This window comes from Macrobrachium rosenbergii, chromosome 49, assembly GCF_040412425.1.
Source record: "Macrobrachium rosenbergii isolate ZJJX-2024 chromosome 49, ASM4041242v1, whole genome shotgun sequence".
Lineage (NCBI taxonomy): Eukaryota > Metazoa > Arthropoda > Malacostraca > Decapoda > Palaemonidae > Macrobrachium > Macrobrachium rosenbergii.
In genome coordinates this window covers 7,739,746-7,883,924 of record NC_089789.1, presented here as the reverse complement: position 1 = coordinate 7,883,924, position 144,179 = coordinate 7,739,746, and the positions used below count along the sequence as shown (strand labels likewise).

The window sequence follows — 144,179 nt, the reverse complement described above, 5'->3', positions numbered from 1 at the left end:
CAAAACAATAATATAAAGAGGTATGAATATTCATATTAAATCTCCCACACCAGTTCAAAGTTCATAATGATTAGAAAATCATGGTAAAAATCCAAGTTCAATTTCCTCCCATAAAAACAGAGATTTCAAAGTCTACCTTATCTGCCGTTCAAAGCCTGGATCCTCTCCAAAGCTACGTCTAGACAACTGCAGTTCTATCACGTTAATGAACGATCAAACTCACTTTTTAGGGCAGATTTTGGCGTAATCTAGATCAAATTAGCGCACGTACTCACGAATATACATAACACTTCGGAAGATCACCTGACCGGCAATATTGCTGAGGAATCAAACTATTTGTTGAACACAAGATTTTACCTCGAGTCTCTCGACCTACTTCCATCTGACTCCATAAATTCTTTCATCACATCTTAAAGCATTGAAGCTATGAAATGCATATATGTCAATCCTTTAAAATTTGTAGCAAGCCATATTTTCTGAAATATATATATATATTATATATATATATATATATATATATATATATATATATATATATATATATATATATATATATAATACAAAGTAGGGGTCAGGGCTACTGTAAGCCCAGTAGGCATTTCTGTAGTAGGTATTTCAGAGGCAATATAGCCTAACTAGACTTAGCTTTACCCAACCTAACCTTTGACGCTGTGTCCCAACCTGGCTTGGGGGCTTTGCCACCTTGGACCCCCTCCCAAGTAGTTCATGACCCCATACTCTGCATTATTCCCATTTATATAATATATATATATATATATATATATATATATATATATATATATATATATATATATATATATATATATATATACTATATATATATATATATATATATATATATATATATATATATATATATATATATATATATGGATGATAGCTACAAATATTTAATATCGAATTCACTATACCCTGGGAATAACTTTCACCAAAGGGGAACACTAACTGTCAAGTGCTTCTTCCTGTGGCAGGATCTTGATAGCCGAATGGTCAAGTCGACTGTCAATTGTTGCCTCTAAACCAAGTGTCCAGGTTCGAATCCTGGTCAGAGCAGAAACACCCTTAGGGTGTAAGTTTCTCCCTAGGTATAGTGAATTCGATAATAACAAACAATAATTGTGGATCAATGTTTGTGAATGTAAAAAAAATAGGAATGTATGCCACAAATATATATATATATATATATATATATATATATATATATATATATATATATATATATATATAAATATATAAATTATATAGTTTATATATAGAAATATGTATATATATAGTTTATATATATAGAAATATATATATATATATATATATATATATATATATATATATAGAAATTATATAGTTTATATATATATATATATATATATATATATATATATATATATATATATATATTTATGTTATCATTCCTTCCACTGGCGCCCTCAGTTGGTGCTGAGAGACGCAGGCGTCAACAACTGGATGGAGCAGTCAGCAAGAGATGTGGACCAGTTCGTAAGCTATGGAGGTGAAGACAAGCTGAACCAGTGGAGCCAAGGATACGATGCTCTCACCAATTATCTCAAGGTAATTTCAACCTTTTATTGTCTCACATCCTCTCATTTGTGATCGTCATAAGGTAAAGGCTTTTAAAATAATCTCAAATAACAACATCCTTTCCATTTCAACTGTATGTAATCTTCTGCACACCCTTTCAACTTACAAATTTCTGCCTCTGCGTGATATGAGGGATATGAAAACTTTACTTCATGCATTCTATTACCACTTTTTCAAGTAAAGAGAAATTCTTTTTAGTATAAATTTTATGTACTTAAGACCAAACTGTCTTGATAGAAACCTTTTTTACCCCACAGTGCCATATGCTATTGGCTAACGACAATGCTAGATGCCTAAGCTAACTTTGTAGCACTCACTAACAAACTGAACTTATAAACAAGCTCTCAGGACAGAAGATGGACTGCCTATACATTATAATATATATATATATATATATATATATATATATATATATATATATATATATATATATATATATATATATATATATACATTATATATACATTATATTACATTTTTTTTTACTAATCTGACCTTTCTACAGAGTTCCATTCCTGAAGACAAGATCAAGTTATCTACCCCTGTGTGTAAAATCTTCTGGGAATCAGATCCCAGCGGGAGGGCTCTGGTCGTAACGACTACAAAGGAAGCCTACTTAACTGACTACGTCCTCGTCACGGCCTCCATCGGGCACCTGAAGGAGAGACACCTTCAGCTCTTTGACCCCCCTCTCCCGGCTCGCTATCAAAATGACCTGAATGTAAGGATATTCTAAACATAGGCAGTGCCTTTTTTAAACTTTCATTTTGCAAGATCATTGTGGACTAGTACTGCTCATACTGGATTCTTTTATCACTGATTTCCTGGGGTGAGGTTGCTAGCTCCGTAGTTAAATAAATAGCTATATGGTGTACAACCTCTTTTTAAATCACGGTTTGGACAATGTTTTAGAGATACGAGGTCAAGACTTTTCCAAGTGTAGATATGGTCTGAATTTGGATGATTCAGTTTTCAAAGTTAAAATTTAAATTTCTGGGTTGTCCTAATTCTTTTGGGTGGAAGATTTACCTGAATATATCCTTGTTCCACATGCAACAATAAATCAAATTCTGTTCTTAAGATATTTCTAAGTACGATGGATATAAATTTAATGCATGACTGTAGGAGTCAGTAAAACAATTACTTCTAAATGCTGTATTGAGCAAAATTTTATGCCGACCAAATGTACTCTAGTATAATCTCCCTAGCATTGCTAAAACTTGTAAGGATCCATAGCACTCTTATTAGTGGCAATGCATTATAATGATGCTCAAAATCCTTTAGACTGAGTATACGTCAATATGAAAACTATGGTAGATTCAAAAGATCTAGACAACTGGTACTCAGTGTTGTTGGTCATCTAGTCCACTAGATCTTTAGAAATCTGTCAGTGAACAATGAACAAAAAACCAATGTTATACATAAGAATAAGAAAACTGAAGTGTGACTGTTACAAGAATGTCAAGCATCACGAGTGTTCATTAGCACAGATTCTAAAGTCTATATTAGCTGGAAGGATACCAGGTAAACAGAATGACCTAAACATGGATTTTTCTGAGGCTATAGATAACTGATGCAAGATCTCTTTGTTAATGTCTACTGCTCAAAATCATGATTAGTCATGACTATAAATATTTTAACAGGAGCGAATCTAAAGAAAAAGTTACCCTTGCTTACTGAAAACCAATTTGATTCACTTATACAGGACTTACACCTTATATAATGATTTATTTACAAAGCATATTATTTGAAGAGATATCAGTATGACTATAACAACTAGTTCATGGGACCCAACAACCTCATTGTAAAATTCGGTGCTTACAAACTTTCAAGAGAACACTAATGCTCAACAAGCCTGCAGAGTTAAGTGAAACTGTTGTACCCGTATATACTCAGCATATCCACCACTCATCACACATGGACGATTTATTACTGTTTTTATATCAACAGAAAATCGACCTTGGCGTAGCAGACAAGATTCAAATCGGCTGGGAATCACCTTGGTGGAAAAAGACTGACCCAAAACCTCTGGACCTTCACATTATTTTTAAGAATTTCGATCTTCCTGCTGAAGAGGTAAATTACAAGATTGATGCATGAGGCATGGGAGGTTGATTCTGAATGACGTAAATATATTAATGTGCATGAGGTAAAATGAGGTAAAATGTGCACGAGGCAAAATATGCAACTGATTGTAGAGTAGGATGACATCAATAACACCATCTACTACATTATCTTCTGTTTTATCTGTTCAGGCTAGTTAGAGCCACCGATCTGAGCTAGACAATCAGGTAAAATATTTTAAGGGGAAAATATATTACGTTAAATGAGGTGAAATACACTAGGGTTATGTTACTACTGAAGAGAATCCACCTTTTCTCTGAAACCCAGTCCAATAAAGTTTTCCCTTGGAATTTTCACATCTCTTGCTAAAAAAAATTTACTTACACTTGTTTTAGAGGTGGTATTTGTAATTTCTGTAATGCCAGAAAAATTATTACTACTAGATTTGTAAATCTTTCACTTTCCCTCTGTGATGTCTTTATAAAAAGCTTTTTTCTATAAACTCTACTGTTATTCTATCTTATGTTATAGTTCATTAAATTACACAGGCTTTGTTTCTTTCCATTGATTTCCTTGCACAACGCCAGCGATGGCACTTGGAAAGTGGCCACTGTGCTCATTTGTGAGTCTTCTGGATTTTCTGAGGAGCAAATCTGGATTCCTTTTGTCTTACATATTGATGGCTCTATTGTACACTCTTCTAATGAAAAGGCCAACCTATTCAGTTTTAATTTCTTGGCCAATTCTGTCTTCAGCTGCTCTATTATTTCTGGTCCTCCAATGTTACTTCTCGCTAATCTGAAGCTGGTTTATCCCATTATTCTCTGTTTATCGAGTTGCACTCTTCTGATATCACTGAAGACCAGCAAGACACCTGGCCCTGTACTTGAGCTGATCGTGTGCTTTATTATCAGAAATGTTGATAACCCATGACACGCTACCGAATTCTAATAATAATGGTCACAGTTGATGGTCGGAACTACTTGACTGGAACAGGTTTGCCACCCTTTCCTGAACCCCAACCTAACCTGAGTTAGGGTGCTAATTCGTAGAGTGAAATACCGAGATGTATTCTAACCTAATCTAGGTCGTTTTCAGAAGATGCTCACATCTATATGCAATGCTGTTTTCTGAATTCACAGCACTGTTTAAATTTAATACACTTCAGTGAATCCACATACAACTTATTAAAAAATGGCAACATTTAATCTTTGTATTCCTTAAAAACTCTTATGCTGATTAGTCAGATCAGCAATCAAGACACCATAAGCATGTGCAATAGTGTTCTCATGTCAGGATATATTGTTGGATAATCGTTGAAAGACAAAGACGAAATTGTAGGGTAAAAAGTAGTTAAATGAAATTGCTGACTCAATTAATGAAGAGTATGTTGAAACTTTGTTATTTTGCTTTTTCTCAGACTCAGTTAAGCCTCCTTCTGTCAGATGACCACTGTGACTTCTGCAAGGTAATGTCTAACGATGACCTATTTGTCTAGTATGCTGATCTTGGTAATTTTTTCTGCACGACTTTAAAGGATATCTTTTCAATATTCTCGGTGTTTTTCAGTCATTTGGCAGTCTGGCAGAAGGTTTCCTGTTTTCCATACTTCTTGTCAACGGTTTTATGCCTTGTGAATCTTACAATTTTTTTTCAGTTTCTATGTCATTTCATATTTTCTTCCCATAATTTCACTGCTATTTTTCAAGGTTTCTTTAGATCTGTTGACGTCAATCATCCTCCTAGATACATTGTGCTAATTTAAATCATTATCTTCCAAACTTTAATCAGCTACGTAATTCTCGATTTTTTTATTAACCATTTTCTCCTCAACACTAATGAGAGTATAGCTTTGTAAATAATAATATTTTAAACGGAAATGAGTGTTTATGCCACATGAATTTCAGTACTAAATTTCACTGTATGGACACAGTTCAAGGGAAAAAGATGGACAGTTACCATAAAAAAGAAAACTAGGGCTGCTAAAGTGCTTGTTTCTAATGTATTCAGGCATACTGAACTTATATGCAGACTGTATGAACGTACCCTTTTTTTTTATTCAGATGTCAATCGATCAAATATGAACGAATTAAAATCTAGTAGAATGGAAAATGAATATAACTTATTTTCACAACTCGTGTGTACCCCCAGCCACAAACCTGGAACACTTGCTCAGATAAACAGATTCCATCATTCTCTATTTTGTTCCAGTCATGGCTGTATGGCGTTATGGAGGTTTTGGGCGTCCACCAGCAGCCGAATGTTTTACAGTCCTTTGTCGTGGGAGACAGTGCCCGGAAAATGGAGAACTTGTCAAACGATGACGTCAAACGACATATTCTTAATTTCCTTCGTAGGGTCACTGGGCAGACTGTTCCGGAACCTTCCTTTTTCAAGAGGTATGATTTTTTTGGTGTTTGTTTGAAACTCTTCACCTCTTTCAGTCATGTTTTGCTTAACTAGCTGGACAGCCTAGAGCATCTGGGCAAGGTGTTCCACAGATTACCAGTGGGAAGACTTTTTGGTGTCTATGCAGGATTTTTCTTCCAGTGTAAAGGTGTCAAACGCCTCTTCATTTCTGCATTAATCACGGCATGTATATTACCCGTTATTATTTCATATATTTTATGTATCCCTCCATATGCATTATTGTCCAGCCTTCCCGCCGATGTATGTAACTACTTTGTATGTTTATTGTAACTCAAATTATTCTCATTTATATGTCATCTAACAAACGCAAATTCTTGTCCAAATGCGTGACATGGGAATCCGCAGGTCTGTCACTTCCTTTCCGTCCGCATTCCTCAATGTATACCTGGTTTCTGAGAAATAAATCAGTCATACCCAGACCTGTCTTCTTGAATATCACAACTGGTGACCCGAGGAGCGACAGGTAACCATGAGGTTTTGGCCCTGCCATTAACGGACTAAATAAGGCTGCATTTACCTTCAGAGAGCCTTTAACAGGCTCAAAACAGCGACACAGTCTAGGCCTCTGAAAGCTCCTTTCTTGGAGGAACCCCATGCCATTAATGGGCTAATAACGGCATCCCGCAAGGAGTGCCTTTTTGAATGGTTTTGGCCAGCCACCATTCACAACTCATGCCACGGACTAACACCATTAGTGGACACGGTGTGTACTCACGTTTGGTGTGTGAAAGTAAAGATGCAGAGTCTGAATTACAATCGCAATCTGAAAACACGGAAATCATCTGCATGGCCCACAAAGCCAGATGTCTTAAAGCTACACCCATTTTCACTCAAGAGCTCTCACTTCCGTGGGCGCGCATCACAGATGAGAAGACCAACGCAGACATTACCCACGAAGAGGTCTTCAACAAGATCACCCAATGGATTGACTCACAGCCAGACAAGGTTATGTACAGGCCTTCGAGACAAGCTGATACAAGCGTATTCCATGCCGTCCCCAATAGAGCGGTGCGCACCCCTAGACCTATTGACCCAGCTGGGAAACATCCAGGACGCCTGGAATGAACTGCAGGGTCTAGTAACACTGCCAGGCATTGACGCAAATGGGCAAAGGAAGGAAATCAGCCTGACAAGCAAACGCGATCTACAGGTGAGGGAGGAGAGTGCCTGCTGGTTGACAGAAGCCACTAAGGCACAATGCATGTCGGTATTCCCAGGAGGAGGTGTAAGGAAAGCTGTGACGGAGGAGGACTACGCAGAATCTTCGAAGTTGTTATTGGCGAGACAGCAGTTTCTACACACAGACACGGCAAAACAGAGATTATGTTTTGGACCTCCCTGGAGACATAGTAAATGTACAATGATAAAACATATATCAGAAAACCCCGGATATTTGCATGAAATTGCTACAATGGAACAACAAACCGGGAAACCAGTTTGATACAGAAGATTTGGTGGCATGAGTGCATGACAATCTCCATCTTGGGCAATTTTTGAAAGGTATTGTCACTGGCCTTTTGTCATCGCACGGGAGGAGAGATCATGTCTTGTTTTTCGTCCGATTCCCACGTTTGCCCTGGCATGTGGCCACCGCCATTGGATGAACCCGGCATGGTGGGACACAGCACCGGACTGTTCCTTCACAAAAAAACGAGAAGGGCGCCACAAGTCGGCAGGTGAACGCCTCAGGTTTCTTCATGACGATTTATCAAAGCGGTGCCTGCTGGTTGAACCTGCCACTCCCGGTACCATTCGGAGGAGGACTCCAGCCAGTAGCCGGGAACAGAACCCCCACCATCTGCTTGGAACAACAACCCAGCATCTTGAACAAGGTACACTAGCCTTTTGTCACTCTCCGATTCCCAGGCTGTTCCTGGGATGTTTTAAACCAGATTCTCCACCAGCCGGGATGCCCACCATCTGCTTTGCTCCAGGAGGCCAAGATGCCAGTTGCACGGCATCTACCACCAATGCCAGCAACATCACCTGCGGAGCAGTGCTCAAGCAAGTAGTAGATGGCACACCCCGGCGTCTAGCCTTCTTCAGTTGCAAGTTGTCGCTGGCAGAGACCTGCTACAGTGCCTTTGACAGAGAGCTGCTCACAATCTACCAGGCTGTGCGGCACTTAAAATACCTGCTGGATGGCACTCCATTCACCATCCTCACAGACCACAAGCCCCTGGTGCATGCATTTACGAAGGCGGGCGACGTGTGGTCAGCGAGTCAGCAGCGGCACTTGGCCGCCATCTCCGAGTTTGGTTGCACCATCACCTATGTCCCCGGCAGGAAGAATCCAGTAGCCGACGCCCTGTCAAGGGTGGAAATCAATTCCCTGCACCTCGGAATAGACTACGAAGACCTGGCAAGGGAGCAAGCAGCAGACCCGAAAACACCAGCTTACAGGAGGATGTACCCTTGGGCAGTTCGGGCGCACCTGCCCCCTGGTCCCCGCCTAAAGGAGGAAGCAGACGTTCGATATCATTCATGGCCTCTCCCATCCATCAGGGCGTACAACAGCATGCCTAATGACAGAAAAGTTCGTGTGGCACAGCATCAGGAAGGACGCCCGCCAGTGGGCGAGGAGCTGTATCCCATGCCAAACCAGCAAGATCACAAGGCACACACAATCAGGCATTGGTGATTTCCCTCAACCTCGTCGGCGCTTCGGCCTCTACCGCAGTCTGGGGGCGCCAGGTACCTCCTGACAACCATAGACTGCTCCACTTGCTGGCCAGAGGCGACACCTATGGAGGTGTCAACAGCATCCTGCGCGAAGCCCTCCTCTCCAATTGGATCAGCCACTTCGGGATGCCAGACAGCATTACTACGGAGAGGGGCTCAGCATTCCTGTCAGAACTCTGGGTCTCCCTGGCACGCCTGATGGGTATGACACTTCACAGCAAGATGGCTTACAACCCTGCAGCAAACGGCATGGTAGGGGGGGCATACCGCTCACTGAAGGCAGCTCTAATGGCCCGTTGCACAGACGAAAACTGGAGGGCCCAACTAGTCCTGCTGGGTTTCCACACTGCACCAACAGCAGATGACGACGTATCCCCCACAGAAAAAGTCTATGGAGAAATACTAGCTGTTCCAAGGGAATTCTTCCCGCCGACAGCAAAGACACCCCCCTCCCGAGGTTGAGGGAACTAGCACAGAAGTTTGCGCCCTGCCATAGGACCTTCACGGACAGAACCAACACCTACAGCCCGGCCGGCCTGGATTCCTACACCTACATCTTCATCAGGATAGATGCCTGTCGACTGCCCTTGACCAGGACCTATAGGGGCCCTTACCGAGTCATCGACAGGACCCCCAAGGAGTATCTCATCGACGTCCACAGCCGGGAGGATTGGGTTTCCATCGACAGGCTGAAACCAGCATTCTTTTTGGACAGTGAAATCCGGGAGGAGGCAGGCAGATGTCCCAGGGTCCCCACTCAAAACGCGCCTGCAAACATACCCGCCGTCCCACCAAGGAAGGGCCGTGGGCACCCCAGAGGCTGCGCTGTAGCAGATCCAGCAGTTGACGTTGCCCCCCACCCACAGTTCTCGAAGAGAAGGGGTCGCCTCCTGCTCCGTGATTAATGTTCAAGTCATCCAATAATCTTTGTAATCATTGGGGGAAGTACTTGTAAAGGCATCAAACACCTCTTCATTTCTGCATTAATCACGCCATTTATATTACCCATTATTATTTCAAATTTTTTATGTATCTCTCCATACACATTATGCCTGGCCTTCCCGCCGATGTATGTAACTACTTTGTACATTTATTGTAACACAAATTATTATTTATATGTCATCTAGCAGATGCAAATTCTTGTCCAAATGCGTGACATGGAAATCCGCAGGTCGGTCACTTCCTTTCCATCTGCATTCCTCAATGTATACCTGGTTTTCGAGAAATAAATCAGTCATAACCAAACCTGGCTTCAAGAACCTCAAACCAGCATTTATGTTTTGCATATTTGACTGGATCAGCCATAGTCACTAAACATGACATTCCAGAAACAGTTTTTATATCTTTTTATATGGTAGGGCTCTTTGGTAGATGCTTGAGTCTTCTTTATTGCTTTATATACTGTTTTATTGACTTAAACATCCATGTTGCTTCATGTAGTAGCTGTGTTGTGTCATCTGCCTCATTTAGAAGCCACTGGGAGAACATCCTGTCGGGAATTTCCCTGAAAGACGTCACTGTATTTTCGTTGTGCCAATAGACTGCACAATCAACCCACGAACTACGAAAGTGACTTAGCCCCCATGCAAGGATAAACGAGTCACGTACCAGGTTTTCTCAATTTATTTACAAAAGCAAAACCATCTCAATCATCACCATTACATAACAGTCACACATATCCCCCCCAAAAAATGCACTAACGAACTTACAATTTCCATACCTGCAACACGAAACACATGGGCTACACAATTGCCCTCAACTTCAAAGAAACCACTGGAATTTAACCGCAACTAACACAACGACAACGCAGTACACAAACTCCCAAACAGTTATTCTTACCCAATCATTCTCACTACAACTATGCAGGAGCACTCACAGCTGCAAACTTTATACAAACCTTTGGGAGCCCAACCCACACGTCTGTCATGAACGGGATCTCTGGAACGACAAGACCGAGACCAGCGCGCAACAGTCTCACTTCCCTGTTCAGGCGGTTGCTAATTGGGTTAATTCACTTCTAGTTACTAAAGCTTAAGGACCCCAAACTCGCAACAAATCACTCAAACAACCGACAAGACGAAACATGACGCTGCATACTGCAGCCATACGTGCATTTCAGCAAAATATGCAATAACAGACATGTTTATGACGTGCCATGTCTAGTAAGTTCCCGCCATTCAGTCAGCCCCGTAGAATCGGCGGGAGTTTGAAGCGACACATCCCTTGCAGGTGCTAGAAGAACTTTTCTCTAATCCCATCTTGTTTGTGTTCTCAGGAGCCAGTGGGGGAAGAACGTCTGGGTGAGGGGTGCCTACAGCTCTTACATCACAGTCAGCGGTGACCAAGCAGGTCTGAAGTCCAGAAGACCCTTTGCTGAAGCCATCATCAATTCGTATGGCAATAGGGTAAGTTTTACTTATCACTTGTTACTCGAATGTCACATTTAGTATCAGGGGTAGCTTATGCATTAACATCTCTAGGTAGGATGTTGGATGTTTGCAAAAATAACAGCTACCATCTGATGCTAAACTTAGCAAAGCACATTAATAGGCAGTTTTTGTTACCTAAATATTGCAAAATATATTCAGTTGTGAGTAGTTTGTTTTTACAGTAATTTTTTTCTGACTTCTAATAATTAAAGATACTTCATACAGGTGAGTAAATTTTGATGTGTATATATATATATATATATATATATATATATATATATATATATATATATATATATATATATATATATATATATATATATATATATACACACTAATATATACTGTATATATATAATCTATATATAGTATATAAATAATATTTATACAGTAATATATATACACACATACACATACATATATGTGGAATTCGTTTCTTTAAATAACGCTTATTCAGTACCCTATACCTCTTATTCTCAGGGCTAAAACCGTACGGTAAACAGCAGATAACGTTGCAACATTGTTCCTTTATCACTTCCTGCCGAAAGCCGTTTCAGCTGTTAGAAGTGAGTCTGCAATCCAAAATAAATCCAGTACAGTTAACATCTGAAGAGTTAAAACAAGAATCCAAGTAAAAAGTGAACATAAATAAAGATTTGATACTAGGGTGATCATCCGCAAAAGTCCAGATACCCCATTCCCAGTATGAGACCTAGCTGAATATTTTTTTGTTTGTTGGGAAAAGTTTGTAACTGAATATTCTTTGGCTTGTTGGGAAAACAGTTTGTAGCTGATAATTCTTTTGCTTATTGAGAGAGCATAGTCTGAAGACCCCTGGATATTCAATAAATCAACTGCATGTTGCTGTAGTGCAATGCCCAATGTCTCAGCAACAAAACCCATAGCCAACCTCTTCACGAACAGCTGCACTTGATAGATGATAACACACACCACACACACACACACACACACATATAATATATATATATATATATATATATATATATATATATATATATATATATATATATATATATATATATTACATCCCTGTTCTAGTCCTGAAGGCATAGATTTGAATCCTGGACAGGTAAATGCACTTAACTTGTATATCTACCATTGAGCGAAAGCTATTCCCAAGTTATAGTGAATTCCAAAATGAGTGACAACACTAAATCAGCTGGCAGTTTTGATGCCAGTGTAACTGTTGAGCATTAAGTGCCCTAAACTTCAACCCCTGGTCATTGCAGGTCATCCACTGGGCAGGAGAGCATACCCATCTTAGTCGGTACGGCACCGTGGACGGGGCAATGGGCAGCGGGAAGAGGGCAGCCATCGAAATCCTCGAGGAGATGGAGAGTGACTATTAGGATTGACGGAACTGACATGGAAGGATAAGTTAACGTTGGAAAAACAACACTGGCGGAGTAAATTAACACCAGAGGAAAAATGTTAACATTGGTGGAAAATTTAATCGTCGATGAAAAGTAAATCTCAGGGTAAAAAAAAAAAAAATTAACTTTGCATTTGAACCGTAAGAAGTTTTGATTGTCAATAATATTGATGGATTTACCTAGGAATAAATTTAACATTCTCAGGAATAAGACTCAATATTTTGCTTGTTGTTGTAGTTATGATTAAACTCTTTCTGCCAGCACGGGATCTTGCTCAGAGAGCAGGCCGTGGAGCGTTTTGCTGTGATTCGGATTATTCTTAAGCTCCCAGGAATCTTATGGGTTATTTTCTGAAATAGTGATTAATTCAAATTAAATCCCATTTGCATAATTAATTTTTTCAAAGGTTCTCACATCCTTACTAAAAAAAATTCCGAAAGTTTCTTTCCAACCGGTTGTATTTGGAAACTAAATTCATCTGAGTCACAATATTATCTTTTCACTCGGACAATATAATCCTAAAAATTACATTAGTTGTTTTTTTTTCTTTCCGTTACACTGTTCATTTAATTGTTTGGCAATTCTAATTAATTCTCTGCACGGAGATATTGTTTATTAATGAAACTTTTCGACTGCACAATACAGAAGAGGGTGTATATGATGCAGTACAGGTGAGATAGCTTGAAAAATGTACCGAAATAATGTGAAAATTCCGTCTTTTGTTCTCAAGCTCCGCAGTACGCTATATTCAGTACCAACCCCCCAGGGATGAGTGGAAAAACATAAACAAAAGACGGTAAGTTTCTCACATTATTTCGGTAAATCTTCAAGTTATCTCACCTGTACTGCATCGTGTACATCTTTTTCTATACATATTTTTTTTTATATTGTTCAGTCAAAAGTTTCATTAATAAACAATGTCTCCGCGCGGAGCTCTCCCTTAGTTTCTCGTAATGAGGTCAATTTACCTTTCATTTTTTGGGACGTTCAGTAATAATCTTTTATTCAGCCTCGGGAGTGTTATAATAAATGCAACTCTAACTTCCATTAATCATATAGTAAACAATTAAAATGTCTTGCTAGCGTCCCATTTGATGAAGAAAATGGGCCCAATCATTCATCAAAGAATACAGACAACATATTTTTATGGGTAACTATCAAAAGAAAATGTCAGAGTGCCTTCTCAATTTTTACCTTCCTATAGGATTCCATTTCCTTTCTTTATAGTGAACGGAGCACTCAACATTTTCAGAGGAAAGCGAAAAGTCACAACGATACAGTAAATGTTTGATTTACTGTAAAGATTAAAGCATAAAACGCAACCGCTCTCAAGAATATTAGCTTATTAGGCTACTGGAAATGTCGTTAGGCCTATTACGAAATAGACGAAAACTGGTTCTTCATGCCTCCTGAAATTCCGTATTTGATCAATATGTAGACACAACGCAAACAATGAAAAATTTAAATTTATGGACCTAATCAGTATATTGTGAAACTATAGGCCTACCTTTGCAAGGAAAATGACATCGAAGAATGCTTGTTAAAAACAGCGAGATAAAAGGTAATGCCATAGTACTGAAATCCCTACCCACATACATGAACCACACAATTTTCCAACTTGATATCATGTATTTTATGCATTTCTAACAAACAAACAATAACGGGGACATCCAGAGAGAACAATGCATATATTACAATAAAATGTCGAAAAAATTCGTGGTAAATATGTGCCAACAGAGACAATCATCCCCAAAAATGAGTGCGTGAAAATGTAGCAAGTCTTTTTGAAAATAATAATAATAATAATAATAATAATAATAATAATAATAATAATAATAATAATAATAATAATAATAATAATAATAACTAACGAACATTTTAACCCCGGTTTCGACGCTTCGCCAAAATCATGATTTCTATCGTAACCGCTGTCATAAAAATTATACTTTTGGAAAGATTGCAGTCTACTCACAGTGTAGGACTAGAACTTAATTCATGGTGAATAACACAACACAAAGTAATAGCTGTTTCTGTAAATTCTGCTAGGTCTGACAGTATTTTTTCATGCGACGGCATGGGTAGTTCTTTAAGGACGGAGTCAACCGACTATAAACCCATGAGGGCTCCTAAGGGATTTAAATTAGCCTGCAGAGATAGAGACAAGTTATAGAAAAGGGTGATAAATATTTAAAATGAGAGAGAGAGAGAGAGAGGGGGGGGATACACCTGCATTCAAGAGACATCAGCAGCAGAGAGCAGGATTGAATTCGCTCCTCGCTTCAACATTTGGAGGTCAGACGATTCCTGGTTTGCACCAAGCAAACTATTCCACATTTTAGTTGTAGTCAATAGAAAACTCATAGCAAACAGAGTGGTATTCAACCTGATACCAGAAACCGTCACATTCTTTGTAGTGTCCTGCCAGTTTCCAAACTCCAGAGAGGCCAAAATTGCTAATTATTATCCCGACAATATTAATAATAAAAATGATGGACAAATGAAAATATTATTGCTAGGGGACTTATTAAAAGTTTATATGTCCCTCGCGATCAATAATGACAAGGGACAGGTCCTTGCACTGCCACTGTAACAGTCCCAGAGACCGAACATGCACATATAATCCGCCCCCGTAGGAGAGTGGTGTCATCAGTATACCTCACGCGGTGCACTGTTGGCATTACTTAAAGTTCTTTGTAGAGTCCCTTTGTCCCCTAGCTGCAACCCTTGTCATTCCCTTTACCGTACCCCCTCCATTCATATTCTCTTTCTTCCATCTTGTTATCCACCCTCTCCTAACAATTGTTTCATGGTGCAACTGCTTTGAGGTTTTCCCCCTGTTCCACCTTTCGAATCTTTCTACTATCAATTTCCCTTTGAGCGTTGAATGACCTCATAGGTCCCAGCGCTTGGCCTTTGGCCGAAATTCTATAGTCTATTCCACATAATCCGCACCCAAGGTCCCTTTTCACCCAAGTAAGACTTAGCGGAGACAGGCATATAGCTACTGTCGACTCTGAAGGCAGGCCTATACGGGCAATTCAACCTTATCTCACAAGATTGGTAAAGTTGCATACTAGTGAAATGAGTGTAAATTATTTGGTATTACAACTACCAGGATCACTGATACCACTAGCCTAAGTGAAGTAATTCAACTTGAGCACAATAATAATAATAATAATAATAATAATAATAATAATAATAATAATAATAATAATAATAATAATAAAGTAAAGAGAACACAATCATTGCATTGTGGTGGTAAGCTGAAGCCACCGGGTTGAACAGAGGATGTTAGAATGAATAGGCTGCTGGAACAATGGAAGTTGCCTACTACGCAATAATTGAGTTGCAATGTAATCACTGTATTGTATGTTTGCCATACCAGAGAGAGAGAGAGAGAGAGAGAGAGAGAGAGAGAGCAATTTTAAATGACTCCATTCCCGAACCTATAGGCAGTATGCTGATGGAATGTGTGAAAAATTATTATTGGGCCTATAAGAATGAATAATTAACGGAATTTCGCACTAGATAATTTTCCTTTTATGTTTTCCTGGGATTAACATAGTAAACAAACACAAACTATCAACTATATTTAACTAAAATTCAACCAAAAAAAAAGGGTTTTAACTCGAAACTTTCGTAGTGCGCACCCACCGAATTACGCGATGACGTATGTCTTCACACAGCGTACTTGTACAAAATTATTACTAATATATATAGTCTCTAGTAAGATTTTTTTGTTATTTTTTTTTATTTTGAGCTCCAATATTTTTTTTCCTAGTTAAAGTACCAAATAATGTTAATAACAGATAGATAATAATTGCGGATGTCCTGGCTTCTAACGTATAAAATTAAAGTAGCCTCAAAAAACCGGCATTTCAAAAGAAAAGTTTCTTGATAAAATATATCACGAACAAAAATACTACCAAACGATGTTAGTGGGCCAGAATCTTCAAAATATTCTAAGAGAGATATAAAAAGCAGTCATTTCAACGGCCAAATGACCTTATTTTCATCTAAGTTTGTGATATCACTCAGAGCAGGTCACTTCGAAGACTTTCCGTGACCCGTAAATAGAAACCCAGGTCAGTGTTCGACGAACCACAGTTTAGGTCAGCGGTTACGAGAGAGGCTCTTTCAAATGGCTGATAGACAAGACGTGAGTTGAAAATCAATTCATAGTTAATAACTCTTGCATAAGCAGATTAGTTATGCAATGAATCACCTGGTTTAAATCTGAGAAAGAGACTCCTTGTGTTTGGTTCAATTATATGGGAAATGATTTTCATACGGTTCTTCATGTAGCGATGGTAAGCGCAGCCTACACTCTGTAGGCCTAACTCAGTGAAACTAATATACAGTGTATCTTTCACAATGATCTGATATTGATTATGTCATTTATATCAGTAAACGGGACATTTCTTATACTGGCCATTTCACATATTTCTTCAAGCAACCTGAACAACTGCGTTAGTCCTATATAAAACGAGTTTTGGTAGATCTCGAAATCAAGATTAAACGGAAATGTAAAATAATGAACTAGTAGTTTTAAATTTGTCAGCGAAAATAATCTTAAGTCAAACAAATCCCCCTCTGCATCAAGTATTTCTAACTAACAGGAGGATGAAAAGCCTATATTCCGTTATGTACTTCGTTTAGGAAGCCATAGGTCTATAGTTTGGTTAACCGTTGTACTGAAGTGCTCTTGGAAAATTGAAATAATTCTAACAGATGATTTCATAATCTTGATATGTATGGGTAACAAGAACTATAGGCAAACTATAGTGGCCTCTATAGTCTTCTATGCCTCAAGTTTGGCTGATAACATTATAATAACTGCAAATAACCAAAGTATGACTGCTGATTTCTAAAAGATAAATTATGAAATGGCTTGAAACACCCCCCCCCCCCACTCTCTCTCTCTCTCTCTCTCTCTCTCTCTCTCTCTCTCTCTCTCTCTCTCTCTCTCTCTCTATTTTATACTTATTCGCAGAAAGCAGATGTGAGGATCGCAATGGAACCTGCAGATGGAAATAACAGAAACCAAAGAATTCCTATGAACAACTTCTACTTTGTAAGTATTAGAGCGATAAAAGAAAGTTTTCCTGAGAAACATGGTGATGATGATATAGCAATAAGAGCGCTGTTCTGTATATTAATAAAGTAGGGTCAAACTCTCGTAAATTCAACATATACGCATTTATAACAGCACTATAATAGTGAAAGTAGCACTAGTGCAAACGATGCCATAGTCCTACCCTACTACTGTACATGATTAAGGTATCTTTGTACGCCTTGGAGCCTGTCAATATGTTTTATATCCATCAAACAATCATGTCATTATATCACCAGATATTATTATTATTATTATTATTATTATTATTATTATTATTATTATTATTATTATTATAAACCAAGCTACAACCCTAATTGCGTAAACAATGATTATAAGACCAGGGCCCCAAGTAAGGAAAAACCCAGTTCAGAAAAAAGAAACAGAAGAATAAACAATAAAAGCGAAATAAAGACAAATGAGATGAAAACAGATGACACTAGACTCACGTCTACCCGCTCATCTAAGAAGCATTCGCACCAAGTCTGAATTTCTGAAGTTACGAACGATTCAACCACACGATTAGAAAGAAGTTTGTTTTTTCTCTCTCTCTCTCTTCAACTTCGCTTTGCGGTAACGTTCACGTCATCTGTTTTTCCCTGGTGAATTGAAGTGAATTATGTTTCGTAAAAGGATAGTTTAGTATAGTCTGTAACACCAATAAACGATACAAAGATAAGAACGCCCAAAAAGGCTTGATCGACACGGTAGAACAACCATTTTCTTTAAAATTGGGCTTAACAACAATTTCAGTACAAAATGGGCTCTAATCAACATGTTAAATTCAATTATTAACTTACATATATACTAAACCCCTTAAAAATACGTCTCAACTTATATACATTAATAGCACGAACAGAAACACATCGATAATAACAGCTCGATGAAGCATCAAGCAAGATAACGGATGATGGCGGTTTTACTGTTTCTTTGAAATAATAATAATAATAATAATAATAATAATAATAATAATAATAATAATAATAATAATGTCCTTGTTGATGATGTGGGTATTAATGATAGTATGATTATGCTTATAGCAATAGTAGTAGTAGCAGTAGCGGTATTAGTGCTGGCACAAAGGATGATGATGTAACTAACGAGTGTTGTACTTTCTTTCAGGCTCTCTGGTTTGCATGGTTCTGCCTCTTCATCCTCACTGTGACTGTTGTTCTTCTTATGTACGTTGTTCGCAGTTGGTCTAGAGTCATATTAGTAGTAACGTTTGCTCTTTTATGCACGTTACTCTGTGTGGTTGGTTGTTTTACCATAGTGTTACAAGCCAGGGTTCTTCTCGACTGAGTGAGGAAAGACCCAGTCTCCGTAGACCTGCGGATGCGTTTTTTTTAACGGTGTAAATTTTTCTACGATACGTGTTGCATTTTTTTACTTTTTCTTACTATGAGTTAAGGGTTTCTTTAGTTTCGTCATCTTTCTTCCAGATCCAGTTGCCTTTATTTTTACTTTTTAACTAGACAAAATATTAACTATAGGTCTACTTACTGTTAACAGGTGCAGGTGTGCCATTAGTCTAGGCAATATTTCAGAAGCCCATTAACTGGATACGTCAGAAATTCCCGTTATGGCAAAAGATCGTCTTCTTGTTAAGAAAGGAATAAAACATGGAATCGGTTAAAGGCAGTCTAATTTCATTTTCTTTTTTAGGGAGAGAGAGAGATGCGTTACTTCTAAGCAAAAGAAAACAAGGGATCTTGAAAAAATAATGATTTCAATAGCTTACGAAAAGTTACTATTCAACTAGCCTACCTTGCAAAATGATATAAAGATGAAATGTTATTGAAATGAAGGTGTTACATACTATTTCAGATTTACGCCAAGATCTAGTGAAGAAAATGCACTTTCGTAAAATAAAACCTAAATAAATGAGTGTCCCCTGCATCCAAACTACCTCTCTCTCTCTCTCTCTCTCTCTCTCTCTCTCTCTCTCTCTCTCTCTCTCTCTCTCTCTTATTTAAAAGCTGAAATTACCTGTTCCTGCATTTAGTGTTTGTAAACAGCCATATGCTTGAATAAGATATATTATTGTTTTTTTATTATTATTATTATTATTATTATTATTATTATTATTATTATTATTATTAATCATCGGAAAAAACAAACCCACAGTTATACGTGGGTACATATATTTGAAAGTAAATCTCTACAGAGAGCTTTCGGAATCTGTTCGATTCCTCTTTTCAAAATTATTATTATTATTATTATTATTATTATTATTATTATTATTATTATTATTATTATTATTATTATTATTATTATATCACGCATGCTGAAAAGTGTAGTGTTTCTCCCGTAGATTTTTACACGCTCGCGCCGCCCCCTCTGCCCTGATTTTTTTTTCAAGGTAGTCGATTGTTTTAATGAAACTTCCACCGAGCCATAGCTGTCTGATGTAAGCAGCAATGCGTCATAACGAGGCCCGTCAAGACAACTATAGATGCTACTTAGGAACCAATGTTGCTCGCACCAGAACGTTAATGCAAGGTTCGATAACGCCTGGTGTTTATTTGAAAAGTTAGTCGGAAATCCTGGTTCTTTTTCGTGTTTGGTTAGATTATTATTATTATTATTATTATTATTATTATTATTATTATTATTATTATTATTATTCAGGAGATGAACCCTATTTATAAGGAATAGGCCTACAGGGGTCACTGACTTGAAATTCAAGCTTCCAGAGAACATGGTGTTCATTTGAAAGAAGTTACAGAAGATAAGAAATACAGAGAGAAGGGATTATTTATTGGAAAACAAAGATAAATTTATAAATTTATCTTTGTTTTCCAAAGATATTAAAGTAAATTAATAAAGAAATAGATAAAAAATGTAAATGAAACATTAAAAGTACAATGACGATTGTTTTACGGTAGTAATGCACTGCATCTTCCCTTGAACTTTTGAGGCTCTAATTGCACAACATCCTCAGGGAGACCGTTCCACAGTCCAACGGGGTGAGGAATAAAGGACCACTGGAACTGTGAAGTTCGGCAATCAGGAACATTTACTGCATACTGGGTGTGCGCTATGTGCACGCCAAACATGTGCACACACACAAACACACAAGCGCGAGCTTCACATTTCAAGGAAGTTAAATGATGCATTATTTCATAATAATGGTAATAACGGACCCTGTCCCTGTACGATATGGCTAACGGTCGCGGATTGCATCCCAAAGCGATCAGTGCTGGCAACCTCCCTACGTCACTACTCACAGACTGTTACCCGACCTTCAGTTGGTTAGGAAATTATACATTTTCCTTACAACGGAATGGAATTGAACATAAAATTTAGGCCAAAGGCCAAGCACTGGGACCTGTGAGGTCATTTAACGCTGAAAGGGAAATTGAGAGCGAAAGGTTTTATAGGTCTAACAGGAGGAAACTACGTTAGGAGAGGGTGGATAGAGAGTTGGAAAAAAGAGAATATGAACGGAGGCACAGTAAAAGGAATGAAAGGAGTTGCAGCTAGGGGCCGAAAGGACGCTGCAAAGAACCTTAAGTGATGCTTACAGTGCATCGCGTGAGGTGCATTGACGGCACTATCACCCCCTACGGAGCTTAACAATGCATTTCTGTCTCTCGTGCACACCAGCCAGTGTTAGATACTTTATCTCTTACGTACGAAGTCTCTCTCTCTATTGGCTACTGGGGATGCCTTATCGCAAGCAAGGGATTTTCTTTAACCAGTTGTCTCCCGCTGAACCCCACACGAGGTGTTACGCAGTATTATTTTTTCTTCTGCCTATCAAAGGTCGTTTGGTAATTTTATCTCGACTGTTTGTTGTTTTCGTTCACATAGCTCCGTTCGAAGTTGCCGTATCTTAACTCCTGAATGATAAGGCTGCTGTTGTTAGTTACGTGTGGCTATTTTTTTTTTTTTTTTATTGTCTCGGTTTTTTTTTTTTACTGTATTGCAGATTACAATCTCCCACCAAAGAGCGCTTATCCCTTACGTTCTTCAGTAAAAAAAAAAAAAGTAGCGAGTAATTCCTCTTGTACAGAAAACTCCCTCAGCTTCAATTTTTTTCTTTTCAAAGCTCACAGGAAGAATTTCTCTTACTAACAAGTCCTTTATCTCGTAATCAATGCCACAACCTCCCCGCAGGGAGTGGTGCACTGTAGGCATTACTAAAGGTTGTTTGCAGCGTCCCTCCGGCTCCTCGCTGCTGCAAGCGCTTTCGTTTCTTTTAACTTATCTCTGTTTCCACTTCCTTTCTTCCATCTGGCTGTCCAACCAACCCAACTCCCTCTCTTCACCTTAAGCACTGAATGGCTGAAAGTGCCCTAGTGCCAAATTTTCGTAAATTATGTGAATGCCCAATTCTGCTTCTCTCATCAACATTTCTCCCAAAACATCTAATGGATGATGTGATGCAACTGAGAGAAAGACGAGCCATGTCTCTCAATTACAGATGCGTTATCTTAGCAAACCTGATCGGAGAAGCAAAAACTTAGCATGACTGGAGAACCACACGTCTTACATTTATGAAGGAAGAAAAGCACTTGGGAGGTGTCTTTTTCCTTGCGTAATCTGGCGTCGCAGAGACTATGGTCGCAAGTGGGTAGACCCAGGAAACAACCTTCCGAAGGCTCTTCAAGCACTGGACTGAGACCACAAAACAGTGGGGGGGGGGCGGTCAGGTGCGAGCGGTAGGCAAAAAAAAAGACGTAAGTATAATTAGAAGAGAAAGTGATAAGTTATTATGACCCGAACTCAATATTTAGTAAAAATATTATACTCGCCTTCTTTCGCCAAACTCATATTCCTAGATAAAAGAAACATAATATGCAAAATCTTTTAAATTATATAGCAAACTTTTACGTGTAAAATAAATACATACCTACATATATATATATATATATATATATATATATATATATATATATATATATATATATATATATATATATATATATATATATAAACAACAAAACGGAAAGGAAGTGTGGCATGATAAGTTTCTTTCTTTCCAACGTCTCCGCGAAACGTTGGCAAGAGGTAAGCGGAATTATGCACAGCTTCCTTTACTGACCTTCTGTTCATATTGCTTATCCAACTTTCTAGAAATCAAATGTATACGTTTATACATATAACCACAACTGAATAAAGGAAATTAAAACCAAACTCTCAGATAAGTAACGTCGAAAAATACAACTAAATGATATGGCAATTTCCTTTATAACTGGGAGAAAAACTGTCAGCGTGACGTTGATCACAGTTACAAGCAAACACGATCTTTCTGTGAATGAGGTGACTGAACCCTGTTCTGTGTACTGGACCTCCTGACAGAATGACGAGGCTGTGGTCTTAATTTGAAAAATAAATTTCGGTTTAATGCGAGTTTTCGCCATGGTGGCACAGTGGTAAGTTCTCGCCTACCAGTCAAGAGGACTGAGGTTCAGATCCCGCTACTCACTGATGGCTTGGATGGCGCCAGTGCAAAAACCCGGTGGCCCGACAACATAGTGGTCTGAAAACTTGAGGGTGAGTAGGAGACTATTAGGTACCAGCCCTAGGGCTGGGTGGTTAAACAGTGGGCCTAGTGACACCCTGGCCACACATCTTAGGCATTGGGACCTTGGACCCTCCTGGCTGTCAGCCAATGAAACAGGAGATCAGTGCCTGCCCCATGAGCCTCACAGAGGTCCAAAAGGACTTTAGCTTAAAACTTTTTAATTATGTGATTTACGATAACATGGGGGTGGGTAGTAGTGGAATGGAATGGAACATAAAATTTAAGCCAAAGGCCAAGTGATGAGACCTATGAGGTTATTCAGAGCTGAGAGGGAAATTAAAGCAATAATGTTTGAAAGGTGTAACAGGAGGAAAACCTCGCAGTTGCACTGTGAAATAATTGTTAGGAGAGGGTGGAAAGTAAGATGGAAGAAAGAGAATATGAACGGAGGTGCAGGGGTTGCAGCTAGGCACCGAAGGAGAGCTGCAAAGAACCTTAAGTAATGCCTACAGTGCACCGCATGAGGTGCACAGACAGTGATAAGCCCCTGGGGATGGTGAGCAGGGGTGGTGGTACGGGAATTGGGCTTTGGGTAATGTTTCTAAAATTAATGACATACAAACATTCACCATTCACCTTTTCGCCTTGCAATGGGAGGCGCCAGTGAGTGTTAGGCGCCAGAATCTCAAAATAGTGTGGTTGAGAGCCCCATGCATTTTTCTAACCTAGCTGTGACCCACCACAGTCAACTAACCAGCACGTACAGTTAGTTGTTTAGATCAAATGGAACACAATGGACTTCTTAGGAAGATGGTTCAAAGACGTCTTTCTCCCCAGGTCTCGGAACTCGTGCCAGGTGGGAGGGATTGTTAACTACTGGGCCACAGGATATATATATATATATATATATATATATATATATATATATATATATATATATATATATATATATATATTATTAACTACTGGGCCACAGGATATATATACAGGATATATATATATATATATATATATATATATATATATATATATATATATATATATATATATAGAGATATATAGAGAGAGAGAGAGAGAGAGAGAGAGAGAGAGAGAGAGATTTTCATGATATTGCCTTGTAATATGTATGAACTGATTTATATAGAAATTCATGTTTGAGATGTAGCAGAAAATCTGCTAGTTGTTGTATGTCTGTGTGATCAGAGAGTAACGAACAGATACTGCTGATTCGTCGAACACCATATGATCGTTAGGGTTTGGCATGGGTAATTCAAACGAGTGCCATACATCGAAGACCCTTATTGGTTCCTTTTGATTATAAGAGACCAATCAGCTGAGGTCTATGACCTATGCAAGTTCAGTTTGAAAAGTTAAAGATCAGTAAGGGTTTAGCGATCGACGGGTTAGGAAGCGCGTCTGAAAGACAGTGGTGGGCACGTGTCACCTCAGAGTACCTTCCGACAATAATTGCATAATTAAGTAGCGCAATATTAGCAACAGGGCCCTGTGTAACTATTAAGGAAAATACACGTGTTAATTGTATCTTACACGTTTCATTTGTACTGGTAGAACCTATATATGACCGAAAATCAGGCCATATTTTTAGTGTCAGGTGTGGGGAATTGCTAGTACATATAATAATTAACAGCGTAATTGTGAAGGTGAAATAAACAATGCAAACTCGAAGAAAATCGGCACGCGACGGCAGGAGTGCCAGTGCTAGCAGTACCAGTGCTAACAATAACAGTGCCAAGGAAGAGGACAGTGCGAAAGAGCTGTCAACGAATATCCAACACGTTAAAAGAGTTGCACAAATTAACAAATGAAACACAAAATAAAAAGCCAGTCGACCCACCCACAATTTCGGCCGACGTCGTGTCGTTCCCACAAGCACGATCAATCGAAAAAATAAAAAAGCTGCCGGTGCTAGATGGATCAGTGCCTGAGTTTGACAACTCACGCACTGGTGAAGGTTTCCTTCCGATCGAAACCTTCATAAAGTGTATTGAAAACGCCACAGTAGGATGGACAGATAGAGAAAAAATTTTGCAAACAAAACAAAAAGAGACCGGGAATGCAGCACGGCAAATCAGGAGTTGGGACGCCAGTTATTCCACAGACCTGGGTACCTTTAAACAACACCTCACACAACGGTTTGCCCTACACCGAGAGGAGAAGATGGAATTAATGGAAGCCTACGACCCCATGCTAGTGGTGGGAGAGTCGATTTCAGCATTCTGTAATCACGTCAGTGAAGACTGAGTCCCTTACCCCTGAAAGAGACCAGACTGTAGAGAGAAAAGAAGCCTTCTGCCGACGCATGCTGAGGCGGATTCTTCCCACCTCCATAGTGGGATTCCTTATTGGCAATGAGAGGCCCTTACAAGCCTTGCTGCCGAAGGTTCAACTTCTGTTAGAACACGAACAATGCCAACAAGTAAGGGGGAGGGGGCAGGCCACCTCCCAACCGTTTGTTGCAACGGTTAAACAACCTGACCAAGAGAGTCCTCAGTCAGCCTCACCCACCATCCAGGGGGCAGGGTTACTCACCCAGGGACCTTGAAGAGGCAAGGGGAAACCAACATGGAAAAGAAGTAGCCAGTTTCCTCGGGCTCGCAGGCTACTATTGTAAGTTCATAAAAGATTTTGGTAAAATAGTGAGACTACTAGATTCATTGAGGAAACAGTCAGATTTTGATTGGGGACAGGAAGAAGAAATAGCTTTTTAAGAATTAAAGATTTCACTCACTAATAATGAACTGTTAGCATATCCAAAGTTCAATCGACCATTTCTAGTAACCACTGACGCGAGCAAGTTCCTCATTGGATGGGTTGATATCGTACTCAGCTAGCACTCTGCTAGGCCAGCGTTCGATTCTCTGGCTGGGGGAATTTATTTCTGGTGATAGAAATTCATTTCTCGGTATAATGTGGTTCGGATTCCACAATAAGCTGTAGGTTCCATTGCTAGGTAACCAATTGGTTCTTAACCACGTAAAATAAGTCTAATCCTTTGGGCCAGCCCTAGGAGAGCTGTTAATCAGCTCAGTGGTCTGGTTAAACTAAGGTATACTAAACTTTTAACTGCCGCGAGCAGTATAGCTATTGGGGGAAAGATTTCTCAAGTTGACGATGCAGGGAATGAAAAACTGATTTGTTTTCCATCACGAGCATTAAAAGGGACAGAGAAGAATTACAGTACCTTTGATACAGAGGCATTGGCGATTCTATGGATGTTGGAGAGACATCGCTACTTTTTGCTGGGGCATAAAGTCAAAATAAACACAGTTCATCACCCATTGAGAGATTTGTTCACAAAAGGGGATTTAACCACTCGCCAGGCTCATTGGATCGAGCGACTGTTAGAGTCTGATATTGTAGGAATTGAACATATAACAGGGAAAACAAATAAAGTAGCTGATGCTCTTTTAAGAGGTGCAAAATAAGATGAGCAGGAGAAAGGTACTGCTGGTTTGTTGGTGATCCAGGCTTTTTATATAGCGGCAGACTGACGTCCGCTCCGCGGAATACAATTGGAACAAGGGTGACCTGAGGTCGATAATAATTAACAATAAATACAGTGAACGAGTACAATTTAAATTATATAAATGGACAGAATTGAAGTTGAAAACAATCTTGATGCCTGCAAAAGAATACATGGTATACAAATTGGAGACAGGTAAACAATTATATACATAGTTTAAATGATTGGATTTGCGTGACCCGTCATGCCAGGTGTGACGAATTGTAGAGGCAAAGAAAATGGGATGTCACCATAGAAAACTTGCTCAGCAGAGACTTTACAAATACTCCCCCCCCCAAAATGTGGGTAACGTCTGATTAGTTGGTGTATCTGCTGGGGCACTGAAGGGTGCCATGGCTGCGTGAGGACATTGGGGAGACATCCTGTGTGTGGGGGCAGCTGACTGCGGGTGTGGGCGGGTGGTGTGGGCGATCATGCACCAGCTTTCTTACAGGGGTTGGCTGCGGCGACAGCGTCCAGGTGGAGGGTGCGGTGTGGTGACGTCTGTGTCCTCCTCCAGGAGGGCGGGCTTGACGCGGAAGGGCCCCCTGTAGGGCCTGGTCAGTGGTGGGCGGACAGCATCATCCCTGATGAAGACGTGGGTGGTGGAGGACAGGCCGGGCGGCGTGAAGGTGGCCGACCTGTCGGTATATGTCCGCTTGCAGGGGGGGAAACTTGCCGACTGTCGCGAAGCCTCTGGACAGATGGGTTGTGGTGGTCCTCTGTAACTAGCTCGCCCGGGACCACGAGGGGCTCGCCGTAGGTTTTCTCGGCTGCGGATGGGCGTCGTCAGCCCTGGGGCGGTTCTCAACCCGACGAGGACCCACGGCAGCTGGTATTTCCAGTCCTCGGCAGTGCAGCGGGCCAAAAGGGACGCCTTCAGGGACCTGTGAAACCGCTCGACCAAGCTGTTGGCAGCGGGGTTGTAACAGGCCGTGGTGGTGTGATCAGCTGTCCCCAGCAGCTGAGCCAGGATGGACCATAACTCGGACAGGTTGTGATGTGGTCTGGGACGCCGAAGCGGCTGATCCAACTGGAGAGTAGGGCCTCGGCGCATGCGCTGGCGGTGGACTCTTGCATTGGCGTAGCTTCGGGCCACCTTGTTGAGCGGTCAACCACCGTCAGGAGATATCTGGACCCGCCTGATGGGAAGGGGCCCGGACGATGTCGATGTGAACATGGCCGAACCGCTGCCCTGGCTGCGGGAACTTGCCTACCCCAGACTCGGTGTGACGCCCCACCTTGCTGGTTTGGCACTGCAGGCACTGCCTCGCCCAGGTCCTTGCGTCCTTCTGCACTCCGTGCCAGATGAACTTCCCTGACAGCAGCCCACCTTGCTGGTTTGGCCGCAGGCGTCCTGCTGGAGGGGTGTGACAGCTCCGTAGATGACGACAGAATACCTGGCAGCGGGAGGGGTGGAGGTGGGAAACCACGGGCGGGCTGGCCAGTACTGGGGCTCGCAGAGGAGATTTGGGCCCCGGGGTGAGGGGCACGTCCCTCCACTTCAGGGACGTGATGGTGGTGCGGTAGGCTGGGGTCTCTGGGTCGGCAGCCTGCTCCCTGGCGAGGTCTTCCTAGTTGATTCAGAGCTGCACCGCGTTAAGCTTGACTCTGGAGAGGGCTTCCGTCACAGGGTTCTTCCTGCCGGGGAGGTACTTGATGGAGCAGGTGAACTCTGTGATGGCCGTGAGATGTTGCTGCTGCCTGGAAGACCATGCGTCCCCCTGCTTGGTGAAGGCATGGACCAGCAGCTGGTGGTCTGTGTAGATTGTGAAGGGCATGCCCTCCAGGAGGAACTTGAAGTGCCGGACTGCCCGGTATACTGCGCAGAGTTCCCTGTCGAAGGTGCTGTAGCGAGCCTCTGCGGGGATGAACTTCTTGCTGAAGAAGGCGATGGGCTGGGGAGCGCCGTTGATGACCTGCTACAGGACAGCTCCACAGGCGATGCTGCTGGCGTCCGTCGTCAGCTAGAGGGGAGCGGTGGGGTCCTGGTGGGCCAAGGCGGTTGCCTCGGCGAGGGCAGCCTGCGTCAGGGAGAAGGCCTGCTGCTGGCTGGGTCCCCACACTAAGGATTTTGGTTGGCCTTTTAGGGTTTCCATCAGGGGGGCCATGGTGTGTGCGAGCCCGGGGATGAACTTCCTATAGTAGTTCACCATCCCGAGGAACTCCTGGACGGTCTTGACGGAGGTGGGGACGGGAAACCTGGTGACGGCTGTGACTTTGGATGTGAGCGGGCAGATGCCATCCGGGGATACCTCATGGCCCAGGAAGTCGGCTTTCTGGACGCCGAAGGTGCACATGTCGAAACGTACGACGAGGCCGTTCTCCTGCAGGCGCTGCAGGACTGCCTGGATGTGCTTCTGGTGCTCCTTGTGGGACCTGGAATATATAAGGATATCATCCACGTAGCAGACGCAGAACTTCAGATCCCCCAGGATGCTGTCCATGAGCCGCTGGAAAGTCACCCCCCCGTGTTCCTTAGGCCGAAGGTGGAGAAGGCGAAGACGTAGGACATGAAAGGATTGATGATGGCGGTCTCCGGTACATCCTCTGGCGTGACTGGTACCTGGAAATAAGATTTCAAGAGATCCAATTTAGAAAATATTTAAACCCCGTGGAAGGAGGCCGTGAGATCCTGCATGTTCGGCAGGGGGTAATGGTCAGGTTCCGTTGCGAGGTTGAGCCGCCTGTAGTCGCCACAGGGTCTCCAGGAGCTGTCCGGTTTCTGCACCATGTGGAGGGGGGAGGCCCACGGGCTGGAGGCCTTCTTGCATATTCCCATCCGCTCCATTCCGGTGAAGGCGTTCTTGGCCTCCTGAAGGCGCCGAGGGGGAAGCCTCCGGAACCTCACGTGTGCAGGGGGGCCCTTTGTTTTTATGTGATGGTAGATGCCATGCTTGGTTGGGGCCCCAGGTACCTGGCGGAGATCAGGCCTGAACACATCAATGAACTCCTTCAGCAGCTGTGAGTACTGGTGGGGGGCAGCGGAGCAGATGGTGGGCGCCTTAGGTCCTGTTGCTAACGGGAGGGACTGGCAGGAGTCGGTGTCGAGGAGGCGCTTCCGACCGATGTCAACTGCCAGCCTGAAGTGGGCAAGGAAATCTGCACCCAGGAGCGGGGTCCTTACGTCCGTGACGACGAAGTCCCAGGAATATCTCCGGCCAAGGATGGAGACTGACAGGAGCCTGGTGCCGTAGGAGAGGATGGGGGACCCATTGGCGGCCGTCAGGGAGGCAGCTGGGTCCGGTGTTCGCTTGCGGTCCTCTCTGGACAGCGGGAAGATTGATCTAATGGCCCCCGTGTCGACCAACATCATCCTGCCAGAGACGGTGTCGCGGACGTAGAAGCCTACTGGCTCTGGGACCCTGGGTTCTTCTGTTGCCATGGCAGCCTGTCCTGCTAGCCGCCGCTTCCCCTGTTTTTTGGACGGGCGAATGAACAGGGCGGCAGGCAGTTACGGGCATCCCTGAATGTAGTGGCAAAGACTGGGGGATTCCACCTGTTGTGAGGCGTTGGGCACCTCCTGGTGACGGCGTTGACCTCCTGCTCTGCACCCTCCTCCTGCTGGATGGCGCTGACGGGAAGTGCGGACGCTGGTACCCGCTTTGTTGCCTTCACGGAGTCCGTCAGGTGCTACGCCGTGCAGATCAGGACCTCGAGGGGCATGGTGTAGGGCTCGGGGATTTGCGTGCGGACCTCCGGGAGGAGCTGACGGAGGAGGAGCTCCTGTGACAAGCTTATTTCGAGTTGTTTTCCTTGCCATCGGTGTCGGGGAGGGTGAGGAGGTCCTGTATCATGCCCCATGACTCCATGACGCTCTGATCCTGCCACGGGCTGATGGCGAGGTCAAGGGCGCGGGCGGCCCACTCGGTGACTGGCAGGGAGCATGCCTCGAGGAGGGACTTCTTCAGGAGGTGGTAGGTGATGGGGCGCGCAGCGGACACCCATGGGATGAGCTTCCTGTAAATCTCCTCCTGCACCTCGTTGTTGAGTTCCGCCAGCCTGAATTGACTCACGACCCTGTACAGCCATGCCAATGGGTTCTCCTGCGTGAACGGCAGCAGCTTGTCCTGCTGGGTAGGGCCCCGGGCAGGGAAGAGTGCGGGGTGTGGGCAGGGGTGTGGAGGAGCGCGAGAGCCTCGGCGCGGGTGCGGGCACGGGTGATATGGGAGGGAGGTAGACATCCAAATCCGCGAGGTTAGCGGTTAACTGAACGAGGGAGGGGATGTCCGTGTCCATGCTCGCTCTTGCCCTCTTAATTGGAGTGGGATACTCGCGTCAAAACGCACTTGGAAGCGCGCTGTGTGAGTCCATTAATGACGCTGGTGATTTGCCGACGAGAGTCAGCACGCCTGAACGCTGGTTACAGCGCCATAGTTAGACCATTAGGTGCGTGAGGGTAGTTCCTGGAGCCAAGACTGAGTCGCCATATGGGTCCGCTAATGGCTCTGGGAACCACTCCGGGGTCACCATTTTAAGAGGTGCAAAATAAGACGAGCAGGGAAAAGGTACTACTGGTTTATTGGTGATCCAGGCTTTTTATATAGCGACAGACTTACGTCGCGCCGCGGAATACAATGGGAACAAGGGTGACCTGAGGTCGATAATAATTAACAATAAATACAGTGAATGAGTACACTTTAAATTATACAAATGGACAGAATTGAAGTTGAATACAATCTTGATGCCTGCAAAAGAAGAATACATGGTATACAAATCAGAGACAGGTAAACAATTATATACATAATTTAAATGATTGGATTTGCGTGACCTGTCACGCCAGGTGTTACGAATTGTAGAGGCAAAGAAAATGGGACGTCACCATAGAAAACTTGCTCAGCAGAGACTTTACACTCTCTCCAGGAGTGCCATAATGGCAGTTACAACCCAAGCAGCAAAGAGAGAGAGGAACAGCAATGAAAGAAACAGTTGCATGCCTCAGAGGCACCCGATGTAGAAAACGGGAATAACTTGGTAACTCAAGAGTTGGGGAGAGAGTCAAAGCAGCTGTGAAAACAAGAGAGCTGATCCTCCAGGGGGGTCAGGAAGCAGATGCCCTGGGAGTGAGAGAGGGTGTGTGATTGATTTGTATGGTTGGAGTGTGGAAGAGGTGATGAGGGGTCAGAAGTCTGAACCCTGGATTGAACAGGTTAAGGCTTATGTGAGGGGTGCAAGTAACGAGTTTCCCAATTTCCTAACAGTACCCAAAGATATGTTCTTCCTTGAAGTAGACATCTTATTTTGTAAATATGAGAAGAGACCAGGTGATATCCGATCTCATGTCACCCTTCCTCCCTCTTTGGTAGAGAAAGCCATCCACATGATACATGTAAGTCCATATGCAGGACATATAGTTATAGAAAGACCCTCCAAGAGGACACGAGAATCCTTTTTTTGGGTAGGGATGAAAAAAGACATTGTAAAATTCATCTCCCAGTGCCACATCTGTAATACCGTGAAAAACCATAGACCTACTATTCCGAAGGCTCAAATGTGACCAGTGGAGCCAGTCAAATTTGCCAGAGTACACACTGATGTTGTGGGACCCTTACCCCCCGGGACAGGCAATTCAGGTATGTGTGTGTGTGTGTGATGGTGGATGCATTCACACGGTATATGCACATGTATACGATGGTGGATAAATCTGCAATATCAGTTGCCAGAGCCTTTTGTTCATTCATAGTGAAATTTGGCTGTCCCCATACATTAATCAGTGACAGTGGACGTGAACTGATTAATGAAGTAATAAAAGACCTAATAAAAATGTTAAACATAGAACATTTCACGATTGCATCTTACCGGCCTTCAGCCAATGGGTTAGTTGAATCCCATAATAGAGAAGTAACAAATATGTTGAAATATTTAGTAGCAGACAGTCCAAATCAGTGGGTAGAGATACTGCCAATGGCAGAACTTGTGCTTAATATAGCATATAACGGCCATAAGAGATAACCCGTATTTTTTAGCATATGGACAGGACCCTTCATTGCCATATACTGTGATCATGGACCCTAGAACTTTACCACCATATAGTGTCGAACAACACCGGGTGATGTTCTGTAACCTGACTCGAAGAGTGTCTCAGACAATGCAAACGTTTTGGTTGAGGGCCAATGAAAAGTATCAGGCAAAATATGATCAGCAATTCCACACAAACATCTAAGATAAAAATAGGGGACAGAATCTATCTGAAAAGGTTGCGACCGAGGAAACATAAACTCGAGTCCGCCTACTTAGGACCATATTATGTGAAAGAAATTTAAAACGACACCGCGGTGATCCAGCATATTAAACTGGTATCCAAGGCTTCCTGTCAAAGAAGATGTCCCTTTAACCGGGACTAACTGATTATCTGGGGGAGGAGAGTGAAAATGACATGCAAGCTCTGGGGATCATTAATAGTGCACCCAATGTGCATACAGACGAAGGTTACAAATACTGCTGTTGTGAAAAGAAAACATCATAAACGTGTCTATGTACTTGATGTCATTTTTTCTTTTTATTAAATTTCTGTGATTTTTACAAAATCATTTTGTCTTGATGATTGACAGTAATCTGGTTTTTGCCTTGTTTTGATTATTTGAACTGCAGGTTATTTCAATCCAAATTCTAAAAAAGTTGTGTGTGTTAATGCCTGGAGCTAAAAATTATTATTCCATTGATCCTGTATAATTTTCTTTTTTATTATCATTAAAAAATATATATATATAAAATCATAGCAATGTGATGCGTGGAATTCATAACACTGTAAATTGCCAATTGTAACTGCACAATTTGACCCTGGCTTGCTAAATTTTAGTTTTGTTTCTGCATGAATTATTGATAACATATGTCGGGAGGTATGGTACTCAAATGGCAGTGTGGCAGTGCACAAATAGCAGAAAAAAAAAAAAAAAAAAAAAGTGTTGCAAGACACAGAACTTTTAGGGGGGAGCGGTGAACTGATTTATATAGAAATTCATGTTTGAGATGTAACAGAAAATCTGCTAGTTGTTGTACTTCTTTGTGATCAGAGATTAGTGAACAGATACTGCTGATTCGTCAAACACCATATAATCGTTGGGGTTTGGCATGGGTAATTCAAATGAGTGCCGTACATCGAAGACCCTTATTGGTTCCTTTCCATTATAAGAGACCAATCAGCTGAGGTCTATGACCTAAGCAAGTTCAGTTTGAAAAGTTAAAGATCAGTAAGGGTTTATTGGTCGACGGGTTAGGAAGCGCTTCTGAAAGACAGTGGTGGACGCTTGTCATCTCAGAGTACCTTCTGACTATAATTGCATGATTAAGTAGCGTAATATTAGCAACAGGGCCCTGTGTAACTATCAAGGAAAATACACGTGTTAATTGTATCTTACGTATTTCATTTATACTGGTAGAACCTACATATGACTGAAAATCAGGCCATGTATATCATCCTATAGTTTTGATATATTTACTCTTCTATTTATCATGTGTTATGTGTAATAGTAATAATTGTTGAAATATTGTATGTAGTGTAGTGTCAGATCTCAAAAGAGTTAGTGATTTAGATAACTTAACAGCGTAATTTAAAATTAATAGTGCATTTTTAATAGTAACTTAGTATGTGAGCCACATGTGTGTGTGTCGTAGGAAGGCTTGTTTCACTTCAGTTGTCATCCTGAAAGAATAGGTGCTGACAGGTCGGGAGTAACAATTGCTGATCTGTTTTGGAAACCAACTCGGGTTTTTTGTTTTGTTTTTAAAACATGCCAGTCATAATTAGCCAGTTGTAGTCTGTTTGATTGTGTAAAGATTTCTGTAAAAGCTTTGTCTCATACGAGAAGAAGACGAATAATTTTGCAATGGTACATGTGTTCTATTCTATTTTCTAGTAAAGTGTTGCACTGAAGCACATGGCAATTGCGTTATGTTTAAGATTGCATTACTCTGATCATGTATTGTCCTGACTGCATTCAAAACGTTTTGCTGGAAGTGACGTCGCCTTCCTTTTTCTAGAACTTTCTCTCGTATCTTTTCCCAAAATGTCTTATAATGACGTCATCTTTTTGTTTCATTTCCTACTGGAATCGTAAAATTTGCTCATTCTGATTTGAGAGACTGTTAATATTGGTTTTTTCTCTCTCTCTTTCTCCCTCTTCAAATGAGAGTAATTTTAACATAAAATATTTGTGGTCACTGGCTTTAATCTTGGCTTTTGAGATCTGTAAGCAGGAAAAGTGATTTGGTAACGGCGCCTTATAAAAAGTGTGTTTCGTGAATTTAAAGCAGGTGCATGATTTTGCAAAGGTTTTCACAAGCTTGTGTAAGATAAAGTGAATTTTACTTATTACCATGGTATAATAAGGTATATTAGGGAAATTCTGCCTTAGTGAAATTATTATTGATAAATCTTTTGTGTATTTTTGTGTTCTTATGTTTTCACAATTTATAAATTTGTGATTTAACATTTATTTACTTAGCATTTTAAATATTTCTTAATAATTTAACACTGCATACTTGATTTAATTTTCATTTATTAAGATTTACTTTTCAAATCTTGAGTAATTCTTGATAGTTTAAATTTTGCTTGATTAACTTAATTTCCTGATAAATTAAAGTTTTTTGTGATTTAGTTTTGTTTAATAATTTAACTCAAGAATTAATTAAATTTTGTGTTGTTTTCAAGTGATAGTAAAATTTTTCAGATTGTGAATTCTAATTATAAATTTTGAATTTAAAAATAAACTTTTGTATTTAATGTTTTTAAAAACAGGGTTTCATTTATTGACCACCAGTGAATAGGATTAATTGTGTGCATAAGGCAAAGTGATGAACATGTTTTGTTCTTTTACTTTTACTAAAGTGAATTAAGACCTGGGAAACAGGTAAAGTTGTTTGATGGAGTGATGCCCTTTTACTCTAGTATATTTCTTGTTTAACTGTTGATACCTCACACTAGTCTTGATAAACTTAGTCTGATTTTTCATGTGATTAATGAGCTTTTTTAAGGGATCACTGTTACCTTTAGAGTACTCAGTCGTAATTTTTATTGTTATGAGAGTTCAAGTATCTGGCTGAAGTGAGGTAAATTTTTGAAATCTGTGATTAGCTGTGTAATAACCAGGTACTTGGTACGCTTCATGACAATATAAATATATATATATATATATATATATATATATATATATATATATATATATATATATATATATATATATATATATATATATATAGAGAGAGAGAGAGAGAGAGAGAGAGAGAGAGAGAGAGAGAGAGAGAGAGAGAGAGAGAGCTAATAAAGCTCAAAAGTACAAAAACATAAAAAAACTCGATATACCTCACGGAACGACACCATTTTTTTTCTCTGAATGAAATAAAAACGCATACTCTCAAATCCTTCGAGCGCATCCTTCTCAGGCAAGCCGAGGGGAAATCCCCCCCAACCTTCAGTCCGAGGCGGCCACAAGCGGTGGCGACACAACGTTTAGAGGAAATCCTCTCCACTGACTTCTAAAACCGGCCGGATCCTGTTAGGATCAGAAAATGTGTTCTTGACTCCTGGATGCTTAACCGGATTTGTAACCTGAATAAATGTCTTGAGAGAGGTATGCATATATATATATATATACATATATATATATATATATATATATATATATATATATATATATATATATATATATATATATATATATATATTTTTTTTTTATATATATATATATATATATAGTCAAGAGAGAGATGTATATGTGCATATATATACATACATACGTACAGTGTATATATTTATACACACACACACACACACACACACACACACATATATATATATATATATATATATATATATATATATATATATATATATATATATAATATACACACACAATCGCCTTGTGGGATGCTGCCGATGTTATAAGTAAAAACTGACGTAATTTCCGGTAACATTGTAACCGCGGTGCGGATTGTTCAGGTAAGACCATTGCAATAAATGTGAAGCTGTTTTGTGGGTTCGAAGCTTTTCGAAAATGTAATCCAAAGCCTCCTAAAATGTCAAGGAAGAAAGAGTCCAAAACAGATTTACTTATGACGGATTTTAAGTTGAAAACAGACATCTTCGAGGTTAAGAGGCAATAAAATCAGTTTTCCAGGCCAATGATTGATATTCAATCTCTCTCTCTCTCTCTCTCTCTCTCTCTCTCTCTCTCTCTCTCTCTCTCAATTTTCATAAACAATGATTCATAATGTCTCTCTCTCTATCTCAATTATCCTAAACAATGATCGATAATCTCTCTCCCTCTCAACCAATTTCCTAACCAATGATTGATAATCTCTCTCTCTTTCTCCCAACTTTCCTAATCAATAATTAATAATCTCTCTCTCTTTCTCTCTCTATTTTCTCTCTCTCTCAATTTTCCTAACTACTGATTGATAATCTCTCTCTCTCTCTCCTCCTCTTTCTCACCCCCCTCTCTCTCTCTCTCTCTCTCTCTCTCTCTCTCTCTCTCTCTCTCTCTCTCTCTCTCTCTCTCTCTCAATTTTCCGAAACAATGACTAATAATAATATCTCTCTCTCAATTTTCATAACCAGTGACTGATGATCTCTCTCTCTCTCTCTCTCAATTTTCCTAACCAATGATTGATAATTCTCCCTCTCTCTATTTTCCTAACCAATGATTGATAATCTCTCTCTCTCTCTCTCTCTCTCTCTCTCTCTCTCTCTCTCTCTCTCTCTCTCAAGAGTAAAAAACAAATATTTTTTTTGTTGAATCATATAGATTCCAACCTTCACTGGGTTCCTTTGCTTACGTATGCAAGACTTCTTCCCATTTTGTAATGATCTATAAATTCTCTAAGTTACTTTAACTGTTGCAACATAATTAACCAGTCGAAAATTAGGGAATGGCTCATAATGATTACCTGTACAGTTTTTGCAATATACACGAGAACGGCGTCGCCTACATAATGAAAGGTTTCGACGTGCTGTTGATGATTCAGTTACTGCTACTATATTTGGTCAGTAGCTGAATACCAAAATAACGTGAATACTTACTGTACATCTGCGTGTCATTAGGGCGTCCGGATACCTACCAATAGCCTAATATGCAGCTATTAGCACGGACGTTTCAATTTATGTCGAGATGTGGCCTTCATTACAAGCCTTCACTCGGCTAGGTCATGATTATGAGTCCTTAAATGGTGTATTGAAGGTAACGAGCGACGGGGAAAAGTTGAAAGAAGACCGACATTCAAAGGGACATGTTGGGAAACACGAGCATCGTACAGTATGCCTTGCATGTTAATAACCTAGACATGAGTCATCATCATGCCAAGAAATAAAAGTATTTTTGGTGAGTTTTCAACTTTAAATCGTCCAAATTTAGTTCATGAAACTTTCACTATGCGGCCGATTGGAAACGTAATTTTCAAGCCAAGGAAAACACCTAATAATCACGTAAATGTACCTACCATGGCAAAATTGCAGAATAAGATAAGGATTTCTTTTGTTGCAACCATTCGTTCATTCCTCCCTGTGCTCCGGCTCGAGTGAACTGGCTTGCATCTTCTTAGAAATCAAATCTGCTTCTCGAGGACATTCTGTGCCGCAAGTATGTATCTGCGTGTCATATACAAGTACGTGCTAACAGACAATAATAATCGGCCGGGGAAATGCCGTTCTAAATGATAATCTCGCAGACACCGACTAGGAATTAAGCTGGAAGAAAGAAGCTTTTGACTGATGATCTCGTGCTGGTTTACATGCAACTTTTTGTATACGTTTTCATGATTCGAAACCCCAATCAGACTTATTAATCCGTTCGAGAAACATTTAACTTTACTGTAGTTCCAGCTAAAACGTCAACACTGCATAGTCACAGCCTTTTTAATTCAAAATGTTCAAGATGAGGTCAATTTAGCACATTCTCCTAGTCATGAATCCAGACACATAACAAGACCGCCACCAATGACAAATTTCAAGGTCGCAACAGCTGAGATGCGCGAGGGCAGGAAGCGACTGCAGTAACTGTTAGGATACAGAAGAGGTAGAAAATAAGATGCACAAGAGGGAAGAAGATTTGATACAGAAGAGGGGAAAAGACAGGATACAGGAAAGGAATGAAGACAGGATATAGCAGAAGGAGACTGATCCTGAAGGAAGTGGTTGCATCCAGGACACACTAAAACATTGGTTCTCAACGGGGGCGGGGGAATTCAGAGTTTCAGGGGGGAATTGTGATCACAGATTGGCAGGCTCAAACTAGCTCTAGGACCACACAAAACGCAGCGTGCATCGGTCCGCACTACTGAGAAGTCATGCCGGGGTTCTCTCTATTAGCTTGTGTTTGTGTTAGTATTTTGTTACATAGTATTTCGAATGCACCTTTTGTGGCAGCCAATTTTGGAAAGGGGGTGGGGTGGAATGACATTTTGACATATGGCGAAATGGTGCATGGGCTGAAAAAGGTTGAGAACCACTGCACTAAAAGGTCCTATGTAAAGAAGGGACAGCCCACAACACCTTATGGTGTCTATACATCTTGCCTAGGACTCCTAGTTGATGTGTAAGAACGACAATAACAACCATTAGATTCTGTCTAGGCGACCAGGCTGCACGCACACCACGAACAATAACACTCGATGGAGCAATTCATTCATATATTCATGGCTGGAAAGAGAAAAACCAGTAGGTATAACCAGGAAACAATGGAGAGACAAGCTCAGGCAGACTAGGTTAAGATGGCGCCGAGCAAATTGACGTAAAAGAGAAGTTAGGTTGTAGGGGGTGGGGGAGAGCTCTGGTGCAAGCGGTAATGGGTGAAAATGAGGCCCAAACAGCCAGCAGAGTGAGTGAATGAACGATACTTCCTTTAAGCATTTTTACCTACTTTGTAAAAACTGCAAAATGTTTTGATGAAACTCATTTGTGTATACATATATATACAGTACACATACACGCACACATATATAAATATATATATATATATATATATATATATATATATATATATATATATATATATATATATATGTATACATGTATATATATATATATATATATATATATATATATATATATATATATATATACCTAACTCAGCCTTACAGTTCTTTGAAGTAAAAGTTCTTTCATTCTAGCACAAATACCTACCACATTAGTAACTAAATGCTTTTTAGGCCTACGTACCTCTCTCTCTTTTATGGCTTTGGAATTATTATTATTATTATTATTATTATTATTATTATTATTATTATTATTATTATTATTTCACCTACAGTTGCCAACCTGCTCATCTGAGATGCACACCTGAGAAAGTAACCAATGCGTGAAGTCTGACATTAATCTTATCGCATTTTGACTCACTGGATACTCATTCTTGGCGAGATAATTCGAAAGTGTTCCTTATCTCTGCGCGTGCAAGTTCGTTGAAGAAGTAAGCATTTGTTGAAGAAATACAATCACCAGTTATTTGTAATTACTGACAGCGCATTGCCTGTGCAGTGTTCCTTGCATGGAACACTGTATACAGTAACAACAACGGTTACATCTGCTTTCTATCTTTTACTACTTTTCAGTTGTTTTCTTCGGTCTATTCCATTCCTACCCAGCTGCCCAAGTTCTTAAACTTTAAATTACTCCTGTTCATCTTTCGCCCAGGTAGTAACCACGATCCTTCAATAATAACAGTGACTTGGTTCTCTCTCTCTCTCTTCTTCTCTTTTCCTTTCTCTTCCCTGTTCAGTGACTTAGGCTCAACTTCATCCTGCAGGCTTCAGGGAATCTAACCACAAGGGAACTCTCGTCTAGAAAGCAGCTTCGAGAGGTAATTTCCCAGTCACGTGATCCGCAAAGATGAAAACGATATGTAAGGCATGAGTTCAAACCAACGAAGCCAACCTTCAACGAACCTTTTGTATGACATTGTTAGTTGAAACTGGTTTACGGAAAGAAAAAAAACCGGTTTTAGGAAAACCGGTTTTTACACACACCTGTGGGGGATGTACGGTAAATTCCTAACACAAAAGGCAAATGAAATAAAAAGGAAAATGTATCATAATAAGAATAACAAATCATGATAATAATAGTAAAAATAATACTTTAACCAGACTACGAAGTTCAGTTCGTACACATAATTTTTCACTTTTCAGAAAAAGGACATTTTAATTTTGGTCCTATGCGCCCTTTTCGCTGTCAACTAACTGGAAGGACTCGACTGTTGTCTACTCTTATTGCTGCAGAACAATAATGACGACCTTTCCTGACCCATAATGCCTTGCAGCGTTTGGGCAAAGTCCGACGTTTCACAAAAGCGACGATCATCACTGGGAAAAAAATTCAGATAAAAAAGTTTTATGTTGTTCCTCTACGCGCCTTTGAGCCATCTGGACGGCTGCTAGTGCAAAAAGAATGATACAAAAAGTGAAAGTTTCTCTCTCTCTCTTTCACAAGTATCATTTCGATCAGCATTCTGTTGAGCTGGGGAAAGTTTCCCTTCCTCTTCTCATGTGGATGGTACCGCTTGTCAAACCACCTCTTCCCTAACTTTTAGTCTGTGGAAATATGCAAATCTGTTAAGAGTGCTCAGCACGGTGACTACTTTCTTCCCTCAAATTATTGACTTTGGAATTCTCCTCGTGCTTCTGTATTTCGTAATTATGAGTTTCGTTCTTCCTTTTCCTTAGTTTCTTCTGGCCTGGGGTAGGAAGGGCATTCATTAGTCTGTCCTTGTCCTTTGTGCTGTAAAATGAATGATTTTAACCAAAAGCAAGTTCTTTAAATTATATTTCACTCTTAACCTTCTTTTCCAATAAATCAGCGTTGTGGCATCACGTCTTCTCATAAAATGTTGCAAATTTCGTAGCTGATCGTAATCTCAAAAGTAGGACATTTGCGGCATTACCTCAAAGTGGGTCTGGTAAGTTATGTAAGAAAACATTGTTTAGCACCAAGTGAGCTGGTAACACGTATCATCATATTTGTTTTGTTTTTTTTCAGAAAAGTCAGTCACATGACGACTGTTTCTGAGTTATTTTTTTCTTCTTAAATGGATGCATCTTTATCTATAGGTTTCTCTAAAGATTCGGGGTTATTTAACCGATATTATGACAGAAAATGGGACGAAAACCTGCAGAGAATTCTGCATCTAATTTTCATTTATATTTTCCCTTCTTGACTGCACTGACATACTAAACGTATTAGCATAAGAAATGCTGTTTATTCGTCCAGCGAGTATTAACAAGCATAATAACAATGTTGGCAAAAAAAATCTCGACAGTATCAGACAGTCAACGACTATTTCATATCGATTATATTTTCGTAAGCTTTGTTTTCCCCTCTACGATCTACATGAATTCATGACTGATACCAGTCACAGGCACGAACGAAGATCTGATATGGACGTGGCTTGTCTATGACGAGTAAAGCATCTTGGATTGCATCAGTTACAAGTTCCCTCTGAGTCCCGAACTCTGTGATGAAACATATCTAAACAAGGGGCCATTTGTTCTCCCAGTTATTTTTCGTTCATTTCTGGGAAGTAAATCTTACGAGCGAGGAGGATGGGCAGCTCGAGAGATTTAAAAAGGAGATGGAAAAATGACATTTGGTATCATTCAAGGACTTGCAGTACGTATCGCCTAGAGCGATACACACTGCTTTCCTTGCGTAACGCTAACCAGTGAACGCGTCTTTCAAGCCATTTAAAAATACGAATGTATTATTATTTAGAATATTTCTCACTACGATAGTTTTTTCCAGTGATTATTGATACGTGCCGTCAGTCAAGAGTGAAATAACGGCGACATTACAAGCTATACGTACTCGACGTCATCAGGAGACTGCGCATGTAACACCCACCTAGGGTCCCAGGCACTCACACTCGGGGAATTGTGGGGATTGGGAAGAGAGAGGGGGATATCTCTCTCTCTCTCTCTCTCTCTCTCTCTCTCTCTCTCTCTCTCTCTCTCTCTCTCTCTCTCTCTCTCATACAAGACAAGGGTCGTCTGCTGAGCAGACGACAGTCGAGAGAGACGTGGCGCGCTGTGAACGTGAACCGCTGGCTTTCAGTGCGAAGCTGACAGAGATTTTATTAATTATCTTGCTACCAACTCAGAGCCACCATTCTTCCCAAAAGACAGACTGTTCTGAGGCAGTCCTTGTTGTTAGGCTACAGAATGATCGTGACTGCGAACGGAACGGCGGAAATCCAAAATGGAACAGCAGAGACCAAGGCGCCGATAGACACCACTTCATCGTTGGTTCAGCTCATGAAAAGATGCAATTCATTTTTCATTAATGGTTAGTACGAGCCCCTGATGTTCGTTCGTCTGGGGATTTTTGGGTTACATCTGAAAACACTTCGTATTTCTTCTCATGCAGTGATGGATATAAACATTTTTTTTATTGATTTTAGTTGGACTTACGTGAAAAAATAACCCTTTACTGCATTGTTTTCCAAAAACTGGTCCGAACTGTGACAAGTAATGTCCGGTGTTTAAATAGACGAGTAATATCGTGGCCACCGTGAGATTGCAATCTCTCGGTGGCCAAGGTAATACCTGGTATTTGGGCATTGATTTCAGTTTGATTGATTGAAGTGCATCATGATTTACCGTTTCCATGAAATGACCTGGTTCAAAAGAAAATTGTTGAAAAGCGTTTACAATATTACAGCTGTTGTTTGTAGAGAGGAGGCTGGACAATTTTGCTGAAACTGCTTTAATGAAATCATTATGATAACATCCACGGACATTGCAATACGTCGGTCTAGAGGTAACCATTAGAATACCTATTTTACCTCGGTCTAGAGTTAACCATGAGAATACCTATTTTACCTCGGTCTAGAGTTAACCATTAGAATACCTACTTTACCTCGGTCTAGAGTTAATCACTAGATTACTTATTTTATCTTGAATTAACAAGTCTTCAAAATTAGTTTTTCATGTATTATGACGTAAAACGAACCTTCTTTTATTTCTTGTCAGTCATTTTACACCGTGCTGGTACACCTTTGAACTCTTTAGGCATATGTAATGCCTAATGTAACGTTGAGATTATAAAGAAATTAATGTCTGACGTCAGGTAGACATTCATTTACGTGTTTACTTTCGTGATACAACGTGAATCGTTTAAAATGGACGTGATTCTTGCAACATAAGAAAAAAAATGTTTGATGTTCCCTACATAGCTACATACTGAAACTAACTTTAAAATCTGCTTTTTCGTTTTTATTAAGGTGCCTGGGACAGTTGATTTGGAATATTTGGAAAGACTGATATATTTGAAGTGTATTTAGAAAGATCGTTGTTTTATTAATATGAATGGACATTTGTTTCATAAATAATCTGGTAACGTTGGTTGTTTTAGGTACTTTACGAAGAGAAGCTTAGGCGCCATTGGTGGGTTGCCAACCAATGTTTTTGTCACTGACCTTGAACAGGTAGCGTGTCAGGATATGGTTTACATAAGTCTCTACTTTTCAATTTGGCATGAGACTGGCAATCTCAACCAAGAAATCCATTTGCAACAGACGCTGGGAGTCCCAATGAGTTGACAACTGTAAGCTTCAGTTGGTGTTTCATTGAATATTAGTACCGTTTTTCAATAGGCCGTGGTTGAGAAGACTGACGTTCTTAAATCTCTCTCTCTCTCTGTTACTGATGGGGCAAGGCGTTAGTGACCCTAGTAGTAGTAACGCCATATAACTTATAATCAACCATTAATGATATATGACGCTTTTTGTTACTAGATATGTGCGCAATTTGGCATATTTTCTCTCTTATGCAATTTCCATTGAAGTCAATTATATTATTCGCAGATACTCTCTTCTTATCAAGACTTTGAGGCAGTTATACTTCTTTTTCTCTTCAGGCAGGCTTCTCTGGAATATGGAAAAATCATTGTGGAATCTTGCAGGTGGAGAAACGGTCCGTCGACTAGAAAAATAAAAAATAAATGGAAAGAATCCCGAATGATTTTTCCGTCTTCCCAAGAAGCTAGCCAGAAGAGAAAAAGGACAGACTGATTCAAAGTCTTGATAAGAAGACAGTATCTGCGAACAATGCCACTGACTTCAATATATATCAAATATGCCTACATTTTATATGTTTTTTGCTTTCCGGTATGTGTTTTGTACTTATCTAAAGGCTAATAATTTCTGCTCATGATATTTTTTCCTTAATGTCAAAAAAGTGTTTGACCAACACTGGCTGTGGTTGGCACATGGATAGGTAACCACCGGCGAATGCCGAAAGCCTTAGGCATACTCAAAAGTTCCTCGATCATTAATTACATTTGCGACGAGTGGGCTGGGCAATGGGTCACAATTAGACACGAGAAAAGAGCGAGTGGCTTGGGGGGAGTTGTCGTTGGCAAGCCATAGTATACTAGACTTCGTCTGAAAAGCTCTTCATTAGTGTCATTCTAATCGGAAGGTCATCTGTATTTCTGGGCATTCTCCTTGGCACACATTCTTACAAGATTGATCCCGTGACGTCAGTGGGTCATTGGCAGTCACTGGAGGTCGACCTTCGTTGGAATGTGACCGCTCTAATAGAAAATCTCAGTGATATTTTGATTGACGGTGGTAATTCCATCTTTTAAACGATAATTACCGCCATTTTATTACATTCCAGGAGTGTAAATAAATGCAATTAAAAAAAAAAGATGAATGTGTAGAACTCGCAATGCCGAGAACAGGAGTAACTATGTATAAGGTTCACAATAATACAGTATATCAATGGTAGAATGAATAAATACTGTGTGAACTATAACTTGCATTATAAGCAATTAAATTGCTTACACTGCTACCAAACCGTACAGTACAAGACGTCTGAAAAGGACGAGAAGGCGGCTACTTCCCGCGTAGTTGTCATGGCAACGACGGTGACTTGGAGGCGTTAGCGAGAAAAAGAGCTGTGGTGACTGGAGGCAAAGAATGTTCCAGCAAAGGTCATCTTGGTAATCAGAGTGCACTATTTCTTTGGGTTTCGCTTCCAAGGTCCAGATGGCAAGAATCTGTCAGAGTCGCAATGATCGTTGCCTTCCTGTTTGCGTTCATAAATGCGCTTGCAAGCGAAATATAGACTATATGAGACATTCACCGAGTCTATGAGGCTACAACGTCTACAGTCTACTTCTCCTCCTTTCTTGATTCCTTATTGTATTTTGCAAGCAACATATAGACTACTTGTGACATTCACTGAGTCTATGAGACTTACAATGGCTACTGAGGTTGCAGGGTGCTTGTTGGTGTTTAAATTCTGGAATATTCATCGAATTTTTCCTCAAACGCTAACCCCACACTGACCAGTCAGGTTTGCAAGAAGTTAACTAGACCCTATAAATAACTAAGCCTGTGGCTCCTCCTTCGTTATTTATTACTAATGTAAAAACTGTCAAGGCAGATGGATTTCCTGATCACTGTTCATTTACAAAGTCATCATACGTGATGTTTTTCGTTATTGCCTGTGAGACTGAGCCAATTTTAAGACTTGGATCTTTACAAAATCGTGTAAAGCTGTTTAGAAAAAAAAAGCTATACTGAATATTGATTTTATGAAATTATTTACACACAAACACAAGTAGAGTCTTCCAACTATCGTAAACTATGTAGGCCTATCCATTATTGATTATCAAATAAATCACTTATGATAACTGTAGTCTGAATTATTAAGATTAGTATCTCTAAATTTTTTTTTTTTTTGCCTGCGTTTCGTCACACTGGAATGTTGTATATACGTATATATAATGTGTGTATGTATGTATAACGCAACATTATACACACATACATATATGTGTGTGTGTGAAGAAAAAGCCAACCTATCTTTTTTTTATATTACCAATACTTCATCGTGACCATCCCCCACAATATACTAAACCTTCAAAACGCATTCTGGTAGTATCAGTCTCTTCTGCTTACACAACGAATCCGGCTGAAACTGGCTGGGGTGAAATAAGGGCTAGGCTGACGGTAATGTGAAAGGTTGTGGCTGGAGTTTATTTTTTATTTCTTTCTTGTTTCTTTCCCAATACAACTGTTGTTGTTTTTTCTTCTTCTTCTTGATATGCTGTTGAATATCAATCAGTTTCTCGATCTTTGTTTATAACTTGTAAATCTTATTTAAAGTCTCACAATTGCAAGAGGTAAAAAATTAAATTTATGACAGCTTTCGGAAGCCGATGTGAGTAGTGTGACTCGAGTTATTATTATCATTATATTATGACTTACATAAAACCTTACGGGTATACTATGTGAAATCTCTCTCTCTCTCTCTCTCTCTCTCTCTCTCTCTCTCTCTCTCTCTCTCTCTCTCTCTCTCTCTCTGGTAAAATATTTTGTGCTTGGGCTTAAACTATAGTATTATTATTATTATTATAAAAAACAAGTTTGAACGCAGCAAAATCCCCCAGGCTGTCTTCGTCTTCATCGCTTCCGGAGAAAATTGCGTAGGCTAGTCTCGGAAATTATTATTAAAGGCAGAGGTCAGACGCCGTTCCAGTTGAAACCAGATTCTTGGAGAATGAAAACTTCCTGAGAGATTGATTTCCACCTCTCTCTCTCTCTCTCTCTCTCTCTCTCTCTCTCTCTCTCTCTCTCTCTCTCTCTTCTTCTTCTTCTTCTTCTTCTTCTTCTTCTTCTTCTTCTTCAGCAAATTCCATGAAATGAACGTCATAACTTATCATCAAGGCTTGAGAACTTAATGCCATTTACTCCTCGTTAAAAGTTGCCTTTGTTTTAAATTAGTGACGGCTACAATATTTCATTACTAATGGATATGCTCACTCTGTCACACGCATTTTCATTTACCTGATTCTTCCGAACTCCTTTCCCTCGAGGATGAAAATCAGGTCGGCAAAGGATTAAAATTTTTAGATGCGTCTATGCTGGCCGGCGGAAACCGGTGTTTGGCCGATAATCAGTAACTTGAAGGTTTTCTCAAGTTACCCCAAACACAATTGTGCCATTTTTCTTGGCACTTGCTTAGTAAAGTGGTGAATAAAAGGACGATGTTGAGATTAACCAACATAATGTTTTCATTGTGTTCTTAAGCATCCGTTATTACAATTTATTACGCAAAGGAAAAAATGAATCACGGGCGCTCCTTAACCTTGGCATTTATATTATTATTTTCCTTTTATGGTATGATATTAGCAACCTACCCCCATTTATCTAGCCAGGGCCCGAAAAAACAAGAATCAGAAAGGATAATGAAGAAACTGTGGCCTTAAACCACATACATATCGATTTATAGCGACAGACCTTACCGCTTAAATCTTGAACGAGCATGAAAGCCTAGGTCTGGCTGATATCAGATGGCTGAGAGTTTCCAGCCAGCCAGATCAAGAAAACAAAGCTCTTGGATTTTGAGGTTTAGCAAGTACAGGTGCTCAATACAGAGCTTAAGAGTTATATAATAATGCCTCTCTCTCCCTCCCCTTCTCGGATGGCGGTAGATTAGACAAGTGCGCATAAACTTGGCGTACCGAAGGCCGCTCACTGTATACCTTTTGTCTTCAAGGCCGCTGAAACGGTGTAGGTAACCACATACAATTTTCGTGTTTACATAATATTCGAGCGTTATTTTGTAACACACACAGGATGAAACGCACGTGAAAGATGGCTCTCTATCTCTCTCTCTGCACAGGAAGTCACCAAGATTTGTATGAGGTAGAAAACAATGTAAAACGACAATATGTAGAAGAAAGGAAACGATGTTCACTAATTGAGAAACTGCACGTCTCTTCGTGCGTGAGTCAAGCTTCTTGGGTTCGTTTAAATGTCAGACAATAACATAATTATTCATCTCCGGACGGGTTTGTTTTGTGCGCTTTATTCACGTCCGGCCCAGATCTTATTTTGCGTGTTTGTGTATATCAGAGAGAGAGAGAGAGAGAGAGAGAGAGAGAGAGAGAAACTGCTGTGTTCATCTGTATCCTGACTTGATAATCTGCGTACGTGTCAGAGAAATGGACTTAGCTATAATATATAGCTAACACACGCAGGGAGAGAGAGAGAAAGAGAGAGCCCTGCAATCCAAGTTTTTCATTCTGTTAACGGGAGGTTTTTTCTTCTTCTTCTTCTTCTTCTCCATGAAGGTCACGAAAACAATTCCTTGTCTTGTCTTGTTTGTGATTCCTCCGATTCTTGTCTTGTTGTGATTTATTAACGATTGGAGGATTAAATAGCGCATTAGGTTCATGTTTGTCTCTCTCTCTCTCTCTCTCTCTCTCTCTCTCTCTCTCTCTCTCTCTCTCTCTCTCTCTCTATTTTAACCTAGTGTAATATAATTTGCCTGTTGCATTTCCTCAGAAGAAATTGTGAATTATTTGGTTCACAAACGAGAGAACCAGAGATCGATCCCAGGGGAAAGGAAAATTATTTAATCTAGTTTTATGAGTCGACTTTGCCAGCAAATTATGTACCCGGTAGTTGAGCAACTGTGGTGGATTGCACCAAGGATATAGAAGGGCGTGGGTGTTGCAGCTTCATTCCGTAACACCTTTGGGAGCTATTCCTTCCAGGGAAATATAGAACACCCGTCAAGCCACCTTTCCCCACGTCCGCTCCAGTTATTTTCCGCTGCTGCAAATCTTTGGCATTCTCAGACTGCCTCCGTAATCCCAAATGTTAATAAGTAAAAAATGCGCCGAAGTTTCTTCGGCGCAATCGAGTTTTCTGTATACTGTATAACCATGGACACCGAAACCAGATCCATCTGTCGGTGGTATAATGCTGTATAAGCAGCGGCCCATGAAACTTTAACCAAAGCCCGGTGGTGGCCTGGCCTATATTGTTGCTAGATGCACGATTATAGCTAACTTTAACCTTAAATAAAATAAAAACTACTGAGGCTAGAGGGCTGCAATTTGACATGTTTGATGATTGGAGAGTGGATGATCAACATACTAATTTGCAGCTCTCTAGCCTCAGTAGCTTTTAAGATCTGAGGGCGGACAGAAAAAAGTGCGGACAAAACAAAGTGCGGACGGACAGACATAGCCGGCACAATAGTTTTCTTTTCAGAAAACTAAAAATCTGTCCTTAGGACCTGGGCAAGGAAAGGGCTGACAGAAAAAAAGAAAAAAAAAAAAAAAATATATATATATATATATATATATATATATATATATATATATATATATATATATATATATATATATATATATATATATATATAATATATATAATGAAGCAGATGTGCAACAAACAAACTTACAGAGGCGACGAACAAAGCAGCCCTCGTTATTTTTAACCATTATATTTATGGTGAGGAGACAGGAAAGTACATGGCTATTTTGAGAGCCTTATCTCTCTCTCTCTCTCTCTCTCTCTCTCTCTCTCTCTCTCTCTCTCTCTCTCTCTCTCTCTCTCTCTCTTCTACTTCAGATTCAGCTGAATTGCAACTCTGACCGTCAGGGGAATAAGAGAAGAGGTAAACATGAGAACAGACTCAAGACGCCCCCTCTCTCTCTCTCTCTCTCTCTCTCTCTCTCTCTCTCTCTCTCTCTCTCTCTCTCTCTCTCTCTCTCTCATTCTTCCTGCACCCTGTGACGTCTTTGAATGTCAATCCAATATCTGTTATGCCAATTAGCTTAACTTCATTCTCTCTCTCTCTCTCTCTCTCTCTCTCTCTCTCTCTCTCTCTCTCTCTCTCTCTCTCTCTGCTGGGAAACCTCTAAGTCAAAAGACTAACTGATTGATTGATTCAGTTATTAGGCTGTAGGGCCTGACGTCACAATCAGTATAAGTGGATAATCTTCAGCTCAATGTCCTCAAGCAGCCCAGGCCCGAAAAAGGGCAGTGAGGACAACAGAACCGCTTTTAGATGGGAAGGTTATAGTTGCCGTCAGGGAAATCAGAAGAAGAAATAAATTCCAAAGCCCAGTATTTGCAGTCAAGCTAATAATAATAATAATAATAATAAATATACCAAGAATCTCGAAGTTGTGCACCTCTCGCAATTTTAATAATAATAATAATAATAATAATAATAATAATAATAATAATAATAATAATAATAATAACAGGAATCCTGAAGTTGCCGTGTACCTCTCGTCGTCATAATAATAAAAATAAAAATAATAATAATAATAATAGGTCTATGCCACAGAAAGTAAAGAATATCATTATGATTTCTAAAGGATAAATCCTACTTCATGTACTGAATGCTCTAGTTGCAGAGCACTCGTTTAAATGCTACATCACTCTTAACTGGACAGTAGCATAAGTAGAAAAGTTGACGGTTGGTGGATTTTTAAATTTGACCTTTTGGTCATAATAATTTTGAAAATCCAATGGCGCACTGTACCTTGTGTACGATGACGTCATCCTCTCATCACTGCGTGAACTAAAGTACGTAGGGTTTGTGGTTTTAAGGCTTCATTTGCTTCATTTGGTATATATATTATATATATATATATATATATATATATATATATATATATATATATATATATATATATATATATGTTTATGTATTTGTATATAACTAAATGTATAATTACCTGTATATATATACAATATATATATACACATTATATAGGCTATATATACGTGTGTGGGTGAATGTCTTGTACTGTAATCCAATCTCTCTCTCTCTCTCTCTCTCTCTCTCTCTCTCTCTCTCTCTCTCTCTATATATATATATATATATATATATATATATATATATATATATATATATATATATATATGCATATATATATATATACACATAATACATACATACATACATAACATTATAAAAATATTTTACATTTCCATGTCAGCCGGCTAGTAATTAGTACTAATTCAAACATTATCTATTTAAAACTAGTCAACCAACTCAAATCCCTTTACCCGTCATAAAAAAAAACATTTTTTTGGATACGAACTTTTAGCAAATGTTGAGGCATTTCACGTGACGGCTGGCATGTGAAATGTGACATCGGTTTAAAAGCAGAAACAGCTCTTTCTGCTTCTGCTAGTTCGCGCTCATGTGCAGGGCTTCACCACAAAACAGCTGCTGCTTTGGTGTCGATTATTTGTGTGTTACGTTTATCCCTCCTCGTTAACGATGGTATAAATGCCTTCCGATTTAAAAAAAAAAAAAAAAAAGAAAGAAAGAACGAAGGGTTTCTAAGCTATAACTTCCTCGCTGTCAAAACAATTTGCACCGCGAAAGTAGGTCGACATTATAGGCCGACGTTTTCCATGTTATGACAATGTTTATCGTTTTCCTCCCGCCATTTGCGAGCGAGAGCTTAAGGGCGTCGGATGTTATTTAAACTCCTCCATCCTTGCTCTAGATTCTTGAGAATATTGGTTCGTCTATATTCTTTTGTGGGAAAAGGACGGACGCCAATGTTATGTAAACAAGAGTTGTTTGTTTGTATGTGTGTGTGTAGAGGAAACTGTAACAACTTGCGTTTGGCATGAGTGGTTTGTTCGATGTTGAAGAAAACAACACCGTTTGGTGATATATATAATCTTCGTTTTCCGTGTTTGGCAGGAAACACGATAAGAATTTAGACGAGGGAATTTGGGTCTTGTTTACAAAAAAGCAAAAATATACACTGAAATGGTCATTTTGAAAACTGCTGGAAGAATTGGGGTCTTTTTTTTAAATAATTATCTTTGAAATACTGATTTAGGTTAGTGTGACTCCACCAGGCAGACCTCGTATTAGCCTTAAGCTTTGGGTTGCAGTGCAATTTTAAACATTTCGATGGTGATATCGTCCAAATATCTTCAAGGTTTATCTTTTAAAGAGGTTTAACCGTTCGGTTTACTGAAACAAATTCGTACAAATGTGAGACCTTGTTCCATTTATCGAACCTTCGTCTGTCTGTTCCAAAGTCTTGGTCTGTTCTATCGCCAAATACATCCGTCATTTCAAAGCGCGCTTCATGAGAAACCCATCATTCATTTCGTAGAGGAGGAAAAGATTGGGAACTCACTTTTTTCTTTACCAAAACAAAATCTAACTAATATTGAAGCCCTGCTCCTTGATTTATTTGCATGTTATCCTTTTGTCTGTTGCGAACTTAACGTTGGTTGCCAAGTCATACAGAAAACCTTTGGGATAATGGAAGAATAAGTCAGTTGGTGTAATTAGTTGTGCCATGCTGGAATGGAATATGAGATTTAGGCCAAAGGCCTAGCGCTGGGACCCACGAGGCCATTCAGCGCTGAAAGGGAAACTGAGGGCTAAAAGATCTGAAAGCTGTAACAGGAGCAAAACCTCGCAGTTGCACTGTGAAACAATTGTTAGGAGCGGTTGGAAAGTAAGATGGCAGGCGGAGAATATGAACGGAGGTACAATAAAAAGAATGAAAGAAATTTCAGCTACGGGCCAAGGGGACGCTGCAAAGAACCTCAAGTTTTGCCTACAGTGCACCGCGCGAGATGCACTGACGACACTAGCTCCCAGAAGCGGGAAACAAATGAACTACGTTGCAGGAGCCAGTTTAAAATTATGTGTTGTCAATGGTATCCTTATCACGAGCTAGATGACGTCACGAGATGAGCACTCATCTTACAATCTGTATGGAGCATAACAGTAGCAGGTCCAGCAACCTCATTCTTAAAACCCACGCTCAGGAGCTTGCAACAAGCTATAGAAGCCTGGTGTGAGGGTCAATGAGCCACAATGAGGAAGAGCAAAGACTTGGTTAGAAATCAACTTAATTTTAGACGCTGTCATTTGCTGACAGCTAATATATCTTGACGGATGACCTGAAGTTTCTCTCAGATACAAGGTGGATGACATGAGCTTTTGGGCAACTGATGGCCCTGTCGTCAACGGCACACCTGTCTCGGGCACTGGCCCCCACGAAAGGGTACTTCGGGAACGCGGAGGAGGTGGGTAATTTGAGGTATGTTGGGCAAGTAGCTGACCACTTTTTCTGAGTCGCCTCGTGATGTGGAAGAATTGAACTGCAACTGAACTGTGAGCATCCTTTTCAGAATTGCTGAGAGTAAGCCTGCTCTTCCCTGGCAATTTTAGTAGCTTTTCTAAATTCTAGAAGCTTGGAGGCTTATTCTAGGCAACTGGAATATGCGCTGATGATAAACAATTGATAGACAGATGGACAGATGTCCGTGAATCTACGCATGTTTGGAAAAGTATTCCAATGTTTATTACGAGTATTGTTTTTCGAATTTTGTTAACGAATTTTTGGATGTTATCATCAAAGCTCTGAGGGTGCAATACGGTATTTAATCGTTTATATAACTTGCTTAAACCTTAATTATGGGTATCATCGTCAGAGTGACTGGTTTGAGGGAAGTTATTTAGAAAGTAAATTTAACTAATAAATTGGATAATATATTCCAGGCAACAGATATGACTTGCGTTATTTAATGGAAATTTCCTTCCTGATAACCAATTGCTTTACTCAATCACGCCATCTTCCAAATAAATGGTTATGCAATAATTAATTTATAAACTAATATGCATATAATATATACAGTATATATATACAGCAATATAATATAATAAATATATATAATTAATATATATATATATATATATATATAAGTATATATATATATATATATATATATATATATTATATATATATATATATATATATATATATATATATATATATATATATATATATATATTATAAATATAAACAGATATCTATGTATATATACATGCATATATTTATAATTTATAATTTATATATATATATATATATATATATATATATATATATATATATATATATATATATATATTCGATAAAGTACTGATAGGATGAAACGCAAGGCGTCGCGGCCAGGCTCACTGTAACCTTGTTTGTCCCCCAAAACATTGGCGGGGCCCACGTGTGTCATCTGTGCCATGGCCGGTGGGCGCTTAATAAGAGCCTTGCCAAATTTGCGAACTATTTGCCAACAGAGAAAAAAGAACAGTGATAACAAAAACACAGCCGGTTTTGGGGCTTTGTTTATTTGCTGTTTTATTTTTAATTTTTTTTTGTTTACTTACTTTACATTGTCTTGCTGTTTTATTATTTTTTTTAGTTTGTTTGAGTTTATTTTATTTTATATATTACTGTAGAAGGATTCCTTGCATACTAATAGAATTACTGGCTCAATAATAATAATAATAATAATAATAATAATAATAATAATAATAATAATCCTCGACAAACATTTGATTATGTCATTTGAGAAACACCTGTACAAATGATAATGATTTTCTAAATTTTGGATCCTAATAACAACAACAACAACAACAACAACAACAACAACAACAACAACAACAACAATAATAATAATAATAATAATAATAATAATAGTAATAATGCAATTAATGGAACAACATAACACTTTTCACCAAATGTAGGCCTAACACTCGTACTACAAACAACCATAAAGTCGTGAAAGAACATCAACAACAACAGTCAATAATGAAAAATAATAATAATAACATCCCTGTCGTAAAGGCTGGGAAAAAATTATTTTAAAAATGTCAGCGCTACTGGAACATCACAATTTTCACGAAGTGTAGGCCTAACACTCTCACTACAAACAAGCAGAAGATAATAATAATAATAATAATAATAATAATAATAATAATAATAATAATAATAATAATAATAATCGCAAAAGCTAGCAAAAAAAGCAATATAGCACTTTTCACAAAGCGTAGGCCTAGCAGTTGTATGTACATATGGGCATAAGATAGGTAAAAGATCAGCAACAGCTGCAGATAATAATAATAATAATAATAATAATAATAATAATAATAATAATAATAATAATAATAATAATATCACTCTCGCAAAAGCTGGCAAAAACAAAGAAAAATGGCAGCACAGACTACTGGCAAAACACCTGTCCTTCTGCCAAATACCAGGCGACTGTGTATCTCTGATCTCTCGTATCTTGGCAGTCTTTCAGGAGACTCGCTCTGCAGCCATTATGCAAGGGATTATAAGTAGCCGCTTGTTGTCAGGACCCATCCTGGGCTGACTGTCAGTCAAACCACGGTCGACAACCTGACAGAACCGTCGGAGGTGGGCTTCGTGACTTCTATTTTTAAAGGATTCATTCATATTAATGACGGTTATTTACGGGTATCTGTTGGTTGCTCAACGGTAGGGTGGTACTAGGTTTGCTGCTCAAACCTAGTACCACTCCACCAATGAGCAACCAATAGGTGCTCATAAATAACCGTCATTAACATGACGGCTATTTGAAGTAGTTGAATATCAGCATTACAACAAATGAGTATATATATATATATATATATATATATATATATATATATATATATATATATATATATATATATATATATATAAACACACTCATTACCTCTAATGCTGATATTCCTGTAATTTTCGTAATATGAAATGGTAAAGAAAACAAATTGAACACCCTAAAAGACCATTAGCTTGCAAAAAGTTCCCCATAACAGAATGCCCATAGGGAAAAAAGCGAGATAACGTGAAAACAAATGGATGACAGATAAACTGCAATAACAAAGAACAAGGAGAATAAAATATAAATTATAAACAAGAAATAGAGATAGATCAACAAAACTTAAAACACACAAATGCACAACGCTGCCAGGAAGTCTTACCTATTTAAATTTGGCTAATCATAAAAGGTAATTTTAGTTTTTGTCATATTTTTAGCTTCAGAAGATACAAAAACTGAAGGAAAACATTGACGTCACAAAACTTGTATATTAATCCACGTCAGTGGTACACAGACACACATAATACACATACACATATAGGTATACTGTATGTATAAACATATATATATATATATATATATATATATATATATATATATATATATATATATATATATATATATATATATATATATATACAGTATATTGAAACGGAGTTAAAAATAACCAAACGTCACCATCACTACAGCTATTTCTGGACGAGCCATCTGGGCGAAACCTCGTCAGAACTCTGGCTTTTAAAGCTGAACTTACGGAAGGCAATGGCGGGCAAAAGGGATTCTGTCTGAATGGGGGTTACGGATGGGTGGTTGGAAAGGGGGGGACGGCCCCTCCCCCTCCTCTTGTCGTGTGGGTGGGAAGGGGAAAGGTCTGAGGTGAGGAGCTTAAAGGGGAAGTGGTATTCTAACCTTCTCAGGATATTGCTGGCGGTAATGAATGTCTGGTGATTTTCAAAAGTAATTTTATGGCTAATGAATTTTTAATTTAACGTTTTAAGCTTAAATTACAAGAAAAATTAGCTTGCGACTACATGAATTATTTAAAATCACAAGGTGTTTTTGACAGCAGCCGTCACTGAATATTTTGTATAATTTTTGAAGCCTAACCCTAAGGCTAGTTTTGAGACAGCTACCATATACTGTGTGTGTACACACACACACACACACACACACACACACACACACACACACACATATATATATATATATATATATATATATATATATATATATATATATATATATATATATATATATATATATATATATGCACTAAAAGGCATATTCCTTTGGGACCCAGAGAATATTTTATAAGACCCAAGACCTACATGGATTTCCAAGGCTTAGGACCACATGGAATATTACATTTGAGAATGGATATACACGAATACTATATGTGCGAGACAGACCTAGGAAGAATATTTGTGTCGGTGGGATGATATAGAATTACACGGAATATTTATCATTCTGAAACCTGCAATTACACACAACATTCATAACATCCAGGAATATGCATAATATTCTATGTCGGAGATATACGCCGATATACATAAAATATTGTTGCCGCCAACGCTAGCACGTCCAAACTCAATGCTGTACAAAGGAACAAAATCAATTCTGAACCAGAATAAATCCCCTCCTACACACCATAAAGAGCTTAAGTTGGAATCATTAGTGATAAGACCACCTCCTCAGACTAAATTTGTTGGCATTTTAAATTCGATAAATTGATTACTGATTCATGGATTTATAGGGGTGACTAATTCTGGAGCGAGAGATAGATTATCGTTCATATCATTAAATGACGTGACTGAACCTAGAGCCGTGAATGCCAAGAGTTATTGATATATTTCAGATCATTAAATCGCTTCTCTCGGGGTTAGGCCTAAGCGGTGCAAAGGTACTGAATCCCTAGCCTCATAGCCATTTTAAATAAATAAATAATCACCTCTGAATTCCATAATCATATCGGTGTGTTGTACAAGTGATTCTAAATCCTACTGCTGGAAAAAGGACTGCTGGTTTTTCATTTCGAAGCAGAAATGGCAGTTAGCTTATCGATTACCGATGAATTCAACCGCCCTTTCATCAGAATATGTCACGTCATGGGGTTTCACCGGTTGAAGATCTATCCATTCTTGCATTACTGAAGCACGAATCGATCCAGTTAAGTGTATGGATCTTGGATTCAGTAATCTTATTCTACCTACAGTATCAACATAGTCGTTAAAAGAACTCTTGGACATACTACAGTGAACTATTCGACGTCATATTTATATGGATACGAACTCTACGTAGAGTGATCCAAGCTGTAAAAGTACAATATACGCTGTCTAAATATAGAATAGTTGGCTTTCACGAAGGTTTCACGGTGTATCACGCCATCATATTCACCGAGTAACGGCCACAATGAACGTACTCAGATATAATGCCGATAACTGGGAAATTATGCATGAAAATGAATTAAGCCAGTTTAGGTAATGTCATTAGGAATGATCTTGATGAAGAGAGCGAATGTAGTGTTGAAATATGGAGTCAAACATGTAGTACCATATTTTGTAGTAGTCTTCAATGTGTGTGTGTGTGTGTGTGTGTGTGTGTGTGTGTGTGTGTGTGTGTGTGTGTGTGTGTGTACTTCTTACAAACTGTAAAATCAGGGTACAGTGTAGACGAAAGGCCTCACGAAAATTTAAAAAAAAATGGACGGAGATACAATCCAAAATATAATCCTCTTCTGCTTTCACTTTGATTTATATCGACAAGTGTATGTGCGTTGGTCTGTAACGTGAGACGCCGAATGGTGTAGATGTTCCTGCACCGAAGCAATCCTGGCATTTTAAACGCGCCTTTCTTCGCTCCCGTGAAACTGCGAATGATCTCGAACCGTCCTCCAAATATATTTAGGTTTTCTTTCTCCTGTCCTCTCACCCACCTCGAAGGTTGTCCTTGGAGAATCTCCTTTACTGCGATTAGAAAGCGTTTAATTTCCTGTACTTTTCTCTTCTCTACCAGGATTTCCAGTCACCTAACCTGCTACGGTACTATTATTTTTTATTTCTTTTTTAAATTCGTAACCCTCACGGTTTACGGGGTAAACCTCTACGCAATATTGGATTGCCTATCATCTAGCTGTGCGTGGCTTTTCCTACTACGCAATAATAATAATAATAATAATGTAATTATAAGAACTCAAAAGTGTGTCGTAGCTTTAAAGCTGTCACGGTCTTATTGATTAACTGCCTCGTACACTTGTTTGCGTGTGCAAGTTTTATTCTAGTCCTTGTTTATTTATTGCTTATTCGATATTCTATTCTATTAAGTATTGTTTTGTTTTCATATATAGATGGTCCGTTCCGTGGAAGATTGTTTTGCAAGGAATTATTATTATTATTATTATTATTATTAACTTCGATGAAACAAATATCTGACGCCGCCAGTAAGGCGAGGCCGCGGCTCGTCGATAACTTTAATCGGAACGCGAATTATAACCTAAAAGTGTGATTACGTCATCGAATAAGGACAATTTATCTTACGGTATTGTCGTCCTAAGTATCTCAAGCGCAAGACTGAGAATGTAACTTTGACTTTGCCTTTCAGTCAACACAGCTCGTAAAATGCATTCCTGTAGGTACCTGTATTTCGCTCAAAATAAAACAGGATACGTTAGGTCTCAATGCCCGCAACTCCGTGCTCGCATCCTCACGTGTTACCCGAAACGTGGGCACGTTCCCGGTGCCCGTCACGTGCTGCCGTCAAGGCGGGATAAGGAGAGGAGGAAATACGTGGTCTCTCGAAGCCCTTTTCCTCTCTCACTTTTTCTCAGCTTCGCTCGCAACACCCCCTGGCAACTTGTTGTGATACAATCTCAAGGTGTTGGTGGTAGGTCATTCGGTATGAGCCCAAAGGAGGTGGGTATGTGGGCAAAGGCCTTGGGGATGACGAAAAATCTCTGAAGTGGTCTGCTGCTGTCTTATGTAAGTAGGTATTGTCAACGCTGATCGGCAATGCTTGGTAAACTGTGTTCTTTTTAGTGATTTTCAGTGGAGGACGGTGGTCAGACACCGAATTACCTAAAAATACACTGAAATGTGTTAAATGTCCGTTATAAAAGTAACATTATAACAGACGACGCGCACACCCGGAAAATTAACAGCAAAAGGACCATTCATCTAGTTATACATGACCAGCGGACCACATTTCTAGACTCATAGACCGAACCGTAAGAATTTGCTTTTAAATGCTACATGAAAGAAGACTAACATCTAGGATAGAAGAGACCAAAGGGAATCAGCAGAGAGTACAAGACGGAATACAATGCAACTGGTTGGGTACTCAAGACAATAGAAATTGTGGAGCAGGGGATCCCAATTGTCTTATATAGCGCGGCGGGAACCTCTAAGGTTGGGAAGCTCATACCAGAGAGAACTGTGGAAAGTTGGTAAACTTTTCAATTCTCATTCATGTACTGGCTTTCTTCTTCTTCTTCTCAAAACTAAATAACGAAGGAAATGAAACTGGTGGGGTAAATGATGCTTACACAGCGCGTTGGGCAGCTCATACTGTGGAAAGCTGGTAACCTTTTCATTCATTTGTAGGCTCTCTTTGTCCCCTTCTTCTTGTTCGTGTACGTGAGCATCTGCGTGTTCGCCCAGATTGTTCTTCGAGCCCGGAGATCACAGCGCAGGACTTGTGGGTCATTATCCTTTATCTTTACGCACTTGAGAATTCTCTCGAGAATTCCGCTGCAAAATGCTGTACACAGTACATTGCAGATCTTGGCTGGTCACAAGGCTACAGAATCTCTGTCAGGGTTATACTGCTTGTGTAAGATTGGAGGAAAGTAAAGGAATTTGATATTGCAGTCGCTTATCGAACTGTCTGCACTATTCAATTAGTGCTTTGTATATGAAGAAGAATTTTGTGCACTTTGAGTTCTGTATATGTTTGTTTCTTTTGATAATGCAGTATTGCCCATGGACTTTGTGAATAAGATTTGCTATCCAAAAGTCTCTCTCTCTCTCTCTCTCTCTCTCTCTCTCTCTCTCTCTCTCTCTCTCTCTCTCTCTCTCTCTCTCTCTCAAATGCTAGGCCGAGGCTTCAGTTGAAGATATGGCTTCTTTGCAATTAAAAAGATCGTCAACTGAAATCTTGACCAGTTTATGGTTTTCTGCACTGAACTAAACTTTATTGGTTTTATCTACCAGTCTTATTGCTAACAAGATAAGCTATTACGGAGGTACAGGAGTAACGGTTACGGAACTACTGACATTTCAATTTACAGTTCGTCGGAAATGACAAAATTAACGCCTGCATTTTTTCTTATCGTCTTATCGTATTTCCTAAACTTTTCATTCTCATATTCGTTCGAGGTATTCTGGTTTTTAAAAGTTTTTTTTGCAATAATATACACTTACAGATGCAAACGAGTGAGGGCGCTCACATACATACATACATGCATTCATACATACACAGTGTATATATAACATATATATATATATATATATATATATATATATATATATATATATATATATATAATGTATGTGCGTTGTTGCTGTACATGTGTCGAGACCATACGCAGAACAGATGTGCAGTCGATGACGTAGAACTCCACACTTGTTCAGTGTTTGTATACTGGTACTTCTTTCGGTTCACTTATATCATTACATCTAATTTTCATTCATGGTATTAGCGCATTAGTGTAAAAACGGTAATTCTGTGTTTTAATCGACTCTGGAATATTTCAAAGGTTAATCTACACACGCACACAAACGTAGGAATATAACTCGCCACTTTACTAGACATGTGATGTATTCTAACAGCTGTTATGACCTCGAGGAATTGAGGTCATTAGATGAATACACACACAAACACACACATACATACTGTCACATATGCACTGTATGTATACATATACATACATATATATATATACTGTATATGCGTGTGTGTGTATATGTTATAGTAGTAACTGATGCCAAACTTCTTTCACCAATGGCACCTCCAATATCTACTTGGATCCAAGATGAGCTCCGTACTTCCTTGTCTCTTGGACCTTCTCCCTGTTTTTTATCATGGAACTCCATCTCTCAAAGCAGTTTACCGAGCTTCATTTCAGTTTTGCTTCCTTAAGTCCTTAATATAAAGACATCTCTCTCACTGAGTACATGTACAGGTGTGACTCCGTGGAAAGTGTGTCCAAAAGATAGTTATCAGACAACAGTCACCAACTGACAGGGGAGTTCCCGGAGGCACACGGCAGTTGCTATTTTATGTATAAGCCCACCTTACAATAGCCAAAGGTCACACCTTTTCACCCCAGCTTGCCTACTGTATGTCACTTGCTTGAAGGCAAGCTCCTTTCTGGGCACATAAAAGTTTCCATTCAGCTGTCCACAGACTAGCGAACACCATAAAAGTAGCAAAAACTCTGCTCACCAGTGTCAGCAATTTTCCACAGGTCAGTGCACCAGTAATCTACACACCTCTCCTATAACGACGACTCATCCTATATGGACTCCAGTTCAATGACAACACAAATTTGTTGAGCTGTGACTTGAGTTGTTAACTCAAAGTGACATGTTATCAAGTCTGTCCTAGTTATAAATTCCATTCACTGCCCACACTCTGGCTGAATACCTGCTCATAGCGGATAAACTTCATACTTCTGCAGACTACACAGAGCACACTACCAATCTTCACCAAGACAACAAGCAGCTGATATCAAAAGCGAAGAGCTGGGTAAAAACCAGTTTTTCTTGAGAAGGGTGTTGTTATTCAGGATATTAAAGAACCAGTTTTTCATGCTGAAATTAATTTGCACTGCAAATGCTTTGGTGCTGCCTACTGTTGAATTATGATCCCTTCTTGAAGGATAGAAGTCCCTTTGTTAACTTGGATAATGAAACTGGATTTAATTTTATGTGATTTGCCAACTTTTTTGTATTTGAAAAATAAAAAATATGGGTCTAAATGCCCAATTGTACAGATTCTGAGGCCAATCTTTCTCACTTCATGAATATTTGTCATGTTTCAGCAGACATTGTTTGAGCACTGTTCTTGAGTAAGAAACTATGCTAACTTACACAACTGACTGTATTCACTGACGACCTTGATCAAAGTGATTCACTGTATTAACTACAATGACTGATAATGGATTCAATGTTTTCATCAACCAGCAGGATTGTCTGAGTCATGATACTGTGAACATTTTGAGCACTTATCAAAGGAGTGCACGACTGAGATAACTGATCATAAACTGTACCTTTGTATGAGAAACTAGGACTGCTTACAATCTGTGTTAACCTTATTTACCTGGCTGCAGAAACAGAATACTGTAGAGCCAGGTTGAGAAGCGACAAGGAACTCTAAAACTGACTGAAGAATATTGATGCTGCGAGTTACAAGTCAGAATTAATACATGAAGCTATTGCTTGGCTGATTCCTAAAGTATCTATTTTGCAGGTATTCTGAATTTGTGTATTCTGTTGTAGTGATCTGTAGTGTTATATTTGCTATGAAAATTTAACTTGCACTTACACACACACACACACCTTTAATATTTAGTTTGAAGATCTAATATGCAGTCACACTCAAGCATTATTAGTTTGAAGTTTAACTTGCAGTTAAACTAGTACATTACCATTTAGTCTGAAGATTTAACTTGCAGGTACATTTGCACATTAGTTCATTCCTGCACGATCACTGCAGAATAATACAGTCTGATATTGTCCCAAGTTCTAATTGTGACTCTAATATTTTAATTTTCTTTTATTTCTCCTGTATATTATTCATTCATTCATTGTTTTTGGAACCACCATTTTACATAATTTCTTGTTAATTTTATGAAGCTAAGTATATTTTGTGTTACTGCCCCCTTTTTCCTTCACCCTTGATGTCCATCAACGACAAAGTAACTCACAGACTTTTTCTTTCTATATGGTTAGTACATAGCTGGGAACATCATGGAATGCTAAATATAGAGGTTGCACATAATTCCTGGCTCATATTTGTTATGGCCTTGGTATGGAATGGAAGAGTAATGTCTTTTTCAGCTATCAATGCTGGTAGTAAAGGCTGGGACTTCAAGAGGAAGATTGGTTTGGTTGTAAATTATTAGTGTTTACATCATATTAGTTATCATTATCTACAAATAAATGTCTGTAACTAATAGTGAATTTACTAATACAGTACAGTTCTAAATGCAGATCATATTTTATTTTGCTTACTTTAATTTTTAGAATAACTACATCGAATGATTGTTTGTCAGAAGTTTAGAGCTTTTTTGATTTCTGTACTTTGTGTTTCAAATAATCTGGAAATGTAAACTGAAGGTAGCAAGGGACAAGAGATGCGCAGTTTAAACCACCTGTAAATACCTGTAACATGTGGCAATGTCTAATTTTACCTAAACCTTGTGTGTTTTGTTCAGCATGCTTGTTTACCCCCTCACTGGTAGCAAGCCAAGATTTCTTCTGTACGTGCACACGAACTAAACTATTTCAGAAATGAGCATGATCACAGTGCAAAGAGTGCTGCATAAACTTTCTTAGCAGAGCTTCAGATAAGGTACAGCAAGGTCGGTTTTTTGGACTTCAGCTGTAACTGTAAGATTACAAGGAAATTGTTTTTAGAAAACTAATTGAAGGCTACCTTGGCCTTACCACACCTACCAGCTCTTCTGTCAAATTTATGCTGTTAGGAATTGTACTGTCATTTCTTTGTGATGATGTATAATTTTACTGTGTATGGCAATTAAAAATCTATATGGTAACCAGGTACTTTCAAGATGCGTGTTTATCTCCCTTGTATCAGCACAAATATTGTACTACTGTATTGTGATGGGGACCACCATTCCCATATCTTCATTTTTACCATTCTTCTGTGTTGGTGTGACCATTAGGTAGTTTATCTCCCTCTTCACTCAAGTGGTGCTTTAACCTTTTTTTTCCCAATACTAAACTGACATTCGTAGTATATCCCACCCTTCATTCATTATTTCTTCAACAGGACTTGTGAGCATCCAGGGCGAATGTCGACCTTTGATTGCATGTGGAAGGCAAGTGGGTGTCATAAGACCTGATGTTGCTTGCTGCCTCTTGGACTATCCACAGGTGTTCACTCCTACAATTGATGCATTCATTATCAACCCTCAGGTAACCGGACTTGTCAATAATTGGCAGGGTACATTTATTATCAAAAAGGGTACAAAATGTTCAAATCCTTGAACTTAGCTGTGCACAGGAAATGACTTGCTGAACATAAACTACAGTTTAACTTTCTACCTGTCATTGTATTGAAGATTTTTGTTTTGAAGTAGTAGAATTGGTCATAGGTACCTTTAAATTGTACTGCAGTATTAATATCTTAGTACTGTACTTAAATGAACTTCAGATGTATGGTAGTTCTCTCAGATTTGGTTAGTCAAGTCTGACTGACAGATGACAAATATGTCTAAACATTATTTTTCTTTCATCTCCAGCTGGATTCTTATGCAGCGAGATCAAATGCCATAGAACTTGTCCTCCGTGACTTGAGAGCCAAAAATGCTCTTTACTCGTTGAGCGGTTGGCGGGAGGAATGCTTCAACGTTTGGGCTGACTTTGGCACAGAGCCACTCTTCAAGATAGAAAGATCTGCTGCCAGTAAGTTTTGCCATATAACCTTGCTTATGTATTTAGTTGAAGGAAAAACATAAAGTTTAACTTTCCTTTAGGAAAAATAAAGAATCAAGAGTTATTTTTCTTTTTTTGGTACAGAGGAATTAAAATAAAATTGGAGCTCCTCTTATAAACAATATGTTGCAGTTTATTAATATCCTACAAATATATATTTGAAATTAAACTGTAAAAAGTGTACAGTAATCACTGTGTACACTATTCTTTTTTCCTCTTCTAGCTGTACTTGGGGTCCGAGCATATGGTGTTCATGTTAATGGTTACACAAGATCACCAGATGGCAGTATGATTGTCTGGTTACAGAAGAGAGCCATTGATAAGCCAACTTATCCTGGTATGATGGACACAATGGTGGGGGGTGGACTTACAGCTGGACTTCTTCCTTCACAAGTTCTCTTCAAGGAAGCCTTTGAAGAAGCCTCCATTCCCGAACACTTAGTCAAGACAGCCAAAGCAGCCGGCACCGTGTCGTAAGTTGAGAGTATATTTCTTTCTCTGTAAATTGATGGTGACTTTTGGCACCAGTTTTCTGTCCTTTGCCATCTCCCCAAGGTTCTTTGTTGTAAACGTAGTGTAAAAAGTTGTAAGGGCACTTTCTCATATAACCAGCAGCAATTTGACTTTTAAGAATCTCAGTTTTTGGGTGTGTTAGTAAAATGTATACTTAATATATCAAAACTTATTTTTGCACAACTTTTCTATAAATGTACTTTTATCTGCTGTTTGTTACTTTCAGTCTTTCATGAATCTAGTCCTCTAATATACTGTGTTTTGTTTTTCAGATTTTTTGTTGAGACAGAACGTGGCCTACATGCCAACACAGAATTTGTTTATGACTTGGAACTTCCTTCTGATTTTGTACCTTGTAATAATGACGGTGAAGTTGAAGGTTTTGAAGCCATCCCAGTAGAGGTAACAATCATAATTTTTTACCATATTATTTATGCAATTCCTTAAAAAATAATGCTGATGCAATAACTGAAGTCTCATCTCTCACAATAACTGAAATCTTATCTCTCACATGCCAGTTCATAGATTGAACAGTCACTTAATTACAAGTGTATTACAGTCATGAAATACTACAGTATATATAAATACAAATTTGGCACTAATTAAAAGGAATAGAAGTCTGACATGTTACTTATATATATATATTTTTATCACCTGAAATATCATACATCTGAATGTGTCCACGATACGGAAACCTTGATGGCCTAGAAAGATTAATGAATTTTGTTCATTTATCGTGTATTGATAAAAGGCTGTTATTCCCATTTATTTTCAAACTCATTTTATATTTTCAGGAGCTCCTGGACCGTGTAACATCATCGAAATACAAGCTCACCTCAGTACCTGTTGCTATGGATTTTCTCATTCGGCATGGATTCATTACTTCTGACAATGAGAGCCAATTACCAGTTTTAATGGAACTACTTCATGTACCTCTTAACCAGTTATACATTCACTGGCCCCACACCATTACTCCAACCTCTTCTCCGACTCCTCCTCTCAGTGACGTATAAAATCTTGAAAAATAGACAATGCCAATGTGACACATCACAAAACTCATCTAGGTTTCAGTTCAAAGGAGCCTAAGCTTGCTCTGACTCTCTTCAGAGGTGAGATTTGATCAAGGCTAGGCTAAATGTCTATCAGTGATATGGGTTGAGGTTCGAACAACTTTGCTTTGCTTTGAATGACAATTCTGAGTTAAGTTCAGTGAAGTCTAGGCTTGTTTTGGATCAACTCACATACCCATTACACTGGTATTATGGGAAGAGTTCACAAAACTCACTCCCAAACTCACAAAGTGTACTACTAGTATATGTTGGTTGTACAGAAAAATGACAAAGGTAAAATTAATTGATGAATATGAAGCAAAAGTATTCAAAAGTACATTTCAACACGATTTCTTAACCAATTTTTTGGGTTGTAAATATTTTATAAGTGATTCTTACACAACAGTATACAATGAGAACCAGGTCATTCCAAAACAGGTTTCTCGTCGGTAATTTATTTTATGGAATGCTGGTAACAAATAAATCTCAATAAAATGTAAAGGTAGGAACTGAAAGAAGACAGCCATTTCTATAACATTTACTTCTGTATGTCTGCCTACTGCAAATCTCTCAATACCCGAGTATATGAAACATGCGTTGTTTTTATCTGATCATGGTTTTTTGGTTGAACTAACTGCAACTGCAGTACCACAGACATTTTAATGTTATTAGTTTGGTAAATTTGGAATTTGCTTCTGATGGGAGGTGTGGGTGAAAATGTACAGAAAGATATTGCTGCCAACTTTTTTGCTGACTGAACATTGGATGGGATGATTCAAAGTTAAGACTTCAGAATTTTAATACAGTTTTTTATATGAAATAAATAAAAGTTAGGTTAGAATAGAATTACCTTAGTTATATAGAGTAGTTAAAGACTTATTTTATATACAAATAATTTCATATCGTTCATGCTTCAAAAATTCTCCTTGAAAAATACAAATCATGTCCCAATCATACTCCACTGTTATATAAAAAAAAAAAAACTACTCACGCACAGTTTTCTTGTAATTACAATTCACTCTCATCTCAAAGAACTGATGTCTTCGAGTTTGATTGCCAAGAGTGGCCGTGTCATGGCAAGGTAAATGTACAGATTCTATGAGACTTGTTACAACCTATATAATTACCATAAATATTTATTCATTATGCATGATGATGATATGAATTAGTTGGTGATGCTGATGTAACGATGCGAAACATTAGTGCCTAGTCACAGGAAATGATTATCCCATCAGACATCATGTGAATGGTGTTGCTGTTGTCTTCTCCAGCCATTGTGCTTTAAGTGAATCTGAATGTGATTTTGCTATAAGTAATATGATAATGTTATCCATAACATATAACCTATACTATTAAACTTTGTGATGATGAAATCTTTACCTACACATAAGTTGAACAGTTCAGTAAGTAGCAAGTCTTTTCTAGGTGAAAGAAAGAATTAGCCAAAGTAAATTTAAGTAAAAGTGAGTGAGTGTTAACACGAAGGCAAAACACTACTTTGAAACTATACTTTAATCTTCTTACCTGAACTGTACAATTTAGTTTGTTTGTAGATGTCTCAGTCATTAATCATATCATAATCATTCATTAGTATGCCATGATCATTAATCACTCATTACAATCACACTTCTATTTCATTCATATGTCATATAGGCTTTGAAAAAGCAAACTGACCATTTTGCGCTTATTTCATTGTGATTAAGAAAAGAGATATTGTTTTGTACAGGTTATGTAGAAGAGATATTTTAATAAATATTGAAAATGATTGTTTATTTCTGTAGCCTTCACAATGCTTATCAAAGATACGGAAATCCGGAAATCCAAGTTTCAGATTTCATAAAAGTAGGTAAATGGTTTTGGTTATAAAGTATAATAAAATGTATCTTAAAAATTACAGATATTATTATGCAGTTTGAGCAGACCAACAAATCTTTCTAGGCTCATAATGAGGGTCAAACAATGACAACATGAGGTGAAGTTGGCCACCTAGGAGGAAAGAGGGGAAAAAAAAACCAACCAGAAGACAATATAAAGGCATCTTGGGTCCAAAGGAAAGCTACAGAGAATCTCTGATAGTGCACAAGGCACTCTGTGAGTCAGATCCTCTTGGGAAGCATGTAATACATACACTGAATTAAGTATTACATTTCACCTCTTTGACCCAAAACCACAATTTCATTTTTCACTTGACACCCTTAGCCTCCCTCTTTCTGCCAAAGCTGCACATTCAGCACACATCTTTGCAATCATTGCTCCTGTACTGCTGATGGAGAGAATGAGGGTGTATGCCTGAGAGCACACAAGGTGAAAAACATGGCACCAATCATGCACTGCCAAAAAGTGTTCTCCACGGAGGTCCTGAACCTACCACAGGGATTCCCTTCAAGTCAAAGTTAAATATGTTACAATTAAAGACTGAATGAAAAGCTACGAGAATGACCATGCTTTTTTTATGCAGAGCTGCTCAAGCTGTGCACATGGTCACCCTGAAAAGAATGCTTCAGAGAAGAAGGAACTACAGAAATCTTAACTATGACAACAAACCTAATGGAAAAGTTGCTCTGGGGCAACTTGATAGCTGACTAGATGCAAAAGCAGCATAGGAGAAGCTTGCATGTGAAGAGTTGCTATGTCAACAGTACTGCTAACCTCTGGGATTAGAAGTGTGTGAAAATCAAAATATGCTAACACTACCAGTACAGTATAAATATCTACTGCTGATTTAGAAGCAAAAAGTAACCCACCACTCTCTTGAGGCAAGTCCTTCGTGGCTGCAAAAGCACAGGCTACCAGCAACACAAGCTTATCAGGGTGCACACACACACACAAATGTCAGCCAATGCCTCTGAGGGTGGAGATCTACAGCAACGATGAGAAAAGGCCTACATTCATCAACATTTAAAGAAGCTATATCCTCTAGATCCTTCAAGTTTTGCTTTATCTGTTTATGAAACTGACAACAAATCAGGCAGGTGGGGAAGAAGCATGCCTCCATCAGAAGGCATATTTTCTACTGTAAGAGCATCACTGAGAATCAGTGGCTCCTAAAAAATCAAATAGCACGTTGGGGTCTCTTCCCTGGCTGAATATGAAACTGCTCTACTACCTGCCAGCAGTTCCTATACACCTTCTCTGAATCACTGCATATACAGAAAATAATGAACTCCATTCTAATAATCAAGAAAAGAGGTCGCACTTGCTGCACACTACGCTAACTGAAGAAAGCAACCTTTAAAGCTACAAATAAACAATATAAATCATGCTAAATGCAAATATAAACAAAATAATCCCTTCACATCTCACAGGCAATAATTACTCCCACTAAGTGACAACATAGTCACCACAACTCAGATAAGCACAATCTAGTTTTCTGTACATCATATAATCAAGGCCATAGAAAATAGATCTATCTTTCGGTGGTATCGGTATAATACTGTATGAGCCACAGCCCATGAAACTTTAACCACTACCCAGTGGTGGCCTGTCCTATATTGTTGACAGATGCACGATTATGGCTAACTTTAACCTTAAATAAAATAAAAGCTACTGAGGCTAGTGGGCTGCAATTTGGTATGTTTGATGAGTGGAGGGTGGATGATCAACATACCAATTGAAGCCCCTAGCTTCGGTAGTTTTTAAGATCTAGGAGGGTGGATGATCAACATACCAATTGAAGCCCCCTAGCTTCGGTAGTTTTTAAGATCTAAGGGTAGATAGAAAAAGTGCGGACAGAAAAAAAGTGCAGACGGACAGACAAAGCTGGCACAAAAGTTTTCTTTTCAGAAAACTAAAAACCACCAAGCACTGAAAACTTTGTGTAGGTACATGAGGCTAATGACCTGCAACAGCACAACATTCCTTAACATTCAGCATTCAAAACTGAAGTTGGTATGATAATAAAAAATACTAAACAGCGAACAACAGTTGTTTAAAATGAAACTACTGTACCTACAGTTTAACTTACTTTGACAACTGCTTACAGATTACCAACCTTATGTGTAAAGCACTTATCACACAAATGAAAATATCTAAGTAAACTCACAGGAAAATTTAAAGCAAAGAAAGAACTAATAATGAAGAATACATATACACAGTGTGAAATGGGCAAAAAAAAAATATATATATATATAAATTCTGGGAAACAAAAACCAAATGTTTGTACTGACAGACATATGGAAAGAGTTTACTATCATTATATATGGTCTGGAGTTTGGATATGTACACAATACAAGAGTTATTCCTCTTCATCTGCTTTTACAGCGTGTCTGGCTATGGTTAAGTGATGAGTTTTTGATAATACAAAAAAAAACTGTTATACAGAACAAGTTTGCAATTTCTTCTTAAAAATAAAAATAGTTAACCCCTCCTAGCAAGGTCAGATCAGCATCAAAATTGCAAAACCTTAACAATTTAGACTAATATAATTAATAAACTTATGAAACAAATCTTGACTAACTTGGCAAGTCCCAACATCAGACACTATCAATTAGACATAATATTACCAATTGTTAGAAACAAACTTGGGCAAGAAAACTACATACTGTACTCACTCAAATTCCATGAAGGGTGAAGAACAACTATCAGTTCCCTCTTCACACATGAATTAAGTTTGCAATAACACTAGTTGAGAAAAAACAACTACGTCTCTACTTGTTATACTGTAATATGTTTCTGCAGCTAAGCAGCAATCTTTGATCTTGAAGGACCTTAAAGTGCTTTTCTCTTTGATAATTACTCTATCTAAGGTCAAGTTTCCCATGAGCAGGATTTGGTACTACAGTATAACAGTGTAAAATAATGTTTGGTATAAGCTCCAGAAAGACTCAAAATTTGGAAGGTCAATTCTGAATCTGTTTTACTACTGAATGATTGTGTCATCGCTTACCTGTCTCTCTTGCAGGTTCATTATTTTGCTGCCATATCATGTCACTTAACTTTGCCCTTGTGTGTAACTTGGTTAAAAATCTCAAAAGACAACTGTAATCTTTCTAATTTTGACACTGCACTCCAAGAATCATCACAAGGCATCTTTAGCTGGGAGAATTGGAAGAGATCGTCACAAATAGCAATGAAACATTTATTAAGTAGCCAAAAAAAAGTGCATAATACTATATCTGAATGAATCTCAGTTTACAAGAATCTGAGTCCATAAATTTACACTGAAATTCAAGACAACCAGAGTTATTTAGGTCACTCATGAGACCTATGAAAGGCTTTGTGATGTGCTGTTAATTAAACATTATTAATCTTTGAATAACATATTGCACAGTCATTACATAAATTTCAAAGATATAATTCATGAACAATTTTTAATTTTGAAATTATGTTGGAAGCTAAATTTGTGGAAATGTTTTCTTGACAAGTGAATGTCATAATTTTGCATTCCCTCATCCTCCCAAGTTAATTAATTTTCCTTTGTTATTCACTCGCTAGTCAAATATTTTGCTTCTCAGTATGGTGTGGGACTCAAGAGAATAAAATTGTTCTTATACTTCTGCGCTTCTTGCCTTGACCTTGGAAAGGGCATTACATTTGGTTGTCTCATAGAAATTCCCACTTCATCACCATTACAATAAAAAAAACAAACTACTGAAACGTAATAATATATTTCAATTCAGTTTACATAAATATCCAGAATACTCAGAAAATTACCAAGGATCTTCATTCGAGAGGTATTTCCTTTTCTTTGCTGTATTCATGTAAGGTTTCAAAACAAACTCTGTATCAGCAGCCCCTTCTTCATCTAATGTTCCCAGGATGATACGATACACTGAAAAATAGAATAATAAACACGTATTACATAAAAACTATTATAACAGTAATTTTAAATTATTCTCCTACATTAAAAGTATGACAGTTTGGAATAGAATCGTAATAATTCCACACTTATCATAATTTTACATCATGTATTACATGGCATACAGTATTACAAAAACTTTCGACTTCTAACAAAATATATTCCTAATATCCTCAGATATATGATTTTTTTTTATTACAATAAGTGTAACTTTGTTTCAATATGTAACATACAGTACATAACCTAACCACATTATCAATATCTTTACACCATATTTTCCTTTTACTTGGGCAACTTGATAAGTCTCTTCCATTTACCTATCAAGGGCACACTATAGTTATGTGTTGGTCCAACTTTCCTCTTTCATGTGGCCTCCATGACAATTTATTGGTGACCTCTCCTGCCTATTAACTGGTCATCTCTGTGAGACTCTGAAGCATCTTTTGTTGTCAAACTTAATATCTCTATGGTGGCGCAATGGTACGATTCTTGGCTACTGGTCGAGAGGGCCTGGGTTCAAATCCAGCTGCTCACTAATGGCTCGATTGTGCCACTGCAAAAATCTAGCAGCCCGTCAACCTAGTGGTCCGAAAAAACCTGAGAGGTTCAGTAGGAGAATAGGTACCAGCCCTCGGGCTGGGGAGTTAAACAGTGGGCCTAGCAACACACTGGCCAAGTGTCACAGGCATTGGGACCTGTCCCCCACTGGCTTGGCCTAAGAAAATCAGCGCCTGCCCTATGAGCCTACAGAGACCCAGGAGGACTTTAAATGGTGTTTAACAATTCTGGCATAAGGCTCTGATAGCCAAACTTCCGGCTTTACTCCTTTCTGCAATATCTGTCCCATTTCTCCACCTCAAGTAATGTTCCACATGTTCTATTCTCTCATATACTCTTCATCAATGACCTTCCCCACCCTACTTCTTCCCAACCATGTTTTCACAGATTCTACAATAATTAATATTTCTTCTACCTTCATTTCTCAGCCCTCATTTGTTGTTTACACAATTTTTTATTTGCACTTTTGCTGTCTATCAACTCTTATCTAAGCTTATTTTAACACTGCTATGTTTTCTCCTAAAATTACGTTGCTCTTTATGTCACCTAGTCAAACTCACTTTTTAAGAAACAAATCATAATATAATTTGCAATAACATGCAGTGAATTAAAGTATTTTTACATGAGCATTAGGTTTTGAATGTTACGTGTTGCAGAAAATTTACTGTAGTTTTTATAAAATTACATTTTTATAATAAAGTTTTATATATATACTTACCAAGTAATTATATGGCTATAATTTCCACTTAACGGCAACTTACATTCAAAATTTCGCAGGTAGCGCTTCAGTATAGTTTGTGTAGGTGATCAGCCCGTCCCACTAACGGAATACTGGAACGACCTAGCAAACAATTCTCATTCATTTTATGCCTTATGTCCATCAGAGGGGAGGAGGGTGGGCTCCGATTCTGTAAATACTTGGTAAGTATATATAAAACTTTATTTTATTATAAAATGTCATTTTTACATAAGTAACTTACCAAGGACATAGTATTCTACTCCAAAAATATTAAGTCATGTAATGAATTTGACATTGAAAAGTTGCTAGCACTGAATACAAAGCTTGTCATTCCTTATCAGTTAAGAGAGCCTGCAGTATAAAACTGCAACTGGTTGACGCTCAACTTAACCTGTAGTGGCGTGGCGGTAGAGCCAAGGGTCGCATCTACTTAAGTGGGGGCTTTGTAGCGAAGGAGTACTCCAATGGCTACCAAAGCATCAGTAGAAGTTATGCAGCTAAGGAGTTATCCAGTAGCTAGCAAAACTTTAATAGGTGCCCTTGCCCTGGGCGCAGTACCAACGTAAAAACAACAGATACACTGTCACCTACACTGAATAACACCGCAACCCATCCACTGAGAGTGGTGGGTGCTCCAGGTACTTTGTACCTCCTGGCTCCTAAAAAACTCTATACCTCACCAAAAGGTGAAGAGAGAGTAGGAGAAAATCTTATGCTTCCTCCTGCCATACCATGCCAGTCACTATCCTGTGGTACTGCAGAAGTTGCATGCTACTTAATTGGCGCCAGTCTGGAGTTGGTGCCAGGCGAGCTGTGGAAGCTCGTGGATTAGTATAAATATCACTGGTGCCAGACTCACTTGGCGCCAGCCGAGCTGCTGGGAGATCATGAAAGCCTTAAGCTCTAAAGTTGGCGCCAGACTGTAGCTGGTGCCAGCAAGCTGAGCACCAGGGGAGCCCATAGCTCCTGGTGTTGGGGGTTCTATAGCTGGAGCCAGACTTGTAGCTGGCACCAGGTGAGCTGGCTGCCAGGCAAGCTAGCAGCTCGAGGCTCTGGTAGCTCTAAAGCTGGTGACAGACTGTAGCTCACAACCGAAGAGCTGGGTGCCAGCAGAGCTAGAAGTTCAGGTTTCACTTCTTAAGATAGTGAGATGTGAAGGACGATTATACTTCCAGTAGGTCGATGTAGAATGGAAGTAATGGCCATGTGTGTCTGTGAGACATGAAGGATGATATGCTTGCAGTAGGCTGATGCCAAATGGAAGTAAGGGACATATGTGCCTGAAAGCTGAAAGCTAAAGATGTAGAGGCTGCTCAGATAACCTTATCTTTCACTAAAAGAAGGCAAAGTTGTTGTTCTGAATCTGAGTGTTTCAGAAATTCTCTTAAGATGAAGGACAATGCAATCTTAATCCAAAAAGAGAGGTTCTTGACCAAACATCAAAGGACAAGAAAGCCCTCTAGACTATCAAGTCCTGTTCAGGTAAATACCTTAAAAACTCCAACTGGACACAGAGTTCACTCTTTCCCTTAGAGTTGGTAAGCGCTCCTGGGTGCTTGGAGCATGCGCTGGCACCAGGCTGTAGCTGGTGTCAGGCGAGCTGGACACCAGGCAAGTTAGGAATTCAGGAGCTGACTGGAGCTCCTGGAAGCCAAGGATGTCCGTTAAGCTCTAAGGGAGAAAGAACGGAACTAGGTCTCGGATGGATCCTCATTCTTGGCTGAAATCAGAGGGAAAAACGAGGATAACACATCTCTTGCTTCCTACCTGGGTGTGAAAAAGGCTTGCGAGGTCTCTGAGAAGATGAAAGACCCAGGTCTCTGTGCTTAACCAGAGATAAGCATAGATCGGTACCTCTTCAAGGAAAGCAAAAGAACCTAGATCTTCTCAGAAACAAAGAGGTAATCTGCAGCAGGGTCAGAGGTGTCTAAAAAGAAGAGACGAAGAGTCTGAGATACCAGCTTTGGAAGACGACCACTAAGTCTGGGAGATGGAGGAAGAGGGTGACTTCTGAATCTTGTAATAACATCTGCAACGCGTCTTGAAGACTCTTCAAAAGACAATCCTATGGACAGTCCGGCACCTGTCTGGGCAAGAGCGAACCCCCATGGTAGTATCTGAAGCTAGGTTGTTTGAGAAGACACAGTTTTGGGGAAAGATCTTGAAGAGTCCACCAGTAACTGGAAACTAAGCCTGAGACTGTTCAGGACTTCCTCGACCCATGTAGAAGGTTCCTTGAAGAAGCAAACAGGTCTAAGGTTGGCTTGCTTTATATAATAAAGAGATTCTGACAACTCAAGGGATCGAAAGGCCAGGATGAGAAGGATAAGCTTCTGAGAGCCCAAGTACGTCCTTCGACGCTTAGTCCCTGAATAAATCAAATGACTACAAGACTTGACTGATCTGTCAACAGAGGAAGAACTCTGGTGATTGGTTGAGAGGAAATGCTGGATCCAGCTTCCCTGCTTAAGTAGATGTGTTAGGACTGAGGTCTAATCCAAACACACTACCATAGAACTAGGGTCGAGCAGTACTAGGGCCGTAAGAGAAACTTTAGCTCTCCAAGGTATAAGTGAGGTTCCGTTCTTCTTGGGGACCAGGTCCTGGACATCTTCCCAGTTCTTCATATGGGCTCCTTTGACCTAGATCTGAGGTGTTAAGAATAAGACTGGAACTAAGCTCAGCAGAAGAAGGAATTCCCTTGCACAAGTCATGTTCAGACAGCCACCACTGGAAATCTGACTAAAGAAACCTGGGCTAAGAAACAACATGGAGGTGTCCGACTGTGTTTCCGTCCCGGTGAAGGCTACTGTCAAGAGCCGCCAAGCCCCTTTTCTTCAAAGATAATGAAGTCAGCTGAATGTAAAGACTCAAGTGATGCCCAGACAAAAGGTGAAGTTAAATGCAGGAAGAGCTAGTAATCAGGAGGTCGAAGCAAAGACTCCCGATTGGGAAGCCTTATCCCGAAAGGTGGAACTAAACAATTCTCTGGGGTTCGGACGGGGATCTGGAAGAGTGCTCCCTGCATATCCAAGCTCCAATCCAATCGCCCTGGAGAATGAGTGAAAGAACTATTTGGATCGTCTCCCTCTTGGCCTTCATCTACTGTCTAAGAGAGAGAAATGAAGAACTGTGGTCAGGCAGCCCATCGTCAGGAGCAGAGTTAAGAAAGAATGTTCAGCGCTCCGAAACTAGAGTCGGAACGTCGTTGTTTGGGAGCGACAACCTGTTGCAGCTGTGTGAATCTCACAGTAGAAGAGAGCACCAGAAATCTCCTTCTAGAGAATACAAAACAAGAACGGAAAAAACTCTTCCAAGTCCATACATGACAGGGCACGGAAACAATCCAAGGCGCTGGGTGCTCTGACACTGGACACTAGACTTTTGGTGGACAGTGTAACAGGCCAACAAATTACTAAGTTGGTGCTGAATGGTTTCCAACGAAGCAAAGAAATGGACAAAACCAACATAGAAAAGTGAAGAGGTAGCGTCTGTAGTTCCGAGTGTGGTGTCAGAAAACTTATAGCTGGCTCAAAATGGACAGGAGGACAAGTGGACCTAGGACACAGGTGGCCGCGCAAACATTAGAGAGAGAGAGAGAGAGAGAGAGAGAGAGAGAGAGAGAGAGAGAGAGAGAGAGAGAGAGAGAGAGTGTGTGTGTGTGTGTAATTGTCGTTAGTGAGTGCTTCGGTTGTTGGAAGAGGGATGAGGTCGTTAGTTTGTTTGCGGCGCTGTCTGTCTGTGGAATATATGTGAAGGATTTTTTCGGTTTTAGAGTGAGTTTTGAGTCAGAGCTAGTGCCAGTCAGTCCTTTTTTGGGTCTTAAACAGTTTGTTTGTGTGCTGATTCAGAGTTGTTGTTTTTCCTTGTTAGTGTGCTGTTCTTGTTGCTGTATGTTCGTGAGTCGTGTGTTTTTCTGTTTTGGTTTGGTTTGTGTGGTTTTGTGTGCTGTGTTGGCGACTGTGGACGCCTTACTCCATCTTCCAGCAACCGAGGACCAGGGTGAGTGTTGTGTACTGTTTTTTTGTGGTTTTGAATTCCGCCACATAATATTTGGCAGCTGGTATTGCAGCTGCAATTGAGATTGGTGGCTGGTAGTGTGACTGAAGAGAAGGATGGAAGAGGAACTGGTAAGGTTGAGAGAGGAGAATACGTGGTTGAGGGGTGAGAATGAGAGATTGAGGAGTCAGTTGGAGGAGGTGGGGGGAATGCTAAGAAGTGCAAAAGAAGAAATGAAAGGAGAGATGAAAGAGTCAGAAAAGAGAATGGAAGACAGGATGGTAGAGAGGGTGGATAAAAAGTTGGAGGGAATGATGAAAAGTGTGGAAGAAATGGTGAAAGGTATGTTCAAGGGTGTTTTTGGAGAAGGGGCTGTTGGAGGTAGGTCCTCTGGAACGTGTGAAGGGGCAAGAGAGAAAGAAAAGGAGGAAGAAGTGAATGGAAGCGTGAGTGATGAAAGTGATGTGGAAATAGGAAGTAAGAAACGAGAGAATGAAAGGCAGGGTAAGGAAAAGGGGAATGAAAAGCAAGGGAAGGAACGGAGGGAAAGTAAGGATAAGTCAGGGGAAGAAAAAGGGAAGAAGGGAAAGGGAAAGGGAAAGGAAACTGGTAAGAAGGGTAAGGAAGTGGGAAAGGCAGGAAAGAAGGGAGAGGGTGAAGGCAGTAGTGATAGTGAGGTGGATGGAGGTGAGTGGATAAAAGTGGATAAAAAGAGGGAAAGAAGAGTGTAATGAGTAAGATGAATGTAAGTGCGGAAGTGGACTCTTTGTATTCGGAAGAGGGTATGAAAGGACAGAGTGAAAGTAGCGAAAGTGAGAGTGAAAGTGAGAAAGAAGTGAGAAAGGCTTTGTATGTGAGGGAGGTACCGGTGTGAAAGGTATAATGAGTATGGAAGTAGGGATGTGCATGATTTCTTTAGGGAGTATGAAAGGTTTTGTCAGGATAAGTATCGGGAAAGTAAGAGAGTGTGGGCACGAGAATTAGGTGAATATTTGACTGGGTTTCTGCTTGATATGTATAGGGTTATTATGAGTGTGGGGATGTTGAGTATGACAAGGTGAGAAAGCTAGACTAGTTGAGCAAGCGAGGCGTATGAAAGCGAAAGTGTTAAGTATAAGAGGAAGAATGAATTTGATGAGGCAAGAATGAAAGCTGGGGAAACCTTGTCACTGTATGCTTGTAGGCTGGAGACGTTGGCAAGGAAGTTTGGGGATGATGGGATAGATGAATGTAAGGAGTTAGTACGGAAGTTGTTAGGGACAGTGCCAGATGGAGTTAGAGAATTTGTGAACTTGAAGCGGAAGGAGAAGAAAAGATGGACGAATGAAAGGTTGACTTGGGGAGAAATTTTGAAATTGTAGAAGATTATGAGCTTGACAGGGTTATAAAGAGAGCAGAAGTGTAAGTGTAAGGGCTGGGGTAGATGAGAGAGTGCCAGAGTTTGGAAGCTTTAGGGATGCAGTGTTGAGGGGTCCAATGAGAATGGCCGATAGTGTAATAGATAGGAGTGTAAGAGCAAGTAATGTGGAGGTGCCAGTGAGGATGAATGGTGGGTTTGTAAGGGAACAACGGGTTCGATGGGTTAGGGATAGTAGTGTACAAAGGGAAGGTTGATGAGTGGAAGTCGAAATAAGTGTTTTAGATGTGGAAAGGAAGGACATACAAAGAATGAGTGTAGGTGGGCTTTGGGAGCGTGTTTCGGGTGTGGGCAACCGGGACATTTGGTAAGGGAGTGCACGAAAGATAGGGGTTAAATGCTACAGGTGCGGACAGGTGGGTCATATTGCTAATGGTTGTAGGGGTACCAGTGAATGTAATATGTGGCAACTGTGGTAAGAATGGGCATTATGCGAGAATGTGTTCAGAACCGAGAGCGAAGTGTGACGAATGTGGAATGGAAAGGCATGTATCAAGTGTATGTAGACGAAAGAGGGTGGATCCTCCAGGATGCAAGCGGTGCGTGTGATGCATGTACGTGAGGGGTTGTTGCATGAGGATCAGCAATTTGTTTTGATAGAGTATGGTAAAAAACGTAAGAAAGGGAAGAACGTAAGTAAACTGAATGGTCGTAAGTTGTGTGATAGGGGTGTGAGTGCCAAAGTGGAAATGAGTGATAAAGCGTGTAATACGGATGAATGGGATGGTATGGATAGAATGTATAGCATATGCGGGTTTGATATAACTGAGTTGACTGAACGTGTAGGGGTTAGTGAACGGTTGGAGGTGAGCGAAAGTGTGAGAGTAAGAGAGCGTAGCAGTAATATACGAGTGATTGAAAGCATGAATGAATCGTTGCAAGAATTGGAAAGGTCAATGAGCGAATGGGATGGGTTAGTTGAAGAATTGGGGGAGGTATTTGGGAACGAGTTAGAGGGTATAGATGAGATTGTGGATGAAACTGAGAGTGGTAATAGTGAAGAAGATAGCGTGAATCTGAGAGAGAATGGAGGAGAAGATGTGAGTTTGAATGTTGCTAGAAGAGAGAATGATTCTGAGAGAATGATTGCGTGTTCGCTGAACGCGATCTAGAGGACCTGCTAGTGAGCATCCGTGGGTGTTGCGTAAAGGCGATTTGAAAGAGGTGTGAAAGGTGTTGGTTGGGAAATGCTAAAAGGGGGAGAAATATAGAGGGATGAATAAATTTGTTTTTATTTAGCATTTCCCAACGTTTTTGAGAGAGAGAGAGAGAGAGAGAGAGAGAGAGAGAGAGAGAGAGAGAGAGAGAGAGAGAGAGAGAGAGAGAGAGTGTGTGTGTGTGTGTAATTGTCGTTAGTGAGTGCTTTGGTTGTTGGAAGAGGGATGAGGTCGTTAGTTTGTTTTTGGCGCTGTCTGTCTGTGGAATATATGTGAAGGATTTTTTTGGTTTTAGAGTGAGTTTTGAGTCAGAGCTAGTGCCAGTCAGTCCCTTTTTGGGTCTTAAACAGTTTGTTTGTGTGCTGATTCAGAGTTGTTGTTTTTCCTTGTTAGTGTGCTATTCTTGTTGCTGTATGTTCGTGAGTCGTGTGTTTTTCTGTTTTGGTTTGGTTTGTGTGGTTTTGTGTGCTGTGTTGGCGACTGTGGACGCCTTACTCCATCTTCCAGCAACCGAGGACCAGGGTGAGTGTTGTGTACTGTTTTTTTGTGGTTTTGAATTCCGCCACAACATGAGCTCAGACACTGGGCACTCGGACACATATGGATGCTCGGAACTGGGCTCTTGGAAGTTGGGAGCTTGGAACTCGGACGCTCAGAACCTGGGAGCTCGGAACTTGGGAGCTAGGAACTTGGGTGCTTGGAACTTGGGAGCTCGGACCTCAGGAGCTTGGAACTCGGAATTTGGGCGCTCAAAAGTTGGGAGCTTGGAATTTAGGAACTTGGAAGTTGGAAACTCGGAACTCGGGAGTTCGGAACTTGGGCGCTTCAAACTCGGGAGCTCGGAACTCAGAATTTGGGCGCTCAGAAGTTGGGAGCTCGGAATTTGGGCACTTGGAAGTTGGAAGCTCGAAACTCGGGAGTTTGGAACTGGGTAGCTTGGTACTTGGGCGCTCTCTGACTCTGTCCAGATTCGGAGAGCAATGACGACAACCACTGATGCAATAACACTGGGAAATACATCTTTACAATGGCTGAGATAAATAAAAAAAAACGCTACTGGCATCACTAGTCTACACTTTGATCCATAACTAACCACACTGGGATCCCAAAAGTGTCAATGGAGCCTCTTGTCCACACAGGAATCCTAATCTTGCTCACACTGGGATCCGTAAACCGAAAAACGTCATTGGCGCCACTACGGCCAAGGTAAGCACATCTTCGTGGACGCCTTTTCAATGGCTGTCTGTCAAGACCTGCAGACAACAGGCTTGACTGAGGGGTAACTATCCGGAGGCAAAACCCTTTCGGACTCACATGGACCGACAGTATACCTCCTCCCAGGTTTGCAGGGGAGTTTGAAAGGGACTGGGTTTAAGAAATCCGATAGGGCTGGATAGTTACCTCCTCCACTACACAGCCAACAAGATGCCATTCCAGTGGCTGTCTGCCGATACTGGGACCGCAACAGGCTCAACTGAGGGGGTAACAACCCATGTGAAACTCCCTGACCTCCCTTGGACTCCCAGTTTGCCTCCTCCCAAGTTTGCAGGGGAGTTTGACAGGGACCTTCTGTCTAGGAGCATCGGGGGACGAGTAGTCACCTCCTCCACTGCACTACACTTCACTATAACAAGGTTAACATCTGTTAACCAACACACAAGACTGGCAAAGGTATAGAAAGGGAAGCAAGGGAGCCAGGTGTGGGAACATGTGGTAAGATGGCTAATAGGAGAGAATTGGCAGTAGGGCGCTAGCGCTGGCACCGAGTGCATGAGAGAGGGTGCTGGGGGTGAAGCTGGCACCCGAGATCAGTGCCAGCAAGGTTCGTAGCGAGAGCTGGTTCTCGGCTGTCAAGAACATCAACTCGTAGCCGCCAGCAAAAACCCCCAATTCTCTCCTTACTACTTTCTGCCTAGCACTTTGAGTTCTGCAAAGGAAGGTGTGACAGTTAAGTAAAAAATTTATTTACTGGAGGCTTCCAGGACACATAGGTCTGGTAAATAAATCATAACTGCAAAAGTTACAGGCTTAATGAAATGGCAAAATACCCAAAAACTACTTTCAAGGCAAATATCAGCGGCTTATGCAAAGCATTTGGCTGATAAACAAATCACAAATTGCCAAAATTATGGGCTAACAAAAGATAGTAATGCAATGTCGTAACATCTGAAAATTACTTTAAAGCAAAAACATTATCGGCATCTCGCCAGTAGCCTACGGTCAGTACACAGTTCATGAATTGCAAAAGCTAATGCCTAATGAAAAGGCATAATATATGCCAATTACTTTATAATGGAATGCTGTAACATCCGAGAATTACTTTTAAGGCAAAACTATTATCTACAGCTCACTAATATATTAAGACCGTGAAACAATTCATAAATTGTAAAGGTTATAGCCTAATATACACCAATTATTTTATAATACAGTGTCGTAACACTCGAGAATTACTTTTAAAAACAAAACTATTATCAGCGGCTCACTAGTTGTTTACAGCCAGAAAACAATTCATAAATTGCCAAAGTTATGGCCTAATGAAAATGCGTAATATACAGTTTACTTTTACAATGGAATGTCGTAACATCCGAGAATTACTTTTAATAGAAAACTGTTATTGACACTGCCAGAAGCCTAACCGGTAAACAAACCATCAATGCAAATGGTGTCACTTACTGGTGGCTTGATGATGATTGAATCACATAAAACAAAATAAGAAAAAACTCATCCTGGAAGATTTCAGCTTGAAGGGTACAATATACGCATTCCGACAGTTGATTTAAATATGAGAATTGTTTGCTAGGTCATTCCAATATTCTGTTAGTGGGATGGGCTGATCACATACACAAACTATACTGAAGTGATACCCGCGAAATTTTGAATCTAAGCTGCCGTTAAGTGGAAACTATAGCTATGTAATTACTTGGTAATTACTTATATAAAAATGTGTTTTCAGCTAAAACAGCCTGATTTGCAAACAGCAGGTGTCATTCATACCCAAATGGATACAAGGCCGTATCATTTGGTGAACCAGTGGCAAAACATCCCTAAGCTTTTGGAAAAACATCTGCTATTGAAACATGTTACATCTTATAAATTGGCATGGTAAAATTAACTTACCTAAAACTATGTAGAAAATTTCATAAAAATATTGTATTTTATCTCAAATATAATATATATAGTAAACCCCTTCATTAGCATCTAAATGTGACTGGGAAACTACAAATGTACAGGAAAATATACCAATCCTTACATTTCATACTAAAGCGGGGACCAATTTCTTGAAGGGAATAATCCTTTCCTCCATCAATCTTCTTGTAAGTGTGCTGCCTGAATAAAATCCAGTCATCCCAGTTGATGAATGAAACAACACGAGTGCTATCTTCTTTTGGGACGGGAAACAAATACTTCAAAATGTTTGAAGTCTGAAAGGTAGGAAGTTCCAAATTATAACCAGACAGAAATCATTCTGTATACTGTATTATTATCAGAAGAAAAAATTAGAAGAAAAAATCACTGTGTTCAATTTAAAAACTATATTCAATAAACACAAAACAAAAATTACATGAAATATTAAAAAATTACAATATTTCCTAAATCATAACCTGCTGAGGAGATAACTAACACTGTCATTCACAAAATTATATGAGCATAACACAAGCAGTTACCAAATGAATTATATATAACTTACAAAGGGGAAAAATACAGCTTCATTTATAACACTACTCGTAACTAAGCGGTCAAATTTTAATCTAAAAGGTTTCACACTGCTGGAGTGGATTTGGGAAATCATGCTATAGAATAGTTACTGAGATGTGATGCCTACTGTTTGGAAATGCTCAGGTATCAATGACGAAGACAGTTTGGACCAGTGATGCAAGGGGGTGAGGAACAGCTGACCAGAATAGTAGTAGATGAGGAAATAGGAAGACAAAGGCCAGAATGAAAGCCCAATATATTCATGAAGAAAGGATACAGGTGAAGTCCTAACACAGTTGGAGCTAAAGGTAAGAAGTCCCTAAGATAAAATAGCAAAGAAACTATGTCTAACTCTATATAGGGAACACCCGATTTAAAAAATCTTAATGACTGTCCTCAACGGGATAATTCTGCTAATTAGCTCTTCTTAGCAAAACAATTAGCAATTAGAAACAAACAGGTGGTTAGGTCTGCAGTCTTCAAGGGCTCTGGTAAGCCGAGTAATTACTCGGTTGGCACACACCATGAATTGGGAGCACCTTTGCGAGAAGGATACACCTGAGAAGAGCCAACACTACTTTCACTCCATTATTCTAAACACTGTAACATACCAAACAGTACAGCAACACAAAATGAAGAGTGTTCCGACTCATTCAGAATAAGTATAGCATTTCAAATCATCAGTGTTGTCGTACAGCCTAAACGATCTGAAACGTACTGACCCAAATCGTAGCCTAAGTCTTATGATACGACACCCAGGTTACTTCACTTCTATGTTAGTTTAAATTGTGATTATATTAATTCATTGCATTGTGTATATTAACTAAACTAACAATATGAACTTACTATTGGCGTATTCAATTGTTCTTAGCTCGACGTACAGTTAGACTGGCGTAAGCACAGTCTCTATTTCACTACCCTCATCTAAAGTACACCTCAAGAAATTCTCCTTACATTTCGATATGCATATCTTCTAAAGAAAGTTTCCCTAAATGCACTTTAAAAGGAATAAGAAAACTTAAATGGATTTGTAGACACCGACAATTATGGCTGCATCCTAGAGTCCCCCACTAGCTACATCCACACCATGTAACAGCTATGAAGCGACTGCCTTCGAGGTCGTCTTTGACCGAAACCAAGCCTTCGACTAACTACCATGCGACAACCAATCCGGTAGTTAAGCAATACTACAAGTATAATTACAATCAAACACGAAACAACTAAGACAACATTTTTTACTACTGAATACAAACAACAAAACATAATATCCTTCTTCTACATAATACCCATTTCCACTTTATGTAAATTTAAAGAGAATACTTAAAACTATACTACAACTTGCGGAAAAGTACAATCTCTCTTGTAGAAGTTTCAACATACTCCCCCACAAGAAAACTTATGCCTACATTATTTACAATAGTCCTGTTCTTATCAATGCCTTTCTGGCCTCTGCAGCTATTTGAGCAGTCCTTCTGCTCGGGCAGGTGCTTGACTGAATGTCATCCTTTGGAGGATTAGTTTCCCTTATCTCCTGCCACAGCTCTGGGGGATAACTTAATTGCAGGTCTCAGAAGCTGGCTATGAGCCATTCTTAGAGTAGTCACTCTTGGGACCTTGTCTCTTCCCCTGTGTAACTCGATCACTTGGCCCAACTTTCACTTGCTCCTTGGCCCCTCGTCATGAATGAGGACAACTTCCCCTATCCTGGGCCAAGAGCCATGCTCCATTCCTACTCAATGGGTCTCTCTTAGCATTGTTAAATATTCCCTCTCCCATCTCTTCCACAAGTCGTCACACAACTTGGATATGTATAGGAATCTTTTCTCGGTGAACTCTTTCTGTCCACAGGTAGGGTCACTGGAGATCTCTTCCCAATTTACTACTTCTCTTGGGAAGGACTTGAGCTTTCGTCCAAGGATCAAATGGTCAGGGGTTATAATTTCCAGCTGATTCAAATCCCCAGGCATGTAACTTAATGGTCTGTCATTGATAATTCCTTCCAGCTGCACCAGCACACAAGTCAGTTCCTCAAAACTGAGCAAGGCTTGGCCTATGATCTTTTTTAGGCATGACTTCAGAAGTCCTCTCAGCCTTTCCCATATAGCACCAAACCATGGTGCTCTCGCTGGAATGAACTTCAGTTGCACTTTATATCTAACAGATGTTCTTTTACCCTGGGATTCTCCGACATGGCCTTAAGGTATTCTGATGCCGCTACAAACGTGGTGGCGTTGTCACTCAACATGAGTGCTGGGAAACCTCTTCTGCTACAGAATTTTCTAAAACTCATGAGGAACGAGTCACAGGACTGGTTATCAACTAGCTCCACATGTATGCCTCTGGTTATCAGGCACGTAAATAAGATTATATAAGCCTTCTCAGGGCTTTGTCCTTTTCCCTTAGTCCATAATGCACCGGTGTAGTCCACGCCTGTGGTATTGAAAGGTTGCTTACATTGCACCCTGAACTCAGGTAATGGAGGAACTATATTGGGCCTATACGACCTCCCCTACGTTCTCCTACAAATAACACAATGGTGTATTATACTCTTAGTTAGTTGCCATATCTGTGGGATCCAGAACTCCTGTCTGACACTCGCCAGAGTGGCATTTACACCCATATGAGCATTAGCATCATGATGTTCTTTAATAATTACCCGAGTAACAAAGCAACTCTTTGGCAATAGTATGGGAAACTTAACAGATTCGGGTAGCTGTGCGTGTTCTAGTCTACCCTTACACCTTATTACCCCGTTGCCCAGGTAAAGATTCAACTGGTGTACGAGAGCCAGTTTTGGTTTTCTTTCCCCCTTCATCAAACTCTCGTATTCCTCTTGAAAGTACTCTCTCTGTATGATGGCAATGGTCTTATTCTTTGCCTCTTGGAGTTCTTCCAAGGTCAATTCACCATGCCTCTTCATACTGACTGAACTCCTACAATTATTCAAAAATCGCAGGATCCATGCTGTGGTCCTATAGACCTTTTTAACCTTGCTGAATCTCTCCCAATTCAGCAAGTGAGTATTACCATTCATGTTGTCCCCTACAGTACTGACCAAAATGTTCTCTTCCTTATCCTGCATAAGTGATCCACTAACCCATGACCTATCTATTGGCCAAGAGGAATTTTTTAACCAAGGGGGTCCCTCCCACCAGAAAGAACTATCCAAGATCACTTCTGTCCTTTTCCCACGTGTCAACCAGTCACTGAGATTATCATCTGTAGGCACATAAGACAAGACCGCCTCTGGAATTAAAGAGTTTATTTCCTATACTCTATTCTTCACAAACACAAGGAGAACACTTTTCAATACTAGCCAACTTAGGGCGACTTTACTGTCCGACCAAACGAACAGTTCCACAAACTCATCCTTCTCAAACGATTCTTTAATAAATTTGGCCATTCTTGCTGCTAGCAACAATGCCATCAATTCAAGTTTCAGAACAGTTAATCCTTTAATAGGAGCTACTCTTGCCTCTGCCATCATTAAATGAGAGTTTTCGTTCTTTACTCTGTAAGCTATACAACTATATGCTGACTCACGGGCATCGCAGAATATGTGTAAGGAATCCCCCTTTCCTAGGATAGTATTCCTAGGAAAGAAAATATCAAGACATTTTTCTAAGACTTCGGATAACTCAACCCATTGGTTCTGTAACGGGCCTGGGAGTTGTTCATCCCAATCTAGTTGTTGCTCCCACAAGTTCTGCAGGTATATCCTTGCCTAAAACTTCAGTAGAACTTTGAGCAGGTCGGCTGTTATGTGTGGTCTCGTCCACAAGCAATCGTTCAAGCTCAACCCACCTTTCCCCTGTCTAACCGAACAGTCAAATACTATCCTAATAGGGGTTGTTGCAGTGTCCTTTTAACACCATGATGTGCCAAGAAATGACAGTCTTCTGTTTTAAAATATTCCACTCTCTCTATGAACCTCCTATCCTCCTGATCTTTCAGGATTTTCTGGCAGTGTTCTAGATGCTGAGTGTTCTTCTGAAACTTGACCCACTGTTGTTTTAATCTGTTTAAAGCCAACCCAAAGTTGGAAGTTAATCTTCTTTTACTGCCTTTCCAAGGCAATGCCACAACAAACTGTTTGTCAATTCCAGAATAAGTTATAGTACTCTCAAAGTTCTTTAATACCTTGTGTTCCCGTTCCGTTATTTCACTGCAGTTAACACCTAAATGATCCAAACTCCACAAACTTTAAAGATCTTCCCTTGGATCCTTTAATTAAATAGCCACTTCAGCCATAATTATGTTGTCAGTTTCCACTGCCAGTTTTAAAATGGAAACCAAGTCTCCTTGGTGGGAGGAGAACTACATGTTCCGGTTACCATGTAACCAAACATGGTTGGTAGCAATATCAAATTTTCCAATTTTCTAAACCCTGGGTGTAAGATGTTGTACACATTGTCAACCCCTATTAACAATTCAATAGGCAATTGTTTCTCTACGGGTAGATCAAAATTTTTATCAGCCAAGTTGATTTTTGTTTTACACAACGACCTTAAGTTCTTCTTAACGCCGAATTTCTTTGTATATTCTGGTAGCTCGTCTACCACTATACAATCCATATTTATTAATCTATCCCAAAGAGGTACAGCAATGTTCACCATTTCATATTCCTTAACTGGTGTAGTAGTCAAGTACCCTCTCAATGATATGTTTTCAACTCCCTTGCTTTTATAGTGGAGTCCCTCAAGAGCAGATTTCTTTATAAACGATCTCTCGGCACAGGTATCTAACAACCCTCTTTTTCGACAATGCGACCTTTTCTACCTTTTAGGGTTATTGTGGCTGTAGGTAGGATCAACGTCCTAGTCGTCTATTTCCCTGTCCGGTATTTGTCAAAGAGAGAGTTCCAACTTGTACCCCACCTACCTTTGATTTATTTGGCTGGTTTCTATTGCATATAACACTATGATGTCTAACAGTGCAACCATTATTACAACCTTGCCTGTCACAGTCGGAACTGAAGTGTTTACTGGATGCAAATATGAAACACAAGCCCAGAGCTCTGAGTCGTTCTATCTTTCCTCCTCTGGTTACATAAGATTTACAGTGTGTCCATATGTGGTTGCCTCTGCAAAGTGCACATCCTTTAACCTGGTTTACCTTGGCTTTGTTTGTACTTTCTTTAGGCCTTGCCGATGTTTTTGGTCTCACAGACTGCCGTTGTTCTGCTGCGAAAGCAGATACCGTTGTCAATGTATTAGCTTTTGCTGTTTCAGTCTGTGGAAAAGCCTCGAATTGCGTATTTCTTCTTAAGATATTTTTTAAAGGTGTCAAATTTCAGCCAATCTTCTCCACACCTTCATTTTATTATTTCACTTACACTACTTGGTAGCTTGGTGTAGAGCAAGATGGTATATAATTCACTCAATTCCAGTTTTTCACTCTCCAGTGAACTTATGCTGCGTTCGAATTGCACTCTAAAACCTTGTAGCAATTCTGCATCTGCCTTGGGAGTCTCAGTTTGGAAGAGTTTTCTAACTAAACACAACTTGATTTCATCTTTTCTGCCATAGGTCCCTTTTAACAAGTTCACTGCTTGCAAATATTTATCACCTTCTAATTTGAAACCAGATATCAGTTCCAGAGCTTCAACTTCCAATAGGCCCTTCAGATAAGAAAACTTCTGTATATTTTCAAAATCAGTACATTGGTGTACTGATACTTCATAAAGTTCCCAAAATGAATTCCATTCTGTTACATCACCATCAAAATGTTTGAGGTCTCATTTGGGCAACTTCACAGCAGCTTCAACAGGCGTTATCGGTGCACTAAGTTCACTTCTTACAGCTAGAAGACTCGTGATGGAGGAATTTAGTCTATGAATTTCAGTGCCTACCTTTAGGCTATATTCAGCTTGATTCACAATTGGTCAGGTTGTTCTCCAGGATCTGTTAGATTCAATATTTCATTACCCCATTCCTGGACTTTCTGTAAATATTCCTTCAAGTAGTCTCTCAATGAAGAAATACTATTGATATCACCTGCATCAATAGTGGTTTCAACCTTTTTTGACCAGTTAGCTATCACAGACTTAAAAACCCCCTGTGTCCTCTTCAATTCTCCTAGGTCAAACATCTTAGCCTATAATTAACCAACACCTAATATACAAGTTCCTAATTACCAAGTGTACAAACCGCCAACTCCAAAAAATAACATACTGTATATACCGTGTTAGCAAATATATTTAAAAGTTGACTAAACTTCAGATCAATTAATGGTAGATCACTACTGGTTATACTGTGTATATATATATATATATATATATATATATATATATATATATATATATATATATATATATATATATATATATATATATATATATATATGTATATATATATCTATATATATATATATATATATATATATCTATATATATCTATATATATATATATATATATATATATATATATATATATATATATATATATATATATATATATATATATATATATATATATATATATATATATATATATATATGTGCCCTTTGACTACACATACATATATACAATGCACAACAGGGTTTATTCCATATCTAATCTCACCCAAGCATCCCAAAACTCACCATAAATTTCAAAAAATTAATATTTCCTTTCCATTGCCTACAATTTATAAAGAAGGAAAAAATAAATTTACGAAGTGGAAATGCGTCAACCATCATTTTGCCTAACCTAACTTAACCTAACTTCTGGGTTGGCGTGAGCACAACCTGGTATTTACCAATCCTGACTAAAGGCATAGGCAGGCATCAGCTGCTTCACATAAGTGACTCGCCAGTGTCTTATAACTATCATACTGGAAATGTGCTCTATCACCAGCAAAGTCTCTTTCTATTAACTGATTGAAAACAAAAGTTATTTCTCGGTTTCTTTTCAATAAATGGTTTAGTAGATTTTTTCATGCTCGGTATCTAACCCTAGGGATGTTTCTAGGAGCATTACGAATCTCTACACTAACTACTAAAACCTTACAGTTATACTGTGGATACCTTCCAATCTCTCTAATAGTCCTAAGATCTTATATTTTACTTTATTGACCAATTCTGGATCGTCATCATTAACATCAATATTGTTTCCTCACACTACTCCAGATTTCCCAAAATTGCGATAATACAAGGGCTGTTTTAGTCTCACATCACTTTTACTACAGCACCCTGTCATAAAATGACAGATGTTTCACATGAGAATGCCCTATCACAGCAACCTTTCACTCTATGCAAAATACGTCAGGATAGGCCATAGCCATTTTCTCAACTTTATTTTATTAATGTGCAATGATCGAAAAGTACAACAAAAAGAAAGGAAGGTTCAAATTCCCACCGAGTTATCAAAAGTCAAGCCACAGTTAGGCTAGGCAATGAGTGACCGAGTTTATTCTACTATTCCATGTCGGGCTAGGGTAACACGTGACATTCTAATATGGCCGTCACCATTAGCCGGTCACATCTCTATCTTTATCACCAAATATCACAACAATCCCCAAACTTTCCTAAATTTTAACTATACTGATCTCTGATACAGCAACCACGCAATGTAATCCTGGTCACGGCACCATTTTATTCCGACTCATTCAGAATATGCATAGCATTTCAAATCGTCAGTGTTGTCGTATAGCCTAAACGATCTGAAATGTACTGACCCAAATCGCAGCCTAAATTAAGTATACCTTAGTTTTACCAGACCACTGAGCTGATTAACAGCTCTCCTAGAGCTGGCTCGAAGGATTAGACTTATTTTACGTGGCTAAGAACCAATTGGTTACTTAGCAACAGGACCTACAGCTTATTGTGGAATCCGAACCACATTATAGCAAGAAATGAATTTCTATCACCAGAAATAAATTCCTCCAACTCTTCATCAGCCGGCCCGGGGGAATTGAACTCCGGCCCATCGAGTGACAGTCCGTAGCTCCACCGACTCACCCAATGAAGGGCCAAATCGTAGCCTAAGTCTTATGCTACAGCACCCAGGTTACTTCACTTTTATGTTAGTTTAAATTGTGATTATATTAATTCATTGCATTGTGTATATTAACTAAACTAACAATGTGAACTTACTACTGGTGTATTCAATTGTTACTAGCTCGACGTACAGTTAGACTGGCGTAAGCACAGTATTTCACTACCCTCATCTGAAGTACACCTCAAGAAATTCTCTTTATATTTCGATATGCATATCTTCAAAAGAAAGTTTCCCTAAATGCACTTTAAAAGGAATAGGAATACTTAAATGGATTTGTAGACACCGACAATTATGGCTGCATCCTTGAGTCCCCCACTAGCTGCATCCACACTATGTTACAGCTATGAAGCGACTGCCTTCACGGTCGTCTTTGACCGAAACCAAGCCTTCGACTAACTACCATGTGACGACCAATCCGGTAGTTAAGCAATACTACAAGTATACTTACAATCAAACACGAAACAACTAAGACAGTATTTTTTACTACTGAATACAAACAACGAAACATAATATCCTTCTTCTACGTTAATACGCATTTCCACTTTACGTAAATTTAAAGAGAATACTTAAAACTATACCACAACTTGCGGAAAAGTACAATCTCTCTTGTCGAAGTTTCGACAAAACGATTTGTATACAGTATTGCACAAAAATACAACTTCAGGACAACCACAAGAGAGTGTGAAAGGAAAAACAAGAACTAAGGAACTGAAGATGGTGAAAAATGAGGACTTAATAATACTGGGAAAAATGAAGGAAAATTTGGTAGCAACAGGAAAGGAGGCCTCTACTTTCATAAATTTTGGATGGCCTATAAGACTGCTCCAGAAAGTGTCAGCCTTCCAGTTTTAGCATGAGATTTGGTATGAGGGTACTAATCCCATTCTCTTCTCCACTCCATGGAAGCCACTACAGTCTAATAACTAACAAGTAACTAAATTGCTCTAGTCAGACTAAACTCCAAACATTTATGGGAATATAATGGTTTCAGCTTGTAAGAGCACTGCGCATTTTCTAGCTAATACATGGGTTAATAAATGTACATGTATAAAAAGTACTTTAACTTACACTGACATGAACCTTGAATAATCAAGTAAGGAAATAAACTATACTCACTCGAACACCTAGAGAGGATTTGAAGTTCTGAAAGATTAGGTGAGGATACTGCTCTGACATTGTGCCAATATCAGGAATATCATGACGCATAACAACATCAGCCAAAGTGAAGTATGCCGTTGGTCCACATGGTAAATGGCTAATTACCATTGCATCTGGTCTGCCTCTGTTGAAAAGTTCCATTACCATCAGTTTCCAGACATAAAGAAAAAAAAAAAAAATAAAATTTGCAACAGTATTACATGTCACAAGTAATGATATGAAAAATAAACATATATGGGGACATTTCCGTTTCTCACCCTTAGCTCAGCCAATGTGCTGAAGATAAGTGTTTTATCTCGTACATATCTTCTCAATATTCATTAATTTTCATCAATATTTTATCCATCATCTCAAGATTACCTGAGCAGTTTAAAAAGTATTCAAAATACAATCTAACCAAAAGATTAATACTATTAGCCTCTGTAAGACGATATGCTCCTCAGTAAGAAACGAATCGATTCAATCCCTAAAAAAAGTAAGTCTTATAAGTGCAATTCTAGATTAAAATACCAATCAGTAACCACACTGCCTCTATTCCAGTGTTATGGTATCATGCACTCAACGCCTTGAGAGGATTCAATACCAAATGAACATACCTTCTGTCACCAAGGTGATTCTGGACACCAGTTCTCTAGTGTTGTACCAGATCAGAAATCTCTAAAAATAGTAAGCTTATTTACTAGTTCCCAATTTAACCATGCTGCTGCTGTATCACCCATTCCCAATATCTTCCAAACCTTATAAATACAGGCACCAAGAATACAGTCTCATTGTTTTAGTTGCAAGACAGAGAAGGATTAGTCACATTACAACTAATGACCCTTCAGCCAGTTGCAAGCCAAAGGAAATGGGGAGGGTTACATTTAACAATTTTAAGGTATGCAAAAAATATGAACTGGCTTCCTAATACAAAGGAGGTCCAAGGAGTTACTGGCCTTCATAAAAAATAAGGTGAAAGAAGCCCAGTGAATATTGGAACAAGATGAAAAGTGAACTGTTCTGTATTGGTTTATGCATAGTATACATTTTTATTCTATAATGTGGAACCTTGAATTGCAAAATCAACGCTTTTAACCTGATTGTTTGTATGCTTTAAATAACAATATAAAGAGGTATTTTCAGACTGTATACCTATGTCAAGGCAGAACAATCTACACCCTAAAATTAACTATTAAATTTAGTTACCCATGAAAATGCAATGGGACAATTCAGCCCATTCAGCAATTAAGATAGTGAAAAGAGGAAGTTGGAGTGGTTGGACAGCAAGATAAAGAGATAATGAAAAGTAAGGAGATAAAGTACTGTACAAGGATCTATAAGTTGGAACTGGAAGAAAACCCCACTGTTGCACTAACAAGTAATAGCCTTAGAGGCTGGGTAGCAAGACTGAAGAAAGAAAGCAAGAATGGAGGCAAAGTAAAAGGCTGAAAAGTGGGGGCAGTTAAGAGCTGAAGGGATGCTGCATATGCCCTTTAGTAATGCTTACAGTGCACCAAGTAAGGTGCACTGATGCCACTAACCCCATTTTGGGGATTTGGATATCTAAATATAAGGCGATCCAACCTGCCAAAAATATTATATTCATATCTCATCTAAAGTGTAACTGCTTGTTGCAAGTTGTGAGGACCATATTTTGGTAAGATTTTCATAAAAAACCCAAACGCTATTCTTTGTGTAATCATGACAGCAATCAAACCAAACTAAAAATGAAACCTCCTCTTTTTTTGGGGAGCTATGTGATGTTCTCAGGGTTGTTAGGGAATGCTGCACACCAGAGTCCTTATATTGGTGATAGGTATTGCTCAGCTTCAGTAATTTCAGTCAAGGAATTTTTTAAAAATCACAAATTTTTAATCAATCTATTTTTCCTAACATACAAACCCGAAGTCTTTACATTAGGGAAAATTCTCTTGCACTGCTGGAATACTGATTATGAAAAAATTCAAAGTAATACCATCAAGGTATGGCGGAGACTTCCTTATTTTCATTACCATATACTATTATTATACAGTACAGCAAGTTCTAATGATTCAGACATTTCATCATCACTCTCACTGCCTACTATTCTTGAAGTCTCCCTTTAATATTTATATTTATCTATTTGCATCACTACAACACAATAACAATGCAATTCTTTCCAATGACTGATTACTTCATTTTCCATGTTTTTCTTTCTACTGTAGACTAGTATTTTAAGTACAGTTCTTACATATAATAATTTACCTTAAAGATTTATGTTTTTCTTCCTACTGTAATTTATAGTTATAGTACTATTTCAGTGTTATGATAATAACAAGTTTAACTTAAACAATGTGAATTTGCATTTTACGTATTGCTCTCATAATAAAGTAACATGATCAAAGAAGGAGGTATGAATCTTAGAGTTCATACCGCTAAAGGAGGTATGAATCTTAGAGTTCATACCGCTAAAGGAGGTATGAATCTTAGAGTTCATACCGCTGACCACTAGCTGTGCGAATGAGGTGGTGTGAGAAAAATTATGTCTGTTGAGAATCAAAGCTGGTACAACTGTTATACTTTCTCACAGTCAACTGTCATAAAGTACTCAGCATATTCATATCAGGCAGCAGAACAGTGTCTGGCATATGGCTCCCAGACATTTCTTCCTCATCCAGCTTTTGAGTTTTTTTTTTCATGTACTTTGCACACTTTGTGGGTCAAAAAAGTCAAAGTAGACAAGTGGCTGTAATAATACCTCCTCTGTGGTTTAAGGCAGACCTGACTTACAAAAACATTTGTAAAATACAGGGTTTGTACTTGCATAATTACAAATCAATGGACACAACTATGACATTTTTATGATAAAATAAAGTTTTATATATACTTAGCAAGTAATTACATGGCTATTGGTTCCCTGAACTACGGCAGCTTAAAAATTCAAATTCGTGCGGCAGCGCTACTATTGTTCGTGTGTAGGTGACAAGGTCCCGCCCACTATCCGGGACTCAAAGGAACAACTTAGCAGAGAGGTCAATTCGTTTCATGCTCTAATGTCCATGCAAGGGGAAGAGGGCGGGCTCCGATTATGTAATTAAAACTTTATCATAAAAATGTCATTTTTGTTGTTTCCTTACCTGTTGAAAGAGCTGCTGCAGGTAGGTACTGCCTCTGGTCGGTGCTTCTCTCAACTTGTAGTGGACATGGCAGTGTAGCCAATGGTCGCCCCTATGTTAGTGGGAACTTTGCAGTGAAGGAAGTACACTGTACACTGACAAAGTTTTAAAAGGATGCCCTTGCCCTGGGCGAAGACCAGAATGCAAAATAACAACACTATCACCTACCCCACAGATTTAAAACCATAACCCAACCATTACAAAAATAGAAAATGGTGGGTACTCCAGGTACAAAGTAACCCCAGGCTTCCCGTTGACTCAAATTTCAAGTCAAGGTGAGTGGATAGCAAAGGAATAGAGTTCCCTGTGCTTCCTCTCCCAGCACCATGCCAGCCACGGATAAAGGTCCTAAAGTGTTACAATTTTCAAACATGGTCTCTATGTCCTTGAGGTAGCGTGAGGTGAATATGGACTTGTATCTCCAGAGTGTCGACTGTAAGATCGTAGAGAGAGACAAGTTATGTCTAAATGCGAGGGAAGTTGCGACTACCCTAATTTCGTGAGCCTTGACTTTAACTAACAGAAAGGCTTCTTCCAGGATCTGAGAGTGGGCTTCTAATTTTAACTCTCAGAAAAAAGGATATGGCATTTTTGGAGAGTGGGCGAATTGGGTTTCTTACAGAGCACCAGAGGTTGCTTGAAGGTCCTCTAATCTTTTCTGTCCTATGAAGGTAATACCTAAGACACCTCACTGGACAGGGGAGTCATTCTTCTTCCTCAGGTCCTAAGATATCCATAAGATTCTTGACAACGAAGGATCTAGGCCAGGGTTTAGAAGGGTCCTCGTTCTTTGCGAGGAAACCCAGAGAAAGAGAGCAGACCGAGTCCCCTTGCACAAAACCTATTCTCTTGTCTATTGCTTGTAACTCGCTAATACGTTTGACAGTAGCGAGAGCCACTGAAAACAGTGTCGTCTTTGTGAGATCCCTGGGGGAAACAGAATGGAGAGGTTCGAATTGAGGACCTGAAAGCCATTTCAGTACATCTAAGTTTCAAGAGACGCTGGACGAACTTTCTTCCTTAGAAGTATCGAAGGATTTGGTCAAGTCGCTGATATCTTGATTAGAGGACAGATCCATTCCTTTGTGCTTAAAGACTGAGCTGAGCATCGACCTATACCCTTTGATGGTACAGGTCGATAGCTTCCTGACGGACTTTAGGAATATGAAAAAGTCGGCTATTTGACTCATAGATGTCTCAGAAGAAGACATTATAGCGGCTGCACCACCTTCTGAAGACTGCCCATTTTGATTGGTAGAGCTTTGTAGAAGACAGTGTGGTAGGCTAGGTTTGGGTTTGTATGATGAAAGAGGATTTGTATGAATTGATTGTTTCATTTTTGTTGTTGTGATGTTTTTTATTATGTTTATTTTGTGTTTTTGTTATGAATGTATGATGCATGTTTTCATGTTTTTTTCTTTTTTATTTGCAGTTTGCTTGAGTGTGATAGGGTAGAGTAATTGGCTTCCCTTCACCTGAACTGGAAGAGGCTTTACCTGGAAGAGGAAACTGACATTAGCAACTACCAAAGCAGTTGAACAGTTAGTGAGACCGAACCATTTTCCAGTGCCTTACTGTGAAGTTTTCATGTCAGTTACCTAAGACAGTGACTGTCATAAACGGGATCGGGGTTAGAGAAAGTGCTTAAATATCTGCAGGCTGATTTTATTGTGAATGAGATCTCAGATTCTCGTTTGGAAGGAGAGAAGTGCTTTTGTGCAGAAAAAGACTGCATGAAGAAATTCCAAAGTAATTTCTGCCCTCAGCTTGGATGTCATAGCTGAAATAAAACCCTTAGTGATCCCCAAAATTGTGTGTTGACTTTCGTGGTTATCTTGGATTATTCTTGTGTGTTGACTTTCATGGTTATCTTGGATTATTCTGAGATGAAGTGGTGAGAAAGATAAGGAATCTGAATCGGATATATGCCAGAGTTGGAGTATATATTGATAATATTTTGATTACTGATAGTATTAAGTTAGGCTAAGTTAAGTATAGGGGGACTGTTTTGGTAAACTTTAGTGGTAAGTAGGAAATAAGTTAGGTTAAAAATTGAAAGATGATAATAGCTAAACTGTGGCAAATGTAAATAAAATTAGAATAAGGTTCTGTTTGAAGGTCTTCGGCCCATTGTAATATTAAGGTTAATAAATTAGGATAGGTGAAAGAGTTTTCTTTAACCTCTTGAATGTGCTCCCATCATCCTGCACCAAATGTGTCAAATAAAAAAGCCCCTACAATGCTCGTCTGCAACTTGCAATTGCCTCTGCAGCCTGTCTCAAAAAACCTTTTGCTCTGACGAGGCACTTGACAGTCTGAAGCCTGTCAGGGCCAGAGCGGACAACCCTTGGTGGAATCTGAGAAAGTGGGGTTGTCTGAGCAGAAACCATTTTTGTGGAAGGAGTCTTGGGTAATCTACCAGGAGTCAAATCAGGTCTGGAAACCATTCCTTGTTCAGCCAAAATGGAGCAACTAAGGTCATGGAGGTGTTCTGATGCGTAGACAGCTTGTTGATTACCTCCCTGATCATTCTGAAGGGAGGGAAGGCGTACATATGTAAGCCTGTCCAGCCCAAAGGTATGGCATCCATGCTCCATGCTTGAGGATCCGGGACCGAGAGCAAAAGAGTGGAAGGTGGTGATTTCTCGACGTTGCAAAAAGATTCACTGTGGGATTGCCCCATAGTTTCCACAGACTGTCGCAGACTAAGGGTCTAAGGCCCATTCGGTTTGAACAACCTGTTTCAGGTGGCTTAATTCATCCTCATTAATGTTCATTCTCCCTTGAATGAACCGGGTGACAAGTGACTCCTCCGCCCACAGAAGGAGATCCCTTGCTGTCTTGTACAGTGAGAAGGAATGAGTACCCTGTCTGCGAATGTAAGAAAGTGCAGTGGTGTTGTCCGCATGCACTACTATCTTCTTGCCGCAGACTAGATCCGAGAAAGACTGAGGGCCCAGGTGAATTGTTCTCGGTTCCTCCATGTTTATGTGGGAATTCTGTTGTACCGTAGTCCATGTTCCGGAGACTTCCCGGCCGTCCAGAAGAGCACCCTAGCCTAGGTCGGATGCATTTGAATAAAATTGAAGATCTGGGTGCACTGGGAGAAGAGACTTCCCTTCCTGAAGTCTTTCTATGCATGACCACCACTGGAGATCCTCTTTGATTTCTGATTTAATTGGGAAGACAAAAGAGTCTGGTTGGGTCTTTCTGCACCAGTTCGCTTTGAGGAAAAACTGAAGGGGTCTCATGTGCAGTCTGCCTAATTTTACAAACTGCTCTACTGAACCGAGGGTCCCTAGAAGACTCATCCACTGCATTGCCGAGCAGGAAGGAAGAGCAAGGAACTGACTGACAGTCTGAAGGCAGGTTTCAACTCTTTTGGGCAACAGAAAAGCCCAAAAAGTCTGAGAGTTCAGTATCATCCCTAAGTAGGGAATCTCCTGAGTCAGTGTCATAAGAGGTTTCTTTTCATTTATGAGAATGCCTACCTCCTGTGTCAGGCGAGGAGTTCTTCTCAAGTCCTCCGCACACTTTTCCTCCTCCGACAAGTGGAGAATCCCAGAAAGTGAAGTCAATTCCCTAGAGGAGCAAGGATTCGAGTGAAAACTTGTGGTGCTGTCGACAAACCGAAGCATAGGGCCCGGAACTGTGGTACTCTGTCCTGAAAAACGAAGCGTAGAAATTTCCGTGAGTCTGGATGAACAGGGACGTGAAAATACGCATCCTGCATATCCAGGGTGACCATCAAGTCCCCCTGTTGTACTGAGGACATGACTGAGCGAACGGTCTCCACATGAAACTTCGTCTTCAGTACCAACACATTCAAGGCGCTGGCGTCCAGAACGGGGCCTCCAGCCCCCCTGAGGCCTTCGGAACCATGAAAAGGCAATTGTAAAAACCTTCTGAGTGGGGATCTAGCACTTCTTCCACTGCTCCTTTGAAAAGAAGGGATTCAACTGAGAGAGGGCCAAAAACTTCGTGGAACCTTTTGAACATGCTGTTAAGGAGATTGGAGATGAAAGGATTGAAATAGCCCTCCTTGAGAACTTTGATCACCCAAGGATCTGCCCTTCTGCACTCCCATTCCTTCCAATAAAGTAGAAGTCTGGCTCCTACTTGGGAGCAGAGGACTAACTTCTCACTTCTTGGGGTTGGTCTTGAAGGAAGACTTCTTAATGGACTTCATAGGAGGTTGCAAGTTTGATCTATGTCTAGACTGGGTTTTTGCCTTCCCTCCACGAAAGGGCTGAGACTGTAGAGGAGAGAATGATCTTGATGTGGAAGGCACAGGCTCCCTCGGACGTCTAGTGGACTGTGCCAACGAGTCAGCGGTAGACTTATTCTGCAAGTCTGAAAGAATCTCCTTCACAGTGATTTGTGGAAAGAGGTGAGACCTATCTAAAGGAGTGAAGAGTTGAGCTGACTTCTGTGTTGGCAAGACTCCTTTCATGGTGAAAGAACACCAGAGCTCCTGCTTTTTAAGGATGCCCATAAAAAAGAGGGAGGCGAGTTCCAAAGAGCCGTCTCCAATTGCCCTATCTGAGCATGAAAGAACTCCCAGCCAATCAGAGGCAAAGTCTTCAGTGAGATCAGGACAGTCTTCAATCTTCCTCGCCAGCACCCTCCTGGCCCAATCGAGGAAACTACAAATCTCAAACACCTTAAAAATACTCTTGATAAGGTGATCCAGTTCAGATGAGGAAAACATTATCTTGGCATAGAAAAGGCAGTTCTACGAGTCAAATCGACCATACCTTGGGAGGAGGCAGAAACTCCCAAGGAAGGAGCTTCCCCGGTGGCATAAAAAGAGTACCTCATCTTTAGCAACTTGCTGGGTGGAAAAGCGAATGTCGCTTTGCCCTGTTCTCTCTTAGCGGCCAGCCAGACACAAACTTCTTTGAGAGCCTTCTTTGAGGAGGAGGAAAGAACTAGCTTGGGTAACCTGGTACCATCGGACGAATGCTTTTTCATGAGGAAGGTAGAAGCTGGAGAAGCAGGCAAAGCAGGCACGAAGAAATCAAGAAAATTATCCATGAGGAAACGCAGAAGAGACGACTAAGCAGAAGAGGGGACCGTATCTTGAACAACCTCTTCCTCCCCTGAAGAGATAGGAGACAAGGAATTATCCTTGGACTCTGGAACTGAAGAGGATTTCTTCAAAAAACCCATAAGTTCGGTCAATTGATGTTTGAGTGGGGTTAAAGAATCTTCTTGAACCGATGAGGAAGACGGATTAAGAGAAGAAGGGGCATAGGTCCCAGAAGCAGAGGCTGGCCATTCAGCTGTTGGTGTTTTAAGTTTCGGGACTTGGCGCTGGGCACTCAAAAGCGGAAGCCTGGCATGAGACGGCGGCGCTGGGCGCTCATCAGCGGAAGTCTGGCGTGAGTCGGTGGGTGCCAGGCACTCGGAAGAAGTTGGCGCTTAGAAAGCTCATAGCGCTCAGGACTGTCTCTCAACAAATGAAGACGATGAGCAGGAGAATCAGGCTGGACTTGAAAACTGCAGGAAGGTTGTGGGCTAGCCTCCCTATACCTCTTGACAGCCAGGGGAGAGGTGTCACCAAGATCGGCATGTCTCTTGAGCGGGCACGAAGAAACAGAGTAGCGATATGGGAGCTTCTATGCGCGCACTGGAAGTTTCTGAATCTGAGGAAAGTTGATGCACTGGGACGCCTTGCCAATGGCGTTTAGTCGAAGCCTGGGAGCAAACGACAGGCTCAACAGAGGGGGCAACTGCCCGAAACAACAATTCATCAATGATAGCAAGCCACAAAGCAACAAATCCTGAATAATTCACCAAGATCGGGCAAATAACTAGCCGAAAAGCGAAGAAGCAACCGTGCAAAACTACCGATGTTGACAGGAAGCCGGTAGGAAATGAATTGAGCTCTCTGCCAAGTTGTTCCTTCAAGTTCCGGATAGTGGGCGGGACCTTGTCACCTATACACTAATGATAGTGGCGCCACTGGGCAAATTTTGAATTTTTAGGGAATTTTTAAGGAACCAATAGCTATGTACTTACTTGGTAAGTTACTTATATAAAACCAAAGAATTACCTACCTGGTTTCATGCAAAACTATGAAGTCAGTGACTTGATTTGCTCGACAGGCTTCTATTAACTGTTTATTTTCATATTTTCCCCTGTTCATCCTCTGTGAATTTGGAAACAGTAACTTCATTTCCTAAAAAAAAAGAAGTCACCTTAACTACATGAAATATACAGGACTATAAGTACACATACTAATGCTACCATGAATATTAAAAATTAGTTTACAAGACTATAAAGCAACATTCTAGAGTCTCACTTGGCTCCCTCAAGGATTAATTCTTACATGAGAAAAGATAAATGAAGCAATTTAAAATTACAAAAGCTAATTATGAAGGCAGACCAAAGTGAATGGATGAAATATAAAGTGCAATTGGAGACCAAAGGGATTGGACACATAAGGCAGACAGTAAGTGGTAAACACTTCCTGAAAAAAAAGAACTACAGATGACTGCACCTTTACATTAATAAATAGGAAATATTCTTAAGTGGCCAGCAAACTAAAAATCTACAATTCTACAGAAGAGACTCTTTAAAGTGGAAAGCAATATTTTATTTTTGACTGCTGATGTATTTGATAGTTAAACCATTGTTTTTCATATGGGTCTTGGAAAATGCTGTCTTGAACTCATGATGTAAGTATAAAAAAATGGCACTTCACAGATAATTCCACAGTACTTAAAAGTGGAGGTGATGCTGTCCACCGATGGTAACAAAAGGTTCTTTGCAGAATCTCTTTAGGCCCTAACTGAAGTGTCTTCTTCCTTCGACTTCATCTGCTCTCTTTGGTCTCTTCACTGGGCTGCCCAATTTCTTCAACCCTGCTTTAATCTCATGTCGTTTATAAGCACTCCTTAGGGTGAGCCTTGAGAGTATTCTTATTTTTGTATTAGCTTTCATTGCTATACTGTACTTTTAAGTCACATCACGATATGTTACACCACTATTGTTATACATGTGGCATATATAAAAAAATTATCAGTAATGGTCTAAGGCATAGGCCAGTGGAAAAAAAGGCATTCGCAACACAATAGTTTGTACTTTTTTATGCATCAAGATTCTTAAAGATTTTACCCAAAATCTCTGCAGTTCCCAACTATGCTATTATCATCACTGTAAAGTACTTCGCATTAAAAAAATTCCCCACCCTGTTATTGTTATCTATTTCATATATGGTGCCACATGAGGTATGCCAATTACTGTATGCCTTGCTGAACACACTGTGGGTGGCACTTGAGATTCTTTGTTTTGTCTCCTGAGCCACAGTTATAATGCCTTTTGCCTTTTACTTTCAACTATTCCCTTTTGTCTCTTCCTACTAAACTGTTCAACTCCTTCAACTTTACCATATCCAATTTTTTGCATCTCATTTAAGAACAAATGCTTCGTGATGTCAGTAGTTACGTTCAAATTTATATTAACAACTGCATCTGCTTTTTGCTTCATAGTTGAATGTGAAATGAGTTCCCTTGACTCTTTTCTGTTATGAGCATTTTCTTCCCAAATATCCATCTTACCTAAGTCTTCATCTATGGCCTTCTCCACCATTGGCTTCCAAATGGTCTTTGTCCTGCTATCTCCTTATCTACTTTTTCTCTACTCAACAGCTTTTCTCTTATCATGTGCCCAAACTTTTCCTCATTTACTATTTCTCTATTCAACAGCTTTTCTCTTATCACACACTCAACCTTCTTATTTACTAATTCTCTATTCAACAGCCTTTCTCTTATTTATTATTTGCCAAAACTTTTCCTTATTTACTATTTCTCTGTTGAGCAGCTTTTCTCTTATCACATACCCAAACTTCTCCTTGTTTTCTATTTCTCTATTCAACAGCTTTTCTATCATGCGCCCAAACTTCCCCTCATTCACTAGTTCTCTATACGACTGCTCTTCTCTTACCAAATGACCAAACCACCTCAATCTTTATGCTTTCAGTCTGTTTTTTTCCCACATCTCTCAACAATTTTTTCATTAGCCTGATATTATGAAAAATTATGTACCTTTGCAAACTGTTTGAGTTTGGCTGAGGGATCATGAGAAGTAGTGATAACAATTTTGGGATCTTCCACACCAGCCCATCGATACTCATCATCGTTGTGTGTGTCACCACGAGTAGCCTCTCCTGCAAGCTCTACAGCTAATTTGGGACCAAGGTCATCCCAGTCTCCCGCTTCCATAAGCTTTATGGCTGAGTTTTGCAATTTCGTTGGAATTTCTTTGCCATCTGGAACAAAAAATGTACACATAAAATTTTATGGTGATGCTCACCTACACTACTTATAGGAGTTGTTCTAATACCCTGGCCTACTTATGAGTAAAATTAATTATTAACATAATAAAGTACAGTACCTCAATTTTCTTATATATTCTGAATATTTTCTATATTGCAGCTGATGAGATATGTGAGGTAGCAATCTTTCAGCAATTAGTCATTGTTGAAAATGTGTTAGTGGAGTGGGAAGTAGAGCTGATTTAATGGCAACAAATTTCCAACATTTTCGTACTTCCACGTTGCTTTATATGATCCTATCGTATGTCTGGTAAAGGCAGAGACACAAAGTCAAGAAACTGAAACATTTTGAGGAATTCTTATGTTCCATTAACACAGAAATATTATCTAACTTATGTAAGAAGCAAGCATTCACAATTTACTGTCACTTGCTAATGTGTCCTTGGCATGGGAGGAACAGTTAATTTTTAAAAATGTAAGGTTTCATCCTTCTTCTTCGTTGAACCCACAAATATTGGAATGTTTTTAAACATTTGAAAGCTAAATTTGTAATTATGTAAAAAGGATTTTGACAAAGGAAAAATCTATTTCTGGGGAGGGGCCCGTGTCAACTGGTGAAATAATCCATTCAGCACTTATTTCTAGGTAATTCCGTTGTTAGATACCAGAGAAAAGCTAAATGTAAAGCTGGGGTTACTACCCCCAGAGCGAGCTCCAAGAAATGGAGTTGTATATGGTAAAGGGTGAGATTGTCACAATCACGGGACCCTGCCCTATAAAGATTCCCAATGTCAAAAGTCCCAACGAGAGAGGTGCCGATACAAGCCCATGCACTACTCGCGGACTGTACACAAGGCAACACTAGTCGCATTCCATGTTAGCACCCACCCCACTAGAATGATGTTTACCATGGGAGGGAGAGAATGAAAACAGGGGTGGGTCACCAGGTGACACGGGCCCCTCGCCAGAAATAGATTTTTCCGTTGTCAAAATCCTTTTTCTGGATCGGGGTCCCGTGTCAGCCGGTGAAATAATAACAGAGAAATAAGCATCATTCTTATGCTATTAAAGACTTAAAAAGAGACGTTGAAAACTAGGAGAATTCTACCCTGAACATTAGTAAGGTCCTCTAAATTCATATAATGAAAATAATGTAAGTGGTCACCGTCTAAGATCATGAGCTTAGAATTGAACCTGAATAGGCTTGTATTAAGAAAATACTTTCTGCCTAATAGCAGACACAATGACAGTAACCCCCCCCTTTTTTAAAAAAAGAGAGGATCTGACAAAATTGCGAGGTCCTGTCTAAAAAAGCCTGTAAGGAGAAAACTGGGCACAGAAACAGACCTTGTAAAAGGGGAGTACTTTCCAAGGTGACCACCGAAAATGAGGACCTTCAACTGTAGATAGAAAGTAAGGGTGAGGAATTCGCAACACTACCCGATGAGGGGAAACCAAAATGATTGGTTCTGCTAGACAGGGCAGACAGTACAGGAAAACTAACACTAGAAGCTAAGCTGATTAAAAATTTTGGTCTTTCCCAACAAGGAAAGGTAAGAACAAGATGATTGTTGGTTACCAAAGCTAACTCCGATACATTACTCAAAGACAAGGAAACCGAATGTGGACGGAGTACTGGTCTTAGACGAACACAGACCTTAGGGATGAAAGTTAAGAGCCTGTGAGTTTGGTTCCAACAAAACACTTTCCTCGGGGCCAATGCGGCCGCATCATTACTGTAGCTTCGAAAACTATGTGAAGAGTGCTAGTTACTTAACTGCAGAACCATACTGCAGTAGAGTAGGATCCCTTGACTGATTTTAGGAAAACAGTAATAACAGGACCAATATCAGTTTCCTCCTAAACTGTAAGATTCACAAAGACCACAAAGCCAGGGCATCAGAACTTTGAGAGGGCTGACGCAGGCTGAGTTTATACCAGACGTGACAGCTTGATAGTTTGTGGCTGAATTGGGTTGCAAACAGACCTACTTCCAGGTCCAGGAAAAGGTCACAAGACTACCTGAATGACGCTCCGTCTAAGGACTATTCCGACACCAGGGGGGAGGCCCTGGATAGGGAAAAAGTAGTGACCTTTTGGACCCCTACGAGAAGGGTGGCAGACAGAGGCACTTGTGTCTGTTGGTTATGGAGAAGAATGAACCATAACCTGAATGAAGCAACTCGAGTTCGAACCCACTTGTTTACGCAGTGCACTATTGCTGTTTTGTTCAGAACCAGCCTAAAATGAAACCCCTTGGGAGGAAGAAGTTTCCCAAGGACAGGAAGACTGCCACAGCCCTCCAAAGCGTTGATATGGAACTGCTGGAACGTGACCGACTAAGTTCCATGTACTTCATGGGGCCAAAAAATATCCACCCCACTCGCCCAGAGAGGTGATGGTGTGGAATACTGAGGCCGGAGGGGAAAGCTGGAGAGGAACTGACTTCGATAAGCACTTGACAGTTGTGCAAGGCCGGAGGCCACTATTCAAACAGGAGGAATCAGGGAGACACATCCCTGACTCCGCCATACCCCGGTTATAAACTCCAGCTTTGACTTCAGAAGGAGAACCGTCACTGAAGCAAACTGGAGAGAGCCCAAGACCTTTTCTTGGGCACGGCAAAAGGTATGCTTGAGTTGATGAAATGATAGGTCGCCCTTGCTATCTCTTTCCGCTTCCACTGGATTCACAACTACTGAAGGCTACCCTCCGGAATCAGGTGGGATTCCTTCCTGTTTACTTAGAAGCCCAGAGACTCTAGAAAACCGATTATAATGACCGGCCCCCTCAGGCAATTCCCGACGCTGGGTGCCCAAATGAGCCAGGCAACTAGATATGCGGCTAGCATAACCTTCTAATACTGGAGCTGTTGAACTTCGGTATTGTTCAAACTGGCAAAGACTCTGGGGCTGCATTGAGGAGAGCATGAACCTGAAGGGGTACGCCTGCTCCCCGAGTCTGAATCCCAAGAAGGGATAGAACCTTTCTGCAACCAAGATGTGAAAGGAAGCGCCGGAAAGGTCTATAGAGGTGGTTACGGCTCCACGGAGCAGTAGGATCCGAACCCACAAGACTGTAAGCAACCGAGGCTTGCCGCATTGAATGAGGAAAATAAACGGGACACGCCCGGAAAATTTTCCAGTGGAAGGGAACTTCCTTGGCAGACTGAAAAGCCTGACAGGCCATTCACAAAGACCCCAGAACTCTGGCCGGAAGCTGACTGAACCTGATTGGGGAGGGGACAAACAGTCCAGCTCCACCCGGGCCTTGATAACTATACTCTGGGCCCAGGGACTGAAGTTCCAGTGGCCCCGAAAATGGTACAGCCTCCCACCCATATGAGAAAAACTACAGGAGGAGGCTTGATTGTCTCCCCTGAAGCGTATGCCTTCCCAATTTCTCGGAGAGGAGCAGGATGCTTCCCTGCTCCTATGATAACCCCGAGGGTCAGAGCCTCTGGCAGAATGTCTAGTGAAAATTCTTTCCTTGGGTTTTCGTATGAAGCAAAGAAAACTCCAGCGGAGGCACATGGGGGAGGCAGAGACACACGGGGTGTCACAAGGGGGCTGATGTGTTGGCTGAACCCGCACACATCGAGGTGGAGGCTGGGAGTGAGAGGCTGACGGCTGTCCAGGGGCAGAAACCTGAAGAGCCTGCACCACCGCCTGAGCAGGGGGGCGCTTGAACTACATGAACTTCTTGCCGGACTTGGGATAGGGCCCGGCAAGATCAGATTGTTTCCGCTCAAAGGTAGACACCCACGAGAACGGAGGCTCTGAGTAACATTAGTAGCCCCGGACGGACCGTAACAACACCCACCTGGGGAAAAGATTAATTCTCCAGGCGAAACTGTTCATAAGATTTTTCGGCTCAAGGCAGAACGTGGCTGGCGAAAAAGTGTTTTCAACTGTCCAACCGGACTGATGAAATAAAGCGGGACCTGCAGAAAACCTGACAAGAGAGATTTTATCAGGACCCGAAACAACTGAACAGCCATTATATACCACAGACATTGTTTCTGTTAAAGTCAAAGAATTCCAGGGCCTGGCAAGCCTGACTTACACCCTGTTTCAGCTTCCGGGAATTGACTCGGAAGCTTAGGAGCTATACGCTGAATAAATTAGAAGCGTAGTCCGGGGTTAGAAGATTCATTGTGAACGTATCTGTGATATCTGTCTCCCGGAAATCGTCAGCGGTTTATTTTCGAAACAAGCCTGTTGATAAGAGGGGCTACATTCGAGCACAAGGGGTAGGAAGCAGGGCTCTCAAAGAGAGAGCACGGTAAGACCCCATAGCTGGCGTGAACTTGGAATTCTCCGCCTGCCACTCCGTTAGAGTTCTCAACGGAGACGATGTGCCCAGCCCCTAGGGAAGATGAGGGCTCTCTTAGGGATCCTGCCAGATAGATGCCATGCTCCTTCTGACAGTCTGGTAAAACCCGGATAAGGGGATACCAGGCCAGAAGGGAAGAAATGCAATTCCACCAACCTCCATGTGCCCACACCCCCGATAGGAGGGTGCCTTCATGCTGGGAAGCATAAACGGTTAGGTGCCAAAGGTTCCCCAGACTGGAGGGGAAAAGAGGTGGAGGTGTCCGGAACGATACAATTCCGGAACGGAGCAGGATTTTACATGTGATCCATTGACAATGAGTCTTGAGATTATTCTCTTTGGGATTTAAGCTCCTGGGAAAGGGAAGGCACGGACCATGAGGTAGATAGATAGTTTGATAGGTTGACAATGACCCTCAAATCGAGCTCCTTATAAGGAGACCCGTAAAAGAGTCTTCAACAAAGGAAGGAGGGGGTAACCGCCTTGCTTTGCTTGGGTCGTGTCCCTTTCCAGAAGACGAGGCCAAACTCGTAGACGGCACCGGATTAGAGATCCGAGACGTCCTCGAGGGGGCCCCGGAGCGGGTCTTCTTGGTTTAAAAAAGGGTCTTTTTTGACTGATTTCACCTTAGGGACGGTAGACCAGGAACTGTCGAAAAGGGATGAGGAGCTAACGAATCCCCTAAAGGAAAAGTTTGCCTCACCTAATTCTGAGCTAAGCGGAAAAGGTTTGCCTCACTTATTCTCGCACCTACTTATCGCTCCGGGACGATGTTCACAGGTTCGAGAACGAGACAGAAGGCCGCAACGTCTTCAGAAAACTCTCCGTAAACAGCTAACTTGAAGCGAAGAGTTACGAGACTTGCGGCCGGCCTTAGGACCCCAAACACCGGAGGAGCAACTATTAATAAGTCATATGAGACGGAGTTTGGCGAAGGAAAAACCGATAGGTGTATATGAAACCTACCGATTTATCGAGAATCTCGCCCAGAGACAGAGTTTGGCGGAGGGAAATCGATAGGCGTATATGAAACCTACCGATCCACCGAGAATCTCGCCCGGAGAGAGCCCAAACACCGAAAGAGCGACTATTAATAAGCCACATGAGGGGCGGAGCTTGACGGAGGTAAAACCGACAGGTGTATATGAAACTCACGGATTCATCAGGTAGCCTGCTCGGGAGAGCATAGCGCATAACGCAACCTGCCGGGTACCAAACGACTAATAATAAGCCATATGAGGCAGCGTTTGGCGGAGATAAAACCGACTGGAGTAAATAAAACCCTACGGATTCATCAAGTAGCCTGCTCGGAGAGAGCATAGCGCACTTTACAACCTTCTGAGCCAAGAATAAGCCACATGAGGCGGAGTTTGGCGGAGACGAAACCGACAGGTGTATATAAAACCTACGGGTTCATCAAGAAGTCTGCTCGGGAGAGCATAGCGTACTTCACAACCTTCCGTGCCAAACTATAAATTCTCCAAAACAGACTGCGCACCGGAATGGGAACTATAGACTCCGTTTTGCTGGCTTGTTGCAGGATAGCGGAGCATTCCTGCACTTTTTGACAAAACCAGCTGAAAAACGTATGAGAAGTGGGCATGCTGGAACGGATGCCGAGCAGAGTACCGTAGCAGCGACTTAGCCTAGTCAGACCAGGAAAAACCCGGAGAAAACCAAAGAGAAAACCGGGCTAACAGGACAAAACTCATAGACATAAAAACAGAGTCAACGGAACATTCGGGAGCGACCATGTTTGAACAATATGTGATGGATACAAACATAGTGGGAAGGTTATGAACTGTTCGGAAGTGGGCGCACTCAGAGCCAAGAGAGGAAAACCCCTGAGGAGGATATCCTTTTGGAAGTGATAGCGGTGGGTGGAATAAACGCGACCGCTAAACACTAAAATTTGAGCAGTAAGCAAGGAGAGCGCCAAACAAGATAACATTAAACACCGAACAGGTAGTAGCAAAATGGAGGGGGAATGCCAAAAGTAAATAAAACAGAAGACAGTTAGGTGGAAAACGCTAACTGGCCTTATATGAGATCCCAACAGTGAGGTGCGAACATGTAGGAAGCACCTAAGGGAAACAGTCGACGTAAAAGGAAGGGGGAAGGATAGGCCAGGAGGTTGGTAACCCAAAGTAGCGACCAGGGGTGGGACAGCACTCCCCGGGCACCCAGAGATCCTCATAGATCCCCTCGCTATGTGAGCTGTGTTGCACGACAAGAGCGAGAGAAAAGGAGAGGAAGGGCAAAAACCTCTACGGCCAGGAGAGCAAAGAAAGGTAAAAGGAGTGTGAACAGGAGTGGGGAGAGCACTCCCGGTCACCTCCAGGTCCTGGTGGAGTGCCAACCGATAAGGTCAGACACACCGAAGGACAACCAATCAATGCAGAGGGAGGGGATGTAGGCTACAGCACAAAATAAGGATAAATTGCTCTCAAGCCTTGGAAAGTTAACAAACCTTGAAAACGAACCAAGGGGAGAGAGAGAGCAAAGGATAAAAGGGAGAGAAGGGGATTCTCGATACCACAAAATAATATATATATAGTCGGTAAAAGAAGTGTGAACAGGAGTGGGGAGAGCACTCCCGGTCACCATTGGTAAGCAACCCAAACAAGGATTGAACTAGGATAGGCTACGTAGGTAAACCCTCGCTATTCCAGCTTAACTTATTAGGAACATTAGCCTAAGTGAAAAGCCGAAACAGGGAGAGGGTGGACGTAGGCAATATATCCAAGCCAAAACCAAACAAAGGGAAGCACCAGACATAAAACACATATGTACAGAACGAGATCACAGACATGAAACTCATACGTACAGATCGAGATCGCCCCTCCCTTAACGATTTTAGGGCAAAATAAAGTACACTAAACAAAACAGAACTTTTAGTTCTTTCCCTCCTTGATAGGATGCAAAATGACAAAATTTCACAAGAGGACCAAAGCATTATTTTTGAAATGTGGGTTGTCAAACATTTTATTGGCAAATGTAGAGTGCCAACAAGTAAAAACTGTATAAGGAAAGTATATTTGAATACAATTAGTCATACAGCACTATTGTTTTATACTACCCATTATTTTACAATTCCCTTAAATGTGTGCCAGCTTTCTTTCCAAACACACTAAAAAACGTTAGCCTCCTACCTTCAGGCTCCAAATCCAAAGTGACAAAAAATTTTTTTCGAAATGTCTCTCCTAGCTCACACATACACTTTATTTGCTCCCCGAATTTTAGAACTTTCAATGCTTATTTCACTTCTGAATTCAATTTGCATAATTTACTCATTTCTTGCTACTTTCACTTTCACTCTGGTTTTCTCCTTTCAATTATAACTATTATCTTAAGCCTGACAACTATTTTATATGGAGACAGTTACTCACTGATAAGCAGCAGTCAAAGAATGTGGTATCTGCTCTATTTAACCTTATTGTAATTAATAAGCCTAGCTTGTTTTGTCATAGCAATTCTGGTTTCATACACTAATGGTGTAGACTCTTATGCCTTTGGTTATCTTCACATATATGTATATATATATATATATCTAATATTGTTAAAAGATGGTTGGTATACGTAATGCAAAAAACATTCTTAAGAAACAAAATTGTTTTTACACAGTTATCATTTGCACATTCCTAAAACATAAAAAAAAAAATATATTGCAATATAGCTATTGTAATGAAATACATTACCTGCCAATGAGTTCATGATTTTTTTCTTTTTAGCTTCATGCATGAAATGGCGCTGTTGAAGATTCTTTCGGTAGAGATACTCCCTACGAAGTCTGGCTTGCCTTCGAAGACTAAACTCTGACTGAAAAAAAAAAAAAAAAAATCAGACTGGATCAAACAGAAAATTCACAAATCAGAATACTTTTAAAGATCTATTATATTATTCAGCACCTTACACATATGATGCACAAGTACCACACAAAAACCTGCACCAGACCCTACAACAGAGGGTGACCGCCCAAACGAGAAGTTAATTTCCTGCCATTACCAAAGGAAGTAAAACCTTCAGTATAAAGCCTGGCCAAAGTTTTAAAGAAGGCATATACAGTAAAACGCCCATATTCGCGGGGGATGCGTACCACATGCCACGCGAATAGCTAAAACCCGTGAATATTTAGAACCCTTCTAAAAACATTTAGAACTGCCTATTTTGATAGTTCAAACACACAAAAAAAAAAACTAAAAATGCTTATGCAGGTATTATCCTACTTACGATTGGGTTAGGTTCCAAAAAACCCATTGTTTGTTGGAAAAAACGTATCTTGAATATAGCCTAGCCTACACTAGGGTATTTGGTACCATGTATATATACATGGTAGCCTACCCTACACTATAAAGTATACTCTATACATACACAGCATACTAATTATTAATATCAGCGCATTCTGGAGGTTCATGCAGAGTGACTTATGATAATTCAATACAAAGAGAAATTGAATAAAAAACACGAATTAGCTTAGCCTACACTATGGTATATCGTATACATATACGATAGCCGAGCCTACATTATACTGTACTCTACATTCACATATCACATTATACAAACATCAACATAACGAATATGCATCTTTTCCGTGGACCTTTTAAATATTATGCCTTACTTTACTGTATCCAATAATATTGTATATACAGTATTCTTATATTGCTTTTGTATTATAAATTGCAATCATATCGATCAACGTTTTGGTTTGGAAATCGATTACGCGGTAAGTTTATTTCGCTTTATTTAACTCAGTTCAGAGTGCTTTTCTTGCTTCTAGTTAGCATAAATGAATCTCTAGATACTTTATTTATATGAGGCAAGGTTATTTTTCATTATACGAAGTGTTTTTAAGTCGAAATATAGCTTAAATATGTCTCGTTGTGAAATTAACTTAGCTATTTTTTTTGTTAATAGATGACATTGGCCGTTTGGGGGAGTTCGTTTTGTGTAAAAAAATCAAGATCCCATTTGCTTTTTTCACTTGATTTCATCATAATACAGGCAGTCCCCGGTTATCGGCAGCCTCGGTTACTGGCAATCCAGTTTTACGGCACTTGTCTAGCGATGACGATAACCAGATTTTCATTGCTGATAACCGGTCATCGGCGCTGATCACCTCTTATCGGCAGCGCTGATCACTGGTTATCAGTGCCACTAACCGGTTATCGGCACCGCTAAACGGGGATCAGTGCTATTATCGCCGATTTTCGGTTGTCGTCCTGCTGTCGGGAACAGAACCCCGCCGATAACCGGGGACTGCCTGTACCAGCTTTATTTATCTATCATTTGTCAGCATAAAAATAGCGGTAATGTGTTCTTTCATGCCCTGTAGTTTTGATTAAAATACTTTCTCTCCAATTTTATTAGCAGCTTGAACATTGTTTTCTCAGCTTCAGCTACAACTTGTACCTTATATTTAGCAATATATTTCCTTGCCAATCTTTTATCCATACCGAATAAGGGTATAATGTAAAAATATATCAGTCCCATTCTACTTAACTTCACTTGTACTGTAACTACGGTAACTGTGTATTACAGTACGATGGTTGAAATACAAGCAAAATGGCTGTTGTTATCCAATTCGGTGATAAGCAAAACAACAGTTTCTCGGTCGGTTGTTTATGGCTGTACGCATTTACGCAAGAGTATAACGTTACTAATAATACTTGTATCATTCTCTTTTACTTTTTTAACTAGAAGATGGGAAAAAGAGACGGAGGAAAAGAAGTTGGTCTATTGTAATTTGGTCTCTCTCGCTACCTGCACCCGTGTGAATTTTAAAAATATTTTATAAATACTGTCGTATCGGTATTAATTGCTTACCCCACTGCAAAATCAAATTACTGTACGGCGAATTATCATAACTCGAGCACTACCAGAGTTTTTTAATAATTTTATCACAAAAAATGCATTTAGTCATGAAAATGAGATGAAATTACAGTAATTAGTGAATATTTCTCAGTGAAAAATACCGTGAATGCGTGAATTTTCTGTGAATAATGTGTATATATATTCCAAAGAGAAATCAGCAAATAGGTGAGTCTGCGAATATATATATCATTTTCAGCATTTTAATGAAATAGGTAGGGCATGCAGTACAAGTGTTATTCATTATTACCATTTTGTCGTGAAGCTTCTTGATGACACCTCAGGAAATGGTAGTGAAATTTTTCTTAACAAGCTTTACTCTGAATAATCCTGAAAGAAAAAGAAAATTATTAGAATCTAAAATCAATACAACTTATACACACTAAAATATTTTTCCCAGTGGGGAAACTATTTTTTCTCAAAAGGAAACAGAAAAATAAATATAAATAAGCACATATTCAAGGCATCACCAAGTGTGGAGCAGCCCTAGTATATAATGGGTTATCTTTGTCTTGGCAATGAATCCTGTAAAATATGAAAAGCCTACGCTTTTCCATTTCCCCCATGTTAGGTTAGCTTAGGTGTGGTTGGTTAGGTAGCAACCTTAGTAACAGTCATTTGCAGTGCCTTATGTTAGGTTAGGTAGGTGTCTAGCTTTGGGTAAGGACCCAATATCCAAGGTTAGCTTAAATGGGGGGGAAGGGCCGGGGAACATCTCCCAACCCCAAGCTAAGAGAGGGTACAACCCCCAAATTAGGTTAGATGGGAGTTTAAGCCTAGGTAAGGACCTGGTGTCCTAGGTTAGGTTAGGTGAGGGGGTCTAAGAGGACAAAGCCTCCCGGCCAGGTAAGGACGCAGCCCCATAAGTTAGATTAAACTCCTCTTCTTCTTCTTTCGACTGTATTATTCCCACTGTATAGCAGGGTCGGCCACTCGAGTCAACTTTCTCCTTGCATCTGCTTCCCCCAGTCCCACTTCACCCATAACCCTCCTCACCACTTCCATCCATCTGATCTGCTGACGCCCCACACTCCTCCTCCTCATCAATGGCATGTTCTTAGCTCTCTTGATTGGTTCCACCTCCTCTCTTCTTATTACATGACCACAGTATTTCAGACGAGCTTCCCTAGCCTTCTCCTTTACGTTACATATACCACACATTCTTCGTATATCTTGACTCTCCCTCCTTTCCAGTAGTGGTATTCCAGCAACCCATCTCAGCCCCATATAATAGTACAGGCCTGATAACAGTCTTATAAATTTTCATTTTGAGCCTTAATGGCATTTTCTTGTCTAAAACAACTCCAGTTACTTCCCTCCATTTTTGCCATGCTTCTTTCACTCTCTGTCTCCCTGCTTTCTCAGTACCTCCCTCCTTTGCTAATATTGATCCCAAGTAGTTAAACTCATCGTTCTGTTTTAGCACTGTACCATCTTCCACTTGAATGTTTATTTCTTCATGTCCTTTACTACTAACCATTAGCTCTGTCTTTCCACTGTTCACTTTCAATCCTTTCTTTTCTAGGGCTCCTTTCCATGCTAAAAACCTTTCTTGCCGTTCTTCTTCTGTGTCTCCTATAATGACTAAATCACCAGCAAACATCAGTTCCCACAGTTCTTTGTTGTTCCTTAATTCTGAAGTTGAAGTGTCTATAACAACAAGGAACAAGAATGGACTCAGAGCTGATCCTTGATGGAGGCCAACCTCCACAGGGAATGCCTGTCTCCCCAAATTTTGTCTGTGCACTGGTTCTTGCTCCTCATACATCATCTTCACTAACAAGGTGTTGGCGCTATACCTTCTTGGTAACTGGTTTTTTTATCAAGATCCACAAAACAGCATGTAAACTTTCCTGCACTATCCTTTAAATACTTCTCTTGTCCCCTTATGTTACTATAAAATAAAATCCACTGCAAAACAAAGGGAAATTTAATCCCAAGCTGCTGCTCACTGCTACATCATAAGACTCTCTAAAACCTCCTTATTCCTGTAAACCAGTGGAGGTGCTCCGGTGGATGTAGGAGGATGTTTTTGTTTTATAATATTTTGGGGGAAATGACCCCCTCCAGATATGTTATAATAATAATTTTAGAGCATTATTAGGATAACATATTTTAGGTTGTTTTCATTAAAAACATGCTTCAAATTGTCACCACATGAAAACATTTTCATTGTGTTCATTAACTATCTTACAATCTTACATTACTCACTGTTTGTTGTTATCTATTTTAAATGACAAAACATACTATAATGATTTTTGCATAAAATGCTCAAAAGGCGAATAAATTTCCTTTAAAAATGAGGTATGATTCATAGAAATCGTTTGGCTGGTTTTTCTTTTATAAGCCTTTTCTATAGAAGCCTGGCAAACTTTAAATGCGTTTTTATCATTTTTAAAAAACCACGCTTTTGTTTATTTATTATTCTGCGCCACTGTCAGTATATCATCTTCACTAACCTTACCAATAAACTGCATTTTTTTCTTGGTAGTCTGTCATGTGCCTTTCCAAGATCCATCCAAAACACATGTAAACTTTCCTCTGTGGTTCCCTTCTAAATACTTCTCTTGGGTTTGGTACTATAAAACTATCCACTGTGCCTTCCCTTTTTAATCAAAACTAACTGTCAGAAGTGTTATCTATAAACTATACTCAAAATTATATTTTAATTTAACCTAATGTCCAAAACTCAATAAGTTAAGTACACCTTAGTTTTACCAGACCACTGAGCTGATTAACAGCCTCCCTCCAGACTCAAGATTGCCTTAATTAACGTGGCTAAGAACCAAGAAGTTAACAGCAGCGGGGACCATTATTCCTTGGCCTAAATTCAAATGGTTTGAGGAAATTAGGTTATATCTATCTTCATTCTACCAAGGCCTATTCACTTTAATGGCAATGAGTTAAACCGTTTTTTCTGATCTGGGAGATTTGGCTTCAAAAAAACAATTTCAAATAATAAACCCCAGCCCTGGCTAGGCTGCCTTGCCACCAAACCATCCTGCCCCACAAAAATCTGAAATGCCTAGGCCTGGTAGCCTCAACTAATGAAGCCTGATTTCTGAGAAAGCGGGTTTGGAACATTTACCACCTGTTTATTTATTAGCTGAATCATTTTTGGCTCTTCTCTTTATAGTTTTATATTTACTGCACTTTTGGTGAGGCAGTAAGTCTTCTGTTTTGCCTGTTTAACTATCCAATTGACGCTTTCCTCTGTGGTTCCCATTTACTGTAATATTTTGTAGGCCTATAAGGGCTTGGTCCACTATCATTGACCTTTGAAGGCCAACTAATTGTATTCTCAAAAAACTAATGTGGGGTAGGTTAGTGCACAAATTATATAGGAAAATTATATATTAGCCTAACCTAATGTCCAAAACTCAATAGCCTAGGCCTAATGGTTTGAGGGAAACTTAGGCCTATAGGCTATCCTTCATTTGACAAGGCCTATTCACTTTAATGGCAAGAGTTAAACCGTTTACAATCTGATCTGGAAGATTTAGGCTAAACAATCCCGAAATTAGTACTTAAGGCTCGTGTAAATCCTCCTGTCATTTGAATAGCCCTATATTTACAGCCGGCCTACAAATATGACTTTAGGAACTCTTGATAAGTCAAGATAGAAACGGGTTTAACATAGAAAAACTTTTGATAATATGCCAGTTGAATCACCGCATGGCAATCCACAGGGTAGTTTAGACTATGGCACTTTTTTTATTATAGCTTAGTTGAAGAATTAATTCAGACAATTGCCTAGGCCTAACTATTAGGCTAGCCTAAAAACTAGGCCTAGGCTAGCCTACGTTGTCCAGGCCAAACCAGTCAAAATTTAGTTACATTAGGAAATTTTAACAAAATTTTGGCCCTATTGGATTTTTACTTGCCAAGCGTCACAGTATAATCTTGAACACACTTTGGAAGATGATAATGAGAACATACACAAAATAATCACGAGGCAAAATCTACAACAGACGATGCTGCGAAGTAGTAGTCGTGATTGGATTAACCTCTGGTAACGGCTCTCAGTCTCTGATTCACACATACTTGTACTTTTGGCAATACAACTTTTCATTTTGCTTTCCTAAAGTTAAACACTGTTAATTTTATGAAAGATTAAAATTTCGGCTGTTATTTATTCTTTATCTTTTTTCGTGAGGCTAACGTATAATTTATACTTATTCTTTATTTCGTTGTCATTGGGACCTTACAATGGCAAGCGTCCTAAATCTTCACTATCTTAGTGACATAATAAACATTTGTGACTACTGTCTACTCAGTTTCTTGTCATTAAATTCTTGTATGTTTAATATAAGGACGTGGCTATTTTGCCGGCTCCGGCAAAATAGCCTCCTAGGGGCTATTTTGCCGGCTCCGGCAAAATAGCGATTCATATGGCATTTAGCTATTTTGCCGGTTCTAACTACGATTTTTCATTATTTTGGTTTAGTTCATAAACTAGATAAATAATTATACAATTTATTAGAAATACATACAGATAAAACATAAAAGCTACTAAAAATCATGGTCAGTTATTAAAATAACTTTTAAGACTGAAGAACATTAAAGCGTACTTGTCATGAAATTATTAATATTATCAAAATAAAATTACCATTAAAAGTGATTTAAAGAAACAAAAAAAAAACAAGTTCAACCCAATTTACAAGTGTTACAAAACCAGTGCTTTGCTTTCGGTGAAGTTTTAAGTCTAGCACAAGATAGATGCAACCACTGCAGACACGAACTGCACATAATGCTCTGTGATTGATTGCCATCTTCATCACTATTAGAGATGTCTGCATCACCGTTACAAATAATGCATAAATACAAGTATGTTCAACATATGGATCAATGGAGCAGCTTGACTTACCACTGGATGAAGACTTGATATCTTTGCCACCATGGACACAACAGAACTTAATTGCACCATACATTAGATTTTCGTTGAAGTTTTTGTTTGGCGCTCTTGTTTTCATACATTTTATAGTCCTTGAGTCTCGTTTCCACAATTGCACAAAGTGTTCCTTTTGAAACTGTTCTACAGCCTGTTGCAACTCTTTATATGAGTTGAACTTCGCGTTTAATTCAAGTTTGTTTGTTGTGAAACTTTGTTCCTCCATTTTTGGAACAATGTTCATCCAGGTTCGTAGGTTCCCGGTGTAAGTTTAACTGCGACGACCAACCATGGCCAAAGGCAAAGATTACATAGGTACGTGTATAAAGGTTCAGTCGAAGTTTCAGTTTGTACAAATCAGTAAACAATTGTTTTGAACCCCTTGTTAAAAATTGCTTGAAATTTAACTATATTAATATATTTATCTGTATAAGTATTTTTTATAACATGTATATCATTTATCTAGTTACACCCAAATTATGAAAACTCGTAAATAGAACCGGCAAAATAGCTAAATGCCATATGAATCGCTATTTTGCCGGAGCCGGCAAAATAGCCCTTAGGAGGCTATTTTGCCGGAGCCGGCAAAATAGCCCCTAGGAGGCTATTTTGCCGGCTCCTTAATATAACCTTGCAACTTTTCTCTAAATTTCTATGTAGGCATTAACATATCAATTTGCTTTGAATGTTTCGCTTGCGATTCTAGAAACAATTTGGGTTTAATATCTGTACTATTCCACTTTTCTCTTCTGTTGATCCTTTTCCAGTTCCAGTATTTTGCTCAAGTTAATATTTAGTGTTTTCATGTACTCTTTGACCTCATTTTAAGGCCGCACTGGTTTCCTGAAATTGGTCCATTGTGAGAAATCCCCCTCGCAACAATCCTTTTTGTATATTATTACATTTTTCTGTGACCTATTTCTTACCAAACGTAGAATCATGTTTGGTATCGTCTGCTTTTCCTGTGAGGTTATCGATTTCTTTTATCGTCTAATGTCATTTGGCTGGTAAAAGACAGGCAAAAACTATATCGATATACTCGTACCCTTTGCATTTGTTTATTCGTGGGAACTTTTCATTGACATATAACTGCATGTTTATGATTTTTCTAAAATATATATCTTTGTTGCATGTTATGATTGACAAAGATCTTGCACAAAGGTAACAGAACCACCCCGATTCGAGAATGACACTCTTATATGTGTAACTGTAATAGCCACAAGGACCTTTTAACTTCTTGAATTCTTCTTACATCTTTATTCGGTTGGGAATCAGATGGATACAAAGGTTCATTGATTTTCTACGGCATTGCAGTTATGATGTTCACCGCACAGATTATGTTTTAGGTAACAGCGTGTCATGAAATCTCCAACCCTAAACTCATTTAGTGCTAAATGGACGCTGAATGTCGATGAAGGAAAAATTAAAAAGATGTCGAGATAAGTTTCCTGAGTAGTACAGGTAGAGTATGAAGAGTTAAGAGTGGGGAATGTAGAGGTACAATGAAGACGAAGTCAAAATGATGCACTTAGTTTCAGAGTTGCATATGCAATCAGAATAACTAAATATAAATATACTTACCTTTGATCTACGTCAGTCGGAAACAGGGCACTGCAAATTGGAGTTGATAAATGGACAGATTTTTATATTAATACATGCTTAGTTGTTGTAACTTTGAATTCACTGTTGACTGCGTTGGTTGTACTTATATATTCAAATAGAAACCTTGTTCACGTTGTTGAGTGTTGTGACATTGAGAAGGGCCCATTATATGGAAGATGCAGTGCAATATAGAGAATTTAGCAACAAATATGTATGCGTGAAATAAGTGACGGTTGTGCACACCAAAATCGTCTAAGACAAGACAGGGTAAAGAAACACAAATATATATGAATAATAAACAACCTAAACAGTAACCAGTAGTGAGAGGGGTAAGATGGCGCAGCATATTTCCGTTTAGTTGACTCAGTCTCACGTCCGGTGATGAGAAATTCCACCTTTAACTTATTCATTCTAATTGTTTATCTGACAAATGCCATAAAATTTAATGTTTATTTTTTAATGGTGAATAACGGCATCATATCGTTTTGTTTTTATCACGCATCATGTACACACTATGACGTCACTACCAACCAAAGGAGCGAAGTGCGCGGGAAAAAGCGTCAACTCTGCGGCCAGTCATCTGTTGTTTATTATCCACGTCCAACCACCGTTTAGTCCTTTAAGTCGCCATTAACGTGATCTGGTGGATTTTGCGATCATACATTTTGGATTATCTCCCCCATATCCTCTCAGCGGGACTCAGGAAACACGCAAGAAGTCGATTTGTTCGTGCGGTGTCGGTGCTGCTCTCGTCCGATTCGACGGAAAGTCCATAGGCCTCTTATTTGTTTTCCCTTATCGGAACCCCAAGATGCCCGAGACCCCAGAGAAGGCGGCCGCTGCGGTGGTCGCGTCTTCCAGCCCCAAGACGTCTCCTTCCAAGAAAGAAATGTAAGTTGGTCCTCGTCTGCGGTGGTGAAGCGCCTTTGTTCGCCGGAGACGCATGCAAGCAATCCGAAGGCTAGCTTATTAATTAAGTAGGCGACTCTAGGCCTAAGCTGCCGGTAGGCCTATCATTCATTTATACAAGGCGGGCTTTAGGGCTTTATTATCTTGCGCAGCCTTATGTTAGTCATTAGTTGCAGTTAATTGCCATTGTCCTGTGTGCTGCACCGTAGGATAGCATACCAATTAGGCATAGCCTACTCCAGGCGCAGGCTGCCGGTAGGCCCATCATCCATTTGTATTAGGCCTGTTCCAAGAGTAAGCCACTGTTATCTTGCATAGTCTTTGGTATATCCTGCAGGCTTTACTATTCTGACCATTAGGTTCAGGTAGTTTCTGCATATAGGCCTAGGGTAGTCTGTTATTGTTAGACGTAGCCTAGGCCTATGAGGTCTTCTGACAAGTTGACCTGACATTTCCAGCAGAAACTGGTGTTGGATTTGTTAGAATCGTGTAAAACTGACATCAGAACATCAGACCATTAGCCTAGCACTGTTTCACATTTGATTGATGTCCCAAGAAAGTTTCAGGAAGATAGGCCTAGGCTAGGCCTATTTAGTGATTAAGTTAACTCCTTCGGTACTGCATGATGCATAATCGGCGAGATGCTGTATCCCACATTTTCCCAACTCACCCTAGAGTCCGTATAACCAAGAAAGAAAAGGTTTTAGCATCCATTCTGCTTTGTATATTAATGGAAATGAACGTGAATTCAAAATATACACGTGCATACATATGTACACACACACACATATATATATATATATATTATATATATATATATAGCCAAAATCAAACAAAAAATACATACATATCCCCCTCTTTTACCTCTCGCCATATCAACCCATGAATTTTCCCTTTTTTCTGGGGATTTTCTTGAAAGAATAATGCAGCTCTCTCTTTAGCCCATGAGCAAAGAGTTTTCATCACTGTCATAAAAAAAAAAATTTATACGCATCCCCAGTCGTAAGGAAAGGTGCATCCCCAAGCGCTGGATTTAGCCTTGAAAAATCATCATGAAAGTCTGGCATCATTGCTGGGCGACAATCCTCAAATATGTTGGTAACATAGGTTCAGCTACCATCTACCTCTCGTTCTTCAACTTCATCATCACTTATTTCATCACTTGAGAGCTCGTCACTGCTCTCATATTCTTCCTCAGAAGGAACATATTCCTCGGAAGAGATATCACTGCTTTCATTCGTGCTTTTTGCTGTGAAAACGAAGGTAAAACGAAGAAAATCATGAAAAAAACAGACGTGGAACTCGAGCATGACTGTGCATAAACTGATGATGAGAAGGCTGTGACGTCACAGTCAAGAATGTCCATGAGTGGCTGGAAAAAAGTAGGAGGAGCCTAGTGTTGGTTAGTACAGCCTACCCACACCTGCAAAAATAAGTAGGAAACATAACCCAGCACTACAAGCATTCCCTATAGCGTTATGGAGTTATGACGACGCATATACGTCTTAGGGAGCGTTACTTTACCCTCTATGACGTCGTAGAAACATCACGGTAGCGAAGGGGTTAAGTATGCCTTAGTTTAACCAGCCCACTGAGCTGATTAACAGTTCTAGAGAGGGGTGGCCTGAAGGATTAGACTTATTTTACGTGGCTAAGAACCAATCGGTTACCTAGAAGTGGGACCTACAGCTTATTGTGGAATCCGAACCACATTATAACGAGAAATGAATTTCTATCACCAGAAATAAATTCCTCTATTTCTTCATTGGCCGGTCAGAGAATCAACGTGGGGCCAGCAGAGTGCTAGCTGAGAATGGTACCCACCCGTCCAATGAGGAACTTTGTCTAAGGTAGAATGTAGAACATGGGTTAGGCTTTATTTTTTTCTTTGCCAGCAGACAAAAAAGTACTAGGGCTATAGGCTAGTAGTCCTGGCCCCTCACCTCCCTCTGCGTTCACTCCCATTGATGCTTCAAACCTGTAGGTGGCTGCTAGACCTATCCCTGCAAGGTTGCTTCCTAGGGTTGCATGTATATCTGTGGGATGTTCCTACAGATCATTAGCAATAACTCCAAATGACAAATTGCATAGAATAAAAGATGTTCAACATGCCAAACTCTATCTGAAAAATAACTTACCAGACCACTTTGCATCAATTTGCTGATCGACAATTTTTTCTGCAGTGACCCCAATATATATATATATATATATATATATATATATATATATATATATATATATATATATATATTAGGTTTCCTTCAATTTTTTATTTACTTTTTTTTTTTTTTGGGCGGAAAGTCGACGTCCCGCGGTTGTGCAGTGGCCCCCAGGGATGTCTCATCTTGCCTGATTCTGGCTTTTGCCACCTTTGATTTCTTAATGCATCCTGACAAAAGGTGCCATTCTTTGGTAATGGACTTAATTTTTATGTTAATACCTTGGGAAAGGGTATGACAGGCTATCTCATTGCTGCCCTACTGCAAGGGAATGATTGCTTGACGAGTGCTTGAAACACGAAGGCTTGTACTGGGCAGTATTGAGAAGTAACAGCCACATAAAAGTCATGCAGCCTTGCCTGCTGCAGCATCTTACTGTATGTAAGAAGCATTTTTCCTCCTTTAGGTCAAATTACTGATTCTTTGAGTAAGGTCACAGTCGATATGACAGCTAAAATTGGGAATGCATCAAAGGCAGAAGGAACTTGGGCTCAGTGAAAGTGACATAAGATGCCACATGAAATTGACAAGTACTCTATATTATATGACAATTGATACTCTGCCATGAAAAAAGGCCTATTGGTATTGCCAATTAATATTAGAGTATGGTAATAAGCCAGACTAATTACTGTACTCTAGTTGTGGCTAGAAATAGACTAGCTGGGATAATGGCCAGGTTTATGCGATATGCATAGCAAGCAGCTGTATGCATGATCAGTGACTGGTCAAGCCCAAGGCCTGTGTAACAGTTTAACCTTGCTGAAGTTGAGATTGATTTTGTAGCATTATTTACTAATTCTGGAAAAGCCTAAGTTTTGTAGGTTGGTAGAAGTGGAAAGGTGTGTCTCAATTGAGTCTTGAAAGTGAATTCATTATATACAATAGAGGTTAGGCCTACCAATTTTAATTAAAGTGATTCCCTCTAATAATGCTTCTTCTTCTTGTGTCCCCTTACAGTTTTTTTCCTCTTGCCCTTTCTTAAATAACTGGAATGGAACACCTCACTTCGGACTGAACCTCCTCCAAGGTAGTTCTTGGTATATGACTGCTACCTGGATCATATTTTTGTCTGGGAAGGACCCTCTCATGTGTTCCTCTTATAAGTACAGACACTACCCAACTTGTGAACGAGTTTAGTTCCAGACGGCTGTTCGTATCTTGAATTGTTTTTAAGTTGGTTTTTAATGTGAAGTGCGTAATTTTTGTTGTTTACAGTCATGAGTTAACTCGGGAGTCGTAGATTCTATACTATTTTCATAGTATTTTTAAACCATGCAGTATTACAGAGAATTATTTGAATGTTAGAATGGTAGAAAGAAGAAAGTAAAATTTAAATTCATGCACCATTCAAAATTTAGTATTTTTTATATGCTCTGAAAGTTATGAACTTGGAGAGAATTTTGCAGGTGCAGCATCTGACATTAGAAGTTCACATAGTAAACAATGCACATCACCAACTATTGGTAAAAATACGTACTAAATGTTTTCTATGATGAGAGAAAATTTAGAAAATTAGAATACATAGTAATAAGTAGGAATATTTTGTGTGTATGGACGAGTACTCCCATGTTTGTAAGAAGAATACATGGCAGCTAATCACGAGAATCCTGAGGATAATCAGGGAAGGGGTTAAAGGAGCAAGTTCTTCATCGTGTTCTGTTCTTTGCAGAATGGTTGCTGATTTAGGGAGTGGGGTTAGGAGTCCAGCTGGATGGGGTTGTTGCTTTCTTTTCAGGATTCAGTTTGCATGACAGAATCTTTGTCATAAAAACATTTTTTTCCACTGTCCATAATTACTATGCATAGGTGTTGTATACTTGAGTACAATTCTCATTTCTCAGAATGACAAGTGAAAATTGTAGTGAGGTTGAGTTCGAGAAGTGGGACCACTTAAAATTAAGGCATGTGTAACATGCATATTTTACCTGTGCTATTAGTATGTATATATATGTGGTAAGGCACATTTAGTTTTTTGTTTCATTTAAGGTTATTCCATGTGAACTATTCCTCTGTAGATGTGCTGTGATTTTGTGAATCATATTCACACAACAGCAGTTTGTCACCACCCCATTTTCCTCATTGCCCTTTGATGTATTGCTCAGAGAATAAGTAGTTTCTCAATGGTGAGATGGCTGTGTTCATGTTGCGCTATTCGTGATCAAGATATTCTGTTGCTAGAAAATTGTATAAACCTTTCTTCGTGGCATAATGTGAGATTCATTATATTTCAGTAATGAATGAAGGACTGGATAATGAAATATGTAAAGAAGTAAATAAAAAAATTTATTTGTAAAAAATTACTATTGGAAATAATCAGCCAAGATTTTATGAAAGTTTTCATGTTGAACATTATGATTGTAAAAAGATCAAGAGTAAACAGCGTAAGAGAAAGAAACAATGAGCAATAAGAAAAATGTACAGTAAACGCCTGTATTCACGGGGGATGCGTACCACACACCCCTGCGAATAGCTAAAATCTGTGGATACTTAAAACCCCTCTAAAAACACTTGGACTGCCTATTTTAATAGTTCAAACACAAAAAAAAAACTCAAAAAATTCTTATATCTGAGTTTTCGTAGTTTTATCACAAAAAATGCATTTAGTCATGAAAATGATATGAAAATACAGTAATTAAGAGAATATTTCTCAGTGAAAAATACCACGAATGGGCAAATTTTCTGCAAATAATGTGTATATCGTTCCACAGAGAAATCTGCAAATAGGTGAGACCGCGAATACAGGGATTTTACTGTAATGTAATGTAAGCAAAGCTTGTAGTTGAATGAGTTCTTGCTTTTTGAGCAGCCCCATGTTTACTAGAGTGAGAGTGGGGAGTGGAATTGGCACATTGGAGGAGTAAGTATAAAAGTAAGAAAGGTAAATACAAAAAGTAAATGGTAAAAGAATAACATTATAAAGAATATATGTACAGTGGTAGCTTTCTTTACTTGATAAACATTTCCTTATTACTACTATTTTTTTTTTTCTGTTGACAATCTAGGTATTGTAAATAGTTACCTGATGCTTGATAAGATGACCATTGGGAACTGAGAGGTTGTTTACTGCAGGTAGTTGGCTGTTGCTTTATTGCACATAGTGTGTGTGTGTTATGATATTTAATACAGGTAATAGGTAACTTGGGTAAATGTTATTGCCAATTGCCAAGTTATCTCATGAGCAAAGATGTGTATCTTTTGTGTTATATGGAATTGTTTACTGTTACTTATTACTGAAATGAATACTAGATAACTCTGTTGAAAGCATTATCCACAACATAAGTAATACTGTAATCCATCTTTACTCGTGGATTTTCAGAGATGCAGCTACAATGGCTTTGAACCATTTTGCTCAGGGAAAAAGACATTTAATTGTTGGGGACATACCATCTGCAGTGAATTCTCTCCAGGTAGGTTTACCAAGTTATTTTGTAAATAAATTTGCATATCTTTTTAAATATTCTTTTGAAATTTTTTGTTTTACTTTAACTTTGCTCATAAATGCATAGTATTTCAGTAGCTTGTGGGAATCATGATATAATAGCACAGTATTGAGCAACATTGCAGACAGTGTGCTTTGGAATGTTCTTTTTATTTATCGTATTTTTTAGGGAATCTGCAAATAGATAAAATCCAGCTGTTCTGTTCTTGAAGACATACTTGAGTAAACACGTAGGCTTGTTTCCACTTCATTGGCAAAGGTAGCAAAATACATTAGTTAGAAGCCAAATTAGCAAAATATTGTTAGAAACCAAATTTAAGTTGAAAGGAATATTCCAGACCCACAGGAATGTCAGTATCACCATCAATTTATGATTTATGACAAAGTTGACAATCAGTTGCAGCCCCATTTGCATATCCTTCGACTGGTAAAGGGTTTCAAAAGCAATTGTCTGTTCAGAAGTAGGGCCATTCAAAGTCATGAAGCTGAAAAAGGTATATAGTTTTCTGGAATAATGATAACATTTCTAATTTTTGCTAAACATAGTCAAACTTGAATTTAGAGTATTTTGAATATTTGATTGCTGAAGGTGGATTCAAGTGAATTTGAGATCCTAAGCACTTTGCCATTGTTGCTACTTGTTTACAGTTGCTGTAGCTTTGTTGGTACCCTTATTGGTGTTCCGTATAGGATATTACCACTTGCAGGGTGCCTTAAGGGTCACATGGTTGATGGTCCTAAACTTGTTTGCAGCATCCTTATATTGCTTGCTGCCTTTTACTTTTATCCATTTGTTCTGGGGCCATTGGTCTTTTTAATTAATTGCTGAGATTTCCAGACCGAAAAAGTACTGTACTGTACATTCACTTTGTGCATTGCCGTAATTCTAGTATTGCAATACACTCCCTGAACACCTGAATTATCCCTGGTCACCTACCAGCCTGAATTACATCCCCATAGCTTTTACCCACTAAGTGGGTAATTAACTGTCAGCGTTACCAATGCTTACAGAAAAATCTTGTCAAATGAGTTATCTGAAGTACCGTTGGCAACACTGCTGCAAGTCCCGGCCGAGATCTCCAATTGCTTTTTATTTGCCATGCTGTGTGGGTGTGTCCCACATCAGGCGAACTTTTGGTCATTTAGCCCGACCCCTATTTAAGAATTTAGACATCAGATCACGATTTGGACTGTTTTCAACGCATTTTCTCCTGGATGGATACTTTATTGATTGGATTTGGAACTTCTCTCCCGATTTTGACTTTGGTATCGGTACTTTGGATTCGATTGGATAAGTAAAACAAGATGATGTCGCTGTCTGCTAATGCCGATACTTCCACTTCGTTTACATCTTCGACAACAGAGCCTTCTACGTTTACATCTTCGACGACAGAGCCTTCTACTGCTGGAGATGCTGACGCTCATCAGCCCTACACGTCCTGCATGCGTAGGATGAGTACCCTCAAACACAGTTGACATTCTGTTTGTATTTTATGTAGGAAGTTGCAGTGTAGTATCAGTCAGATAGGCGGCGAGTCTTGGTCAGTAGATCAGATGGAAGAATTATTCAAAAAGTTAGAGGACAAGTTACTAGCTGAGTATGTCTAGTCTATTTTTCTAGCTTTATGACTTAATTAATGGAAACTAGAGATAATGATAGTAGTACTAGTGTTGTAGGTACTAATCGTTCTTTTTCAGCCCCCCTGCCTGTTCCAGAACCAGCCCTAATGGGTGCTGGGGGACATGGAGAACCGCAAACCTCGAAGGTAGGATCTGGTCCCCCCCGGCATGGAGCAGGCAGTGTTGGCAGCAGATTTCCCCCTTCCCTCTAAAAGTGTAAGTTCTAAGGTGGATTTAGAATTAGGAATCGCTCAGACAAGTAGGAATTCTACTTTAGGAAGTATTCAGGAAGAGTAGTTGAACGTGCAGTCTTTTTTTGGGTTCAGGTTTAGTTGGGGTCGCTAATGTTTAGGTCTCTCATTTAGATCAATCGTCGGTTTTATTTCCTGCTTCTTGCTCTGTACAACAAAGGTTTCCAGATCCGTGGAGGGTTGCTCAGATTTGGTTTCTAATGTATCTGGTTCTGAATTTTTTTTTTTCCTTGAATACTCCTTCTTCGAAGGTTCCTTTTCCTTCAGGGGTTAAAATTTCTTTCGTCTTGCGATGGTGGTAATTCTGGTGATCGAGTTTTCCAATATTCATGATCATGTCTTAAAGAATTTTCTGAATTTGATAATGTCTATCAAGATTATCAGGAGGGGGGGAACAAAACCAGTTTATTTTCTTCCTTTGAAATCTATGGCCTCTTCGGCCGCTTTGGAATTTTCCCCTTTTTCCGTATTTCCTTCTAAGCCTTCTTCCATTGCCCTTCTCGGTCTTCTTTTTCGGTCCACTCTTCGGAGGGCTCTTCATGGTCTTTGTTGCTCATCCTGTTTTCTTGGCTTTTATCTCAGAAGAGCAAAGGTTTTTCTTGGTTCAACCCTGTGATATTAGAGCTTCAGCGGCTCCCTCTCTCTCTTTGGGGTTAAGGGAAGGGGTACTTTTAACGGATCTGCCGTCTTTATCACCTTTTGCGAATCCTGTAGTTTCTCAAGCATCCAATGTAGTTGCTTTTCAGGTGTTTGCGGAGGCGTCAGCAACTCCTTATTTTCATTCTTTACGGGTTCCTAACTGTAATGTATCCTCCGCGATTCTTGCGGATGCTATGGCAGTCGGCGGTTCGCCTGCACCAGCATTCAGTGTATCAGCACCGATGGTCTCCTCAGCCTTTCCATTCTCCAGGATAGCTGGTAATTTGCCTTCCTCTGTTACCTTGGGTTCGGTACCTCGTAACTTCCCCTTCGAAACTCCTTTGAGTTTGGTCTGGTTGGTACCTTCTCCATCTGTCCAACAACGGTGTTAGGCGCCCCGGTGGTTACTCCAAGTGTGGCTTCTTCCTTCTTCCCTCATTTGGCTTCTTCTTTCTCGACTTTCCTGCAGTTTTCTCTGTCCCTCCGTCTAGGCATCCATGTAGGTTCGGGGTTGATTCCGGGTCTTCAAGGTCTTCAGTTCCGGATTCCCATTCTCATGTGGTTTTGATACATCCAGATTTGTGTGATTCAGGTGTTGCGGCTTCTTCGCTCTTGGGAGTGGGTGTTGTCCGCCCAGGTATGGCTGGCCTCAGGTTTCGGGTTTTCGTGTTCGGCGTTTGCTAGGCATCGGCCTGCCTCTTTCCTGTTCCTGCTTGGTTGGACCAGTCTGACAAGGATTGTTCATTTGAAGAAGAAGATCTGGTACCGGATATTAGTTCTCCTTCAACTAATGAGAATGAGTATAAGCGGATGGTGGACTTCATCCACACTTATCCTCAATCCAAGGTTCCAGAGGAGCCTACACTACCAAATCAAGTGATGTTTGAGTTGCTATATGCGACAGAACCGGTAGTTGCTCAATCATCAAAGAATCTGGTCTGCTTTGGCCTTGTCGGGCAGGCTTTGAGGGAGGCAGACGTAGGTTAGTGGCTTTGATAGGGTTGAGTAAGCAGGATTCAACCTTGCTTCCTATTCAGGAGGGGTTTTAACAAGGTAGCGGGTAACCTTCTGCGGGTGTCAGGGTTCCTCTCAACGTATCTGTTGAGGCTCTTCTCTCTCGGGTTCCTTCGTCAGTTGTTTGGTCTCAGTTTCATCTAGGGAGGCTTGTATCTTGGAGGACACCTTTTGCACCCAGTCAGAGCCCTTGTCCCACTCTATGTGGATGTGTCAGGGTTGACAGAGTTTTCTCAATAAGATGGATATACTAACTCCGATCCTGTACTGCCTGACACCTCATCACTTCGGTGTCAAAGGGGCTGGCATACCAGGTTAACATTTCGCCTGACTGTACAACGTTCTTGGCAGAAAAGGAGGGACGACTTTTAAAGCTTCCGCCTCACTATCCGGACATTCGGAGAGGGTTTTGTTGAGTGCGCTTTTTGTGCTCTGCGACAGTCCCTTAGGGAGGAGGATATCTCCTCCATGGTCAATTTCGTGTAGCCGTAGTCAGCAATAGCGTCACAGCAGGCTATGATTAGTGTGGCTGCTCTGGGTTCTGGGGAGGTGGCCAGTATAACGAACTTGTTGTTTCTAACTCATGTCTCCAGTGTCAGAAATTATGCATCATCGAGGGTACAAAATAAATGAGATCATTAGAACTTTAGAGGTGTATGGTTTCTGCCATTCAGTCTCATTCATCAGGTAATCAGGAATTGTGGGAGTGTCAAGACATCTGTGACTCTAGCTCCTTGCTGGCCCTAACGCCCTTGGTTTCCGGAACTCCTAATGCTCCTTACGGAAGTTCTGATGTCCCTTCTCATGTGGAAGATCTTCTGGACAACTGCAGTTTCACCATTATCACCCAAACTCTTGCATGATGAACCTAGTTGCAGGCGACTGCTGAGCAAACAGCTAGACAGACCGGACTCTCTAAAGCTATGTCTAAACAGTGTTTCTTTCAGCTTGAGAAAGTCAATCCGTAAGCTTTACCATGTCAGCTGGACATGTGGAAGTTGGTGTCATAAGGAAGGTCATTCCATCTTTAGGCCTGCCATAACCAAAATAGCTGATTTTCTCTTATTCCTTCGGAAAGTCAAGATTCTTCCGTTTTTGGCTACTGCTAGCTACCGCTCAACACTTAGCAGTACATTTTTCCATCTTCCCTAAAATTTTAAGTAGTAAGATCTTCTGTGATTTATTACGTTCCTTTAAGTTTAACGTCCGGTCTTGCTAGCTCAGGCTCCTTTGTGAGAGTTGTCGGTAGTCCTAATGTTAAGACAACTGATTAGGTGTTTTCTTTCTTTCGGACTTAGCTGCAAATAGAAAGGTGGGCGAGCTTCGGGAAGTTTTCTAGCCTGGTTTCCTAGGCGGGAAGTGATATGTATTTCTCCTCTTCCGGAATTTGTGGCGAGGACAGTGTCGGCAGCTAAAACTACCTTGTTCGTTTAAGGTTCCTGATCTGCAAGTGTTTGGTTCTTGCAATCAAGTGGGCATGTCTTTATGTCCAGTGCGAATATTAAAGTCTATTTATCAAAGGTTGAGAAACTCCGTCTGCTTCTGTGTACACTTCTTGTCTCTCCGCGGAATCCTTCCTGTCCACTGTCAAAGAATGCAATTAGTTACTTCAGAGAGAGAGTTCCTAGTTCCTGGTTCATAAGCACTCACTCCACAAACACAGTTGCGAGCACTACACGATTCTCATGAGGTGCGAGCTTTATGCCCTTGAATATAATTTAATTTTCACTTTATATTATATTTAGCATTTAACAGTTTTTTTTCATTACTGCACAGTATTCTGAGTATGTCCACTTCATCTTCCTTTCTAAGGAATTGTTCAGTGTCTTCTATTTTGGAGGTAGTTTACTTGGGAGTCCATATGTGTTTTCCTCCTTTACTTAGGAGATGTTTAATTCACCGCAGCGCGTATAGCGGCGAATTCTCCTGTCTAGGGTGCGCTCATTACCTGAGGTGGTATTCTCTTAGTGCGAAGGTTGGGAAGGTTATTCTCTTAGTCCACTTGTAATGGGGAAGTCTATTATCTAGGGTGTGCTCATTTAGCTAAGGTGGTATTCATATAGTGCGGTGGTTATTAGGTTAACCAGATAGAGGAATTCCTGTTAGGCTTTAGAATCTTAAGCAACAGTGATAGTATAATCACATGAACTTAAGTTTAGTACGTTTTAAGTATCCTAGTCTTGATAGTTTCCCTGCGAGAGTCCAAAGAGGTGCTCTTGTAGGCTAGCATAGGCTCTTTCATCGGCGCTGAGATACTACTTCCACTCGTAAGTCGTCGGCCTTTGCCGCAACCTGCAGGGTGGAGGGTCAACGGCTCGGCACACTACCTCATTCCCTCCATACTGGGTAGGCTCTGAATAGCCACTTGGGAGATTCATTGTTCTCCTCCTTACATGAGAGTTGTTCTCTTAGTCCATGTGTAGCGGCTAACTCTATTATCGAGGGTGCGTTCATTTAGCTGAGGGGTTACTCTTAGTGTGGAGGTTCTTAGAGGCGGCCACTTGGAAGTCAGTGTTGGTTGCCATGACTTTGTACCTCAGAGACATTCGGTTTTCTTCGGAGAAGAGTTACTTGCTGGGTCCCTTTGTGGTGACCAACTCGATCTTATAGGCTAATTATGTAGCAATGTCAAGGGTGGAGGGAATTTTAGGTAATGAATGTAGTCTAAGGAACTTTGGATTCTCTGTTGGTCGGGATTCATAAGTGAGAGTATTAAGTTTGGCATTAGTACTGTGAAGTTAGGCAGATCCAGTGGACAGGTTTGGTTTCTTCAACCTCTTCTGTGCAGACATCGGCGGCAACGGGTGGCGAAGAACTCGAAGATCCTGCACACTCAACTTCTCCATACATGAGAGGCTACAATAGCCACATGGGAGGTTCATCGTACCCCTCCATACATGAGAGTGCTTTGATTAGCTACATGGGAGGTTTGTCATTCTCTGTTACTCATGGGAGGCTGTGACTAGCCACATGGTAGGTTGGTTTTTTTTATTTTGCTACTCTTTGAATACCACATGAGAGATAGCTTGACTCAGACAGTACCTAGACATGAGACTGATGTTGGGGGTACTTTCTCTCTACAGGCATTCTCACCTACCGAGTGGGATAACCAGGTGAGGATACATTCATTTATACAGAGTAGGCAAGTAATGAGTTACCTGCTTTCCCTGTTGGCAGGTCGGGCTGAATTAGATTGATCCCACCTTAAAATTTTGTTAATCGGGCTAATTCAGGTGTTCAGGGAGTGTATTGCAAATGAAGTTTTCATAATAAAACTAATATTGTAATACTTACCTGAACACCTGAATGATTCCCACCTTCCTCCCCACTTCAATTTGAATAGTGAATAATGCAATTGGGGATCTCGGCCTCACTCGGCCGGGACTTACAGCAGTGTTGCCAACGGTACTTCTGGTAACTCATTTGACAAGATTTTCCTGTAAGCATTGGTAACGCTGACAGTTAATTACCCACTTAGTGGGTAAAAGCTATGGGGATGTAGTTCAGGCTGGTAGGTGACCAGGGCTAATTCAGGTGTTCAGGTAAATATTACAATATTAGTTTTATTATGAAAACTTCATTTTTCAGACTAATTCTTAATTAAATCCACTTGTTTTATTGAAATTTTGTGAACTATATATCTCGATACAGTCTGTTCTTTTGTAAAGGAAACTGAAATTATTGTCTCACCATGAAGTTAGTGTATATTAAACATAACTCTTTGCAAGGAGAGGAAATTTGTGATCATTTAAATAGCCTTATACATCCCTGTAGATTATGTATCCAAAATACAGTCAGGAAACGGAGGTATCAGAGGGTTTGTGCAAGAAATTGCTTATGATGTACTAAATTTACAGGAGGCTTGTAAGTTACTGGCTGATCAGTATGGAGAAACTGCACCAGAGTGTGGAGATGCATATTTCAGTTACGGCAAAGCTCTACTGGAAATGGCACGCATGGAAAGTGGGGTAATTGGGAATGCTCTCGAGGGAGGTAAGTACACAAAATGTTATAAGTAGAGGTGTCAGAATGTATTGTTCGTTAATACTCAGTTTAAAAAGCTATACTCTGACCCTTAGAAATTTTGTTGGTCAAATTTCACAGCGGTGGCAGTATTGAGAATTGACTCATGTTGGAACTGGGTCTGTCAGTTTATTGCATCTATTATAATGAAATTTTTTGTATCGATTATTGCTAACTTTTGCATTTTGTCACAATATTTTTTTGTTTGTTTGTTTGATGGAATTTCTGATTATGTTCAGTTTTAACTCCAAAGTTTTTATTATATATGAAACTGTTTTGCATGTAACTCTTTGCAGTTGAATTGCATGTTAAACTAATTTAAAACAATTACTTTAAATGGATGAAATAGGTGAACAACCCTAATTTGCTGTCCCTGAAAATAGGTGCAACTTTAATGAATGTTGAAAACCCTGAATCCCCTGCTAACCCATTTCATATCCATTATTGTAAATTTCTGCCCATTTTATATCAGATTGCATTTGGAATGTGAATCCTGTAAGGCTTATGCTTGCCCAAGATATTGATCTGTATTTTAACAATTTAGATTTGAAGCAACTTAAGTCTTCATTGTTACTGAGTACAGTTTATCATAAAATTTTACTTGGGTTTGATACCGCCATTATTTCCATTCACAGTTGATCATTTTTTTGTTGGTTTCCTTGGTGTTCATAATTTTTGGTAGATTTTTATATTATATATTGCAGTGTTGAATTCACAGATGTTGAGGCTTTCTTGAGATCTTCATAATTGTCAGAAGTCTTGAACACTCATCAAAGTTTGATCATTTGTGGATTTTTTCTTTCGTGCATGGCTTTCTAGTTCTTCATTTTGCTAAATTTTATTTGTAACCCAGTGAAAATATTATTTACCAAGAGTTTTTAAATTTGCGTGATTTATTTGAGTCATAGATATTTTGTTATATAAAGCTGTTGTAAAACTTGAATGTAGATAGAGGAGACCTTTTAGCATAATAAAGGTATTATGTTAATGGTAGTACCCTCTTAGAGAACCAGTCTCATGGTCCACTTGTAATTCAGTGGTCTGAATTGCTTTATGTAAAAGTTCCAATGTGATGGTTACAGAGTTAAATTTAGAGCTCTTCAGTTAATGTATGTTGATGGGTAGATTTACAAGTGTAAGGGAGGAGCTTTAGTGTTAGCATTTAAAGTTATTTTTGCTTTTACTAATGTGGTTCTGTACACAGCAGAAAGAATTTACTTTGTCTGAAGTGGTAAGAGTTTATTCAAGGCATAGTATAGCTCAGATACTTTCAGTACCTAAGGAAGAAGATGCAGTGAAATCTGAAGCCAAGAAACCAGAGGTGCCCAAAGGTAATGGCAGTAGAAAATACTGTGTACTGTAGTTAGAAAATGTGTAAAGTAGTTTGGACATTGAGTTATTCAGGACTTATATTTTTGTATACCTGATTTTCTTCTATGTAACTTCATGCAAAGACAGTATTGAAATGACAGGATTTTGTCAAAATGCTGAACTAGTTTATGGAACTCCAAAAAATTGAAGAATTTTGAGAGCTCTTATTTTTATTTATTTTTTTATGTGGGGGTAGTTAAATTGATGGATTGATTTAGACCATAGGAATGATTAATTGGGTTGAGATAGCCTGTCAAGTGAGGTAGGAGGATTTGGGATTTAAAATCTAAAGCTCCAAAGTTTTTGGAGTTTATATTATTATTATTATTATTATAGTTTCTAATTGTTATTAGATTATAGAGGGTATCTTTATCAGTTCTCTGGAGGTTTTTGTGAGGTTTTGTGTGTTTTTCATATTCAGACTGGCTGCACAGCATTCTCTCCCCTTGCCCAAACACTGAAGTCTGTTTTCTTGAACAATCAATCAATCTCACATGATTCTCCATAGATGGGTACTGTTTGCTGGGTTCTTCAAGCAGTATTAACGGTGATGCTGAGGGTTCCTTGCAGCTTTCCTTTTATTCCCTCGTGAATTGCCTTATCGTTTTGATGATCTTCTTGGTCTGCATGTCTTGCTGTCCAAAATACTTTTCTTTATCCAATTTTTAGTCTTCACTTTAGGAAATCTCAGGTGAGTTGTTTTAGTAGTTGCAGGGTCTGCTAATACAGTAAAAAATGTTGTAACATTGTAAGTAAGCTCATAAGTATACTTAAACAGCAGTTGCTGGGGCCAGAATTGTTGCCATCTCACTTGCCCTACCCTCTGTGATTAGTTGGCTAATCATCTTCCTCAATATCAAAATTCATGCATTTTCATCTCCCTGGCACTTATGAGGCATGGCTGTTTGTTGCATCTTTCTTGATGCCTCCAAGTTACTGGTAAACACTTAGTGGCATACTCCTGTGGACTACTTAATCCAGATACATCAAAGTTTTTCATGCCCAGATCCTTCAGGCATACTCCTGTGGACTACTTAATCCAGATACATCAGTTTTTCATGCCCAGATCCTTCATATGTCAAGTCAGTGAAGGTTGACTGAACTTTTCCATCTTCAATCTTCCACTAGCTCTGCTGTTCAGTGACTTCCTTGGGAGATTATGGTTCCTTTGTCCTCCTTCCTAAATGACTATTCAAACTATGTAGGGTTGATGGGATTATGATGGTTTTTATTACACAAAGCATTTCTTAAAGCCATAAATCATGGAGCGAGTGCCCTCCTCCCTACTCCTTTCTCTGATTTTTTGCTCACAGCAGTGAGACTAAAGTAGGATTCATTTGCAGGGCTGGGTATGCACATTGTAGGCCTTTTAATCTTGAAGGAAACAGATTGTGGTGGCTAGGATGTCCTTGTTCATGTCTGTAAAGCAAAGTATGATTGACGAATATGTAAGAAAAGTGTATTATGAAATAAAAACCTGATTTTTTGTACAAACCTTGTACATAAATGGAGTGTCGTCCTCCTAACTGCTCTCATCTTACAGTTAGTAAACAAGTTGGTTGTAAAGAGACTCGGACTGATTGGCTCATGCTCTGTTTTCTGTTAACTACAGTACCTTATTACAATATTTCATGCAAGGAAAATGAGTGGTTCTGTTGTGATATTTATGTATTGCTCCACTTCAACCAGCATGTCTTTTAACTGAGGTCTTGTAGTTCTATAAATGTTGTATGGCTTTTTGTCTTATTCTAATGTCAATGAAATTAGAGCTAGGACTTTTGCCTTTTCTACTAGTATCTTGTATAACCCAAAATGTGAAGGTAGGCCTGAAGTTCTTGTAATAATGATGGGTTTCCCAGATTGCAGGTTATCATCAGTAGACATGAAGTTATCAAGTTTCTTTTTATAAGGAAGTAAAATAATTCATGGGCAAAATAGACTATTTTTTTTATAAAGCAGGTTGTCTACGCTACAGTGTTGAATTTCATGATGGGAGCTATATTCTTTACTAACTTCTGTATTGATAGTTTTGTTCATTTCATCCGTAATTAGTAGTGGTTTATTGACTGTTGACAAGTACATAAGCATTGTTACTGCCAGGGGTGACATACTTGATTCTGTTTTTCAACTAGTATTTTAAGCTTTAGCAATATTGAATAATGATTACAAAACAGAATGGTTCCTATTTTATGACTTCAGTTTGGTTACAGAATTTATTTTAGGTTTTAGCTATATATAGAATAATGATTACAAAACAGAATGGGTTCTATTTTGTGACTTCAGTTTGGGTACAGAATTTTTTTTTTTTTTTTTAGTGGTTTCTTTCATCTCTGGGAACTTGAAATTGATAGGGAAAGTTCATATGAATGGTAGAGATAATGTCAGTAAGGTTGAGCTTGCATTAATACGCAACTTTGAAATGTTAACATAGAGGATTTCAAATATCAGGTTCAAAGCATTTCAAGATGTTCATGGTCAGTTATATCTTCAGACTAGGGTTAGAATTGAAAAAGATGGTTAGCAAATGCAGGTTATCTGGAATATATATATATATGATGATCTGTTGCTTTTGACAGAGGAAGGAAGTGTTGAGAATGAAGATGAAGACTCAGAAGCTGATGGAGATTCTCAAGAGGGTGAAGGTGAAGGGGAAGGGGAGGGTGAATCTCAGGATGGTGAAGAACAAGAAGGTGAAGCACAAGAAGGCGAAGCACAAGAAGGTGACAATGAAGGTGAAGGTAGGTCAAGAGCTTTTGCTTTCATTTCTAGGCCAGAGGTTTTATCCTAAGAACCACCCTGGTACCTCGTTCTGCTGAATTACATTGAGGTTAATGGTGAAAGAGGTTTGCTTGGCCCTGAACAATGTAGCCCAAACATAAATTTGTTATCCAATAAGCAGTTTTTACATGGTGAAAAGTATGTGGATACACATAGTTGTATTTAAAGGAGATAGCTATAATACTATAGTAATAAGTTTTGAGGTAATGGCAAAGAAAACATTCGTTAGGACAACACTAAGACTGATGAAAATGTTTACTTCACTTTAAATATGCCCTCTGGTTGGTTTAACCTCTTGAGAGCAGGATGATGTAATCATATTCTCCGTTATTAAGATTCTGAAGACATTTGTAAGATGTTTTGGCTAATTTCACTTTTTAACTTCTCATTTTTATTATATTTTGTTTCTAAATGTATATCAGTGAACATCAAGTGTATAGCTTCAAAATGACACCAGAACCAGCTTTATATTGTGGAAAGTTAGTTTTTTTTTAAGTGATTTTGAGTTTGATATAAATTAATGACATTTCGATATTAGAAGTAAATTTTATTATAAAATGAATTTGTGTTTTTCTTACAGGTGACAAAACTGAGGAGGATGATGAAGAAGTTTCAAACTTGCAGTTATCTTGGGAAATGCTGGAATTAGCTAAGATTATCTTTGAGAAGTAAGAGATAGCTTTATGTTATTACCTATACTCTTTATTTTATTACCCATACCTTTGAGAGAATTATAGTTGAATTTATATATTAGATTTTGCTGACACATCATGTGCTATAGTGATATTGTTTAATCTTGCAGACAGACAGATACCAATCCAAAAATGAAAGAAAAAGTTGCTGAAGTGTATCTCAAACTGGGAGAAGTTGGCCTAGAAAGTGAGAATTATACCCAGGGAATTGAAGATTTCAAACGCTGCTTGGAGATTCAAGTAAGTGGTTCAGTGAAAACAGTCATTCTATATCACTGATTATATTGTAGCCTTATTTTTCATGGTACATTTAGCCATATTTACCATTTTAAGAGTCAGTTTTTTCTGATTTAGGGGCCTAAGAGTGGAAAATGAATGTCACTGCAAAAGAAATCCCTGTTCAGCTGATGGTTGGTATATCTGTTGCTTACATTGTTAAGCAAAGGGAAAGCTGTACACGACTTTGGATTGATGGTTATCTGTTTTATTTAAATTTTAAATGGTCCCTCTTACAGGTTAATAGCCTTGGCCTGACATTGAAGGTATTGATTTGCTTTATGTGAAAAACCACTTTTTAGGGGGTCGGGGGGTTATTGCAGCATCCCTGTGTTCAAGTCATTTTTGCCTTTCACTTTTGTTTTATCTTACCAGGCTGGCCCACTTCAACTTAAAATTGTTCCAATATTTATTTCATTTAAGAACAAATCTCTCTGGACTTGTGTTTTTCTAGAAATTATTTATGGTCTCCTTGAATGACAGTAAAATTATCTAAAGAAAATTGTGATATATTGTATGTGTGAGTTGGTGTAAGGATTAGAAGCCAATTTTTAAAGTAAGTTTTAAGTTTGATATGTGACACCCCAGTATTCATTGTTTTCGTATGACTGTATTGAGAGAGTAATGAACAATTAGTTCTTAACAAAAATTTATTACAGTAATCCTTCAACTGTCCGGATTGCCATTATCTGGAACTCAACATTATCTGACCCAGGCCAGGGACCAAGACCCCAAAGATATATATGTATAAATTTCAAAGCATTTGAAAAAGCTTCTTTCTGATGGTGGGCAATGCTGCGGTTTTGGGGGTTGGGGGGCCTGGAGAAGTTTCCAAGGTAGGATGTGAGTCAGATGGCTGGGTGCCATGGGAGAGAAGGGCCATTAAGGCTTTGTAGAGGAACTCACTCAGAGAAGGGGATTTTTAGAAGGTGGGTGGAGCTTGGGAGCAGTTTCTTTGGTTGGGAGGGGGTGGGGATGCAGGTTGGATGGGTGAAAAGGGCTAGGTAGATGTCTGACTTGCTAGAGCTTGTTTCATGTTATGCTTATGATTATTTATATTTTATGCTATTGTCATTTATATTTTTACTGTATTTTCTCATTTTTATTTTTTATGACCCAAGAGGTAAATGCAATCTTGTGTAGAGAGAGTACTTAGAATCAACTAAACTTGTAATGAAATACTATATATACAGCAAATCAAGCAAAGCAAAAAAAGAAAAATTTCAAACGTGATACCACGCTAAGAAGCGAACACATGCTGTAGAAACTGCAACGTCAGCATGATGAAATACTACTGCATGTAGATGTAAACACATGCACACACTCACACAGGCATACAGGTAAAGCTTCCATGATATGAGGTGAAATGAAAAATTATTAATTCTGATAAAACAGAAAATGATCAACTCCTTTTTAGTAGTGTTCTTAAAATGAATTTGCTTTGGACAGTCGTCATTGAGAAATGCCATATGTAGTAAAAATGTGAATATGGTGTTTTACTCTCAGTTTCCATGATAGTCTTTACTTACGGAATGAAATTCATATTTGGTAGATATTAGTTTGTAACAATTCATAATCATCTCATATAATTAACAAGCACTTACCAAAGAACTGGCATAAACAACATCGAGTATGATGTAAGCAAACAAACTGGGAAGCAGCAGTTTTGCGATTTTGAGGGATTTTACTTTAACATAAAGTACGTTAGTCGTTAGTTTACCTTTGTATATCTGTTTTATATTAATGTACAAGATAAAAGTATTTCCAAAATATATTAGTTTCTTACAGGAACTAAAAAATTATTCTCCTAATTCTTTTGCTAATAGGCTCAATCAGCTGACTCTGAGAACATAAATATTAGTCGTAAAAGGCAGATGATCTTTTTATACATGTTACGATGATGATATAACTTGATAATACAGTCTAAATTAATTCACCAAGTAAAATGTGAATTTCATTGCCATTACCTTTATCTTAAATACAGCTGTAATAGCACATTTGACTTATGCAAATGGATACTGTGATTGTAACACCCAGTCTATGTCAATAGTTCACACATACTTATTTTGTATTGTGTATGGTAGTACAATATGTAACAACTGATACTAAAGTTGCTGTATGAGAATGCATTAATGGTCATAAAACCATTGTAGGCTGTTTATATTATTATTCAGAAGATGAACCCTATTCATATGGAACAAACCCACTTATTAAAAATAAATAAATTAATAATAGATAAAAATGTATTAAAAAGCAAGGAGAAAAGCATTAGGGTAGTAATGCATTGCATCTTGACTTGAACTTCTTACGTTCTAAATGTGCGACATCCCCGGGGACTGTTCTACAGTCCAATGTTGTGAGGAATAAAGGACATCTGGAACTGAGAAGTTCTATTGCGAGAGAAAAAGAAGGGTTACATTTTTTTTTTTTTAGTGTATTTATGCAGTATTTTGTTACAGATATGGGGAAAAGGTTAGATAATTGCCTTTTGCACATAAAGTTTTCAGCTTAAAGTGTGATGGTTGTTTTTTATAAGCATATTGAGTGTTTACAGATATTTTGTATTGACAAGATTATATGAGGAAGGGTACGGACTTGCCCTTTAACCCTTAAATGCCGACTGGACGTATCATACGTCGACTAAAATTGTCTGTCGGGTGCCAAGTGGACGTACCGTACGTCGACTACAAAAAATTTCAACCTTCGATCAACTTTGACTCGACCGAAATGGTAAAAAAATGCAATTGTAAGCTAAAACTCTTACATTCTAGTAATATTCAATCATTTACCTTCATTTTGCAACAAATTGGAAGTCTCTAGCACAATATTTCGATTTATGGTGAATTTTTGAAAAAAACTTTTTCCTTACATCCGCGCGGTAACTCTACCGAAAATTCCAGAAATTCTTTCGTCATTTTGTTGTAATTTTTGCACCGTTTTATATTAGCCGTTACATAAAGTTTTATATATGAAAATGTGTGCAATTTCATGTAAAATACAACAAAAAACAACCCATGGTTGTAGCTTTTATCAGTTTTGAAATATTTTCATATAAATCATGATAAGTGCCAAAATTTCAACCTTCAGTCAACTTTGACTCGACCGAAATGGTCGAAAAACGCAATTGTAAGCTAAAATTCTTCCATTGTAGGAATATTCAGTCATTTACCTTCATTTTGCAACAATTGGAAGCCTAGCACAATATTTCGAT

The 144,179-nt window shown here is 39.6% G+C and overlaps 4 protein-coding genes and 1 long non-coding RNA gene across 11 annotated transcripts in view; 4 read left to right on the top strand and 1 right to left on the bottom strand.

Annotated features, from left to right (window-relative positions):
* LOC136832053 (spermine oxidase-like) overlaps positions 1-13,146 on the top strand; it is a 41,983-nt gene extending 28,837 nt beyond the window's left edge. For both annotated transcript variants that reach the window (XM_067092580.1, XM_067092579.1), the window contains 6 exons: positions 1,450-1,587; positions 2,123-2,338; positions 3,568-3,693; positions 5,893-6,080; positions 11,069-11,198; positions 12,473-13,146. In XM_067092580.1, coding sequence (XP_066948681.1) covers positions 1,450-1,587; positions 2,123-2,338; positions 3,568-3,693; positions 5,893-6,080; positions 11,069-11,198; positions 12,473-12,592 — 918 coding nt within the window. In that variant the 3' untranslated portion in view covers positions 12,593-13,146. The remainder of the gene's footprint in view (positions 1-1,449; positions 1,588-2,122; positions 2,339-3,567; positions 3,694-5,892; positions 6,081-11,068; positions 11,199-12,472) is intronic.
* Positions 13,147-16,649: 3,503 nt separating this feature from the next.
* LOC136832052 (uncharacterized) lies at positions 16,650-19,746 on the top strand. Its single transcript, XR_010851024.1, has 3 exons — positions 16,650-16,775; positions 17,610-17,690; positions 18,852-19,746. It is a non-coding gene; the product is annotated as an uncharacterized lncRNA (long non-coding RNA).
* Positions 19,747-42,104: 22,358 nt separating this feature from the next.
* On the top strand, positions 42,105-68,891 carry LOC136832049 (uncharacterized). The gene is made up of 6 exons (XM_067092574.1): positions 42,105-42,986; positions 64,900-65,045; positions 65,372-65,534; positions 65,788-66,037; positions 66,350-66,479; positions 66,872-68,891. The coding sequence occupies exons 1-6, from the start codon at positions 42,863-42,865 to the stop codon at positions 67,088-67,090; spliced, it is 1,032 nt and encodes a 343-aa protein (XP_066948675.1). The 5' UTR covers positions 42,105-42,862; the 3' UTR covers positions 67,091-68,891.
* A 2,900-nt stretch (positions 68,892-71,791) lies between these two features.
* Positions 71,792-119,289, bottom strand: LOC136832050 (U3 small nucleolar ribonucleoprotein protein IMP4). 3 transcript variants are annotated; one of them, XM_067092577.1, is made up of 9 exons: positions 119,129-119,252; positions 115,495-115,574; positions 113,075-113,195; positions 104,812-105,035; positions 102,823-102,944; positions 93,585-93,750; positions 84,044-84,215; positions 72,779-72,896; positions 71,792-72,160 (listed from the first exon to the last, which is right to left on the bottom strand). In XM_067092577.1, the coding sequence occupies exons 2-9, from the start codon at positions 115,495-115,497 to the stop codon at positions 72,157-72,159; spliced, it is 930 nt and encodes a 309-aa protein (XP_066948678.1). In that variant the 5' UTR covers positions 115,498-115,574; positions 119,129-119,252; the 3' UTR covers positions 71,792-72,156. The 3 variants fall into 3 exon arrangements, with proteins under 3 accessions (XP_066948678.1, XP_066948676.1, XP_066948679.1); XM_067092575.1 differs by having other exon boundaries at positions 72,142-72,160; positions 119,184-119,289; XM_067092578.1 differs by lacking the exon at positions 71,792-72,160 and having other exon boundaries at positions 72,717-72,896; positions 119,125-119,156.
* Positions 119,290-121,869: 2,580 nt separating this feature from the next.
* LOC136832048 (protein HGV2-like) overlaps positions 121,870-144,179 on the top strand; it is a 28,835-nt gene continuing 6,525 nt past the window's right edge. The window contains exons 1-7 of one of the 4 annotated variants that reach the window (XM_067092571.1): positions 122,057-122,628; positions 128,182-128,272; positions 135,686-135,821; positions 137,126-137,182; positions 139,799-139,960; positions 140,581-140,668; positions 140,803-140,932. In XM_067092571.1, coding sequence (XP_066948672.1) covers positions 122,549-122,628; positions 128,182-128,272; positions 135,686-135,821; positions 137,126-137,182; positions 139,799-139,960; positions 140,581-140,668; positions 140,803-140,932 — 744 coding nt within the window. In that variant the 5' untranslated portion in view covers positions 122,057-122,548. Of the gene's footprint in view, positions 122,629-128,181; positions 128,273-135,685; positions 135,822-137,125; positions 137,183-139,798; positions 139,961-140,580; positions 140,669-140,802; positions 140,933-144,179 lie in introns of all 4 variants that reach the window. The other 3 variants (XM_067092570.1, XM_067092573.1, XM_067092572.1) reach the window with 3 other exon arrangements.

Bases quoted from the DNA above. Each gene is read 5' to 3' on its own strand.
- LOC136832049 (XM_067092574.1), top strand. From the start codon at position 42,863: ATGATCGTGACTGCGAACGGAACGGCGGAAATCCAAAATGGAACAGCA. The intron at 65,046-65,371 runs GTAACCGGACTT...TTTCATCTCCAG, and splicing joins CATTCATTATCAACCCTCAG to CTGGATTCTTATGCAGCGAG. The intron at 66,038-66,349 runs GTAAGTTGAGAG...TTTGTTTTTCAG, and splicing joins AAAGCAGCCGGCACCGTGTC to ATTTTTTGTTGAGACAGAAC.
- LOC136832050 (XM_067092575.1), bottom strand. The intron at 93,751-102,822 runs GTAGGTAATTCT...ACTTTTCAACAG, and splicing joins ATAGTTTTGCATGAAACCAG to AGGCAGACCAGATGCAATGG. The intron at 72,897-84,043 runs GTAAGGATTGGT...TCTATTTTTCAG, and splicing joins TCCCCGCTTTAGTATGAAAT to TGTATCGTATCATCCTGGGA.